Raw genomic sequence first — 144,179 nt, forward strand, 5'->3', positions numbered from 1 at the left:
CACTGTCACAGTAGTCATATGATGTCAATAGTATAATCCTTACAACATATTTCACATTTTTCAAAAGGCTTGCACCTTTGCCTGCAAAAAATTGCTGTAGGACATGTGATTAACTTACATGTGGTGTTAAAGAAATATGCAGTATGTCAATTACATTTTTTATTTTTTAAGGTCAATTTTAAGCCACTTTTGTGCACACCTTTAGGTTGCTCTGTTGGTATGATTAGCTCCCCAAGAATGACATCTGCAACAATCAGCACAGGAGCAACATTTTGACAGCTTTAATAATAGTTTCAGGTAAATTTAATACAATTATTTGGCAAAAAAAATACTATTACTGTTTCTGTATAAGTTTTGACATCATCCTTACGATCCAGATTAACACATAACAGAAATAATTGTTTTAATAAGAAGGAAATTGATAGCACAGTGCAGAATCATAGGAAACCAAGAGTAAGGGTGCTACCTACAACCACACGTTCATTCAGGAAGTGGTCCCCTGAGGCAGAGCAGGCTCTGAGAGACTGCTTTGGAACTACAGACTGGGATATACTGCAGGGGTCACATAGTGAGAACACTGAAGAGGCTGTTGACCGCACAACTGATTACATCAACTTCTGTATGGACATTGTAGTTCCAGTAAGAACAGTACGCTGCTATGCTAACAACAAGCCATGGATTACAAGTGAAATCAAGGGCCTTTTGAACCAGAAGAAAAGGGCTTTTAAAGGCGGTGATCAGCATGAGCTCAAGCGCGTGCAGAACGAACTCCGAGTCCAGCTCAGGGCGGCGAAGGAGCAGTACAGGAAAAAGCTGGAGCAAAAGTTGCAGAATAACACCATGAAGGAAGTGTGGGATGGGATGAAGATCATCACTGGCTGCAGCTGAAGCGGGGTGCCACCATCGAGAGAGACGTGGAGAAAACAAACCAAATGAACAACTTCTTTGACAGGTTTGACCACCCTAACTCACTCTCACCTCGGAGTACTGCATCCTCCAACCATCCTTCTGCTGATACCAGCATAGGTGAGTCATCCCCACCCATAATTACAGCAGCACAGGTGAGCAGAGAGCTAAAGGAGACTTCGTGCCAGCAAAGCAGTGGGTCTAGATGGCTGAAGGCCTGTGCGTTGGAACTGAGGAGTTCTCTACAGCGCATCTTTAACCTGAGTCTGGAACAAAGGAGAGTCCCGAGGCTTTGGAAAACATCTTGTATCACCCCAGTCCCAAAAGTATCACGTCCTAGTGAGCTGAATGACTTCCGGCCTGTTGCTCTGACATCACATGTGATGAAGACCATGGAGCGGCTGCTGCTTCACCACCTGAGGCCAAAGGTCCGCCACGCACTCAACCCTCTGCAATTCGCATACCAGGAGAAGGTGGGAGCGGAGGATGCCATCATCTATATGCTACACCGATCCCTCTCCCACCTGGACAGAGGCAGTGGTGCTGTAAGAATTATGTTTTTGGATTTCTCTAGCGCCTTCAACACCTTCCAACCTCTGCTGACTAAGATGGGAGTAGAATCACACCTGGTGGCATGGATCGTGGACTATCTTACAGACAGACCTCAGTATGTGCGTCTCGGGAACTGCAGGTCTGACATTGTGGTCAGCAACACAGGAGCGCAGCAAACTGTAATTTCTCCAGTCCTGTTCAGCCTATATACATCATACTTCCAATACGACTTGGAGTCCTGCCACGTGAAAAAGTTCGCTGATGACACTGCTATCGTGGGCTGCATCAGGAGTGGGCAGGAGGAGGAGTACAGGAAGCTAATCAAAGACTTTGTTAAATGGTGTGACTCAAACCACTTACACCTGAACACCAGCAAGACCAAGGAACTGGTGGTGGATTTTAGGAGGCCCAGGCCCCTCATGGACCCCGTGATCATCAGAGGTGACTGTGTGCAGAGGGTACAGACCTATAAATACCTGGGAGTGCAGCTGGATGACAAATTCGACTGGTCTGCCAATACTGATGCTCTGTGTAAGAAAGGTCAGAGCCGACTATACTTCCTTAGAAAGTTGGCGTCCTTCAACATCTGCAATAAGATGCTGCAGATGTTCTACCAGACGGTTGTGGCGAGTGCCCTCTTCTATGCGGTGGTGTGCTGGGGAGGCAGCATAAAGAAGAAGGATGTCTCACGCCTGGACAAACTTGTTAGGAAGGCAGGGTCTATTATAGGAATAAAGCTGGACAGTTTAACATCTGTAGCAGAGCGACGGGCACTAAGCAAACTCCTGTCAATCATGAAGAATCCACTGCATCCACTTAACAGTGTCATCTCCAGGCAGAGGAGTAGCTTCAGTGAAAGACTTTTGTCATTGTCTTGCTCCACTGACAGGCTGAGGAGATCGTTCCTCCACCACACTATGCGACTCTTCAATTCCACCCGGGGGAGTAAATGCTAACATTATTCAAAGTTATTGTCTGTTTTTACATGCTTTTTTATTACTCTTTAATTTAATATTGTTTTTTTTTGTTTTTTTTGTATCAGTATTCTGCTGCTGGATTATTTTAATTTCCCCTTGGGATTAATAAAGTATCTATCTATCTATCTATCTATCTATCTATCTATCTATCTATCTATCTATCTAAATACCTAATCTTTAATGTACATTGCACTTTCGTAGTCCTCTTAATGATTAGTTAGTTTGAGATTGTCATACTACCTTAAGTTAGCAAAGGGCTGTGTGTCTATATATATATATATATATATATATATATATATATATATATATATATATATTGTGGACTATGTCCGGCAGTTTATACCAGCCAAGTCCCCCAAGCCGCCAGATGGAGCCCTCCCTGCAATGTGGAGTTGCCCCGAATTCCAGCAGACTTTGGAGTTGTAGTGCACAGCCCTGCTGGATAACGTCGGGGCCACCAGGGGACGCTGCAGGGAGACACAGAGACATTGGCTTTTCCTACAGCCTAAAGTACTTGCCGGTCACGAGAACGGAAGTAATAAAGTGCTTCCGGGCTGACAAAGAAAAGAAGAGTTTTGATTTGACCCGGAAGTGCTAGGAAATCACATGGACTGCAGAGTAAGGAGCACTTCCGGGTCATGTACTATAAAAGGACTATGCGAGCTCCCAGACGGCGAGCTGAACTGGGTGGAAGGGTGGCAACGCGTCTGGGAGTTGGAGGATTGGTTTATTGTTATTATTATTGTATTGTGTTTAGTTAATGAATAGTGTAGAGTGGAGGGTGCTTAGTGCACATTATTATAATAAAAATATTAATTGTAGCACTTTTACCTGGTGTTTGGCGTGGTACCTGAGGGTTCAAGGTAACGATAGAGCCCCCTACTGCTATACTGGCATAGTCGGCAGGATTCTCTGGCCATCGATTTGGCAGAGGACCTGTTTTATAAAATTTGTGTGGGCAGAAAACCCTAAGAAGGTCACGTCAAAGTATCCAGAGGTAGAAATGCTACCCTCTACAGAGAGCGCTGCAACAGGAGGCCTCCTTCAACATCGGTACGTGATGGGGAAAAAATCTGGGAAGAAGAATGAGGATCGCCCAAGGAAACAGGCCCTAGATGATGCCGCGAGTACGTGGACCTACCTGACGGGAAGCGAGGAAGACTGGGCAATGTCTGGGCCCGTGCATTATGGCAGCAGGATGGCTGCCGGACATCGGACACGCTGGACTTCCTAAATGGACTGGGAAAACGTCCTTTAAATACAGCGGTATGTGCCGGAAACACGCCTGGAATTTATTATTCCTATTTTTCAGAGTCGGAGAAATACTTCCCAGCTAGGCAAGATGGCCACGATGACGAGGAGGCTAGCACATCTAGGAGACGAAAACTGGAGATCCTATTCAACGAGAATAATCACGTGAACTACCCCAGAGCAGGCTGGGAACCCCTAAAGGACCCATAAATGAGGGTCACCTACCATTCGCCGAAAGTGGGCGTGTGATTTCTCAGACGGATTATGGGAAGGAGAAGGTCGACAACAGTCCAGAGGTGAGGTCAGCATTTCCTCGATAGAATCGAGCTCCCTGAAGGGGAAGGAGGAGGCAGGCAAAGCAGCGCCAGCTATAATTGAACGTAAAGAGGGACAGGACGTGATTGAACGGTCTGCCGATAAAGTAGAAAAGGTGGATCGCAGTCGGCCAGTGGCGCCACCCCAGCCCTCTAAAATGAGAGACTCCAAATCCCAAGAGCCTTTGCGCAACCCAGCCGAGCACGTGCCAGGAGTGGACGTGTCGATTGGCTCCCGGCCGGAAGGTAAGGCAAGTGATGGCTGTAGCCTGCCTCCGGCCGAATTAAATAACATTATAGAACTGCGGGATCTCGAGAAACTGCCCGTATATGCTTTATTACAGACATTAACGAACATCAAGAAATAAGTGGAAGAGTTGGGAGCGATGACCGAAACGCCGCTGAAAAGGATACAGGATTATCTACAGCGTTTTGGTCGGGAGGCTCCTGTCATGGTTGATGCGGTGGTACAGATGAGTGGGACCGGTACCGTACAGTATAAAGGGACGCAGTGCGAACTGGGCCCGCAGTTAATAAGTAGCGGGTTCCAAGTCACTGCAAACCTAACAAGGGAGTGTGGTATGATGACAGATAGAGCGGGGGAAGCGGTGATCGAACCAGAGCAGCTGGAAAGTGCTGTTTCTTGGAACGATGCGGTGCTAAAGATGCCGCTCCCGCTTATAAATAAATCAAAGGGCGTGAAAACAGTGAAAGGGGTCTCTCTCTCCCATAGAGAGACTCAAACTGTAGACAAGCCCAAGAGTAAAAAGGAGATCCCAAAAATAAAGCGGGGGTCTCCTGGCAGGTTGGAAAACGTGAGGGCGGCTGATGGATCCTCCTGGAGGAAGACGTCCCTCACGGGGCTGGACGCTCAAAATCATGATTTTTTGCTGGGAGTGAAGTATTGTGGACTATGCCTGGCAGGTTATCCCGGTCAAGTCCCCCTAGCCACCAGATGGAGCCCTACCTGCAATGGGAGTTTCGTCCTGCTACCACTTCTGACTCAAGCTCCCAGATTGTAGGAAGGCAGCCTCTTTTATTCCCGTCCGGATGTGCTCCAGGTGTCCAATGACGTCCTTCCGGTAGCACTTCCTGGTGTGGCGGAAGTGCTGTCCTTTGCACCGGAAACACTCCGGTTGTCCCTGGAAGGCTCTTCCACCATCTTGCAGGGTGTGGTGAAAGTAAATGTTTCCCCGGTCCCACGAGGCTTGAAGCACCCCCTGGCAGTGGCCACAGGTCCCAACAGTTTATAATTTCTTTATTCCTCTCCCGTGGTCCTCTCCTGATCCAGGGCGGTTGCCTCCTTGTGTCACCTCCCAGTCCTTCCAGGTGTCCCAGCTGGGTAAGGATTCCAGCAATCTGTGACACTATCCACATAAGCTATACAATTTTACTGTCTGCGACATGACTCGATTTTTTCCTAATTATGTGAGTTTCCAGTATAAGCAGAAATGCAAGAATCAAATAACAAGTGCACCCTGATGTCATTTGTTACTTTAACCTGCAATAAGTTTAACCAAATGGTGAGTTAGTTTCAAAGACATTTTCTTAATGAGATTCCCTTTGCATGCTGTAAAATCAGACATATACTCTTATTTTATATTTTATTTTTTGATATTTCCTGATTCTGACTTTTATGTCATCTACTCATTTCCAAATTTTGGAACTATATTCCGTTTCAGAGAATTCTTAGTTTGGTTATTTTTGGAGATATTGTTGAAGTCATTACTTGAACTGTGTTAATAAAAGTAATAACAGAAATGGAGATGAAAATACTAAACATGTGTTATTGCAACATCTTAGATCATTCACTTAATAAGCAACATGCAAAATCAGGGGAGCTACTGTGACCCAAAATTGGGAGGATGTCATTTAACAAATATAAGAAAAAAACAGATTTTGGCAATTGAGAGTGCTCAATGACAAACTTCTAATATACAGGTAGAGAAACAACATCTGCAGTTATGCACTCTCAGTTCATGTGCACATGGAGAGAACATATGAACTCCTTACAGACATTAACCAGACTAGCAGTCAAACTTGAACTCATTACACTGTGTCATAATAATAATAATAATAATATAGTAATAATAATAATAATAATTTTATGTAGCTGCTTTCTGATGCTCAAAGTGCTTCACAAATATTCAAAGGAATGCAATAGGAATAAAAGCAAAGCCATGAATATTTGTCAACAATTTGTCACTCAAATACCCAAGACCCAATAAAATTGATATTTACCACAATTTGTTTACACTTACATGTAGGAATATAACTGTAAATGTTACAATCACCCACAATTATAAGAAACAATGAACAAGATTAGGCCCGATTTCATTTTCAGTTTTACAACTAACCACTGGAAGGACATCAGACATTCAACGGCTATTCATTTGACGTTCAGTTCAAATGTAACAATCCCAGCCAGAATGTGACCTGAACTGCAAGCTACTGCAAAGTAAATCAACCTCATTTAGAGATGCATACTCAAGTTTTTTTTTTCTTTCTTTTTTGCATGACATATCAAGATTGCAGTTCACGATGAATCAGATAGCTCTAGTACTTTACCATTGATGAGACATGTTAAGCATGGCAATGTTAGATGAGGAAAATTTGCTGCACTCAGATCCATATTCAGAATTTACTTCAATAGTGAGCAGGTTTAGTATGTTACTCTTGTTGAAATAATCTCTTTAGTACTTTTTGAAAGCAGACAATGGGGCATCTGTGACTGATAGTCAGTTATGGCTAATGAAATCCACAGATTAAACTGATGGTGAGTGATGAGGCTGTTGTATTTGCTCTCAGTTCTAGAATGGAAAAATGACTGACGGGTGAAATGACCAATGAAATCCCCACATTTTGACACCATCAATGATGGCTACTTGCACAGGGGAACAAATCAATACTCAAGCAAATATTACCACGGCACGGTTTTAAATCTACCAGTAACTGCACACTCACATGTAGTTTAGTTTTTGTTTTTTTTATTTTTGTTTGTTTCTAGATTTCAGACTTTTTTCTTCATTTTCATTTTAGTTTTATCTAACAAATAATACTAATAACACATTTTGTTTCAGTTTTGGTTAATGGGAAAAACCACTGGTTATCAGATCACAGATCCAGAACCTGCAGGGAGTGCGGTGTAAGTATTTCTTTTGTATTCTTCTGTCTACTTTAATTACTGTTGGTTTAGTTTTTTTAAGAAATAGATTTTTAAAATGATTCTATGTAACGATAGAGAAAACAAAACAAAAAAAACCCATGAAGTTTCCTTCAATGACAAAAAAGCAAAACACGGCTCAGTGTATGCTATATTTTTGTTCATTTAGATCCATCTTTTCATTTTTTTTGCAGTATTGCTTAACTTGTTCTACTTTAGTTAAACAGCAAAAACAATTAAAAATTATTTGCAGTCTGTAATAGCTCAAGTAATACTTAGACTCAACTTTTATTTAATCTGCTTTGGCAAACTTTTGGAATTGTATACTGTCACACACGTGTGATTAGAAGAAAAATGAGATGACCAAGTGGATGTAATTATCCACCAGGCCAGGAGGTGGCGGGGTGCGCTAAACCTTCTTCTGTCGTCTCTGCAGGCCAAATATGAGAAAACCTACCTCACTTAACAACAACAACGTCAGCACCAAGAATGACGTCATTTCAGGTTCTGGCACCAAGAATGACATCACTTCCAGTTTCCTGCCTCAGATGACATCACTTCCGGTATCACACTTTGAAGCTGCCATCTTATCCACCACTAAATCACTTCAGTCTGGAACTCAACCTATGCACATCAGTGCCTATCTCAAAACCTGTTCTACACCCAGGGACAATATACGGGTGGCTGCCCCAAACCTTTCCAGCATGTTGAGACTCACTCTTTTACATCATGTTAATTGAATCCTATCTATCTATTGTAAGACAGTCGCTGTTGTCTCTTTCAACCCAACAGACAGATACACTGAACACAGGGTAAAATCACTAAGAAGATTTTTAATTCTTTTCTTCTTGTTTGTAGCGCACAAAAGCACCTCCGCCACCTTCCTCAGTATTAGTCCAACAAAGAGAGGATGTGCAGCACTGTTCGTAATGACATTGTTTAAATTCTGTCCTTTGCTACTACCTCCAAGGGGGTCCAGAGTATGTCCTATAACTGAGCCTACTTTTTTAATTAGCCTGTTGATTCTTGAAGTTATGTTACCAGCACAGCACAATGCAGAAAATTGCACTGGCCATCACAGTGTTGTAGATGTGAAGGATGTCACTACCCACATTAAAGGAATGGAGTTTCGTAACAAAAAATGAGCCTGCAGTGCACTTTCTTATAGAGTTCCTCTGTATTCAGAGACCAATCCAAATTGACATTAATGTGGAACCTCAAGTATTTTTGGGAATGGAACAACCTCTACATCCACTCCCTGAATGGTGAATGAACACAGAGGCTCTTTGTTGTGGCAAAAATCAATAACCAGTTCCTTGATTTTGCAGGTGTTAAGTTCAAGACAGTTCTTCCTGCACTAAGAAAAAAAATTTTCCACCTGACTCTTATACTGTGGCTCATCTCCTTTATCGTAAGTGCTGAGTCATCTGAGAATTTCTGCAAGTAACATGACCTGGGGCCTCATGTATAAATGGTACATATGTACAAAAATGTTGCATACTCCCTTTTCTATGCTCAGATTGCATTGTATAAAACCTAAACTTGGCGTAAAGCCACACACATTTTCACGCTAGCTAAATGCTTGGTGTACGCAAGTTCTCTGCTCGGTTTTGCAAACTGGCGGCACCCAGCATCAAAGCAGTACTTTTGTTCCAGTGTGGTTTCCCTTTCTCTTTTAGATCCACATCCCTGACACGGCTTTATCAAATACACTGAAATTAACCACATATTGTTTATTAGTTTAAGGCATCTGATTGTAATTAACCTATGGTTTGGAATGGTCAAACTATTCCAAATGCCATAGCTGCTTTAGTGTTGTTCCTCTCAATGCACTACTCAGACAATTTATCTCACTGTATCTGATCGGAAAGAGAATTATCGGTATACAGCATCAAGCACACGCTGCCTTAGCCATGCACACAGTCTATTGAACTGCTCTCAAATGGCAAGTGCTTCAGAGTCTTTCCTGTTGGGACAATGTGGTTCAGAAACAGTTTTATCCCAATGCAATCAATCAGTCCAGCAAGTGCTCCTTGTAGAACTATTTGTACTTATTAGTACAATTACCTCACTGTAAACTTGCGATACAGTTAAAATATTGCATAACCTGAGCCACTTTATAAAGTGCATATTTACATATGATGACAATATCATTTTTAAGATGAAATGCTGCAGAATATGTTTATTACATTATACAGATAAAATGTTAACATATCAATAATCTATATTGTTAATTAAACATTTGAGGACACAGTGGCGCAGCGCTAGTGACGATTTGGTGCCCTATTCAGGTATTGTTCCTGCCTCGCACTGTATTCTTGCTGGGGCTGGCACGACACTGGAAGGATAGATGGACAGAACAATGAAACATGTACTATGAAGATATTTCAATGTTCCTTAAAAGTTTTGAAGAATCAGCGTGGCAATTGGTTACTTGGAGAAAGAAAAGAAAGGACAGGAATTGGGAGTCAGTACGTTTGAAAGAGACAGTACTGCTACAATAAATTATTTCATCGAAGGTCACACACAGTGCAGCAAGCAACTTGCGTGAGGCAGTCTGTGGACAGGACGCCAGCTCATCATTATCACTGCGCCACCGTGTTCCCATGTTTAATAACATGCTTTAACTCCTGTCATCATGAAAATGATATCAAGTATACATCTCAGTATTTTAATTATTCAGAGAGATGTAATATTATGAATGTAATTGATTCTGTGTCCAGTAGGAGGAAGAGAAAGCCTGTTTAAGAAGCATGTAGTGATTCGCACACAAAGAGCACATAGAAGATCAAATACAAAACAAAGCATTTAACGTGCTACTTTAGTTATGATGGGATTTGATAAACTAGTAAATTAAACAATTTTAAGATGAAGTTTATGATGTTCTACTTTAATGACAAAATAAACTATGTGATTAAAGTGGAAAGTTCGAGATTAAAGTTGACATTTCAACCTTTTTTCCCCCACTGTGTCCCTATTTTTTTTTCTTTTCTGTGTACCCTAATAAGCTTTCATATGACACTCAGACAGTGGGCTACGACTTGCCTTTTCACAGGCAACTTTGATATCTGACAACTTCTTTTTTATTTCGGGCACTGTGCGACTTTGTGAACTTCAGCTTTCGAGTTTCTCTGACACTCTATGTTACTCGAACAAGTTCCTTTTGTTGTTTATACCACTGTTTAAATTTTCAAATAATACATTTTTTCTTGCCTCCACTTAGCATTCACTGAAATTCTTCTATTTTCCCCCGTGCTTTTGTCATTGCCTTTTCCCAGAATGCTGAGCTTAAGAGCTATTTATATTGATTTGCATATTCAAAAAGGCATAATTCTGGAAGGAGATGGGGCGGGACAGCAGGTCCGTGCATGTGCGTTACTTTTCACGCTGACCAGGATTTATGGAGAGGCAGAATGTGGAAGTTGGCAAATGCACAGATTTATGCATCTGGAATTTTTTGTGCGTACACACATTTCTGCTTTTGTCCTTACGCCATGTTTTAGTGTGAATTCTACGCACGGCGTTATGCACGAGGCTCCTGGTGTTATATTTATAGTCTAAGGTGTACAGAGTAAAGAGAGAAGGAGTACAGGACAGAGTTTTCTGTGTGGTGCTAAAGTGTTGCTCACATCTGTATCAGAAAGTTCTAAAGTACAGATACAATACAATACAGTTTATTTTTGTATAGCCCAAAATCACACAGGAAGTGCCGCAATGGGCTTTAACAGGCCCTGCCTTTTGACAGACCCCCAGCCTTGACTCTCTGAGAAGACAAGGAAAAACTCCCAATAAAAACCTTGTAGGGAAAAATGGAAGAAACCTCTGGACAGGCAGTTCAAAGAGAGACCCCTTTCCAGGTAGGTTGGGCGTGCAGTGGGTGTCAAAAGTAGGGGGTCAATACAATACAAAGTACAGAACAGAACAATTCCTTAATACAGCATAATAATAAAAATTTTAGAAGTACGGTTTAACAGTAGATGATATGACATAATTAGGTTTGGATATTTTTAGAGTCCTGGAGACCTCATCCATCTAGCTGCTTCCCCATTTGGCCATGCCACGGCTGAAACGTTGCTCAGATGAAAGGACCCCTCTTTCCCATGATTCCTGTGATCCTCCATCAGGGATGACTTTACCATAGGCAGGCAAACAACTTGGCGGGTGGGCCGTGGCACCAATTTCCACATTTGGGTACCGAGAAAAGAAACAGAATAGGTGAGGGTTAGTATTCAAATATAACTATCATGTTACTTATGTTTTAGTGCTAATGACTAACATCTGCAGCTCTAGTCAAGATATGCTAAACTGAAGTAGTGAGTCTTCAGCCGGGATTTAAAGGCTGAGACTGAAGGGGCATCTCTTATAGAAGCAGGAAGACCATTCCACAGTTTAGGGGCCCTGTAACTAAAAGCTCGACCTCCCACTGTTATTTTATTAATCCTTGGAATCCTAAGCAGACCGGTATCTTGAGATCTTAATGTGCGCTCAGGTTTGTAAGTCATGATAAGTTCAGACAAGTAAGCCGGACCTTGGCCATTTAATGCTTTACTAGCAAAATACCAGCGCTTCGCAGTGGAGAAGTAGTGTGTTAAAGAAGCAATGAAAAAGAAAAGGAAACATTTTGAAAATAACGTAACATGATTGTCAGTGTAATTGTTTTGTCACTGTTGTGAGTGATGAGTGTTGCTGTCATATATATATATATCTATACTAATAAAAGGCAAAGCCCTCACTCACTCACTCACTCACTCACTGACTCACTGACTCATCACTAATTCTCCAACTTCCCGTGTAGGTAGAAGGCTGAAATTTGGCAGGCTTATTCCTTACAGCTTACTTACAAAAGTTGGGCAGGTTTCATTTCGAAATTCTACGCATAAGGGTCATAACTGGAAGCTATTTTTCCCATATAATGTAATGGGAGTCTTGAGTTGGAGATGGCCGCGGGGGGCGGAGTTTCGTGTGACATCATCACGCCTCCTACGTAAGTACGTAGAGAACAAGGAAGAACTCCAGCGATGAGCACAAAACGCCATTTCACAATTGAGAAGGCAGAAAAACATTATGAAGCAAATGATGCATATGCGAAAACAAAGCACGGCGTGAACCGTAAGTTTATATTAAATTAAGTTCATAGACAGGCTGCCTCTAGCGTTTGTAATTTAGTGCCTGCCCATATAAGGCCGTCCATCAGCGGCAATCCAATACAAACACTGCCGTAAATATTCACGGTGAAGGACTGTGCTTATGCAGAGGAAGATGAGATGGTCAGGGTGGTGTTTGGCACAAACTCATTGAAACTGCGAGAGAAACTTTTAAGTGCCGGGTCTTAGCTGACATTACACGAGATGGCACCAGTACAGCTGGGAACCTTCGATGCAAGAACACCAAGCGGCTCACGTGAACTGACGCAGTGCACAGACAAAAGCAACAGTTCCAAAGAGTGCTGAACAAAACCGAATTACACAATTGAGAAGGCAGCAAAAAAATATGAAGCGTCTTATACATACAATCATATTCATAAGTGCAGCTACTGCGGAAACAAAGCACACGGTGGAAAAAGTGAATGTCCCGCTAAAGGAAGACAGTGTAAAAAAAACCCGTGCATGCAGTTTGTCACATCACAGATAAAAAGGAAGACGAGCTGTTTATTGATGCAGTAAGGAACTAATCGATGAATGAAACCTCTTATCTTTACAACGATTGACAAACACGGAATGTAACTTGAACACATCCTACAAATACGAGCCTGATTGAAAGAAATAATGATAATCAAATCCTTGATGACAGCAACATTCAATAACACTCACAAAACAATTACTGTATATTGACAATCATGTTACGTTATTTTTAAAATGTTCCCTTTTCTTTTTCATAACTTCTACTTCTCCACTGCGATACACGGGTATATATATATAAATGTATATATATACCCCGATCTACAATACATACTTTAGCATAGACAAGCCACACGCTGTGGCTAATTGTAGAGTCTTCGCCTCTAACGCCGACATTCGAGGTTCGATTCCGAGAGGGGTGTACTGACTATGTACACGCTACCGATTCATTTTACCTTCGATCTCCTTGGTTTGGGACGTATGAAAAATATTAGGTTAACGCAGAATCATGTTACGTTATTTTTAAAATTTTCCCTTTCTTAGCACAAGCACAGCTGAGAAGCTTGATGCATGTACTCCATAACGTTAAAAATAACGATTTAATCACACTTTCAATTCCAAGCAAACGGAACTTTTGTCAATGCATGATTTCCTGGTACATCCATTACACTGATGCACACATCACAGCTACAAAAATGTTAGAGTCGGAATAAAGCGCTCCTACGACTGATCATTTCGACTACCCGAGCGAAGCCTTGATAAAAGCATGGTTTTGTGCACACTGAAAAGCAAGCAAAATTAGATGCATTACAGAAAGCGGACTTTGTGGCTCTTACTGGGGATCATTGGACTTCCGTGACCGTTAGTAATTCTAAATACATCTAATTACAAAATGTTCAATGATCACACTGTTTTAGCCTAATGTACAAAATAATTTTGGCTAATGTTACTCAGAGTTTAAAGAGTAAGCTGGTCAAATTACCTTTTATGTTTCTGACTTATTTTTTAAGAAGAAAAACTGCACTTTATGGTGAAATTTTGGTTATTATTATTTAAAGACAATACTATTCTGAAAATGTACTTAAAGTACTTAAACTACCACTTTATTTTTAAGTCTGCCCAATTTTAACCAGGGATGATATTTTTGTTTCTGTTTTGAATTCAAATGCAGTTTAAAAGCTTTTTTCAGAAATTAAAACAGCTTCAGTTTACAATATTCATGTCCATGTCTATTATTTGATTCTGTCGCCCACTAAAACCGTTTTAAATAAAAAAAAACATTTGCGATTTGGGGCAAATTTACGTGCGATTACATACGATTAATCAAGATTAATTCTTACACAGCCTCTAATTAATTGGATTAATTTTTTAATCGAGTCCCACCCCTATATATATGTAGATATATATATGTAGATTTGTATATATATGTGTATATACAGTATATATGTAGATATGTATATGTTGTATATACAGTATGTATATATGTGTGTGTGTATATATATATTTATATATATGTTTATATGTATATATGTTTATATATGTGTCTGTGTGTGTATATATATATATATATATATATATATATGCCAGCAACACTCATGACAATTACAAAACAATTACATTGTCAATCATGTTACGCTATTATTAAAATGTTTCCTTTTCTTTTTACTTCTCCGCTGCCAATCGAGGTATTTTGCTATATATATATATATATATATATATATATATATATATATATAGATATAGATATAGATATATATATAGATAGATATGACAACAACACTCATATCAATGACAAAACAATTACATTAACAATCATCTTACGCTATATTTAAAATGTTTGCTTTTCTTTTTCATAACTTCTTTAACACACTACTTCTCCATGCATGAAGCATGGTATTCTGCTAGTATATATATATATATATTTACACACACACACATAAACATATATATATATACATATCTATACATATACACATATATACACATATATATATATCTACATATATACACATACATATACATACACACATACATACATACACACACATATATACACACATATATATATACATACACACACACATATATAAACATATATATACATATACATACATATCTACATATATACACACACAGCTATTTCAGATCAGTGCAATACGCTGCTTGTTAAAACGGATAACTCCCGCCTTACGCAAGTCTGCGTGGATATTATGAACTATCGATTTGTTCAAGTTCTATTTAAATTTTAAATAGAAGGAATTTTTATTTAGTCGACAGAAATATCTTTGGTAGGAATGGTAAAAACAGACAGGAATATTATTCGTGAATAAATCAACTCAAACCTTAAATAACTTAAAAGAACAAACATTCAAATTTCTTTACTCTTATGTAAATTTATATAAAAAATAAACTTAGATTTTAAATATCCCAAAAGATTTTGCTCTCCATAAAAATATATCCTTTCAAAATTATACAAATTCAAATATGAACATGCTGCATAACAAAACCTGGAAATATAAATAAAATGTGTTCCTTTCAGCAATAACAAATCAAATCATTCAGTTGTCTTTGCTCATATGTCATTTTAGAGCTGGACGCCTGGCATCTATTTTTGGCAACAGGTTCGTTTCTGTTTGGTGTGAGGTTCTGTGTTGTGGAGATTCTCAGGATGGATTGCAGGTGCTCATCAGTGAGGCGACTCCTGTGTGCTGTTTTGTTATTCTTTATCACTGAGAAGAGCTTCTCACACAGATATGTGCTACCAAACATGCACAAGGTTCGAGCCGCATGTAGACGGACTTTTTTTGTTCTTCAAAGTCACCAAAGCGCCGTGCAAACTCAGTGCGCCGGTTTATCAGCAAAGTGCGATTTGGGAACACCGTAGTGACGACTTGGTTTAACATTACTTGGCAACAGGGAAAGTTGCACTGGTGCATTTGTGTCTCCCATAAAAGCAACTTCACTTGAAATCACTTTGTGATTGTGCACGGGTAAAAACATCCGCTGAAGTGTCAGATTCTTATTTAATTCTTCTGCTTTCTGTATCTTCTGCATTGCATTCAGGTCTTTCAGCCTCACTGATGAGCACCTGCAATCCATCCTGAGAATCTCCACAACACAGAACTCCCTGATGTTTTGTCTCATAGTGCCGCCTTAGATTAAATTCTGTAATTACAGCCACATTAGCTCCACAAATGAGACACACGGGTTCAGTAAACATATACTCAGCCTCCCATCGGTTTTTAAAGGCTCTATTTTCAGAATCAACTTTTCTCTTCAGCATCGTGTGAGCTAGCTTCGCAATAACTTGCAGCATCATAAGCTAGACTTGATTAACGCGTAAGTGTTCGGCAAGGCAGCTGAAGCGCTGCATTATGGGATCTGTAGTTTATTGTGTTACCAGCGCTTCATATACCCGGCTTTAATAACAATAATACAGTATATAAAATGATCTCGGGCGGATATAATTACACGCCGGGCGGATGTGGCCCGCCCTTGAGTTTGACACATATGGACTAAATAGAACTTGAAAAGATATATTTTTCAAATGTGATCGCAATTCAGATAGAGTTGACGCACACTACAGCCTGCATGCCTCAATAAGTCATCCTCCCTCGCTCTTACTTTTTACCGCTCATCTAAGGATTACACCGAATATGGCTTTACCAAAACAATCATTGATGGCGAATAAAGTATCCATTATTCGAGTATGTAGATCGGGATATATATATATACATATATATATATACCCGTATTGCAGCGAGAAGTAGTGTGTTAAAAAGCTAGAAAAGAAAAGGGAACATTTTAAAAATAACGTAACATGACTGTCAATATACAGTATTTGTTTTGTGAGTGTTACTGAGTGTTGCTGTCATCAAGGATTTGATTATCATTATTTCTTTCAATCAGGTTCGTATTTGTAGGATGTGTTGTGTTCAAGTTACATTCCGTGTTTGTCAATCGCTGTAAAGATGACAGGTTTCATTCATCGATTCGTTTCTTACTGCATCAATAAACAGCTCGTCTTCTTCTTTATCTGAGACCTGACACACTGCATGCACGGGTTTTTTACACTGTCTTCCTTTAGCGGACATTGACTTTTTCCACCGTGTGCTTTGTTTCCGCAGTAGTTGGATTTATGAATATGCTTGTATGTATCAACGCTTCATATTTTTGCTGCCTTTTCAATTGTGTAATTCGGTTTTGTTCAGCTCTTTGGAACTGTTGCTTTTATCTGTGCACTGCGCCAGTTCACGTGAGCCACTCGGTGTACATGCATCGAAGGTTCCCAGCTGTGCTGGTGCCATCTCGTGCTATGTCCATGGCTGTATTTAATGTTACCTTAGTCCTGGCACTTAAAACTTTCTCTGCAGTTTCGCTGAGTTTGTGTCAAACACCACCCTGACCATCTCATCTTCCTCTCCATAAGCACAGTCCTTCACCCGTGAATATTTACCCGTGGCAGTTTGCTATTGGATTGCCACTGACGGACGGCCTTATATGGGCAGGCACTAAATTACAAACGCCAGCGCAGCCTGTCTATGAACTTAATTTAAAGTGTAGGTTTACATCGTGCTTTGTTTCAAGTAGCAGAACTCATGAATATGGTTGTATATGTCACTCGCCGCTTCTTATTGTTTCGCTGCCTTCTCAATTATATAATGCATGTTTTCTTCAGCGCTTTTTGAGGTCTTCCTGGTTTTCTATGTACTGCGTGATTACGTGGGAGGCGTGATGATGTCACACGAAACTCTGCCCCCACGGCGTTGAAGCTCATCTCCATTACAGTAAATGGAGAAAAACTGCTTCCAGTTATGACCATTACGCGTAGAATTTCGATATAAAACCTTCCCAACTTTTGTAAGGAAGCTGTAAGGAATGAACCTGCCAAATTTCAGCCTTCCACCCACACGGGAAGTTGGAGAATTAGTGATGAGTCAGTGAGTGAGTGAGAGTGAGTGAGTGAGTGAGTGAGGGCTTTGCCTTTTATTAGTATAGATATGTTAAAAGGAGGATTTTGAAATCTGCCCTAAACTTAACTGGGAGCCAGTGTAAAGATTTAAGAACTGGAGTTATGTGTTCATATTTTCTTGTTCTTGTAATAATTCTTGCAGCCGGATTTTGGATTAACTGGAGGCTATATAGAGAACAGTTTGAACAGCCAGTGAACACCGCATTGCAGTAGTCAATCCTACTAGAGATAAATGCATGAATTAATTCTCACAATCCTGTTTATTTAGAAAGCCTTTAATTTCCTAACATTTTTAAGATGGAAAAAACATGTTTTGGACGACTTTGTAATATGTGTTTTAAATGACATGCTAGATTTAAAGATAACTCCTAGATTGCGGTCTGATTCTGTAAAATTAATTGAGATTCCAACTGAGTTAAATGACGACAAAATATTGCTGTGATCAGCGTCATTCCCTCTACAATTAACATCTCTGTTTTATCTGTATTTAAAGACAAGTAGTTCTCATTCATCCATTCCTTTAATTCACTAACACAACTAATTAAAGACAACATCAGAGAAACTTCATTTGATTTAAATGAAAGGTATCACTGGGTGTCATCTGCATACGAGTGAAAATTAACATTATGTTTCCTAATGAGAGATCCCAGTGGAAGCATGTAAAGTGAAAACAGTAAAGGTCCCAATACTGAGCCCTGCGGGACACCATATTGAACTTCTGTGTATAATGATGGAGTACTGTCTGCACATTTCTGTACATACTGGAATCGATTTGATAAATAAGAATAAAGTCTCACAAACCTTGGTCTCTCAAACAGATAATCCACTATCCAGGACACCTACATATCTCTGAGCATACCTCTTAACAAGGATGGTGGGATGGTATTGATAGCACTGGAGAAATCAAAAAACATAATCCTCACAGTGCTGTCAGCTTTGTCCAGGTGAGAATAAGCCTTGTGGAGCAGAGAGATAATGCATCCTCCACTGCAGTTTTCATCTGATAGGCAAATTGTAGTGGATCCAGGTGGTCTACCACAAGATGAATTATAGGGCAAGAACTCAAAGGTGTTCATGATGTGAGACTTAAGTTCCACTGGTCAGTAGTCGTTAGGTGAAGAGGCGCCTGTCTTATTTGAAATAAGAACAATGCAGGATGTTTTCTACAACAGTGGCACTTTCTGATGTCTTACGGACAAACTGAACAGGTGACAGAGCATACCATAAAGTTTGTCAGCACAGGCCTTCATAACTCAAGAACTAACTCCTCTGGTCCTGCAGCTTTTCTTGTGTGTAGTCTCCTCAGTTTTCTCCTTACTTGGTCTTTAATTGTGGCAGACTCGTCACTGGCCCTTCTAGTTGACGTGGTAGGAGTTGTTAATGTAGTAAGGATGATGTGGTGGACTTGTCATTGGAAGAAGGAAGCAGTGGGAGGGAAAATCTATTAAAAATTGAAAGTGCATTAGCTTTGTCCACATCCCCTGTATTGATTGAGTCCAGTAATTATGCACAGAATGTTGTATATAGACAGTACTGTTAAATTTAAACATTTACAATTATGCTATTTTAGTACATGCTAAAAGAAAAAATATGGCTGATATAAACAAGAAATACTAAACAGTTCTAAACTTGGTATTGTAGTTTACATAAAGTTGATTACTGTTTAACTCCCTTCAAAAAACATATTACAAGTGATGTACTGTAACAGAATTGAGTTTACATATTTGATGCAGTAGCTAACTTTTGATTTAATTAATATGTTTGTAAACTGATTGTTTTGCTCATCATGCTACAAATGTAAGGGGATATAGTCAGCATCTACCTTGGACTGTCCACATCTGTAATGGAAGCTCCATTACCTCCTTGCTGGTAATAAATCAAGTGATAAATTCACTGAGTCAAGGGTTTCCCACTCTGGATTGTATGGCCTTGAATCAGAAGTATTTGCTCTGATAATTTAATCTCATGTAACAAGTTCTAATTGAACTTTTGTATATAAGTCACTCAAGTGCAATGACAATCAATCAAAAGCTTAGGTTCTACAAAAAAGTTTCAAAATAAATTTATTGAGGAAAAGTTCTACTATATAATAGTTCTACTAGTTATAATACAATATAAAATAGATTACACAGTGGCATATTGGCTAAGACTTCTGTTTAGCAATTTCAGGAACCACGGAGTCTGAGTAACAGCCAGGTTATGGTCTGTGTAGAGTCTACATTTTCTCTCCGTGATTGCATGAAATTACCCAGGGTTTTTGTCTAGAGATTAAATATGTTTGTATGTTACCTTGGCCTGTGTTAAGGAATGAGTTTCATTAATGTTAAAATGTGTTTTATTTTTCTTTCTTTTATTATAAGTTGTTTATTAAAAGCATTGGGCAGTAAGTGCAGCTTTTAAAAGCTGTCATTTTTGCTGTTTTAATTTTCACTTGAACTGTTGATATCAGTAGGATGGCTTGTCTAACCATAGAAAGAGGAAATGTTAGCAGAGACAACAGACCAAGGCAGCAAAACTGAAATTTATCAAAGCAAGAAAAACAAAGTGCAGTCTGACTTTGAAAGTTCAAAACTTTAAATGGTAAACTGGTCATTTCCATATAAGTAAAAACAAAGCTCTTGAACCATTGTGAGTTCACACCTCAAGCTCATGTACTGATATGGTTTATCAAAATGACATTGGGCAGAGGGAGTCTAAGGGGTGTCTCACCTCGGCCCTGGTATGTTTTTAAAAGTCTTCACCTTCAGAAAATTTATGCCATGCAGAACTGCAAGAGAAGAGCCTCACCGAATGTTGACACACATCGGGTACATCAGACAGAGCTGTCTGTGACAATTCCTAAAAAGATCCAGGTTGTATTTTTTGATCATGCCAGATTTCTTTGCGTTTTTATTTTGCTTCTGCTTTTTGGCATATTAGGAATGTTAAGTGTATAATGAGTGAATAAAATGTAGCACCTGCTCCCCTTGTTAACATAGGATATAAATTAATAGAGAGGAGACATCATCTAATAGGAGAAGTGAAGCACAGTAGCAGTCATTTCCGGCTGCAATCTGGATCTCCTGTAGAGTCTCAACAGTAAGTGCACTATGACTGCAAGGATAAGATAACAAGAGGTAGAGTGCAGGACGTAAGTGTGACTCTATGTAAGAAATAATCTGGCCTGTGAATAAAACTGTCAAGATTTTTAAGATAGGGTCATCCCAAAACCCTTCCATTATAAAAGAGTCTGCAAAACTGAATTGCCGAAGTGAGAGAGTGTGTAGTTGTTATAAGTGAGTATGTTATATGATGGACTACTTTGTCATTCTAAATTTGTATCTGCTTTACTTCCAAAGCTAAGGGATAAGTTCCTGACCTAAACAAAACTATGATGGGATAAGAAGGATAAGAAAATGGATAGTTGCATTATAATTCACAGAAACATAAATTATATAGTATCTATTAAAAATGAAAATGCTTACATATTTAACTTTTCTGAGTTTAAAAACTTGTCATAGAAGCCTACAAATATAATTTTAAAAAATTATAGTACATTTTTAAGCCACTGGACTCTCAAATAATAAATCTTTGTCAGTATATCATTTTTAACTCAGGATTAAATTTTTCTGAAAAGATGCTTTTTCTTTTTCTTTATTTTTCCTGGTCACATGTGATGTAAGCTGTTTATTTAGGCATTTGCAATATTCTTTCTGTGCTTTACTCTTACTTGAATGCTCAGCTCACACAACAAAACTCTTCTAAGATCTAATTGACCATATTTGGAATATAAATTAAAATGAAGAGCTTTTTTCTTTTCTTTGAAATGCTTTTTACTTATTATGGAGAAAGATAGAAATGTGATGGACAATCACATTGCGCAGTGGTACTGCTGCACATATGCTTTATATACAGTAAGAACACATATATATGTAGGAAGTCAGTCGGCAGCAGCAGATGCAGTAGTCGGTTTGTATTTAGCCCCTTTGTTGTGTAATTCAATCTGTTAGTAAATGCACCAGATATCATCTTTCTTCCCAAGTTTTTCTGAACATTACAAGTACCAGGCTAAATCTGTACAGTACACTGACACAAAAGACCAAAATGATCTGTAAAGAATGCAAGTAATGTATCTGAAAAAAATTAAGTCCAGTGCTCAAAGTTACTAATGTAAGTATGGTCACCATCTGTGTGGAGTCCGCCTGAACTTTCTTCTGAAATCCCAAAGATTACATAAACTTCATTATCTCAGAAGAAAATTTCTTTGCAGGAGGATAGTACAAAAACATTAGACACTCTTATACACATACATAAAAAAAATAGCAAAGACACAACATCTGGTGACTAGTGTTATCATAAGTACACACAATCAAGATTAATCCAAGGCTAAAAATTACATTGTTGGCACAGTGGTAGCGCTGCTGCCTCGCAGTTAGAAGACCCAGGTTCGCTTCCTGGGTCCTCCCTGCATGGAGTTTGCATGTTCTCCTTGTAACTGTGTTGGTTTCCTCTGGTTTCCTCCTGCAGTCCAAAGACATGCAGGTTAGGTGCATTGGCAATCCTAAATTGTCCTTGGTGTGTGTGTGTGCCCTGCGGTGGGCTGGGGCCTTGCCTGGGGGTTTATTCCTGCCTTTAGCATTCCTACTAGTAACATAATGTTTATAATGTATTATTGCTCTTTACCCTCATAAAACTAAATCTACAGTCTGATGATAACAGTTGAATTACACTGGCTTGCGTGTTTGTGTGCATAGTTGCGCGTGACAGGTTCCGATTCCCTACAGTTCTATAACTGGGTTATGTTGTTTAGGAATATGGATTTCTGGCTCATTGTCACTATGATGATATCTGAAAAAGTGGCCAATAAGCAAAAGAAAGAAATTGCTTATTTCTTGTGGCCATGCTGATCATGCCAATGAAGTAATAAGAAGTCTGAAATCATTCAGTGTATTCTTCAGTGATGATTAAGGATGAGTATTTCAAGGAATCTGTCTGATTCATTAAGAATATTAAAAGTACAAGATATATATTGTCATGCATGCATGTCTGAGGACCACCTTCCCAGCTCTGTTCAGGTTTGCAGTACCAGCCAGTAACAAGAGGGGGTGCTGTTGCTGTCTTGTCTTTTTCCTTTGCGGTTCCAATAAGACAGCAAAGAAAACAGACTGACCATGCCCTAACATCTTAACAAGCCCCGCCTCTTCTGGTCTGTAGCATATAAAACCAGACAACCCCCAGAAGGTGGCGGCTCATTTGTGACACAAACTCTCTGCAGAACAGAGCTCTGTGTTGGATCCTTCCTTTTCACTACAAGAGATAGTTTGTGTTTTGGTGCCCCCTTGTGTCCATTTAGTTACTTAACGCTCAAAACTTTCATTTACTTTGCAATTAAACAGGTTGGCCTGGCTGGCACCCCAATTTTTTTTTTTTACTCTGTTCCACAATATTTATCTATGTGATGTTATTATAAAATGTAGAAATAAACTAAAGTAATTGGCTTAAGCTGGACCTTATACTTGGTGTCTGAGTCATAACTACTGTAGTTGCCTCCAAAACCCCTGTCCCCTGAAATGACCAGCATGTCAATTTAAACTCAGCTGCCATGTACTTCAGCAGTAACTTCTCTGCCTTTAGAGATCATGTAAAGTGTAATGTTATTTAGATTTGATACTAAGCAGGTTTACTGATTTATAACTGGGAGCACAGCTCCAGGATTTAAGTCCAGGTGAAGTTAAGTCTATGTTAAGTTTAGGCATTCTTTTTCTGTCTACATGTAGCTGTTTCTCAAAGTCACGCATGCTAGCTTGATTGGCACCTCTAAGTTGATACTGCATGCATGAACATTGCATGTAATACCCTGTGATCGACTGGCATCCTGTGTGTTTGAGTTTCTGCCTAATCCTGAAGCAGCCACTGGGAATTAGAAGAATTGTTTTAGAAAAAAAATGAATGTATTATAATACATTTCATGTAACCTTTGTACTGCTAGTGGTGAAAAAAGGGGGTCACTGTCCTTTTTCCCAGAATTAATAGGAATGAAAGAGAAAATGATGATCAAAAACAAGCAGGGGTTTATGTCAGAAACTATAAAACCAGACAACCCCAGAAGGTGGCAGCTCATTTGTGACACAAACTCTCTGCAGAACAGAGCTCTGTGTGATCCAAACAACACTACAATAGTTTGTGTTTTGGTCCTGACTCCATTAAAGACTTGCTCAAAACTTTCATTTACTTTGCAATTAAACAGGTTGGCCTGGCTGGCAAATTTTTTTTACTCTGTTCCATGATATTTATCTATGTGATGCTACTGATAAAATGTAGCAACTATTATGAATATAATTGGCTTAAGCTGGACATCACACTCATGGTGATCTGAGTCATAACCACTGTAGATGCCTCCAAAACCCCTGCCCTGAAATGACCAGCATGTCAATTTACACTCAGCTGCCATGGCCTCAGCAGTAAATAAAAATAAATGTACATAAAATACTAATAAAAATAAGGAAAAGCATTAGTAACACATTTAAAATGAAAAGAAAATCATAAAATAGATACAAAGTAAAATTCTGTACATATGAAAACCTCAGAATCCTAACAGTAATAGGTAATGTAATTAGTTTGTATTGTATGTCAATGTGATCCTTGTGGAAGTTTTGTGCTTTGCTAAAAATAAACTAAAGTATAAACATTCCATTTCCTTTTATTTAAATGAGTGATTTTACATTAAACAACTAAAGAAATATATGTGAGTTAAAAACAAAAAAGAAGTATTAAAGTCTCCTGAAGACCTTAACTACAACAAGCAGGCAGTGTTCTGCACTCCTGTTATAAATTACATCATAAATACATGGTACTTATGCACTCTGAGTGTCAGTCCCATTAAGTATGGATATTATTTATCACAATGTCCATCATGGAAAATACATAGACACAAATATTATTCTCTTTTGAATTTACACAGAGGCATGCTTCTAACAAAAAAAATAATTTTTCAAAAGAGCTGCAAGATCCCTGCCTACCATATCAAGACATCAGATAAAGTTTGCGGTGTGAGCTACTGTATCCAGAAAATTCCCATGAAGCATCAAGTTGAGCTGTACAACCTGCCAACGTTGAGGGTAGTGTGGCCTTGCAGCAAAGACACTGAATTTTTCAATCAGCAATTTACCAGTTCATACTGTTACCTTAAGCAACTCATTTAACTTACTTGTGCTCCAAATGGTAGGTACTGATATAAGCAATTTTACTGCAGCATTGTACTTGTAATGCTGTTTGAGATATCGTTCAAAATAGACAGGAGCTATTTAAAGTAAGACAGGTTTCCTTTTCATCAGTAATCTGTTGCTGCTGCTGTAAGTAGTATGGTAAATCTATGGAAAGTTTAATAAAAAAAGTAGTATGCTCAGTTGAAGTATTAAAGTACAAAATGCACATTCAGAAACTCAAAAATGGAATGTAACAGAGGTGACTTTAAACAAACTCAGGCTTCTTTCCTACAGTGCATCCAGAAAGTATTCACAGTGCATCACTTTTTCCACATTTTGTTATGTTACAGTCTTATTCCAAAATGGATTAAATTCATTTTTCTCAGAATTACACACAATAATGACAACGTGAAAAAGTTTACTTGAGGTTTTGCAAATTTATTAAAATAAAAAACTGAGAAATCACATGTACATAAGTATTCACAGCCTTTGCTCAATACTTTGTCGATGCACCTTTGGCAGCAATTACAGCCTCAAGTCTTTTAAATATGATGCCACAAGCTTGGCACACCTATTGGCCAGTTTCACCCATTCTTCTTTGCAGCACCTCTCAAGCTCCATTAGGTTGGAGTGCACAGCCATTTTAAGAGAGATGTTCAATCAGATTCAAGCTCTGGCTGGAGGACATTCACAGAGTTGTTCTTTGATATCTTGGCTGTGTGCTTAGGGTCGTTGTCCTGCTGAAAGATGAACCGTCGTCCCAGTCTGAGGTGAAGAGTACAGGTTTTCATCCAGGATATCTCTGTACATTGCTGCAGTCATCTTTCCCTTTATCCTGACTAGTCTCACAGTTTCTGCCGCTGAAAAACATCCCCACAGCATGACGCTGCCACCACCATGCTTCACTGTGGGAGGCTGTCATGTGCCTTTTACTAAGGAGTATTTTCCGTCTGGCCACTCTATCATGCAGGCCTGATTGGTGGATTGCTGCAGAGATGGTTGTCCTTCTGGAAGGTTCTCCTCTCTCCACAGAGGACCTCTGACAGAGTGACCATCGGGTTCTTGGTCACCTCCCTGACTAAGGCCCTTCTCCCCCGATCACTCAGTTTAGATGGCTGGCCAGCTCTAGGAAGAGTCCTGGTGGTTTCGAACTTCTTCCACTTACGGATGATGGAGGCCACTGTGCTCATTGGGACCTTCAAAGCAGCAGAAATTTTTCTGTAACCTTCCCCAGATTTGTGCCTCGAGACAATCCTGTCTCGGAGGTCTACAGACAATTTCTTTGACTTCATGCTTGGTTTGTGCTCTGACATGAACTGTCAACTGTGGGACCTTATATAGACAGGTGTGTGCCTTTCCAAATCATGTCCAATCAACTAACTTTACCACAGGTGGACTCCAATTAAGCTGCAGGATCATCTCAGGGATGATCAGGGGAAACAGGATGCACCTGAGCTCAATTTTGAGCTTCATGGCAAAGGCTGTGAATACTTATGTGCTTTCTCAATTTTTTTATTTTTAATAAATTTGCAAAAACCTCAAGTAAACTTATTTCACGTTGTCATTATGGGCTGTTGTGTGTAGAATTCTGAGAAAAAAAATGAACTTAATCCATTTTGGAATAAGGCTGTAAAAAAATGTGGAAAAAGTGATGCGCTGTAAATACTTTCCGGATGCACTGTAATTAGATCATTGTTTAGGTACATGGGAAACAGCCACATGCGAAGCGTCTAATTTACTCCCTGTTTCACTTTATCTTAATCTTTAAATAAAAATAAATATGTAATTTGGTTTAAGGCAAGATGAGACTTTGTCATTTTAAATGTGTATGACAATAAGAAAACTTTAGCTGTAGTTGGAGTAAACAGCCACATAAACACATTTTTCCTTTTAGGCTTTCTATAGTTATTTTTACTGTTTACTCTGTTCATCAGTTTTAGTTACTTTTAAGTGTTATCAACGGTGCTATACCTCTGATTAGATTTTTTTGTTGTATTTTTTTGTTTGTTTATGTTCATCTGTATATGGAACATGCATGTTGAATGATTCATATTGAAGAAATGCCAAATTTACATGAAATGAGAAGCAGATGGGTGAAAAGGATCCTAATTGTGCCTCGTCTTCAAAATTAATAATGCCTCTCCCTGTCATTCGTTGAACAAGGGTCCTGTCTTCGTTTCAAAAATTCAGGTTTTTCTGTTTATGTATGCCCTAATAATCGTGGAAGTAACTATTCAACAACACTGTAGCAAAAAAGCATTTGTTTTGCATGTTTTGAGCAATTGAGTGGATAACAGACATGTGGATTATGCAAATTGAGTAATGTGAGATTTTTTTCTATGCACTTGTCACGATTGACTTCTCTTATGTCATAAACTCCTTTTTCTCCATTCTGCATGAAAACCTTAATTTTTTCTCAGCCACCACTACAAAATGCATAGGTTAATTAACATATTAAAAAATATAATTTTTTGATGGAGTATTGCTTTAAGTAATTTTCCCTTAGTTTTTAAATTTTTTCGATCGATGTGTTCTTTGCACATTTAATTTTTTAAGAGATGTTCTTCATCTCATTTCTCATCTGTGTATCAAGCTACATCATCTTTCCCATCTTCTTTGCTTTGGTTAGGTGTTTGCTGTGTTCACCTTCCCCTGTATCGTTGGATTTCTTTATGACGTTTGATCATCACAACCACAAACCCTTTTTGGTTTGACGTCCATGCAATCTTCCCTTTCCATTAAAATGAAAATTAATTATTTCTCACAGAAATTATTTATATTTATTAATATTTAATTATGGTAGTTGTAATTTTGTGAATCAAAAAATTTCCAGACATGACAGTAAATGCCTGGATGCAAAAAATATATTTCTTTTTGCTTTTGTCCTTCATAAAATTAAATTTAAGTGATTCCTGAAAAAAAGACTTAAAATAAATAAAAATGACAAATTCATATAAATTTCTAGTGAGTTTACTGCTTTAAGTCTTTTCAGTATTTATCTAACAGCATTTTTCCTATACATATATATGTATAGGAAATATACAGTAAATGCCCTATTTTCTGGTTTTATCCAGTATAGGTTATAGTTTCATTTTTCAATTTAATTGTGTAACCTAACATTATCAAATTTGCTTCTTGAACTTATGATTGCAGGGAGCTATCTAGACAAGAGTGTACACAGGGCAGAACACACTCCTGCACTCATTTACAATGGGTCAGTTTAAAATCATCCATAAATCTAACATGCACATCTTTAAGATATGGGAGAAAGAGCCCACTACCATAAAGAAACGACATACAGGCAATGACAGGGTTCAAAATTCAAACCCAGTGTTTTTACATTTTATATTGTTTTTAATAAATAGTAAAATTACAGTATTATACATAGCATCTGAAATTTAACACATATTTTATTTGATGGCATTGTTGCGCAGTAGTTAATATGGCTACCTGACAGCTCAAGGAGCCTCAGTTCAAATTCCAGGATTGTGGCTTTGAGTGGAGTTTGCACATTTATTTATTTTGTTTTTTCTTAGGTACCTCAGTTTTCCTTCTACATTGTAAACGTACACTGTAATCAGGTTTGATTAAACCTTTCCAATACGAATGGGTCAGTATATGTCCACGACTATACCTTGCAATGGACTGGCATGTAAAATTTTAGTAGGTGTGCTTCATGACAAAGCATGATATTGGTAAACCTGTTTAAATTTTAAAATCAGTGTGAAGAGCATTCAGTATATTTGTGAAGAGCAAAGGCAATTAAGTTTAATAAAGCTTATCAACTCTTCTTTGAGCTTTTCCTAAAATTACCTAATGTAAAAGAGCTGAGATTTTTCTACGTTATTGCTACACTACAAGTTAATTTTGGTATATTGGTCTATGTGAAGGAACAATTTGTAATCTTTCTCTGAGATTTCCCTTTAGACATTATTCATGCTGAAGGGCTGCTGTTGAAGTAACTCATTGTTTTTACTTTGCTTACTTCTTACATTAATTATTGGCATGATAGTTTTGTTTTTAATTTAAGTCCATTCTTTTAAGATGATGTTTCTCTCTTTAAATATTTCCTCATACTTCATTTAACACAGTCCTGGAATTAATCCAGCAGCTTTTCTCTGGGCTTTCCACTGTCAAGTCCTTGTAATAAACAGTCCTGCATTCCAGGTGTGGGTGTCATGAACATCATGAAGGATAAGCATAACTTCTGTTGACTTGTACATCACACAATATACTGTGACGCCCATCATTACATAATCCTTTCTAGTCAATTCTGTACACAAGTTGCTTGTGAGAAAAGGTGATGGTTTATAGCAGGTATTTAAGTTCATTTCAAAAATAAGGTGACATTATAAAAATGCATGTTGCGTAAAGCCTTAAAAATTACTGTTTGCCTTCAAATTTGTCAAGGTCACAATTTATAGCATATTCTCAAATCCAATTCAGAGTCACAGAGTTGAACCTATCATACAAGACTGGGGCAAGGCAGCAACTAACTAGGCTAGGGATAGGCAGAAGTCCACCACAGGGCCCACATTTTTAACTCAGTTGGCAGTTTACCTCATGGCCACACCTTTTGGATTTGGGAGGAAAACTCATGCAGAATGTGCATAGTACACATAGAAAAATGACTGAACATGGGGAATCAAACCCAGGATGCTGGGTCTTTGAGGCAGTACTGCTGATTACTGTGTTGCCTGCTGCCTGTTATATTTTATGTTTCTCCTAAAGTCACCTTTTCCCAGAAACATGCTAAAGTCATTTTTCTGTGCATCCATTCATTAGACTGCTTATAAATGTCAGGTACTCAAGAAAGCAGTTTCTATTACAGGACCACTGGGTACAAGGTAGGAACCATCCCTGTATGGAGTGCCAGCCCTTTACAGGGCATACACACATCCAGATAAAGGGTTAGTTCAGGGCTGCCAGTTAAACTAAAGCATGCAAGCACACAAAAAAATCAATGCAATTACTGGTGGGGGCGAAAAATATGTAAACTCCACATGTACAATACCCAGGCCAGGATTTGTACATAGAGCTTCGGAGCTGTGTCGTTTTTTTTTTTTTTTCAAATTAACTTATTATGTATGGCGCAGCAATCTTTCCTGGCAGCTTTGGGCACAAGGCAGCAGCCAGCCTCAGACAAGGTCCCAATCCATAGACTAGAATCTATTTCTAAGAATCACTTACACTCACAGAGCCAAATTGGAGTTGACATTGAACACAACCTAAAAAGTGAAATTTTATTTCCATACAGAATTGTAAACTGAACAGCAATTTTAGAACTTTTTTGTATTTCTATTAAGGTAAGGAGCTTTCAAACAAAAAGACAATTATAAACATGTTTTCCTGGCAGTGTGAGATTTTTCTTTTCATGCTCCTGGTTTATGGTAAAAAATATAGGCAGGCTATTACAAGAAATCAAACTCAGAAATCCAGTAATACACATAATGAGGGTTGTGGTTAGACATTTGCATTTTATGAAAAACAAACAACAGTTTGACTTCCCGATTTTACATGACCACATATTACTTTCTTGCTGGGTTTAGGGGAAAGGATAATCTAGGTGCTAATTTAAGAAAAAATGGAATTCCAGTAGGCTTTATACAGGAAGGAAATTCTGTTCATAAGAAGTCATGTGATTACACTAAGTTACAGAATTATAAACTTATGTATGCAACACCACGCCCAATTCCTACTAACAATACTGCACGGGAGTGCAGTTTTCAATCAGTTATGCTGAATGCAAAATTCATATTGTAATACACATTTGAGAATATTGCAAGTAACATCCGAACAGTTCAATGGCACACTACTTAAAATTAAAAACAAATACATAAATAAAAGAAAAATAAAATAATTCCTAAGAACACAACTTAGAGAAATACTATAGCATAAACAAAATTCACAATGTAATCGATTTCTCCAATTTTTTTCATAGTATAATTTTTGGGAATTTTCTTTTTATTCCTAGGTAGATACAGAATAAACTGCATGCTGTTAAATGAAGAAAAGTTAATAGAAGAACAGAAGAAGTGTGGAAGAGAGTGGGCAAGTCACAGCAATGGCAAAAAAGTGGGAATACTTGACTTGGTCTAGTCTAATGGCCCGAAAAACACGAAGCTTTAGATGTCTTTTTCATTGTTAGTCTACAAAATGTGGACGCACAAACTTACCTTTACCATTACTTGTGTGGAAGATCATACAGCTTGACCTGCATATGATGCAGTGTATCCTGCCTGTGTCACATAAACCTTCCTGGCTGTTTTGAATCTGAAAGAGAAGAGGATGTCCTCTGAAGTCCTCCCAAATGATCAAGTTCTTTTCTACGTAATGTAAATCTGTAGGAAAGTCATTACCGCCACTTGTACCCCTGAATTCTCCACATGTAAAAGCAAAAGAAGCACAGAAGTGAGGATGGAAATATAGATTGACCAGTAAATCTTACATTTTGGAAACTTAGTTCCCATTTTTCTGTATTCTGATCAGTATTTGAAAGGCCAATCTGGATTTTGGCAAATGGACAGTCAGTGATTATGATACCAACGTGGTCTTGGAATTGCACTAAATAGATTGATGATAACTACACTACATATAAGATTATTTACTCTTTTGATGTTTCAGCCCAGATCTCCAGGTTTCTCTCCTCCATCTCATCATGGATGAATGATCATCACCTTAAACATAACCTCTTATTGTCAGATATCTTGTACGTGCCTACTGATTCATTCTCCTTCCTAAGAACTGCCTATACACATTTCTCTCAAAGAGTTACCTTTTCAAGATCAATCATGGCCAGCAATCTTGGCATGATTATGGACCGTTTACTTTCATTCATCAAATTTGTTTCTTCAATAACTCAATCCTGCCATTTTTTGTTTATAATATTCAGAAGATTCAACCCCTCTTCAATAATTATGCCATGCAACTTTTTAGTCAGGCAACGGTTCACTCTCAACTGAACTACTGAAGCTCTCTCCTGGCAGGGTTTCCTTTAACATGTATAAATAGTGCATATGCACAAAAAAAGTTGCGTAAGAACGTTTCCATGTTCAAATCACGATGTATAAAACCTAAACTTGGCGTAAAGCCATGCACATCTCCATGGTAGCTCATACCCTGTCGTACGCAAGTTCTGCACTTGGTTTTGCAGACTGGCGGCACCCAGCATCAAAGCAGTGCTACTATTCCTGTGTGGTTACCCTTTCTTTTTTAGATCCACATCCCTGACGTGGCTTTATAAATACACTGAAATTAACCGCATATTGTTTATTAGTTTAAGGCATCTGATTGTAATTAACCTGTAACAATATAATGGTCTATAGTATGGTCAAACTATTTCAATTACCATAACTGCTTTAGTGTTGTTACTCTCACTTCACCTTCTTCTTCTTCTTTCAGCTGCTCCCGTTAGGGGTTGCCACATCGAGTCATCTTTGTCCATAGTACTTTCACTGCACCACTCAGAGTATTTATGTCACTGTATCTGAGTGTGAATCACAGCTGTACAGCAGCTGATCGGAAAGAGAATTATCAGTATACAGCATCAAGCACGCGCTTCCTCAGCCATACTGTTTATTGAACTGCTTTCATAAGGCAAGCACTTCAGAGCATTTCCTCACAGTTCAGAAACAGTTTCATCCCAACTCTAAACGCACTCAATCAGTCCATCAAGTGCTCCTTGTAGAACTGTAAACTTGTGAAATAGTTATAATATTGCACAACCTGAGCCACTTTATAAAGCATGTATTTACATATGATGACAATATCATTTTTAAGATGAAATGCAGTAAATACATTTATTATATTATACTGATAAAACTTTAACTTCATTTAAATAATCTATATTGTTAATAATTAAACATGTGAGGAGCTGCTGGCACTCTGTTCACGGATTGTTCCTGCCTGGCGCTGTATTCTTCTAAACATGTACTGCAAAGCTATTTCAATGTTCCTGAAAAGTTTTGAAGAATCTGCATTCTAAGTTTACAGATGGCTTAATGTCTATTATAGAGCTGATTGTATGGCGATTGGGTATTTGGACAAAGAAAAGTAAGGACAGGAACTGCAGGTTAGCATGTTTGAAAGAGACAGTACTGCTGCAATAAAGTATTTCATCGAAGGTTGCGCATGGCACAGCAAGCATCTTGCGTGAGACATGAACAATCACTGCGCCACCGTGTTCCCATGTTTAATAACATGCTTTAGCTCCTATCATCAAGAAAATGATATCAAGTATACATCTCAGTATTTTAATTATTCAGAAAGCTGTAATATCATGAATGTAATGGATTCTGTGTCCTGTCAGAGGAAGAGAAAGCCCAGAAGCACGTAGTGATTCACACACATAGAGCACAAACGTGCTACTTTAGTTACAATGGGATTTGAGAAACTAGTAAATTAAACAATTTTAAGATGAAGTTTATGGTGTTCTACTTTAATAAACTATGTGATTAAAGTGGACATTTTGAGATTAAAGTTGACATTTCGTGCTTTTTTTCCCACTGTGTGCCTTTTTTTTTCTCTGTACCCTAATAAACTTTCATATGACACTCAGACGGTGGGCTATGACTTGCCTTTTCATGGCAACTTTGATATCTGACAACTTCTTTTTTATTTCGGGCACTGTGCGACTTTGTGAACTTCAGCTTTCAAGTTTCTCTGACATGCTATGTCACGCGATCAACTTCCTTTTGTTGTTTAGACCACTGTTTTAACCAACAAATAGTACGTTTTTCCTTGCCTCCACTTGATATTCGCTGAAATTCTACTTTCCCTCGTGCTTTTGCCCTTGCCTTTTCACAGAACGCTGAGCTTAAGGGCTATTTATATTGATTTGCATATTCAAAGAGGCGTAATTGTAGGAGGAGTTGGGGTGGGACAGCAGGCGCATGCACGTGTGTAATTTTCACGCTGACCAGGATTTATGTAGCGGAAGAACATGGAAGCTGGTGAACGCACAGATTTATGCATCTGGATTTTTTTGTGCGAAGCACATTTCCGCTTTTGTGCTTACGTAATGTTATAGTGCGAATTCTACGCATGCCATTATGCATGAGGCCCCTGGTCCTTCAGAGTGCAGCAGCTTGACTGGTGTTCTCAACTCTTCATCTCACTCCTAATACCCCTTTGCTTTGGTCTCTCCAGTGGTTTCTTGTTGCTGCAAAGATCCAGTTTAAAACTCGACCCACAGTTCTCTGAAAGGTTCTGCTCTATAAGTATCTCCAGTCTTTAGTCTCTCCTTTATGTCCCTTTATGAAGTCTGTTTTGCCTCTGCCTGTCTGCTGACCATTCTTCTTCTTGGCAGACGGGCCAAGACTTGCTCCAAATCTGTGGAATGATCTGCTTGTCAATTAAAATGACACCCAATTTACCTGTGTTTAGGAACCTTCTAAAAACACCTAATTAAATATTTTGGAAGTGCTTTGTGGTACTTAGGGTACTGATTTTTTGTCCTCATCTAGTTGAAGATAAACTGTAATTACGTAGTAGTACTACTTCCTATTGCTCAGTTTTTATCTTGTTTTCTGTTGCTTTTGAGTCTGCTATTTATTGTTGTAACTATTATAAATAATGTAAATATGTTATTTTGTCTGCTCAATAAATAATAACAAATATATATATATATATTGAAATATAAAAAATTGGGGTGGGGGGATAGGCTACCAAAAGACACAATATGAAGAAGAAGAAAAGGATGATTTGATTTCTGATTGATAACTGTGCTGGCCACAACATGCTTCCGCATTTAGATATTGTAATGTTCGCGTTGAATTCCTCCCAACCAATTGCACGGCAGTTCTTCAGCCATTGGATTTGGGCATCATTTGCACTCTGAAAGTGTATTATTGCAAGGAAGTGCTGAGAAAAATTCTCGTCAGCATAACATGTAGACAGGAAAAGATTAAAATAACGCTAAAGAAGCTGTTGAAGCTGCTTCCATTTCCAACATCCCATCTTTGTGAGGCAGCGATTTCTGCAGTGACAGCAACCAAAACGAGATTACAGAGTAGACTGAACATAAGCAACACACTTCGTGTGTCAGTGTCATCCATCATCCCCAGATGTTTTCGTCTGATTGCAGGAAAACAAGCTCAGGGCTCTCACTGATTCTGCATTATGATAAGCTGTATAATTTCTATTACTAAATTATAACTTAATAATAATAGAAATGTAATGTAAATTGTGTATAAAACTGCCCTAGAGACCCGTCCATAATCTCCCCACAAACCCCAACCATACAACCACCACCGGTCCCTGAAAAAATATGCTTCTAGTAAATCGGTCCTTGGTGTCAAAAAGGTTGGGGACCACTGATGTACAGTATAAAGTTTATTTGATCATTTGAGGTGTTCAATACAATATGTATCAATAATTAATTTTTCAGTACAGGACTGAAGCAGACCAGAGCTAATTCAAGTAACACTGGGAACAAGACAGGAAAAAAATGGCATACACCACATCACTCATTTATACAGGAAATGATTTAAATCGTCAGTCAAATTAAACTGTACATCTTTGGGATTTAAGCGGAGTACATGGAGAAAAACAATGAAGGCACAAAGACAGCATGCAAAATCCAGAGTACAGTGTTTTGAGCTAAACATTTTGGAGCTGAACAGGAGCAATGCTAACCACTGCTCATCTGTGTCACCTTGAGTAAACGTGTTACAGTATTTACATATTTCAGTTTTTTTTTTTTTTTTAAATATTTTTTTAAGTACAATTTTTTTATGACTTGGTTAAGCAGCGGTGTGCCTTTTAACAAAGTGTTAAAAAAAACAATTTTCATTAAAAAAATTAATTCTGCTTTCAGGTTTCACAAACATATGTAGTGCTAAGCCAGTAAGAAATCAAGGCGGATATATTTTAGTTTTTCTACTGAAATTAAGATATGTTATTGATAATCATGATTTCTAAATTGGAGAAATAAGATTCCATTTAATAGTCTTAACCTGTAGAAAGACTATTGCAATTTAATTGCTGACCTTTCTTTTGGCATGCTAATGATCTGTCATTCCTGTTGCAGAGGTACACGCTATGCTAGCTTCCAGGAAGAAGCTTAAAAGTATATGAAAAGCATTATAGTTTTTTTCTTTCCTTTCACAGCAAGTGATAAAATCCCTGCCATTAAGATAATACATTACACTGTGCTTTCTAGTTAAAACATGTTAAAGATCCAAGTTAGTGCTCATTGACTCATCCTGTGCTCACTGGTTTGCATGTAAGATTATTTCAGCAAAGGAAGTTCATTAGGCATATCAGAATTAGTGCCCATCTTTATTAGAAAAAGACATACTTATATCTGTTAAATATATCTTTAGTGATCTAAGAAAGAGCCACCAACGTGGCCTAATGGCAATGCTGTGGATGTGTCACTGTCTAGACAGTAAAAGGATAAGTTTGATATTTTTCAAATCTTTACAAACATGGTATATATTCATTTGTCATATGAAATTCTGTTTCTATAAATTAAAAAATATCTTGTTGCTAAGGTGCTTTACATAGAAGGGTATGAAGCACAGAGGAAAAGTTTAAAACTTACCAAATACATCAATTTTTCAAGCCAAGACAACTGTGGAGTATTGATCTGTGCCTTCCGCATTTCCAACGCATGTTTTTGACAACAAAAGTGATCAGTAAATAATCGTTTCACATATTCCTGCTAATATTTTTCTCATGCTAAATATACTTTTTTATTTCCTCATGTGAATTCTCATGTAAATATGGAAATACATCAAAACAAAACCAACCATGTGCCATGAATAGCTTATTGTGATTGGGTATTTCAAGCAGAAACCACTCCCTGGGGACTGAAAGGCTGTTGCATGGGAAGACAAAATGCTGAGCTATTTGGCCGTCTTTTAAAATTGCTAAAACTCATAACATTGGTGATTTCTGTTCAAAAATACACGTATAAACTATTTTACAATGTGTGTGTAATTGCAGGATGTGGATTAATACTCGACAACTGTATTGGCCTGAAAAATTAATGTTTTTGATAAGTTTTTAAGCTTTTACTTCATGCCCCATAAACTGCAATGTAAAGAAAAAGTGCAGGCAAGATATATTATTTTTACTTTATAGAAAGTAGTGTGTGGAAAATACATATATAGCATGATTGTGAAGAAACAACTTCATCTTGAAAAATACTGACCCTATCCTTTAAGTTATATTCTCCCATTGTCAAGTGGATTAGAATCAACACCTCTAAAAACAATGCACATTACAATGTAAAGATTATTTACATGGATATAAAAGCATGATATGGTGGGTTAAGTATTAAAGACTAGCTTTGCAATTATCACTGATGCTATTTCATTTAAACAAAATTAGTTACAGTATTTTATTCATTGCAAGAAAATTCTTTTTTAAAAGAAAAACAATATAAAACATACAGTATTTCCATTCAGTGCATGTTTTTGGTATTTTCACCTTTTATGCTGGTTATGTGCCAATTATCTTTGGTTTTCAGAACACACTCCAAAACTTGTATTAAAATGGTTAAGAACAAGACTGAAGAGTAACTATGCTCGATTCAGCAAAATTTAGGTCCAATGTTTAATTGACTCCACTTCCACAGCAATACAGGAAGCCTTCTGTACACTCCTAAAAGCAAGTTCTGCTCTGCTCAGGACTCACTGGAACACATTCATCTCCATTAGAAAGATATCCGGTTTGGTAAGGCTCTTTTAGTGTCACCTGAAGCCTGAAGAAGACATCAAGTAAATTGATGAAGGCTTTGCAGGCAATGGTGGCTTGACACGAGGCAATGTGCCTTTGCCACTGGTCTTTTTTGGTCCACCAAAATTCTGAGTGAGTTCAGCAACGCTTCTTCGTACCACCGTGTTACTTGGAACTTCATTGGAGTGATCATTATTTTGCATAGTTGCTGTATTTGACACTTGATTGAGTTTGAAATCTTGACCTAAAATACAAAATAAAAAGGAGTTTCAGATATAGAGTAAACAAACATGTATAAAGTATATTTAAAATATTTGAAAGAATTAACATCCTACACAAATGGCAATCACAAAATGACTTACATTTTTCTGTTATTTTTCTTAGCTCCATTTGCCTAGTTAATGTTTTTGTGTGTAATCATCTATCCTGTAAGCAATGAGCAACATTTGCCACCCTAGCCAACAGGCAGATAAGGATCATCTGCACCATCTAAATTGTTTTCAGCTTAAAGTATGACACAAAAATAAGATTTCACCCAAAAAGAATGATTTATTTCTTCTGCATTTTTGAGCTTTTATTGCAGAAGGGTTGCCAGGATGCTGTTAAACACCTTACACCATACTGTGTTGTCTGCATTCTCTCCATTACGTCATATCTGTATGAAGGGGCATGTGGAAGTACATGAAAGGTATTGTGACTCAGAAAACTTGAATATTTTAAAGTTTATGGAGTTAAGGTTTGCATTTCTGCTTTTCAGGCATGATGCCCTCTTGCTGTCATCAGAATGTCATTTCCAGTGTCCACTAGAAAATACTGCACTTATACGTGATATAGTCAACATATTAAAAATGTTCAAAACCTTTTATTTGAATTCAGAGTTTGGAGTAAGAGCCAATTATAGCAGCTCTGGGCAAAATGCAGGTGCCAACTCTGGATGTAGTGCCAGTACATTGCACAACACCTCTCACACACTGAACCTCATAGTCAATTTAGAGTTGCCAGTTACTTTAGGAGCAGAATTGCCATGTTCAGATCTGTTTTTTTGTCTTTGTCTGCATTTGAGTTAGGAATAGCTTTCCAAAGTGAGGGAGATTAAGTAACTTAGGGTTATGTTCATATAACTGGGAATAAGGAATAATAAAGCTAAGCAATGCATTGGTAAACAATGGCAATACTGTAAGTGCTTTTCCAAATTGTGGCAGTTAAGTACAAACCATACCTTCAGGCAACGATCCTAATTTAGAGGTCAGTGTGTATACTCATTCTCACCACATGTCAGACCCTTCGGGCATTAAAGAAAAGAATTAAGTCACAAAAATAGTTAATCAAAAGGGGATTCTTTAGGTTTGAGAGGAACATTATTTACAATATAGATAAGAAGCAAGACAATCTAGGAGGACAGCAGGGCACAGCCCATGCTGCTCCAAATCAAGAGCTAAACTGAGCATCAAGCGTGGCGGCCACACATGCCTCCCTAAGAGAGGTTTATTGGTTATGGGCACGCAAGGGCAGATGAAGGACTTACTGAAAGAATCACTGTTCACACCTAGCCAGAGTAACAGATATTTAGGAAGTCTGGTCTGCAACTCTCATTTTATTACCAATGCAGCCATCACCAGAAAACAGAGAGAGTTATAGATTTATTTTTTTCATAAAATGAAACCGGTTAGTATATCAACATCTGCAATTTTGCATTAGTCAGTAGTTTTCATTATGAGGCTGCACAACAAGTTGTTTTCCCACATTATGTTAAAAAAAGAATTGTGAAAACTAAACAGGGGTGAATTTTCTTCTCACATTATTTATCAATAAGGATAGATCCTGGCCTCTTCAAGCGACAAACATTCCTCAGGGCAGCTCCGGAGGCTCTCTGACATTAGTAACTGGAGCACAGCTGTTCGTTCTTGGGTGCATTCCCACATTCATGTAATTTATAACATGGGCAGGGCAGTGGATGCCTTTAGAATTCAGAAGAGCCCAGATGATCAAAACTTGTTTTCAGCAGTAACATAAAGACACATTTATTCATTGCGTAACCACTCCAAAATATTGCACATTCTGATGAAATCTATATGATGTTCCCGTCTGCTTATGCATGTAATGGTATTTTTTAAAGGATCTAGGCAACGAACAATCATTGTTTCTTTATAAATCTTTCAAGCGTTCTTTTTATGTCAATAACTGTGTTAATCTGTTGTTATTTAGAAACAAACTTTTCATTTTTGCTACACTGTTCTGAAATTTAAATCAATTTAAAGCATTTGATAAGTACCAGGTCTGGACACTATCGTGTTGGCCTTTTTATAATGTTATTGTAAATTTGAAGACTTTCGTAAAACCCTTGTGGCTTGTTCTTTTCAAATTGCTTTAAGAACAATTTATAATGTTCTATTAGCAAGGACTGAACATGGACATTACAGCATAATCCCAACAGGAAACAATGGAAAAAAATAAGTTTTTACTTAAAAAAAGAACTAACCTTTTCTAAAGAGAAGGGTTTGATAATCAAAATAGCTGTGAGTAGCCGACACCTGCAGTATACCCTACAGGCAGCAAACCAAGCAACTCATTACGTCTGATTACAAATGAAAAAAATCCAACTTGCGGAAAAATTTAACAAGGCTAAACAGAATCAGTTACACTAGAAAAGTTATCTCAGTGTTTAATAAGCCACCACCCTCCACACCACCAAATTAAAACCAAATGCCAAAAGATTCAATCCTGTACAAGTAAGTGAATTCTTTTATCTTAAACCACCATTTAATACTCTGTTTCCAGGCACAAATGACATTTGAGAGAAAACATAACATTTGTAATAATTTTCACCTCTTCATTATTGCTGTTGTTTAAACACAACAAAAGCAAGGCAAGACAACGCACCGAAGATATGCCATTCCAGATTTTCCGGTTCACTGAAACTCAATGAACTTGAAATGACACCACCCTGGCTATTTTTCTTTTACACCCCGCCTGTGCGCATTCACTTATTTATAACATAGAAGCAAATGTTTGAAGTTCTCCGTGTCTTATTTTCCTGTACAGCTCCACCCTGCCACTGAAAGGGTAATGTAAAGTGCAAGCATTTTTGGTTAAAACATTAGATGTTTTTTTCCCTACAGTGATTTTAAAAGTTTCACCCCATATGTTGCCTTTTTCTTTTTTAAAACATGCTTATAATACGTAAAAAAAAAAAGAAGCATAGTATTTTTTGAATGGGAAAGCTGTAGTTGTATCTTGTATACTTTCACAAAACAGGCTGTTTTAGTCCTCTAAAAAAGCAATACAGCAGGTGCAGTAAGGCTTTGCACCAAGACAAAATAGATCTAGAAGCATAATTTTACGCCATGAGGTCCAGGTGGAAATATGTCTTATCAAGTCACCTTTAACAAGGCTTTTATTCAAAGCTTATTTCACAAGCAAATCAAAGCCCACAATTTGTCAGTTTCCTGTGTTTTCCAAAATGCCTCAATGTCATCAAATGTAAGAGAGAGAGAGGAGCTATTGGCATGCTGTAAGCACACGTCACGTGCCAACCTTGCCAGACAGTACGGATTAAGCTGCTCCACTGTGTCCCAACTGTGGGCAACATTTCAACAAAGCTGTCAGGACAACAGGACTGATAACCATCCAAGATCTGATAACCCTCGAATTAACCACACACCAGAGGTGGACTGATACAGATTCTGACAGTTCATTTCAGATATGCCGTTCATACAGCTGCTGAAACTGCCGCCAGTTATGATGTCTGTATTGGAAGCAGGACAGTGGGGGACAGATTCCATGCTGTAAGCCTTAAAGCAAGGCAACTGTGTCTGATGCCCTCTGCTCACACTTCCTGATCATACATCAAGACAGTGCCAGGCCACACACAGCTTCTTTGCACACACCAATGCTGGTGTGCAAGTTCTGCCTTTTCTTCTGACTTTAACCTAACAGAGCTTTGGGATGCACTGGATTTCAACATCTAGAGAGACATGACATACAGTAACCTTCCAGAATAGTGTAGTGGATTTAGTGGGTTTGAAAGTGTATGAGTATTTGGGAAGTATTTACTTTAAGCAAATTCATTCAGGTCATTATATATCATTCCTTTCACTACACAGAACAGTCAAAATAAGAAAAGAAATAAGTAAACTGGAACCAAATGAACCAGAATATTTTAAAAGAGAAGGCAAAGGAGGAAAAAAAGATTACAATTTCATGGCAAATAATACATTGGAGAAAATTTAATCTTGGGGGATCAGAACGTTGAAAGAATGCCCATCTACTGTTGTACATTATGAAAAACTTAACAATGTCAATAAAAAAAATAAACAAATAAATAATTAGCAAAAAAGCATGTATGCGGAATGATTAAAAAATGGGATGTAAAAATAGCTTTAGTTTCAATAGGAACGAAAGGCCTATAACTAAATATCTTGCCAATCCTTATTAACTTCATTCATTTGCCACATTCTAATCTAGCTGCATATGCTCTGCTACCTTCTGTCACTGAGAATATCTTTGTGTGTAACTTAGTGGCAAAGTTTAAAGACATGCTGTTAGATAAACAGCCTTCAATAAATTTCTCTGGTATATGTTTGTGTGTGACTGTTATGTATGTCCATATAATGAACCAGCACTGGACTGTAAATGATGTGGAGAACAGCCCTGCATGCAAGCAGTCCTTAGGCTCCTGTGACACTCACCCGCATAAGAGGTTATGAAAATGGACAACTGAAAAGACATCATGTAATACCATAAAATGTGTTATAATTTCACATCAATAACACATTAGATGACCTATAGTCCGTGTCATATGTGTGAGCAAGTCGCAAATCTCTTAGGGGCCAATTTCAGTCAAAGTGAAACTGGGCAATGATATTATGGTTACACCAAAGACTAATGTTGTGTTCCATGTGCAGTGGGAAGTTGGAATTCCTGAGTTCCTTATCTGACTTCAGATCATGATGTCAGTCCTAAATGGCAATGTACACCATAAGCTTTAGTGAAACCTGTAGTATTATACTGTTTGTTATCACTTTTGTATGTTTGTGTAACATTAAATGAGTTGTACAAACAGTACTGTGGACATGGTGCAACGTTTTTTGGATACACAAAATACTGTGAACGTGGTATTGTCAACTGCTATTTATTCCAATGGAGCAAGTACAACAAAGGTTTTCCTGAACACATCCATATTGGTTTTCTGAATGTTTTACTGGAACATGGTAAATTGGGGTGAAATGTCATTTCCAGCTACAACTTCCAAGATAAATGGAATGCAGCCTTAGTATTTGTCCTTTTCCTCTGCAGCTGGGAGGACTTCAATTCTTCCGTATCTGAAGCTTCACCTGTTCCTGTCTCTAGACTTTCTAGTTGGATAGATCATCAAACATAGTATCTGATTGGATCTGCTAGTGATTAAAGCACATCCGTATAGCTGAAGCACAAACATCCTTCACTTTGTATTTTCACCCTCTCAATTGGTAGGGTGGCACAGTAGCACCAGGGTGTTCTCCCCATGCCGGTGTGGGATTCATCTGGGTGCTTTGGTTTTCTCTCACAGTCTAAAGACTTAAAAGTTAGGTGGATTGACCCTAGTGTGTGTTTGGTGTGTGAGTGTGTGTGTGTTCGCCCTGCAATGGACTGACACCCTGTCTAGGGTTTGCTCCTGCCTTGTGTCCTATGCTAGCTGGGATAGGCTCTGGCACTTCTCATGACCCTGTTCAGGACTAAGCAAATTACAAAATGACAGACTGATGCCCACAGTTGAACTCATGGTGCAAAAATGGGCTTCATTTCTGTTTTTCTGTTTTATCAAAACATTCAGATTCAAACTGTAGACAGTGTAGGCAGGGTGGAATGGGTGGAGAAGAGTTTCAGTAGTAATTTGTGAGAGACAGGTGTCAGCAAGAGTGAAAGGGAAGGTCTACAGGACGGTAGTGAGACCGACTATATTATATTAAGCAGGAGACAGAGCTGGAAGTAGCAGAGTTAAAGATGCTAAGATTTGCATTGGGTGTGACAAGAATGGATAGGATTAGAAATTAGTACATTAGAGGGTCAGCTCAAGTTGGACAGTTGGGAGACAAAGTCAGAGAGGCGAGATTGTGTTGGTTTGGACATGTGCAGAGGAGAGATGCTGAGCATATTGGGAGAAGAATGCTGATAGAGCTGCCAGGGAAGAGGAAAAGAGGAAGGTCCAATAGAAGGTTTATGGATGTGGTGAGAGAGGACATGCAGGTGATGGTGTAACAGAACAAGATGCAGAGGAGAAAAAGATATGGAATAAGATGATCTGCTGTGGCAACCCCTAATGGGAGTAACCAAAAGAAGAAGAAGAAGATTCATACTGTACCTAGCATGTTTAAGACAAAGATTTAAAAACTTTCAAGTGCAACGCAGATCTTTTTATGTTTCTAAAGCCCTATTACTCTAATAGAATACATATCTTAGGGTCACAAAGGGGGGACTGAACCATGCCAATCCCAAGAGCATTAAAAGCAGGCTATAAGACGGATAAGTCAATTGCCAGGCACGTTTAAGAATGGAGTCTCAAATAGGGTCAGCTTACAGTCATGAATTAATCTAAAGCATAGGTGTTTGAGATATGTGAGGAAAGTCAGAGTACTACTACTGAGACAAAAAAGACAACATGTAACTCCAAACAGACAGTGACAAGGCTGGATTTCAAACCCAGTTTTCTAGGCCAAACAATTATTAGAAATGTTTTCCTGACAAAGTTGACTGTCATTTAAAAACACAATTTATTTTCTTGAAATAGTTGTCATAAGCCTACTGGACATTAACCTGATTGGTTATATAATCTCAAAGTTGAACCAGTGAATAAAGCCTTCTCCAAATATCCAGTATGAATCACACTTCTAATGCAACCTTAAATCTAAGTCCAGTGACTTTATTTCTAAAGTTTCTGCTTCCTGCATTGGAGAGTTTTCCCAAAGCAGCAGCAGGTCTGACAAAAGCCCAATGAACTGCAGAGACATTGAGCTGGCAAGGACGTGTCCAGCACGAAGGTGACAGCACAGGGAGAGCTTCTGTGGCAGAGAGGCAGTGACAGATGCTAATGTGCCTGGAGGGTAGACGGTGCAGAGTCAAAAGTGAAAATAAGGAGAAGGGGGGTAGGGAATAGGTCTCGCCATCTGGGACACACACGCAGCAGGGCTTCTGACAAGCTTTGACTACCTGCGCTCCTGCACTAAAGTGACAGCTGCCCAGCCACCAGGAAAACAGAAAAGACAGACCGTGTCTGAAAGTATGAAATAGGCCACCAGGGGTCATGTGCATGGATGTCATGAAAAAGGTCAATCTTCAGAGATGGCGTGCATGTTTGAGAAACGAATGTTTAAAGAATGAGGGAAAAAGTTTAGTAGAGTATGTCCCTGATTTTCAAGGTTAACAAAAAATGGCATTGACAAATGCATTTCTTGCTCTCACATGGAACATATGTTGTTATTCTTTGAAGTGGCACACCTTATAAGGAAAACAGACTGCATTTAATCCTTCCCAGAAGTAAAGTTCATGTTAAAAAATGTTCTTATTCACTATTATAGCATAAAAAATGTATATATGTCGTGTATATATATACATACATAATAAAAAGCTTTAGATATTTGCCTACCTGTTCTTTCTTGACATTCCCCAGACTGCATTTCAAGGACTGTGGTGTCAGTATCTTTTTGACATAGATGTCGGTGGTAGTAAATGTCACATGCCTTTAACGCTGATGTTACATCCTGACTTGCATCTTCCTCTTCTATCTCCTGTAATTTGAAGAGAACAAAGGTTGATATGCAGAGATCATAGGGCATTGTGCAATGTAGTGGATGTTATCCGTGTAGAGGACAGAACCAGAGTTTAGATTCCAGATGCCCAATAGGATCAACCTGGGGCCAAAGTGAATAGAACCTGGTTGCACATGTGATTTTGAATAGCAAGGAGTAACTGGCCTGGTGTGCGTAAGTTTACATTTGCACATAAATATGTCTAGCATTGGAATGGTTTCTGGCGGGATAGACTGCAGCTTACTACAACCTCGAAAGAAAATAAGTTACTGCAGAAAATAGAATGACTTGTTTATATTCTAATTTATATTGTAAATAGTAATCATTCCAGTTTAGTTTGTATTTGTGCATTAAGGACCAGTAGGTCCCAGCCCCACCAAATGTTGCACAAAATATAATAATTAGTTAGCTTATTATTAAAATGTTCATAACAATCCTCAGTTTTGCCTTATTAAGAAAGTTTTTTTTTTTCCAGTTTTCTATCATGTCCTTAATGTAATTACATATCTATAAAAATATTTCTTCTTGTAGCATGCACATTTTTCTTCATGCCAGGTGTTACAAGCCTGTTTCTGGCTGAAGGGCTGAACCAATTGGCTCTGCAGTGTTCTCTATACCCTTGGGCGTTTGTGTATGCCTAACCTGACCTTTCCAGTGGAACTTGAAGGTCATCATTGATATTAAAATGAGGACTGTGTTTTTTTGTTTTGTTTCCACTTCTAGTCTTAACTTTTTCCAAGGTGAGGCCTTGTAGTGAGAAGATACAAGACGTCCAGTGAAATTTGCTCCCATAATGGTAGCCTCTTTAATTTGAAAAACAAAAAGAAAAGTGATCAATATCTGGATGAAAAATGCACTATATACAAGACATTACGCTGAATCTTGATTTTCAACAACCACTAAGGAGAATCACACTGAAGTTGAAAAAGGTACCAAGGAGGTCTATCTGTGCTCCTTTCACTATGTTGAAAGAAGCCAGCTGTATGACGCTCCTGTTTCAAGGAAGCATGGACTCTGGGGGCAGAATGGACAGTTTTGTATGTAGAAAATTGTCTTTCCAGGTGTTTATTGGCTTCATGCTGACCAGCAACTACCTGGCTGCATGGTACAGTTTGAGTTGTGTAGTGCAGGCTGCTAAAGGAAGGGAACACTGCCTTTAGGTGTGGTGACAAGGCTCTCTACAGCATGGCACGGTCCAGCCTGAAGAGAGGCATCAGAAAAGCTAAGAGGGACTACAGGAGAAGGATTGAGGAGCACCTGGACAGTAATAGCAGCAGGCAGGTTTGGCAGGGAGTCCAGCACTTCACCAACTACAGGACCAGCCATGGAGCTGCTGAAGGTGACGTCTCAATGGCAGAGGAGATGAACCACTTCTTTGCTCGCTTTGAGATGGAACTACCAGAGGCAGCTGGTACACACGCAGCAGCAACTCACAACAACATCACCCCCTCCCTTAGGGTGGAGGAACACGAGGTGAGACGCTCATTCCAGGCTGTCAATCCTAGGAAGGCAGCAGGTCACGACGGTGTCCCAGGATTTGTGTTGAGGAGCTGTGCAGAGTAGCTGGCTTGGGACTTTACAAAGATCTTTAACCTGTCACTGTCTCAGGCCTCAGTTCCTCCCTGTCTGAAATCCTCCATCTTACTCCCTTTACCAAAATAATCCTGCCTGAATGACTATCGGCCAGTAGCGCTCACCCCGATGTTGATGAAGTGTTTTGAGAGACTGGTCTGGAGTTTTATCATGTCTTTCATCCCTCCCACCTTTGATGCACACCAATTTGCTTACAGGGCTAACAGATCTACTGAGGACGCTGTTGCTGCTGCTCTCCATGCTACCCTGTCCCATCTGGAAGACCTGGGGAGCTATGCACGTCTCCTCTTTATGGATTTTAGCTCTGCTTTTAACACCATCCTCCCACACAGATTGGTGTGCAATCTGCTAGCCCTAGAACTCCTGTATTCCACCTGTATATGGATTAAAGACTTCCTGACAGACCACACACAGAGGGTTAGGGTGGGCCCTCACATCTACTCGGCCATTAGCATCAGCACCGGCTCTCCTCAGGGCTGTGTGCTGAGCCCCTTGCTCTTCACGCTGTACACACATGACTGCGTCCTCGCCTACCACAGCAACACCATTGTCAAATCTGCAGATGACACCAGTATGGTTGGACACATCTATGGGGAGGATGAATCCGCCTACAGGAATGAAGTGGACCGGCTGACAGCATGGTCCACTGACAACAACCTGCTCCTGAACACAAGTAAGACCAATGAACTTGTTGTGAACATCAGGAAAAAAAAACGAACATCAAACCACTCTACATCGGAGGGGACTGTGTGGAGAAGGTGTCAGACATTTGCTTCCTGGGAGTCCACATTATGGAGGACCTGTCCTAGGGTGTGAACACAGCAGAGCTGGCAAAGAAGGCTCAGCAGAGACTTTATTTCCTGAGAGTCGTCACTCTCAGGAAAGACTCCTCACACCCCGCTCATGACATGTTTCAACTGTTGCCAACAGGCAAAAGATTTAGGACAATCAAAACAAAGATTAATAGACTGAATAACAGTTTCTACCCTGTTGCTATAAGGGCACTGAATTGCAAGCTAATCACCTCCAATGCAGCAGTACAATAGGTGATATCTTGTGCAATAGTGTTCATGTGCAATTAAGGTCTTATGTTGAATGTTTGTGTTCTATCTTATTTCTTATCTTTTTTTAATTATATTTATTTATATTTTGACAATGTAGGGACTGCACCTAAATTCATTGTATTTGTTACAATGACAATAAAGATATTCTGGATTCATTTCTAAACATGAGGTGTTTTTATTTCAATTTAGAAAATTCATAGCCAATATATTTTTCTGAGCCTTTGTGTTTAAATCTACAATATATGGTTGTATTTTGTCAAAAAATGACAAAGTCAGAGGCCATCTTAATAATCTGATGCCAACTGAAATATACCAGGTACAAAAATCTCATTGTTTAACTGATTTTTTTGTGCCATGAAAAGTATGTGCATGATTCATTAGTTATTAGCAAAAGAGGGACAGATATTATCAGTTATACAGAATAGTTTCCCAGAATTAAAGCACACATATAGGAAAATTATGGTATTGTCCATCAGAAATTTCATGCCCAAAAATACCACTGTTCCTGCTTTTAAGCAGTAACATACATTTAGGATCCTTTGCTTTCATTAACAAGTTCTCAGGACAGCTCAAGAGTTTACTAACTGAAATTTATATGCACCACTGATTTTTGTAAAAATACAAACTGCAAAATGTCATTCCACGTATTATCTTATAAGTTCATGTTGAATGTTTTTAATAGCCCCACAAATATCTTTTTTAGTTTTGTATTACTATTTAGTATTACAAAAGCTATGGAAAATTAAAGCTGAGTGTGTGACAGGACAGTGGCACAACGGGTAGTGCTGCATCAATAATCCTGGTCAAAGTCTGTGTAGAGTGTGAAGATTCTCCCCATTGTTTGCATGGGTTTTCCTTTGGGTGTTCCAAATTGACCTCCCATAAATATGATGGTTAGGTTAACTGGCAACTCAAAATCAGCCTCCTTCTATTTGAGTGTGTATATATGTGTCCTAGAATGGGCTGGCACTCTGTCCTGTTTTGTTTTTCATCTTATAATAAAAAAAATTGATTACATTTATATAGCACTTTTCTTGCTACTCAAAGTGGTTAATTTAGACAGAGCTGAACCACTTCAGCCAGCCTGGATGATGCAACAGCAGCCAATTACTGGGCCAGAATGCTTACCACAAATCAGCAATTAGGTTGTGAAGGGGTGAGAGAGATAGGCTGTTAGAGACAGGGGATGATTAGGGAGCCAAAATTGACAAGGTTATTATTGGCAATTTAGCCAGGGCATTGGGATACACCCTTCTCTTTTTGAACGATGCCCAGGAATCCTTAATGATTACAGAGAGTCAGGACCTCGGTTTTACATCTCATCCAAAGGACTGTGCCATATTTACAGCACATTGTCCCTGTCACTGCAGTGGGGCACTGGCGTCCACACACAGACCATTGATGAAGCACCCCTGCTGGCTTCACCAACTCTTCTTTCAGCAGAAATCCAAGCTTTTTCATAGATGGTCTCCCATCCAAGTACTGGCTTGGCTCGAACATACTTAGCTTTCTGGTGTATCACCTACTCTGAAGCACAGGTGGTATGTCTGCTGAGGCAGGCTCCACCATGACCCAGAATTTACTTTAACCGTGTTTGAGAATGAATGTGTCTACCGTCTGGCACAGTGATTAAGGCTTTGGACTTCAAACTATGATGTTGTGGGTTCAAATCTCTTCATTGATGCTGCATAACCAAGAGCAAGTCACTTCACCTGCCTATGTTCCAATTGGATAAACAAAAAGAAATGTAAATAATTGTATCTTAAATGTTGTAGGTTGCCTTAGATAAAGGTGTCAGACAAAATAAATACTATATCAACTTATCTTCAAATTATAAAAGTACAATTTAGGGACTTCACTTAGGGACATTTTACATAGTTATTAACTTTATTAATTGTTTATTTAATATCATTTCACTGTATATTTGCTCTGTTTTACATTATACATGAGTATCTGACTGGTATTTAAATGGACTCGTCTTGCAAAATAAACTCATTTTTTCCGCAATTACAAGCATACACCTGTTTAAAGTTTAGTTTTCTGAGATTGTTTATAGCAGAAACACTTCTAAAAAAGAAACATTCTCTTTTGATTTATAATATTAATAAAAATCCCATTTGAAAATTGCAAGAAGCAAACTGTTTTGCACAGTAGCTTGAAGAGGGGGAGTTTTCAATAAATTTTAGCACAGTTTGCACACAAGAGGAAGAGCGTTCTCTGGCTGACACACTTGGGACATCAGTAGAATGTAATCCATCTGTGATTGGTCCTCAGACCGTCATAGTCAATTTAATTCCAAGTTCAGTTTTTTCTGCCATCTGCTCAAGAGGAACAGCTAACAGCGTTTACTCCCATTGGTGTTCCACTCAGTGGAAGTATTACTTGTTCCAGCAATATAGTTTTAGTTTCTGCCCTATAGAATTTAATCATTTAATAGCCACTGCCACCTATTTAATCATTATTTTATGCTGGAAAGCAACCTTTAATTTGTACCAATACAATGTAGGAATCAATAGTTTTGAAAGTCCAAAGAAATTGTTCAGCTTAGAAATAACTACACTTTAATAAGCAGAAAGTCATTATTCATTATTTTAAAAATAGTATCTTTAAAAAAAATCTATGTGCTTCTGAGTTTTAGGTCGACAAAATGGCTATCATATGGTATACTGCATGTACTGTATGTTTTATTTTGAAAAATAAGTTAGTAAAATATAAAATGATGGTACTGAATTTGTGGAAATCAGTAAAATACAAATTTCGAGCTACTATAGACAAATAAAAACCCAAGAACAATTCTGTTTCTCAACCTGCCTTGTCAATCTCTATTTACGGAACTTTTGTAAGATATTAGCTAAAGCACAATCTGTCCGATTAGCTACTCATTTTAGAACAGGAACTAAAATAGTTTTGTGGCATTTTCTTTCAAAATACATTTGTTCTAGTATTCTGTTTATTATGGATTGTGCATTTGTGACCATTGCCTGATTTCTTGACTTCATCACCCCTTAGCCTTCGCCATAGGCTCTTTTCTGCTTGCACCATGAACTCTTGTTATCTTAACTATCGTCTTTTGTGTATCCCTTAATGTGGAATCCATCCTTGAAACTATGGTAAAGTTGACCTTTGATGGCCTTTTCGTTTATAATGCTCTATTGCTGGAGGCAAAAATGATGGAATGTTGTTAGTATTTTTAGCAGAACATTACTGCCTTGAAGTTGGATTACATCCATCAATTCATCTATTTTCTAAACCCACTCATTCCGAGTATGGCTGCAGAGCCCATTCCCAGACAATTAGCTTTAACTTCCCAGTGTCAAGATCCTCAATATTTCTTAGTTTATTATGGGAATACTAGTGGTCCCTGTTTTGATTTTTTTTTTTTTGTATATTTGGGAGTTTTCTTCCTCAAGAATTCTGGTGGTTTACATCTGTTTTACACCAATTGGCTCAGTTTTGCTTGTATATATTTATTATTACAGCTTCCACTGCAATTTGTTCATTTATTGGCAGTGCTACTTTGAGTTCCTACTGTTAGGATAGCACCTACATTACTGGAGGTGTGTCCTCTGAAGTCATGAACTCTACATCACGATATAACAGGATAAAAGTACACTTCAAAGCTGTTTCTGTATCCAAATATATGAATTTCCAAAACCCTCTTGTTGTTGCTTTGATTAAATGCCTTTTTTGATTATAAGATTTTGAATATTTTTTTACCTTTTTCCAATTATGAATGATGTCTTGCTTTTTGGTTTTGGCTGGTAGTATTTTTGATCTACCGGTTTTGATTTTCATTTTGTTTTTGATTTTACCTCTTCTCCCAGTTGACTATTAAATCATAGCGCAAGACATTCAAGTACGACACCGAGGAAGAATGTGATGGGGTGGACATTGGCAAAAACAATTCAAAAACATGAATGTCCATTATGAGATATTCCCTGCTGGCACTATGTGTTAACACTAAATACAATGATTTTCCAGGCAGATTAATGATTCTTTTTATTTATTTCCTAGGAAAAACAAACATAGCAACTGAAAAGTATTTCAGGTACCAAATGTAGTTAATTTATGAAATCATTTTGTTTGGTGTGATGGCAATTTATCCATTGAGTTCTTTTATCAGATTAAGAATCTCCTGTGGAATGACCAAAATGTGGCACAAATTAATAGGGCAACTGTGATATCGTGGCAGCCTGATGTGTCTCTGCTTTGTGATGACTTGGATTGATATTACTCTTATTATATCTAGTATTAATATATAGTTGTGCACAATATGATCTAGAGAGCATGAACAGACTCAACATAGTGCTTGTATTTTCTTGACTATAATATAACATTATAGTTGTACATTTGCTACAATCTGCTACATTCAATACATTATCCTCATTTTGGTTGTCTAAAATACAAATCTGCATTGGCTAGGTTGGGGCGGTTATTGGGATATCCATGACATGTTATAAAAATAAATAAATAAATAAATAATTGCAGGCGATAAGGGTTGTAAATGTCTTTGCTAAGATTACAAATGAGGTTTGGTGTTACAAAAGACCTTCACACAGCTTTTCAATTTTAATATTTATAATGATTGCACAGGGAGACATTGGGATTTTTACGAGACTAAATATGTTTGACTTGAGAGGAATACAATAATGAAAAAATGCCATTGGATTATTTTCTTATGCACTTTCCTTCCCCAGAGTGTCTCTTGATTCGATATACCTTTGCCCTATTGTCCTGTCTTTCTCAGCATACATTGATATGGCTTAATACAAATTAAAATTAAAATCAGTGTTGTATTACTGTATTTACTATTGATTGCTGTTAAATGTGTGACTCCTTAAAAGATACATTCTGTAGTTTTGAATTTAGGGTATATTTCAGAACTGTAGCATACATTAATTTACCCCTGGAAACATGAATTATTAAGTAAAATATTACTTATAAAAGGAAAAAATAAGCCTTGACTCCAGCAGCTTATGTTGGTTTCCTATGCTCCTCCAGGGCAAATTTATTTCTACTTAATTTTCTGTTAACAATGGGAGTTGAACAAACTATTGTTTAATCCTAGTTAAAAAATTCTTGATAACAAGAAAACATTTTCTTTGAAAAATGGGTCAAAGGTGCATTTTATGCTGTCAAAGTTGCTCCATGACAGAAAGAAGAGTATCAAGAGATAACTTATACAAACACAGTAAGAATCACTAAACTCCACTCAGACAGTACAGTTAGGCAGCACTGTTAAGCAACAGGCCAACAGGATAAATAAAATTATCTATTGATTTTAGTAGGATCTGATGGTGTAAAGGGTATGGCCGCTTGTTAACAATGCAGACAATAGCCATTAGAATGTCATTTAGTCACTTTAATAGAAGATGACTCCATACTATAGTTCACTCAGTTCTAATTTTCCAAAAAGCCAGATCACAACTTAATTTTACAGATATTGGAGACAAACTGGAAATTAGCCTTTAATTACTGCATTCATGGGCATCCAAATATTTGAATTATTATTTATTTTACGCTTTTTTCTTTAAAAGCTTTAGGAAGCCCTGAACCCTGATTCCAATGATGGCCAGACAGAGTCCCACCAAAGAAGCATTTTGCTGGGAAGCACAACTTTGAACGCTGATGTGTTGCTGTGTTAGAAATTCTTCCGGTATTCTGAAACTTCCCCTGCCTTTAAAGGCCCACTGCTAAATTGTGAAGCGAAATGTGAGAGTTCAAGAACTCAACAGAGTCCAGTTTAAAATGTTTTGAGCACTACAAAAGCCACAATAGTCACACCATATATGGTAATTTCAAGATGCAGTTATCTGAAAATGTCCGCAAGACTGAGACATTTTCATTAGGGCCCCAAACTCTGGAAAGCTGTATCTGGCAATATAATGGCAGATCCTGTAAGGTCTTTTGCCAGGCTAAGGAACTCATTGTTACAACCTTATGGTGTTTTATTTTATTTTGAAAAAGTCTTGAGATTAAACAATTCAGGTCCCCTAATCAACCCCTGTCCCTAACTGGCTACCTCTGTCACTCCTTCAACACTTAATAACTAATGTGTGATGAGTGTACTGGTGCAAAATGGCTTCTGCTGCATCATCCATTTCATTACTACATATTGATGGTGAGTGAAGTAGCTCTCGACTATGTAAAGTACTTTGAGTAGTGAGAAAAGCAATATGTAAATGTAAAGAATCATTATTATTGTTATTATTATCATCGTTATCTAATTATTTTTTACTTGTAATTAGTATATAGCCATCTGGGATTTTTTAGTGAAAGTGGATGATATGAAAATCTATTGAATTTAATAAAAAATTTAAAGTAACTTAAGCTCAATCCCAACATGATTGGACAATAGAAATACATCTGGTTTGTTGTTAACTGTTCTTGCACTGATATGAATAGTTTCCTGTTATTGTATTTTTGCAATATGGGTTCCCCATGAAGTCAATATACATGGTTTAAGGATGTAGGAGAGACTGGAGTACCAATAGGAAGACCCCAACAAACTTTCAGACTTCAGATAGTGACTGTCCCAACAGATATGACAGTGAATTTGATTCTGTGTTGTCACCAGATCTTAATTAAGCTGAGAACGTTTAAGAACGAAGTGTACAAGGTGTATGACACTATGATGTCTCATGGACCAGGATTCATAACGAATGCTCAAGCACATTGTTGAATCAATGTCTTTAAAGATAATCATCCTATTCTAGAGGAAAAAGAGGATTTTACTGGGTATTGTACAGTATAGGTGTACCTAATGATGACAAGTAGAATGAAAATTAATAAATTAACACCAATCAGTAAAATGAAACAAAAGTGTACTGTTTGTGTATTACAAATTAATGCATTCTATATAGTCCTTTTTTTCTTTTAAATACATGACAGTGCTTCACAGTTAAAAGTGATAAAAAATCTTCCCAGCCCATTATGCATTTTGGAAAAGGTAATATTTCTGGCTGATGACAGTGGGGACTTGTTATAAATTATGAGGGAGATGCCACACCTAAGCTGCAAATGCAGTTTGTCTGTCATTGTATCATCAATGTGGACTTGCGTTACTCACTAAAACAAAACCTGCACTTAATGAATGAAACCATACAGTATATCTGGACATTTTTCTAATTTTTAGAGACCTACTTTCAGTTGCAAAATTAGCCTCTGGGCTTCTAAAATGTCACTTGCCCCCTTGTAATCTGCTTGAGTTAGCCCATAGCCATACTAGGTTTTCCTTCAGGCATGCTGATCTCTTGCTCTCCTAGGATCTCATTTTAATGGAGCAGCAAGTACACCTAAGCCTGCAAATTAGGTTAATTACTTGTGTCTGTTCAGTATGCTTTAATTTATTCATTTAAGAAACTGAAATGATCATGTTAAAACCTAAGGAGCTTCTATAACCAACTGTAGCCTTTAACAACATTATTCAGTATAGGCTGCGCATATACTAAAATTTCAGCAGATCATAGATTGTTGTACAAAAATGTTACCACTTTAATATTTAGAAATAGGAGGGATGTGTATCAGAAAAATATAAAATGCTAAAATAATCTTTTTACCTGATTACAGATGGCAGTGTTGGATTGATCTTGCTTGTGTAATTAAAAACGGACAGCAGAATATAAAGAATACATGCTCACTTAGCAACACACTACATAAAAATGGTTGTCATTACAAAAAAAGAATTCTGTCTTTGGACTACAGGAGAAACAGAGTAATTAATCTTCAATTCATGGCACTCTTTTATGAACACATAGGAAAAGCACAACAAATACAGGATAGTGGAGATTAAAATGTAAAAGGGATAAAATTATGGAGTATAAACACATAAGTAAAATATTTAAGGAATATTACAATAATATTACATTAAAAATAACTATCTATACATTTTAGAATGTAATAAAGTAGAAGTTCATGTTAACATAATTCTTAATAAATTAAAATTGCAACAATTTAGTACACTGCTTTTAGAGGAACTGGGTTAGTTACTGAGGCTTGTTGAAATTCAGGATGCTGTTATTTCTTTTGCAAATGGGAAATCTCCAGGGGCCTCATGTATAACACCATGCGTAGAACTCGCACTATAACATGGCACAAAAGCCGAAATGTGCTTACGCACAGAAAAATCCAAATGCAGGAATCTGTGCGTACTCCAACTTCCACGTTCTTCCGCTACATAAATCCCGATCAGCATGAAAAGTAATGCTCGAGCACGTGCTTTATGTTATGCCCCAACTCCTCCCAGAATTACGCCTCTTTGAATATGCAAATGAATATAAATCGCCCTTAAGCTCAGCCTTCTGTGAAAAGACAATGGGAAAAGCCCGGGGGGAAATTTAAGAATTTCAGCGAATATCAAGTGGAGGCAAAGGAAAAACATACTATTTGTTCAAATAAACCGTGGTATAATCAACAAAAAGAAGTTGATCGAGTGACATAGCGTGTTGGAGAAACTTGAAAGCTCACGTTCACAAAATCGCACAGTGCGGTGCCGGAAATAAAAAAGAAGTCACATATCAAAGTCGCCGTGAAAAGGCGAGTTGTAGCCCATTGTCTGAGTGTCATATGAAAGCTTATTAGGGTACAGAGAAAAAAGGCACACAGTGGGGAAAAAGCACAAAATGTCAACTTCAATCTTGACATTTCCACTTTAATCAGTGTCACCTTCAGTCTGCAAAACCGAGCAGAGAACTTGCGTACGACAAGGTTTGAGGTACCGTGGAAAAGTGCATGGCTTTACGGCAAGTGTAGGTTTTATACATCACGATTTGAACGTGGAAAAGTTCTTACGCAACATTTCTTTGCGCACCGTTTATATATGAGGCCCCTGGTTTTGATAGCATAACTGCTGCTGTCAATAACAGGCTTGTAGGTTACAGCAAGATGAAGGTATAACTGGTAGTTCAGCAACAAAAGGTTTTCAAATTTTTTTTTTTTATCTTTATCAATCCATCCATCCATTATCGAACCCGCTATATCCTAACTACAGGGACACAGGGGTCTGCTGGAGTCCATCCCAGCCAACACAAGGCGCAAGGCAGGAAACAAACCCTGGGCAGTGCGCAAGACCCACCGCAGGGCGCACACACACAATTGCACATCATAAACATATATTTGCATTTTATTAGATACAGTATATAGTAGGTTGCAGCCTTTAAATATTTAATATCTTCTCTCTGACTTAAAGCACTTGTGAAGACAATGATAATTTTAATGTTACAAAAAAGCCAAGTAGATTAATTTTACACTAGTGAGGCAAGATTCATAGTTAAGAAACTAATAATTAAATATGCCTTCCAAGCCATATGCATTCATATGTCTTTCTGTACTGCATATATTGCTCAGCTATGCCCTTAGATGTAAATCATAGATCTAGCACATTACTTGTAATAACTTCCAAAACATCACTGTGTTTTACCGATATAATGTTCTGAAATTATTATCAATCATTTGAAGAAATTGTATTTGATTTTTTGTCTACCGTTTATCTTTTGTGACCTTTTTTGTTTGTTTATTAAATTAAATTTTGATTATAGAAGACTGTGTATAGTTTTGAGTAGGTTTGCCTTTAATTCTTTACTGCTGGTGCTTATTAAAAGATTTGGTTATATGTTTGGTTTATACAGTACATTAATATAGGCAATAATTTTATTTGGTGACAGAAGCAGTCTTACATAGAATGCATATAAGAGTAGGACGCTTTCTTTAGCCCAAAAAATTGCATACTGAAATGAAGAACAGATTAGTTACATTCATTTAGCTGTTCTATTGCAGGAAGCTTATTTTTTTCAGATTCAACCCAGTCTCCATTTTGGAGTCACTCCCAAGACTGAATATATGGGGAGGGTTGGCGTCAGGAAAGACATTTGACCATAAAAATCATAGCTAAATCTCTATTGGGGAAGTCTATTCAAAAATAAATAAATAAATACTGACCCCACAAGGAAATGGGAAAAAGCTATGGAGGAAGAAGGACAAGGATCTTTTCAGGATCAGTTTATGAAGTGCTGGAATCATTAAGGCAGAAAATGTGCTTATCAGATACTGATGTGACTCTTCATTCAGTGTTATTTATTTAGAACTGGGTGTAATTAGCAGAAGCATGAAACATGAAGTGATATTTATTTGTAGGTTATGCAAAGGAATCAAATGTATCAATGGGTTTCAGTAGGTGTAATGTATGTGAACAGCATCAAATTAATCCAACACAATTATTTAGTTGCTTTAATTTCAGTCCAGTTAGCAGTGAAGAAATTGAATACACTGTACAGTGATCTGGGTTAGCATGTCTGATGTGTTCATTTGTAAACAGTAATTGAAGCATTCAAAAATAAATGGCATTTTTTAAACTAGAGACTTATGTAAATTACAGCTTCTGATTGTAGTCCAATGATATGATAAAAGAGAAAAGAACTGATGATTCCTTTAAGCAGTAAACGTTTGCCTTATTTTAACCCAGTTTTAAACACAAAATCTCAACTTCATAGAACGTTAAACTAAGTAAATATTTAAAATATCTCTTCAGAATCGGAATTCGAAAATGCATAAATATATCATTATTACATTTTTGATATTAATGGAAATTAGTGATAAAGGAAATACATTGTTATAAATATTAGTAAAATTTATAATTGCAAAAAAACTTCTCTGTTTTCACTTGCTGTGATAAAATATGAAGAACTGATATTATTACAGTTAATTTCCTTGAATATAAAGTTTCAGCCATTATCTTTTCAGGTGGAGGAGTGCCAGGCTGCAGTTATTGACTAAAATACTCTGAAATGTTCTGAAAAAGTTATTAAAATGTAAAATTGTATTTTTAGAACAAAAGTAAAATTTCCAAAACTTTGCCACTGGTTGAAGTTAAAAATGTTATAATCTAACCTTCAACTGAGAGTGCGTATCTCCTCTCTGTACCATTAAGATGTTGCTTTCAGAACATTCATTTTCTTCTTGGGGTAGGGTACAGTGCAAGACGTCACTCTTCATATTATCCATATTTTTTCTGCAAAACAAGAATATGCTTAGAGTATGGAGAAAATATAGCCCTCAGACAGTGAATAGCATGTCCAGAACCTGCAGCTAAGAACTAACATATTTAAATTCAGCTTTTGTAAATTATAGCACAGCTTTCAATAGCATTGCTGATGGGGCTTTGAAATAAAATTATTCCCTGTATTTAAAATTTGGCATTTTATTAGGTGGTCTGATTGTATGGTTTTTTGTTTATTTGTTTTTTGGCATTGTTGAATTGATGTCAGTAATGCTATTCTTCAGGCCCGCCATTTTTTTTTAAAGTGGTGTTTCTAAATTATAATTTAATTTTACTTTACCTGCTGTGATGATGGGTTTCCAAAATGTTTTTCATATCTACAGTAGAATTACTCATAGCAGTGATCTGGCAAATATACTGCTTCACTAGTCTGAAAAGTATTAACATCAAAGCAGCAGTTGGCATCCAACACTGACAATTTTACTTAAATAGGATTAAAGCTGACAGAAGCATAAGTGTTGTGACTGTCTCTGAAAAAAGCCATAGTGAATGCTGAAGTGAATTTTTTAAAATTTAAGAAATAAGAAATACAGTGTCCTCCATTGTCCAGTTATTCAATTTAAAAATTTTTAAAAGTATCACAGTATGTCTGCTTCATGACTCCAGCTGAGCTCCACGTAATGTGAATACATTGTTTTGAATGTCAAGCGTATAAATTCCCTCCATGATTCACTGTTTCAGTGCTATTTCCATGTAACGGATTAAATGCGTTCTAACATAGCTCTTCACTCTGACAATGTTAATCAATCCATTCTCTGTTCTGTTTATATACATTGAAGGAATATTATGAAACAGTAACAATTTGAAAACTCATTTTACAATAAGTAATTTAAGTTCTCATCCAGTGAAGCATTGTGAAAGGAAAATACATCTTATTTTAGTTTACATTTATTTAATCTGACTACATTATTTGTCCTCAGAGGATAGGCTCCAGTCTCCAGCTAAAAGAATATTAAATTAATATTTCTATTCTTTTGTCTTTTCATGATTAGTGCTTTAAATATTCAGTAGTAAAACCTAGCCTGCTTTTAACTTGAAAGATGGGGAAAACACTTAGCATAAGTAAATCTTTCAGGCTGCAGAAGTACCAGCAATAATGGTAAACGTTTTTGGGATACATTCCCACACTAGGCCAGAAAATGGATAGATTGATTTCAACAGGACTTTAAAATGGAGTTTACATACCTAACACATGTTTGAAAACCAAGGCAAACAAGTTCCCAATAACTAGGGCAAAGCTTATACCATGTTTAAAGATGCATGAGGAAAACTGGAGTATCATGAGAAAACCCAATACAAAAAAGGAGAACATGGACATTTTAATTGAACAATGCCCACACATGGGATTCCAACCCACAACGCTGGATCTGTAAGCAACAGTACTTACTACAGCACTGCCTACAAAGGTCTTATAATATTAATTCATATTAAACATATTAGGAATACCATACTAATACGGTGTTTGACCCCCTTTCGCCTTCAGAACTGCCTTAATTCTACGTGGCATTGATTCAACAAGGTGCTGAAAGCATTCTTTAGAAATGTTGGCCCCTATTGATAGGATAGCATCTTGCAGTTGATGGAGATTTGTGGGATGCACATCCAGGGCACGAAGCTCCTGTTCCACCACATCCCAAAGATGCTCTATTGGGTTGAGATCTGGTGACTGTGGGGGCCATTTTAGTACAGTGAACTCATTGTCATGTTCAAGAAACCAATTTGAAATGATTCGAGCTTTGTGACATGGTGCATTATCCTGCTGGAAGTAGCCATCAGAGGATGGGTACATGGTGGTCATGAAGGGATGGCCATGGTCAGAAACAATGCTCAGGTAGCCCGTGGCATTTAAACGATGCCCAATTGGCACTAAGAGGCCTAAAGTGTGCCAAGAAAACATCCCCCACACCATTACACCACCACCACCAGCCTGCACAGTGGTAACAAGGCATGATGGATCCATGTTCTCATTCTGTTTACGCCAAATTCTGACTCTACCATTTGAATGTCTCAACAGAAATCGAGACTCATCAGACCAGGCAACACTTTTCCAGTCTTCAACTGTTAAATTTTGGTAAACATGCAAATTGTAGCCTCTTTCTCCTATTTGTAGAGGAGATGAGTGGTACTGGGTGGGGTCTTCTGCTGTTGTAGCTCATCCGCCTCAAGGTTGTGCGTGTTGTGGCTTCACAAATGCTTTGCTGCATACCTCGGTTGTAACGAGTGGTTATTTCAGTCAAAGTTGCTCTTCTATCAGCTTGAATCAGTCGGCCCATTCTCCTCTGACCTCTAGCATCAACAAGGCATTTTCGCCCACAGGACTGCCGCATATGGATGTTTTTCCCTTTTCACACCATTCTTTGTAAACCCTAGAAATGGTTGTGCATGAAAATCCCAGTAACTGAGCAGATTGTGAAATACTCAGACCAGCCCGTCTGGCACCAACAAACATGCCACGCTCAAAATTGCTTAAATCACCTTTCTTTCCCATTCTGACATTCAGTTTGGAGTTCAGGAGATTGTCTTGACCAGGACCACACCCCTAAATGCATTGAAGCAACTGCCATGTGATTGGTTGATTAGATAATTGCATTAATGAGAAATTGAACAGGTGTTCCTAATAATCCTTTAGGTGAGTGTATATTGCAGACATCTTAAATTGCATTAATGGTATCCATCAATCTTCCTAATCCACTTACAGTATCAATGATGGAGTGAGCAAATCACATGGTGCCACTCTGTAGTGAATACACATACATACACACAGGCAAATTTAACAATGCCAGTTCACATAACCAACATGGACATGGAGAGAACATGTAAACTCCATGCAGAGAGCACTGAGGACGTGAACCTTGCTGTGAGCCAGCAGCACTACCACTGTGCCACCCTGCCGACATGCATTACCTTAATATTGAAATGGATTTCAGAAATTTAAAAGTGAATATATCTCAAATGTGAGTTATATGAGTTCTTAAATGCATTTTAGACATCTGTTAATAGCTTAGTGTTCATTTTAAATTATCCATAATGCAATATAGTTAGAGCTACTTACATATTCCAAAAATAAGGTTTAACATTTGAATAACTTATTAAAAAAATTTAACACTGCTTTAGAATATTTTAGCAGTAACTTCAGGTTGGAACTGTCTATTTGAATTTGTTTCTGACATTAGAAAGTGTTTCAGTTGTTTTTGCCAATGGATGAAAACTGGGGCTGGACATACTGGACATAAGAACCACTTTCAAAAATTAGTTATAGGTTAGATGCATAGTGAAATTTACAAACACAATAAAATCAATCAGTGCTATTCTCATCTACAAAGAAGGACATTTACCTTTTAGATTTCTAGTCATAAAAGCTATATTTGTAAAGATATGTATTAAATAAAGTAGATTAGTCAGTCATTATCCAACCCGCTATATCCTAACACATGAAACACTTAAGAAATATGAGCACCTTAGTTATGAAAATAAGTTTGATATGAAATGGATTTGAAAAAAAAAGGATAAATATTTACAAAACAGTAATATAGTATGACCTCTACCAATATAATAATAGGAGGTCTCTGGAATCTAAGTTGGAGTCACATAATAATATCATTTTGTTTCATTATTTCTTTTTTATCGTGAATTACTCATAAAACGCGTTGGCAATATACAAATCCTGTTTTGGATAAAGACTATTTACTTCAGTTCTTCAGTTTTCTTTGTCAATTTGTTTCAGATGTTAGAATTGCTTAAAGTTACCTTCTATGATAGTAACATATTTCATGTTGGCCAAATATGCAAGAATTTCAGCCTGCTCGGTGCAAGTGACACAGAATGTGAATGTTAAATATATATAATAATAATTCTTTGCATTTATATAGCACTTTTTTCACTACTCAAAATGCTCAGCAATTGCAGGATAAGGGCCTTACGCAAGGGCCCAACCGAGCAGTGTCCCTTTTTGGCATTTTATGGGATTCGAACCGGCAACTTACTGACTTCCAGTGCAGATCCCTAGCCTCAAAACGACCACTACATCTAATACATGCTAATTCAAATAATTTAGAAACATACCTTTTATTAGTGCTCTGTTCAAACTCTGCATAAATCATCTGAAAAGGCTTAACATCAGGTGATTCACCAATTATGAACACATGAACATCGCCATCACTTCCCAAAAGCCAACTAACTCGCTTTGTTGGAGCTGTAAGGAAGAAAAAGAAAGCTTAATTTTTTCTGGGACATTCAGTTAAAATTTTTCAATTCAAGAAGAAAATAAAATGGTTCTAAGAATATGTATACTACATGTGAAAGATACTCTTTCTATCAAAAGTTGCAGACAAAAATTATAGCATCACCGCTTTAGTAGGCCATGTAATTGACTACTCAGTCAGGGACCACATTCTATTTTCAAGCAGTGTTATTTAACGTAGTTAGGCAGATACCATAGCGTAGTTAATTATGTGGAACAAAGGCTTGTTTCTTATACAAACAAAACTATAGCAGTCCAAGGCTAGTGGTACAGCTACAGGATTAGTTGTCAGAGTTCAAACAACCCTAGAATTGCTTTAATAAAATGATAAATGGCAACACACCCTCATGCTCAAGTCATCAGATTGGTCTTGGCCTGTGGGTAAACACAAAGAACTGCTTTGAAAGGGAACGTCAAAGGATGTTAGTGACTGAAAAGCAGAAGGGAAAGCTGTGCCATTACCAGAGAAGAACATACAAGGTATGAGGAGCAGTTGAGCATATGCAGTAGCACATTCATGAAGAAAACAGGAGCTAAATTAGAAGATGGGGTTAAAATAGGATTAAAAGTAAAAAAGAACAATCCTAAAACAAGGAATTTTGGAACCAGTGACTCAAATTAGTTAAACTTAAGTGCTGGCATTAATGAGGCACTAATTTAAAAATAACTAGAAATATTCAAGCAACTATTACTGGGGAGCTTATAGTATGAGAAATTATAAATTACTGATTACTATTACAGAACAACATACGATTACAACATGCAGAGCAGAAGAGAACTAAGAAATTATTATTATTGTCCTTGTTCCAGTAGCAGCCCCTATGCACATTTTATGATTTGTGCTTTACTGTTCTTATTTATTCTAAAGGTATATCATGTAATAATTTGGTGAATATTCTGCATTGTTGGAAGTCTCTCTCTCTTTCCAAGTGCCATGTCTAGCACAGAGATTGGCAATAGTGATCTTCCACCTGTCTATTTTCCTTGACATACTAAAAATCCATCGCAACTCATGTTATTCCCTACCCGTCTCACAGCATATCCACTGATGGTGTGTCTCTGCCGTACTATTTCTCTTTATCCATTGATATTACCCGGTTTTAAATAACCATCTATTAATAGTTTCTTCAGTTTTTCATGTTTTTGAAACTCTCTTTAGCTTTTATTTTATTAGGCATTTTTCAGCTACTTTCAAGAGTGAAAATGTTATTTATAAATAAATGCTGTTATTTCTGTGTGAACCAAAGCCCAGTGGCAATCAACAAAATAATTTTAGATCAATATTCCAATTCTATTAATAATGTTTTTTCTATTTTTGTTTTTTTTTCAACTATCTTTAGCTTTTATTACTGTTAGGTACTTTTTCAGCTACTTTCATGTAAAAAAATGTTCTATATAAATAAATCTTGTTTTTGTATGAATCACAGCCCAGTGGCAATCAGTAGCATAATTTTATATTTATATTCAAATCAGAACAATGACTGCGCCACCCTGATAGCTTCCAACAATGGCCGCGTCCATGGGATAACAAGACCTCTTTTAGACTACTTGTTTAGGTCATCTGTATACCTGCTCCAAGATTATGAGATGTTAAATTTAATCCCATATGTGACAAGAGGTAAGCAAGGACCCAGTTTCAGATTTTAATTCTGTTATTTATAACGTCTCTAATTCTTACAACACAAATATAAAATGTTAGGTAATCATCCTTGTTTTCCAAAGCATTTTAATGTTTCATTATTATTTAACATTTGAATGAGCACTGAAATAAAATCAATGACAACAAAAATTTAATACCCTTTTTCATTCAGGGATATTCTATAACCACAGTGTCCCACCCAACAATACCATTTGTAAGGAACACCTCTAAAACAATAAATACAGGGCACTCGTTTCTGCTGTCCTCCTGTTCCTAGCTCCTATTTGCATTTACTAATCTCTCTTTTTCTCCCTCAATCTTTGCTAATCTACTTGCCAACAAAATATTTCATAATTTAAATGAGCTAACTGCCTTCTTTGTTGGTGGATCAAACATCGCTAATATGCAATGAAAAAAGAAATTTAAGCCATTATAATAAATATATAGTTTATTAAGCTACATGACAAACATATCCACTTGTTTAGGAAAGAATTGTCCACTATATTCATAGAATGAATCAATAAATCATGTAGTCCACGTTCTGTGTACTTTTAAGAAAAGCGATGGTGTACAAAATAAAATTATATTCGGTAAGAAAACCCTGTTATAAATATCTCAAGTGTTGGAATCTCAGACTTTTATTTTGGGTAAACCAGAGTTTTAGTAAAATGCTTTAGTTGCCCCGATGCTTTGATGTATGTGTTCCCTGATGTGCTACAGTATACATAGCACAATCATTCATTCTCTGAGGGATTCAATTTCCTTGGCTTCAATTCATCTGATTTTCATCAGTAGGAATTCTTACTTTAAACAAAGCTCTGCATTATAGTTGGACACGGACTAAAGAAATACTCCACCCAAAAAATTATATCTTTTTATACGTTAATTATCCCATGTACATTGTACTGGTGGCCAAGAAAAACATTAAATCTCTTGTTTTAATGCAGAATAAAAAAGTTTGTGACATAATAGAAGTCAATTGCAACCCTTTTTGAAAAAAGGCAAATGATGCGAGAAACGCCCATGGAAAAAAAACAAAACATACAACTTCCTTTATTCTATAGACTTCACTGTAAACCACAGCATACATTTACGAGGCTGATGTTTTTATGATAGTGTTAGATTGAAAATTAGTCATGTGCAAAGCAATCAAACCAAACAAAATATTTCTACTTTTTTAGAAATATTTTTAAATGGTTTACTCTAAACTTTCTATTTTCATCTCTTAATTCCATGGTTTTCAAGTTTTTATGACCCACTCACAATTATTAACAAAAGTAGTAAGTATTTGCAAACCTACTTGCTGAAATTCTAGGTCTACTCATTTTATTAATACATAAGTATTAATTGGTTAATTGTGACTGTTTATTATTGTAATTTACAAATAGAATGGTTGGGATGTGTAGACTTTCTACAGCTAGGATAAATGTGTGGCTCCAAGTTGGAAAACCAATACTCACCTTCAGAAACCTCTAATCTGTTTGTAATAAACGCCTGAATGAAAGGAATCATTTCTTGTCTGTCGAATATAAAAACTAGGTACACAATTTAGTTTTTTGCTTATAGAAGGCAGGCAGCACAGTGGTGCAGTGGTAATGCTGCTGCTTTGCAGTAAGGAAACCTGGATTCACTTCCCGGGTCCTCCCTGCATGGAGTTTGCATGTTCTCCCCATGTTTCCGTGGGTTTCCTCCGGGTGCTCTGGTTTTATCCCACAGTCCAAAGACATGCAGGTTAGGTGCACTGGCGATCCTAAATTGTCCCTAGTGTGTGTGTGTGTGTCGTGTGGTGGTCTGGCACTTTCCCCGGGGTTTGTTTCCTGCCTTGCACCCTGTGTTGGCTGGGATTGGCTCCAGCAGACCCCCGTGACCCTGTGTTAGGATATAGTGGGTTGGACAATGACTGACTGACTTATAAAAGCCAAGAAAGTAAAAATGTACAACACTGCTTTTGGACATATCCCTCCTCCTCCTCTGTTTTTAGTCACTGTTTAAAATGCAGAACATTTAAGAAAAACATATTTTTTGTTATACTTTAAATACTTTATAAATTACCTGCACTTACACTTATGCTGGGAAGTAATCATGCTTTCAATGGGTACAGATTGTGTAACTTGATGTTAATACTCAGGAGCACTGGTTTCACTCATTACATCACTGATAATAAACCGACTACACCTTTGAATGGATTAATTAGATATATATTGAATCATTCCTTTAGGAGTTTTGAACACTCATTACATTAATTCAATGGAGTGACAAACTGATTTGTTTATTCATTAACTAATTTCAAAGCACAGAATAATGGAGCGCTGCTTTGTGAATCAGGTTACAAAGGTTGTTCATAAGATACTACTTAGGTTTGCTTAGCAGTGTAAACAAAATTAGAGACCACAAGACTGCCTTCTGCACCTACTAGTGGGATTAAATGCTAAGTCAAGCTGTAGTGAGATGGTACTTTTTGTAGCTTTTTAAAATAAACAATAAAAGGTGTCATTTTGCTTGGCGTTTCTCTAAAATAAACAATACCTACTATTAAATGTCTGGATTTAACTGTTTCTCTCATGATTAATATACAAAAACTAATTCATAACATAATGAACATAATGAAAAATGCTGCAAACCAAAGCTGTAGTATTGAATACAAAGTGATATTAAAAATTTGAATGCACCAAGTTTCTTGCATTCCTAGAAGAACAGTAAATCAGTATATTCAGTGCATATATTGCAAAGACACAGCAAGTATTAACTGAATGCCTAATTTAATATAATTCCTTTAACTATTAAAATCATTTTATATTCACTGCCAACAGGACAGGGACTATAAACTGACAATATACCTCAACTACTAACTTAATGGGGATTTAATATTGACTGTCTCCAACAAGGGCAGACAGAGTAGTCTTCAAATGAACAGCAGCCTTGTTTTTGCTAAGGAAGTGAATGTTGCAGTAATAAGAGTGGATCAAATTTCAAAGCTGCAAACAAGGCAAGAGTTATCTGACCATTTTCGAAAACATTTGAAGCATCCAAGAACTTCAGCTACTGAACATTTCAACACTTATATTCATACCAAGATCATTCCTTGCAAGGAAGCGAGGTCAGACAGTTTTCAGAATACTGGCCTTGGAAATTATTTGCATACTTTACCACTTGAGACAAAAATATGTTAGAATTGTTTGGATTGTCTCTTTTAAAGTGATAATGTAGCTTATTGACAGAATTAGTGTTTTCATGCAGTTAAACTATGTTGTAAAAATGTAATTTGTGTATTAGTTTTAAATATATTATGAGTAAATTGACCACAAAGCTTTCATCAATATTATCCATTTAAGAGTAATAAAGGTAATCAAAAACTGGTAGGCATTAAAAGATGTCTACATTTTAATTATGATTTTGTGTATTATATCAGTGAGTGATATATGTCACTTTAATCAATAGCATTCTTGCAAATAATTATTTAGGAGTGGCTTACAAGGGATTTGTGACTTAAATAGGTGCTTCTTTGATGTAAACTTTTATACCTTGTAAGCATTTTAACTAATTTGTATTTTTTTCCTCTTTTCTTACTCTAATTCACTAATTATTATAATGGATGGATGGATGGATGATTATTATTTGTTCGTACAAAGTAATTTTGGATATCTGGTGTAAATGTGTTGTAGTATATATTTGTTAATATAAGTGAGATTTTGGATGAAATAACTAAGGGGAGCCAGCACTGTGCTATACTGTATGTTAGGGGAGCAGATATCCATTAAGTTGGGGTCCCTGGGTTTTTTAATCACTGCACAGAGGGAGAGGAGAGGTACATCTAAATAGATAAAATGGAGTTAGCTTTGAAAATGAGAGGAATAGACTAGAAATTAGATGAAAACTACAGGAAGATGGACCCTTTCCTTTTATAGGTGTGCCATGAGACAAAATACAGAAATCCCATTGCCCATAAAGTATAATTAAAGACCATATGTTTTTGTATACAACCTTTTCAGTTAGGGTGTTACTGTAGCTATTTTACTAGTCATTGTATTTTCATTAGAAGTTGGGCAATTTTAGTGAATTTCATTGTAATGATATACAAGATGTGATCATGGCATTGAAGGAAGTACTTGGACAAGGTGCACAGTGTCCACCCTTTAAATAAGCTGTACTGTTTACAGACACACAAATGGAAAGCAGGGAATTTTGTGTGGCATTGAATGTATAATACACAATTTCAGGTAAAGGATTCCATTAATATATTATACAGCTAGTTTTTCAGGAAAATGTGTATAGGGTTGTGATAAACTACCTGAAGCATAAAATATATGACTGGAGTTGACCTTTCAAAACCACAGCGAAGGGAGTGATATGGAACTCTCTTCATGTGAAAATTCCACTTAATTCAACAGCAAGACAACAATAGCTGCGGGATAGGGGTTAAATGGTAAATTAATTGAGCGCAATGGCTTGAGTATTTTAAACTTGGAATTTTTACATAATCTCAATGATCCACTAGGTATTTTACAAAATTAATAAAAGTCCTGGGTCTTAATGAAGTGCATTGAGCTCTGTTACTTTATGGCAGCAGGTAACTCTTCAGGTTTTAACGATCAAAAAGAGAGACAGAGAGACAAAATGGGATGATCAGCATCCAATAATTTCCGTGACCGGCCATTTTACTTTCTAAAAGTCCACAGGGTTCTCATCCTACACATCTTCTAGAACTCTGTGTTGGCCAAAGTGATTGTCTACACTGTGGTGTGGTGGTAATATTACTTCAAGTGAGGCCCACTGAATGAACAAGCTAATAAAAAGAGCAGGACTCAAATATGAGATGCACTTAGGACCCCCCTGGAGAGAATTAAAACAAAGCTGGGTGCCAATATGAACAATGGCGTACATTCTCTGGTTGACACAATTACACTGAGTCAATGAATTATTTAGCAAAAGTTTGTCAAGAAATGCTACAGGGGCTCCTTCATACCAAAAGCAATGCACCTGCATAATGCCATACTGTGATAGCAGAGTCAGTTTTCTTTCGTTTTAGTCATTCAGGTGTGTGTTCAGACCATAGTGTGCACATTTACACATTTTCTGTAAAAAGCCAAATTTCTCCCTGGGTGTAAATACATGTCCATCAATATTCCTGATTCTGGATGATAAGATCTTTGGCTTTCTATCTAATACACTTGTTTTCCATCTATGACCAAAATATATTTGACTGACTTGAGAAAACACCATTCATTTCTCAGGGATTAGTAAATGGTAGAAAATGGGATGTGGTGTAAATTTTACAGCAGTTCCAGAGGTAGGTATTTTCAGGAAGGAGAACCAGTCTAACTCAATAGCTCCTGCCAATCGAGTGATGCCTCCCTGAAGTTTAACAGCCAACTTACAGGGTCTTGATGAGTTATTGACTGCTTGAAAGGAAAAAGAATTGTGATTAATGTGAAATGACAGAATCTTGTCTAGTGAATGTCATATTTAGAGACCAGGCAAATTATAATTTTATGATGAACATCAGAGACACTTCAGACATCCCAGAAGATACATCCTCACCAGAACAGCAGGTTCACAAGCAATAGTCAAGTGTGACATGGAGGGGCTACAAAAATGGCTCTTATAAATTGTGGTGAAGTGCGACTTTGTACCTTACAAAGACTTGGGGTCCAATAACCAAAGGGCACTAGTAGGATGTTGAGTTTTAGTGACAATCCTGAGTATATGCCAGAGTTTTTTAATCACACATGCAAGATAGAAAAGCTACAAGGTAAGAAAGGAGAACCTAGCAGTACAAGTAACGAAAAGAAAGAAGAAGACATTATTTTTAAAACAGGGAACATGAGTATATTACTTTGTGATTCCACAGAGAGAATTGGCAACAGGAAGACAGATCATTCTTAATGATTTCTATGCCCATTTTTATTAAGATAACAAAGTTCTTGCATGCAAGTGTCTACAGCATAGCATGATTCAACCATATCTCTGTACCTGTAGATGATGCAAGGAAGATTTTAAAACTAAAACTGTTGTGTTAGAGGTAGCTCTGTTTGATTTTGTAGCAGGATAGTCTTCAACTTTTTGTAACCCTCACACAGATAAGAAGGTAATAAGAAATAGATTGATAAAACAGAAAAGCTCCCAGTTATCAATCACTTGTTTTTCTTTGTAAGGTAACTTAACACAATAAGTAATGAGTAATCCTTGACCAATATGTCTGGTCATAGAAAGCTAATTATTAAATTGCACATTACAATAGGCATATGCCATAGTTTAAATTTAAGTTTTTGAAGAAGTTTGTACTTTATTCCACTTTCTTAGTATGTAGTCACTTTAATATTTTATTTAAGGTTGTTAATTATTTTATTAGCTGTATTTTAACTGACAGCAGATGCTGTTGGCTATAACAACATTTTTGGAAAACCTTACATTATTAACAGAAGAATTATAAAAATGTAAACATTTCAAAAATTCAATTTCTTAGGATATTAAATGTAAGCAAAGGCCTAAAAATGATGTTTTTAAGATAGTATTGTTTGTCTTACAAACATATAATTTATTTAATGCAATGCTATTTTAAAGTTAAGAAAAATTTATTTTAATGAAAAAATAAGAAAGGGTTAAACATTTTGAGTGTAACTTATGACTAAGGTTGTCTGTGTACTGAAATAAAAACAGAACCATCTTGCTCTCAGTACAAATAATGCTAATAGGACAGCAGTTTTATTAGATTCAAGCAACTCTGAAGATTTTACGCATATACAAATATCTTGAATTGTATAATTTAAAAAATCAATAAGTATATGGCATTATTGTAGAGAATATGCCAAGGTACAATATAATTTAAAAAATCATGCAGTGTTATAATGTGTAATTGTTTTTTTGGAATCCCAGTGTAGAAGGATGAGCTCTTGTTCAAGCTAATCGTTATCATGGCTACTTATGTAAAATTTAGACTTGTACAAAATAAAGTCAGTAAAACAGAAGAATTTTGAGATGAGATAAAATTAGTTCAGACATCTTAGCCTTTGTTGATTCCACTATCATTCAGTTTTGCATCATTCTTAACATAGCAAGGTCATTTTGAAGAGTTTTAATATAAAATTATTAAAGTTTTTAAATTATTGTGAATACTTTTTTTATTGTGCATACTGTATGTCAGTCAATTTTAGTAACACAAACAAAGTTAAAACAAAGAGCCTTTTCAGCAGAAGCCGTAGCACAATTATTTCTTTCAGATTAGTGTGGTGAAAATACATAATACAAGTATATTATTGTACATTATTGGTTATTCAATATATTAGCATTTATTGCAAAGAAACTGGAATGATTAATAGCTTTAGATTTGTACAATCAAAAAATTCATCTGTTTTTAGAAAAACTAAAAAAAGTTTAAATCTTTCATTCAGATAAAGTGAAATCATCTATTTGTTTAGCAATATACTGTAATTCCCTCCGTTTTTTGTTTTTTTTTAATTTCGTCCCGGGGATGACATTAATCTGCATCCAGCCCTGCATGTAGGCCCTTCAACCTGCAGGGACAAACCTGGGGGTTGGTGGCAGAATTGGCACTCCAGCCACCATAAAAAACCTCACACTGTTCCAGTCCATCTGAACCAGTGTGGTGCTGAGGTGTCACCCGATGAATGGCTGCGCACGGGTGCTAATATGGGATGATGAGGTGGTTTGTCGTGTGGTGAGTGTGGCAATGCACTGTATCAGCACCTGCTCCTAACCTCTCTCTCCTCTCTCTTTTTTAATTTCAGCTGTAAAATACAAGTAGCTTGTGATAAATATTCTGTATGCTTACAGGTTGTTTAAAATCATTTTATTTTCGTGGCATACCTTCTATTTTATAAAATGTACTATTTGTTTAATTAGGTTTTTGAAATTAAGTAAATATTCAACAGAATAAACAATTGGATTAAAGAAATGTTGCATTACCTTTTAAAACAAAGTAGTTGTATCTCTCAATTTCTTAACTCATTATTTGAACTACAATAACAATATATACTTATTGCCAATTTGTTCTTACAAAATAAATACTTTAATGAGAAGTTCTGTATATGCAGAAGTGCCTTCCAAATCTGCACTGATGACAGATGTCAGTAACATAGACATATGAAGTGAAAGTTAAACAACAAGTAAAAGAAGGAGTAAAAACAATGAAAAGAGCAAGTCAATGTGTGTGAAAGGGAGATATTTAGGTGACGCCCAAAGAAATTACACCTACAGATGAATAACTATTTGGTCACAGGTCATAGTTAGAAATGCCCTTGCTAAACAGGTTACACCACAATAGTCTCAGAGTACATGATTTAACATTTGTATAAAATCACCATAGTCACCCAACTGTTTACAAACTTCCTAGATGTAAAACCACTAATCTTGTGGTAAAACAAAAGACTATTTATACATTTTATTTTTGTATAACTGTATACAGAAGGTTTTAGAAAATAGAAAGGTCGAGGTGTCCATTGACTCTTCACTTACAACACTGAAGTCATAATATATGGGTGGTGTTGACTTAAACAACAGCATAAGAACACAAGATTGGTTTTTTTTTTATAATGAGAACAGATTATCTGCTGACAGAAAGCTTGTCCATTCATAGCAACCAAATGTGCTCAAGAAACTGTCAAGTTCAGATGTGATGTTTTTTAAGGTGCTACTTTTAACAGTACTTGAGAATTTGGCCCATATAGCTGCAATTCTCATTTGCATGAAATTTACTTTTAAATAATACCATTTATGACTTCATGTTCTTCTTTAAGAACTTATTTAAGGCATAGTCAGCAAGAACTTATACTTTTATTAATTATAAATTCGTGTATAATGCCATCTCTTAATCTCCATGTACATAAAATTTAACCTTTTCAAATGATCTTCCAATCTCTTACCTTGCTGTTCTGATATTAGCTAAGTAGATTATATCAGGACCTTCCCTATTGAGCACTTTTTATAATTCAGAGATGAAAACTGCATGAAGGCATTTTTCAATGTCCTTATGAACAAGTATATTAAGCACCATGGCTGCATTTTATGTGTAACTCACATTCACACTGTATGTAACATACAATTCTTTTAGCCTATTGTCTAAATGGTAGATTAGCAACCTAATGTATCACTGTGTCCATGCCTCAAACTATTGCTGCTAAAGTTGGAAAAATTAAGTTAACCTGCATATGTGTTACAGCAGTTGAAGCAAACTTTATTTAATCTTTCTTTACAAATTACCATTCTCGTAATTTTTGCAATACCGTAAAAATGTAATGCAATGTGTGCTTTTAGGTTGTTTGCTATTAACAAGAGAATGAGTATGTCAGTTCTTGTCAGTCATATAGGAATAGCCCAGCTGATAACAACTAAGCTTACAAGTGGGATTCTTGAAGAATCCCACTAATTGAAAGCAATGCTCTTGTGTGGTAAGTCTTTACAGAGATAGAAATAACATAACTGATTCTGAAGATTAAGTATTTAATCTGAAATAATATACATTAATGCAGAACACACAGTAAACCAAGTAAAATCAGACTGTTTTTGTTTCTTATTTGCTTCCTTTTGCCATCTTTCACTTACTGTGATAAGATAAGCATTACATGGATACTATTAAAAATTAAATGTTAATTACCAGGGATGTTCAAAGGTTTCTGTGCTTTTTTTAACTGTATTTATCAAAAATTTCAAAAACAAATGACATCACTTTTCTGCATAGTCACCTTGTTTGTGATGCAACTTACCCAGCATCATACCAACTTTTTAATGCCGAATTACTACTCCTCTCGCCGTCATAGTTTCCAATGAAGATATAAAAGTGCATAAACTTTTTGAACGTACCTTGTACTATAATTCAGAAAAAGTACATTCTTATACACCTGCACATTCATTGAATAACACATGAACATGCTCAATACCTATTATGGTAATCAAGATGTATCACTAATAATACACTATACTAGTAAGGCTCCACTTACATGGAGCTGAAGAAAAGGGATATAATTTCTGTAATGAGGTGATATATATCTAGAGAGTTAATATAGAATAAATTGTTTCAGCTGTACTATTTCAATGTTTAGGCTACTTTCACCACAATGATATCATTAATAATCTTGATGGCTTTGCTATAAATAAGTTTCATACATGTATTCTACAACTTTTACGAACAGTACAAGGCCTTTGGCACTTGCATCAGCAGATTCAGTGACAGTTTTTTACCCACAAGCCATAAAGTTGCTGAACTGTCAATCACAAGAATATTGAGCTCCTGAGCATTAACATCAAGTGTTTTGAGTTACACAATCTGTACCGATTGAAAGCATGATTACTTCCCAGCATAAGTGTTTATATATTTACTGTATATATGTATGTAAGTACATGTTACATGATATTTATATTGTTTATTTATTGTTGTAGTGTATTGTTGTCAACTGTTTAGAGGATAGACATGCAAATAAAAATTTAATTTATACAACACAATAGACTCGACTTCATCTAACAAATATCATAACTAGAAGTAGGAAGAATGAGATTGTACAGCCACTTAACTTCATGCTCTGTCCACTTTTACCTTTCACATCTCCTTAATTTTAGAATTCTGAATTCAACAATCTACTGACTAGAAGAACCTTTAGCTAAAGCCCTTTCATACTCTGGAGTGATATATTTTCCATATTAAGATATGTCTTCTGCAGTGGGTTGGCACCCTGCCAAGGATTTGGTTCCTGCTTTGTGCCCTGTGTTGGCTGGGATTGGCTCCAGCAGACCCCCGTGACCCTGTATTCAGATTCAGCGGGTTAGAGAATAGATGGATGGATATGTCTTGTTAGCAGTGACATTGAAATCAAGGTTGAGAAGCCATCATTTTAGCTTAGCATACTTCTGCTAGAACTGTTATGGTGGCTCTTCTGTCACTTCATTTTGCTTTGTTATAATATGGCATTTGTTGTGATCATCTTTCTAATTTGTGTGATGACAGTAGGTTTTGCTGCCACTTCAATCAACGTATACCTCCTGATTTTGGAATGGTACAACAGAGTGAATGAGAGATTTTCACATACCTAATGACAGACCTAGTATCAAACCTTCATTCTTCTTTCTCCATAATTATAGAAAGAAGCCATTCAAAGATATTACTGATCGGAACTTTAAGACCAAAGTAGATTAAAGATATAAAGGTATTTTCTCTTTTCTGGTTGTGATTAGAGATCATGAGAAAGTAATAGAAAGTAAAAACAGTTTAAATTCCTTTGCAGACAGCAGGCAGTAGGCAGTCTGGTGAGCGGTAATTTAATTTCCAAGAAACGTTATTTTTGCTGTGAACGATGATTGCGGTAAAATGCAATGGATGGATATTAACCCTTGAAAAGGAGGCCATGCTCTCATCTAAAATATACATTGTCTATGTCAGTTAAGCAAAGCTTTAAATACGTACAGTCAAACAGAAAGAGACATCTAATAGTTACAATGTTATTATGACAAAGGGGCCCTGAGATTACAGCTAGGTCCATTACAAGGCACAGGGCTAGCTGATTTATGGTTTTAATTATGTTTACCATTGGTTTGAAGTTGTGTATTCTCCCTAAAGATATGCTGGAGGCTCTAGCCACAATGTAACTGTTGTGGTTTTGACCTGCATAAATTTACAGTAAAGGCAAGTTAAACATACATGGTCACATTTTTGAGATAGCTAAGAAAATCAAATTTTCTTTGCAACCTTTTACATTACTTGATTTAAATAAATCTCATAAAGGCTGATCAGCTAAATTAATATTAATAGTAAAAATTGTGACAGTTGCATATTTAAAACTTTGACAAAAATTAGCAGCAGTAAAATGTATTTTAAAGTCACTACTTAGGTTGATATTACTTTTAATCTGCTGCGTTTATTTTTTATTTTTTCAATGAAATGAAAACATATTTGTAATGTCATAACCAAACTAGGAGAGTAGGATTTAATTGAATTTGTCCAAACTTAATTGGCCTACAGTTGTTTCAAATGTATAGGCTAAAAAACCCCTTCTGTTTTTGACCTGTTACAGTGAAATGTTATTTCTGAACATATTTTGCAATTTATTCAAACTAATCTAATATGTTAAATTACAAATATACTTCTGAGGTAACACAAATGGTGGAAAGTACACAAATACACAGTTGGGGAGCACACTCTACAGTTAACTTCACTTCATAGTAAATATGATTAAACACAAATCAAATAAACTTTAATTAATTATTAAAAAAATATTTTTTTTTTCAGAAATATGCAATGCATATTTGCCTGGTATAATACATAAGTTGCCACTTTACAGTTCCAGCATCCTGGGTTTGAATCCTGCACCCAGTCTTTATCCATGTTGCATTTGCAAAATCTCTACATGAGTCCTCTGGTTTTTCTGTCACACTACTGGTTAGGTTAAGCGGCCTTTGTAAGTGTGAATGTGAGTATAAGTTTGAGAGGGCGCTGTGATAGCTTTCAAGGCCTTTCTCCAGTCTCACGCACAGTGCTGCTGGGATAGGCTCTGGGCCCCAGTGACTCTAAATTAGATGAAGTGATTCTAAGAATATTACATTAAAATAAAAATGCAAATAAAAAAACAAAACCTAGCTGCATATGACATAGCTAAGGAAATGTATTGTTGTGTTAGTCTACATGTAATACTGTAAATTCTAATAACATTCCCACTGTTGAGCTATTGATTAACCAATTCAATGAAGTACAACAGTAGATGAGTAACAAATGCTTGTCATTAAATTTAAGAAAAAAGCAGGGGTTCGGTTTGTAGACAAATATTTGGAAAAATAAAATACTGTCAAGTTTGAACTTAAATGGTCTTAAATATTGTTTAGCTCATTTCATTCTAAATTCATAATAGACATTAATCTTGACAGTGATCTAATCTTTGGTTAACCTATCACTTGCTATATCCACAATTTAAAATTTAAGGAAAAGTATGCAGGATACCGAAAAGTTATTTCAGTTGTGTTTAACATAGAATTGAAAAATGCAAGGCATTGTCCTTAGACTCTTCAGACTGTTCACTTTCTGTTCTAGAGTTAATGCTGAATACAACTCAAAGGAACATAAATAAAACTGGAAAGTATTATCATATTACTCTATTTTTAAGTTACTAGTTTCCTGGAGAATCTTAAACTGCATTTAAAGTTCTTTTTATCTGCATAAGTCATAAATAGCTTTCCTTCTATTTTCCTTAAAATGTGTAACATCTGTTCCCAGAACATACAACACAAGTTATAAATATAGTCCTTCTTCCATTTTTGAGGATTAAATAAATTAAATAAAAATTAAATAATATTGTTGTTGATATTGCGGGATGCAAAACTTTTACTGATGGGGCCGCTGAAGTCTGGAATGATCTGCTTAGTAATGTAAGAGTTGACCCTTCAGTCTCAGCATTCAGGTTGAGATAAAAGTCCAATAATTAAACACAACGTAAAATCACTAAAGCTGGTTCTACAACTTTACAGTACACAGTATATACATTTGTGGCAGTTTTCATGACCAATTGTTACCATTCTCTCCTTTTCAAACATGTTCTCAAAAAATAGTATCGTGATTTGAGATATTTATGAACATTGTACCTACTTTTAATAAACTCCCAATATCTTTTAAAGTTCCGATTTTATTATACTTTTTAAATATAAAACTCAGTAGCACCTACAACTTTACTTTGCTGTTTGTTTTAGCCTATATCTGATAGTTTATTGGAAATAATTATTTTTAATGTGTGAAAAATGGAAAATGCATTATATACAAATGTATATAAGATGGATACTGTATATATGGCTAAATGATTTAAATAATTATATTTTGGGAGCACTCTCAAAAACTCATATAATACAGGCTTCTGAATTAAAATTGGTAATGCATTTTTAAGAGAACCTAAGAAAATGATTCTAAATTATGATATTTTACTAAACAACAGCAACTAGCATAAGCAACCAAATTTTTAAGTCACAAAAGAAAAATACTGTATACTGAATCAAAGTCTGTGCCTAAAATGTGGCAGTCCATGTCAGTGCTACGATGAGTTCTAAGAGCAGACAGAATTATAGCTGTCTCAAGAGGATTAAGTATTCTTTTTAGATTTGCCATTATTGTTTTCAACTATCATTACACAGTTTGCCAGTTTATAGAGCAGATTGTCAGAAATGACTGTTTTTTCAAGAACAAAAAGTGTCAAAGCCAATCTGATAAAATAAAGTGCAAAAATTCAAATGAGAGAACCATACTTAAACCACATTGAAGGTGGAATTAAAATCTGCTAAAATTGATTTCATACATTTACAACAAATATTATTATATATATTATTAATAATATTATTATTATGTATAAATATTACCTTTATTTGACTTGGGTCTGGTAAATACTGGTCCCTCTTTTTCAAGCTTCTCTTCTCTTTCTTTCCACCTTCGCACTTGTTCCTGCCTCATTTTAAGGAATAAAATTTTCTTTTGCTCTTCGTTTAAAGCTTCCAAAACATCAGGATCTATGTACATGTCATTTAAAATTTGTTGCAACATTTTTGAAAAGATAGTGATGAATAATTCTTGGACCAGTCGAAGGTTGGCAGTAAGGTTGGTTTCAGTCTTTCAACAGGGTTATAAAACGTCTTTGCTTCCTTAATACATTGGACATGGTATTAAAAAGAGCTCTAGGAAAATTCAGAGTTATACATTACATTATTGCATGTAACATTTCTCTTAGATGTGTTATAATAAATGTGCTATGCGATAATATTTCTCAAGTCAAATATTTGTGTGAAATTTGCAAGAAAAAACTATTTTGACTGAAATAATTATGAGGTATAAACTAGATGTGTCTACACACTAAAGCTGCAGGGAACATAATACACAGTGTTTTGACTGCATATTTCACAATAAATATATTGCAACACATTCTGTTTAGGACCTGGTTGATAAAGACATTAGTTAAAAGATAAGTGTCAAAAAGCCCAAAAAAGTCAATTTCAATCATTCATGATTGCAAAATGCTGGCAGTGCAATAAAATGAGGGAAACAAAGGAAAACAAAGTAAAAATGTAACATTCTGGATAAAATGGCATAAGTTAAATCAAGTTTTTAATATTCTACTTGTTTTTTTAATCAGTATGATTCTACTAGCCCCCTTGATAACATTCCTAAAATATAAACCTGAATGTTAATAGTTTTTCCTTTTCTCATTATACAATAGGAATGACTAGAAAGCCAGTACAGCACATAATGTTGTTTTTTGTGTCTTTCCATACTTTTTTTACCAATCCCACTCCAACTTATTATATATTTACGCTTTTTGCATACCAACCTAAACAGCTAAGTATAAAAGATCACACAATAAAACATAATTTGTTTGAAAGATATAAAAATGATCATGACAGAGTTTTGCTATCTGAAAGAAAAAGGCTAAGCCTAATGCTTAGCGACAATAAGTTTCTGTGCAATTCTCACAAATCAGTATGCTTGACATGCTAAGAAAAGGCCTCCCAGGTCTGTGATCACTTTCAGGCATGCAAACTAACTGAAAAGCCCTCGTGAAAGCAGTTAACGTGCAAGTGCTAGATGCTACTTACAGAAATCACGGCAATCAGGACAACAAATTGAACACATCAGCATACATTGGGCACCCACTGAGCGAGTGCAGGAACAGCTGTATATTCATGCTTTTGTAGTTGATCAGCCTGATGACGTCAGAGCATTCCATGTGCTCTCTGTAAGAGCCTTCTCATTCAATTGTGAAGCGGAACAATAAATTACTGAGGAAGCTGGCTGAGCTCAAATAACTAAGGGATTAGCCAAGGACAGTCGCTGTGTAAAGGTGGCAGTGCTTTCTTTATTTTAAATTGTTTGTCTTAGAAAATGTGAACGTTTAAGTTAAAGTCAAGAATACAGTTTTTTTTGGACTGGTCAAGCAAGCTTCTCCAGTCCAGTCTTCTTTCATTCCTCTTGTCTAAATTCTGCCTGTGGCTTAGGATCAGGTATTAAGGTGAAGATTATCTGATAAGCAACCACTTGAAGGCATTGCTATAGACGTTATATAACACATAATTAAGAAAGTTCTGACAGAAGATAAAACATATGGGTCATCCTTTAGCACTGCTTTAAAAATAATTAACAGATAAAGTCAGTTCTGTTATTTCTGTAATTTTCACTCACTGAATTTACTTTTACTGATTATTCTTACATAGATATTTCATAAGATGCTTTATTTATTTTCTATAAAATATATTAGTCTTGATAATTATCTACTGCAATAAATTATAAAGTGTTTACATCAAATACAGTGTGCCTGCTGTGTTTACTGGGCAATGTTCAGTAATAAACTATTAAATTAGTGTATAACTAATCACGTAATAATTTATTAGACACTTGTAGTTTATGATGAACTATGCATAAAACCATCAAATACAGAAATAAATGTTAATGCTTAGTTGTTCACTGAAATGAAAATACAAAGATTGTATATACTAAATTCAGTTTAGTTCAGTTTCATTGAAAAGTTAGGTTTTAAATATTAACAAATATAATGCTTTTTAAAGGGTTTTTAGATTTAGATTCCACTTTTTCAAGTCAGCCATTCTAAAATGGATCACAGTGGAAACAAAAGATGATGACTAAAGAAAAATATCACAAAGGCCTCATGGAGCATTTATCACTAATAAAGACACCCTCACTCCAAGATACACCACCCTCGAACGCTGAGAAGAGAACGAAAATGAGAGAGACTTACATAATGCCAAACAAAAAACTGCTACAATAATTTAAAAAGAGCAACATACTGAAATATTCGGTCTTTTGCTTTGATGAAAATGCTGATAACAACATGGTCTCTCTGTTGCTAACTTTCGAGCTTTAATTTCTACCACTGTACAGAAACAAAACAAAATATCTAGGTTTATATTATTACTTCCAACACACTAGCTAAGAGTTAAAATGCCTCAGCTATACCTTAATACTGCTGCGCAGAAGTATATATATATTGTCACACACATGCGCATGGGAGGCAGCTAAAGGGCTTGAGTAAGGGAAATTCCTAGTCAGACCGGAATGTGGCACTGACTCTTTTTCTCCCTTTCCTGCAGACAATTCACGGGAGATTCCACCTGGTCCTGTTGACGTCACTTCCGGGTCCAAGTCTATGGAAGAAGACTTTGCCGGCTCCAGCCCCTGTGTTGTCACGTCCGGGCTCGAGCCTATGGTTGAAGACCCTTATGAGCCCGACCCCTTTGACCTCACTTCCTATCTTCCTCTTTAAAAGCCTCCACCTTTTCTCTATTCCTTCAGTTCTGTTTTGGACTTGGTTTTGTGTACAGCAGTGCTATCATTTACAACAATTTGCAGCCAGGAAACCAAATATATGGGTGGCTGCCCCAAACCTTGCTAAGGCTCTTTGTGGAGTTTGTGGCAATATATAAATATGATCTGCTTCTCGCAACTGTGAGGATATGGTGGCTTTTTGCTGACCAACTTCAAGCATTACTTGGTAGGATACCATCCATATAATCAGACTGCAATTCAGACCTATCAATATATTTGATATATAGTACCTGCCAAATAACACAAAGAGTACACAACACATGTTTTGCCCCATTTGGGGCTCATCAGGTGTATGCACTTTTGCTTGCCCTTGCAGGCAGGTGTTATATATCATGAGAGGGTGTGGCGGATATCTACCGAATGGCTGACCAACCACATGTGTTACCTGGTAGGTGACCACCCAAATATCAGGGAGACCAGACCTATGCATTGTGAGACTTGCCCAGACACCACCAGTCGGAGACCACATCTTTATAAGTCACACGTTTATTATTCATTAAATAAACACAGTCCAAAACACCACACAATGCATAAAGCAATAATCACCCAATAATCCTTCTTTCTCTCAGTCCTTGGCCGCCAATCTCTTCCTGGGAGCTTCGTCCTGCTCCCTCTTCCGACTCTAGCTCCCAGATTGCTGGGAGGCGGCGCCTTTTATTCCCGCCCCGATGTGCTCCAGGTGGCTGGAGACGATCTTCCGGCAGCACTTCCTGGTGTGGCAGAAGTGCTGCCCTTTGCCCCGGAAGCACTCCGGGCGTCCCTGGCAGGTTCCTCCGCCATCTTGCTAAGTGTGGCAGAAGTAATGTTCTCCCAGGTTCTAGGAGGCTTAAGGCGCCCCCTGGAGGTGGCCACAGGTCCCAATGAGTTGGAAAGTCTCTCCTCCTCTCCCGTGCTCCTCTCCTGCTCCAGGGCGGTTGTGTCCTCCTGACCCGGAAGCTTTTACTGCCACCTTCCGGACCTTCTAGGCGTCCCAGCCGGGTAAGAACCCCAGCCGTCTGTGACAGCATATATATAGGGGGTGTAATAGAACCACAGGCCCCAAACTAATTCTCAAAAACACAGGCCTAAGTTCAAACACGAACATTTATTTTATAAACTACCTTTGACAGGTCTCTCTCTGTGTATAATACAAATGATACCACAATGTATTTATCTCTTCTCCCAGCACATCTCCTGAGCCCAGCTTGACCGGCTGACTCAGAAGCTGCCATATTTATCTAAGACCCAGGAGTATTTCCATCACCTGTTGAAGAAGGGCATTGTGTAAGATGCTACTTAAGAGGAGCCATGTGATGGCTCAGAGGGAGTTCTCGGGGAGGGGGACTTCGACCTGAGCAGGGTCCAAAAGACGAAGCTGGACCATAGAAATAGGAGCTGTGACTGGGAGATTAATATGAATTTGGCAGCATGGGAGCCTATGGGATGGGGTTAGAGAGGTGTCTGATCAGCATTGGCTGCAGATATCCCATGAGGATATTCTAAGCACCACAAGGGCTAATGAGATGCAGCTTATATTAGAGCGGTGTTTTTAGCGATTGAGGTATAGTTCTTCAATAGTTTCTTCAAGCTCCATGAAAAGGGAAGAGAGTGATGCAGTGTTATGGGGTGAAGTCCTCCAATTATTTATTGACATAGAAGCAAGGACCTGGGAAGGACAGATGCTGAAGTTGCTATTAGGAATTGCTTAGATTTGCTTGTATTCTTCTGACAGTCCATGGAGGAGAAAGTAAGTATGGCAGTGCCTGCTAATTGAAGTCGTCTGAAAGTCTTATTAGAACCAATGTGGTGAGATAGTGGTGTAAGCAAGTCTTAACCTATGGAGGAGCTCAGTGAAGTCCCTTTGCCCGGAGCAATTTTGGGGAGGCAAAAGAGCAAGAACCTGAGATTGTTGATTTTTTTTTATTATAATTTATTTATAACTGCACTTTACTTTTTAATTATGCCAGTGTACAAGGACTAATTTTATTAATAACTAGGCTGACCCGCCTTTTAAGCCGACCGACTTTTAAGTTGACCACTTCTTAAGGCAATTCAATATGTAGATCAATTTGATATTTTATACAAACTCATTAATTTGGTTATATTGCATTTGAGTGGTATTACTTTAATACTCGTAGTTTCTGTTATTTTTGTGATGAAATTTAAACTTTTTTTCTATTTTCAGGTCGCCCTTTTGAACCCCCCTGATATTTACTACGCGGTGAGGCATTTGTACTCCATCAACATTAATTATTTCCAGAGACATAATTTTGTCTATTTTTCCAGTGCATCACGCACAAAAGCAAGGGAACGATGGGAGCACCAGAACTCTGCTCACATCATGTCGCTTCGTACCACAAGCTGCAAGTAGTAAGTCTGTGATAAGCGGAATACCGCTACGCTTTCCACTCACGGGACGGAAGGACAATCCCGATCGATTTTATATAGTAAAAAAGAAGAAGATATCGCACAGTCTGGAGTAGAAAATCATCTTTTACCTGTAAAAACGAAACTACAAATCCCATCGTGCATTGCAAAATGGACGGGGCGTGTGTGAAACTCCGCGCCTGCGTAGCACTCACGGGACGGAAGGACAATCCAGACCACTTTTATATAGAAGGATTTATTGTGTGGCTCAGAAATCTGAATTGGCACACATATAATAAACAGCTTTTGTGTTTTTTTTTTATAAAAGGGGCTTGTGTCCATGTCTTTATATCTTCTCACTTTGGTCTCTAGGCTATGACTACAGGTGCATGTAGATCAAGCTATGTCAATATGTCATTGAACATAACTTCACACAAACACAATTGACTCAGTTTTGGCTTGGCTCTATCTAGTTCCTCTTGTAAGTGGAAAAATGCAAACCTGACTGGGGAGAATTGCATGGGTTCCCTGGGATGTTACTACTATTATTTTTTAATGCTATAACTACCAAGGTAATGTTAAGTGGCATCTGAATTTTTTTCTCCTTTTCACTAATGGCTTATAAACCCTGCATGCTAACAGCCCCTACTACCCTGCTTCTAAATATCTTAAATACCTTAAAACAGCTTGAGTGAACAAAAAAAGAAATAATTTCTTGGCACAAGGTTTCTTGATTGCACGTATTTACACTTAAAAAAGAAGTCTTTAATTAAAAAAGAAAAAGCTTTCATAGGTCACACTATTGCTTGGCAGAAAGCTTCATTATTTATCAATAGTTAATTCAAAATGCTGCTGCAAGAAAAATATGAACACATAACTCCAGTTTTCAAGTCCTTATACTGGCTCCCAGTTAAACTTAGGACTGATTTCAAAATCGTCCTCTTGTATAGTCTTAAATGACCAAGGCCTTGCTTGAGCTTATCATTACTAACAAAACAGAGCACACATTGAGATATCAAGATGCCGGCCTACTTGAGATTCAAAGAATTAATAAAATAACAGTGGGAGGTTGAGCTTTTAGTTGAAGGGCCCCAAAGCTGTAGAATGACCTGCCTGCTAATATAAGAAATGCCCCTTCAGTCTCTGCTTTTAAATCCAGGCTGTGCAAACTTCATTTCTGTTTGTTACACATTTATATAGAAACATAAGTAATACAACATTTTAAACCATTAATAATGTTCCTCTATTTGGTTTCTCTTCTCAATATCTGGATGTGGCATTTGGTGCCACTGCTGTACTACCTGGCTGTTCTCCTGTGTGTGGAAAGGTCATCTTAGATAAAAGAGTGTTGGAAGCATTGGATGGAAAAATTCTCTTCTCAGATTGGACTACCAGCGAGACTGCACTACGGAAAACTAAGGAGGCGTAAAGTTGGCAGAGGATTCCTGGACAGTAACTAAGCCTGACTTTGTTTTTGACTTTCTCTTTTACAATTTTCTCTTCTGTTGTCAACTGCCAATAGTTCTTCAATTAATTAATGAACAGGTATTGTTGTTTTCTATTTTTGTTTAATAAATTTCTACCTTGTTGTCTGTTTGTTTTAACAAAAAATGCATTTATGTGTGTACCAGTTCTGTATTTAGTAAGTAATATAATCAATATTTATATTTTAATTGAAAATTAGAGAGTCAATATTATCTTTTTACCTAAAAGAAAAAATATGACCACAGACCATTTCAGAGATTTGTTTCTTATTTTCTTCATTACGTCTAGTGAAACAATGTGAGTGTTATGGTACAGGTACACTTAGTTTTATTATTTGGTTGTTCCATTTTTTTTATTCAAATACAGTGTAATTTTTCAAAATTGTGTTAATTCTATTTTTAGTTTTGCTTTTTCTTTGTATTTGTGTAAAATTATCATTTTTATTTATATAATGTTTATTGATTTTGCTATTATTTTTAGGTTCAGTATATACGAGGGGCATTCAATTATAAGAAGGAATTTTCATGCTGTATTCTTATAAAGAGTGCAAGATAGATCTGACTCATTGGACAAACATACGCATATATGAACTTATCGTTAGTAGTGCTAGCTGCTCTTTCCCCCCTTCCTGTCAGTTGTAATCAACATGTCGGAGCAGGAGGTACACAGTAGTGTTGCACAGCAAAATATTATTACATTTTTGACAAATTAAGGAGTTCCATCTCAGATTTATTCAAGACTTAAAAAACTGTTTGGGGATGAGTGTTTCATTGGTGTAAGTCACTCGGGCAGAGACTATCATATCTTCTGTCCACTTAAGGAATTTTTATGAGGGAAGAAATTCAAGTCGATTGAGGAGGTTATTGATGCTGTGCAAGAACTGGTCAACCTGCAGTCAAAAAGACTCCTCATCTTCTGGGATTAAGAAGATTCCTGAGAGCTGAAACAAGTGTATTGCAGTGGTAGGAAACTACACAGAAAAATAGTGTGTAAGTCATTTCATGGTATTCAATAAATAAAGTGTAGCTCATAAATTCTTGCTTATTTTGAACACCCCTAGTATTTATTGTTTTTTGTTATCTTCCTTGCCTCTTATATGTGGATCCTAAACTAGACAGCCAGGGTACTGGCCCCAGCACTGCTTGAGTAGAATCTTGATCTACAGTTCAAAATTTGATTTCTGGTTATAATTGTGTTCTTCTGTTTTTGAAATCCTGGTTTTGATCCTTGAGGTCTTGAAAGGTAGTTCTGGAAGATTTCTAGATTGTCTACTTTAAGCCTTTGTCTTTTTAGGCAAAACACGTTTTTGCTGGTCTTGACTTTTTTGTGATTCATTTTTCATTAAATAAATTCTGAGCAATTAATAAAAGACGTTCAATTTTCTTTTCTTTAACAGTTTTCCCTCTTTCCCCATTTTGAACTTTTGTTATTTAAAATTTGTCCTGCCTTTTGAGTTTGGGGCCAGGCTGCCTTGAGTGAGGTTAAGCCAGTGAGTCCAGACCTGAAATAAAGGATTTTTCTTTTTTTTTCAGAGAGAGACAGCATATTACCTTGGTGTAACAGTGTATTTCCCTTAGAATAAAACTTAACAATCAAAGAGTTTATATTTTTCAGTGATTATTTTGTAGTTGTCTGCAGAAAAGTAACAGCAATTCACACTTGGGCAGCAATGTTCAATAATGTCAATAACAGAGGCAGGAGAGGATTTGTTGTGGTAAAAGGATGTACAAAGAAGGTCAAATGCAAGGAGAGAGACAGTGATTCACACCTAGGTACCAACATTCAATTGCCTTGAAACAAAGAAAAATATCAATAACGTTTTTCGAATATAATTTTCAAGTTGCAGCCATATGGGTGTTTGCAGTGTAGCTATTTAAAAAAGTCATGGAAGGATAGGAGATTGGCAGACACACTGATGAAATAATTAAACATTTTAAAAAGCACAGTGCTTCTTGTGCTACCCATTGGGTCACTGTGATGTCCAATATTTCATTAACTCTTAGAACTATATGTATTTCCTTTAGAATATAAAGTAAAAAAGCAAGGAGGCATAGTACAAAAAGCTATTGCCTTGTTTTTGATAAAGGCCAAAATAATGATGGTATAAGTGCTATATAACAATGTCATTCTGAAAGCATGTGTATTGCAAAAAATATTTGCTCTCATAGCCTAACCCTTGAGTCTTACGCCAAAGGTCACGTTTGTACAACAGACACTTTCTCATGTCCGTGTCAAGGAAAAATTACTCATTAGTGATATATGGCATTTGTTTAAGGAGACATGTGTTAAAATTCATATTGTGCTAACTGGTATTTCTGAAATGCTAAACAATTTTCTGTTTATGCCCCAAAAGAAATTGTGAAGAGTTTCAGCAGTCTAAATGAGGGACTGTTTGTTGTGTCCAAATATTTAAAACTTGTTTTTGAGAGTTTTAGGTTAAGGCATTGAACATGGAAGCTTCATGTTCACTTTTTTTGTAGTGTCACAGCTGTTGCCCAACCTTTGAAATTTAAAAAACAGATGAAAAAAAAAATAATAATAACAGGTGAAAATATGAAATTAGAACGTTAAAAAAAAATTGTTGTAATATATTCTAAAGAAATTGATCGAATTTCAATGACATTTGTTAAACAAAAAACAGAGAAAAAAAGGACAATTTTGTAAATATTACTTCCTAGAATATCCATGAAACTATACAAAATTGAGATGCAGGACGAAAGAGAGGCTAGTGCCCCATGAAACCAAAACAATCTCAAGTGTGTAGCAGAAAATACTGGTGGAACCATATTGATGGAGTCACTCTACCAAATTAACACACAGCAATTTGGTATGTTCCACAAAATATGGCATTTAGCACCATCTGTCTCCCATTCTGCAATGCTATGTATTACCGTTTCATGTGTACAGTGTAAAGTAAAATTCTTACTTACATATGCTAATCAACATATCACTCCAAGTCACTTCATTTGAACATTTTTTGCTATTATTACCATATATCAAGAGGCGACGGATTTGTTAAAGAATTATTCTAGACATATCAAATTTGTGTTTAGTCCTTCAGAGATGGTCACAAACTCCACATTAAAACCTGAAAGTGCATGCAGCCAAACAAAACAGGGAGCTCTTTCACCACATCTGAGTAATCTGCATGCTGTCTTGAACCACCAAACATGTTATTTGGAAACAGGCTTTATGATAACATACTAAACATTCTGAACCTACACAACTTTGTTTGCAGCCTACAGCAGTATCTACTTTATGTCGTCACTTAATTTTGTTTGATGAATTAAGTATGTGCTTACAATTCAGTGTTTCTTTAGAAAATTGGCTGCATTTTCAGTAAATGTTCGCTATCATAATTCCTCAAACACCCAATGTCAAGTGAACAAATATGAGGTAACGAGGTCAATAATATCACAATCCATCTTTGACAAGAAAACAATGAATAAAAACTGTAATTTATCTTGTGTATCACTGGATTGCTAATGTTATCAGGGACGTAAGTGGTAAACAAAACTATGGACTGAAAACAAAGGAAGGGATTATTAAAGGGAAACCTTTTTTATTTATAAATGCCATTCATACATGGAAAAATGTCATAGTCAAATAACAATGTTTATAATAGAGCATCTTATGCAAGGGGAGAATCTGAAAATCTAAACCACTACAAGATCAGTAACAGAGGATCATTTTCATGTAGATAATTCAATGGGCTGTCATTGTCATAAGGGAAGCCCAGAAAACAGAAACTAGGCAGACAAAACTTGGTGGACAGGCCAGTTCCATATACAAGCAGGACAAGACAGCTTTACAGACAGCAGGATAGGTTACTGAGGTCTTAGTTAGGGTGAGTGGTTAGAACAGACAAAGTGCAGACTGGAAGCTGCTGATTGTGATTATGCTGCTGTACAGGCAGAATGAGCATGAGGAAGCTGAGGACTGGTTGTGATCTGCAGCAACTCAGACTGGAATGCAGCTGCCGGATATCAGCCAGCCAGCCTTTTGATTTTTGTCACCTTATTAGGCAGATAGCTGAACAAAGACAAAAGAGCTGCAAGAAGAATTACTAGCCAGCTTCAAAGAACCGGAGAGATGTTGTTCAGTGATTTTAGCACCTCCAAAACGACTTGAAGGTCACTACTTAGCAAAATGGGAACGATTTTCAGGAACAAACACTAAACAGATGTCAGATGTCAGATGCCACCTGGACTCAGCAAAAAATAAATAATTAAATAAATTGGATTTTTTTTCCCGATTTTCTAGAGCTCTAGCTACCTCAAATGTCTTCAGTCTCTTTACACAAACTATGAAGCTTATTTTTTTCAATGTTTTTGTTTCACCATTCTCATTGATAGAAACAAAGTACTTTCTTTTTGTTTATTTTTAAGAATAAACACCAACAACTATTAACAATGAACAATTAACAAACATATAACATGGCATATCAAAAGCATGCATAGTGACTATGTCATCAATACACAGAAGCAGAAATCATACAATTCAAACAAGAGAAGTATTATAAACAAAACTAATTCAGTAAAAGTGCACAACTCCTGTCTGAATTAGCCTTAGATACAATTCTCTGAAATTTAAGGTATATAATTACCTGTATATAATTATGTTTGTCTTGGTTTTCCAAATCCTTTTTAGTTCTGTTTAGGTCTCTTACCTGTAAATCTGGTAGTAAACCACCATTTACCTTGTGCCAATTCCTAGTGTAACCCTACAGATCAATCCCACTTATAACTGACATTATGAATACATTCTCCTACTATAATGTATACATTCTCATGGGTGTAAGGATGGGTTTGAGGTAGCACCCAGATACATCTAATATGCCATCCAGCTTCACTAGAAGCTATTGAACACTTGTAACTTTATGGTTAATGCCCTACAACAGTGTGCTTTTCCTGTCCTTTACTTAAATCTGAGCACTACCTCCTTATTTCTGCCTCTCTGAACTGTACTCCCTTACAACACCGATGTAAGGTTCCAAGATGTCAAGGGGGGCTCAAAAATGTGAATCTTATTCACCTATTCGCAAAACCATTCTGAAATTTTTAGGTTCACAGGTCATCATGGAGATAAGAAATGAAAGTAGAAGTAAACGTGGTGTGTGTCCACAAGTGAATTTCTCCAAGGAAAACAAATGAGTACTCATGCTCCACCATCCATTTTCATTGTGGCTTATCAGTGGGAAAACTACAATATGCTGGAAGCTCATTTTGGTAACCAAGCACCGACATGTCCAGAAGTGGTTTGCCCAGTTTCAAACCAGTCATTTGAGCATCAAATATGATTTAAGAGAGGTATATCCAGGACATTGACAGTGGATGAAGCTGTTGCCCAAGTGAAGAAGACCGTCGATGAAGAGTCCCAAATCAATCCAAAGTGCTTGAAGAAAGGACTGCTGGTGTGTCTGGGATCAACCTTTTGAATGCTTCACCCTACTCCCCTTCCTGATCCTTCATGATTTCTGGCTTTTCCCCAAAATCAAGGCCAACATGAGTGGAAAATGCTATGAGGATTAAGAAGATGTGATCGTGCAAGTGAATAAAGAGCTGGCAGAGCTGAAAAAAGATGATTTTTGAGAATGTTTTGAAAAATAGATCCATAAACTGCAAAAGAGCATTGAAGTTGGCAGCGATTACGTAGAGAAGTACAGAATGAAAAAGGTTTGTGAGGAAAGCAAATTTTAGAGGCTCTCTTTTATTTCTATTAAAGTGAATGGATTTTTGGAGCTCCCCTTGTAGATAACAAGTGAAAACGTTCTGCCATTTAACTAATAAAGTGCTATCCTGCAATATCCTTTATATGCTCAAGGAATGTGATCTGCTGATTGGGGTTGCAGATGCCTTTTCCAGTAAAAAGTGGATAACTAACTCTTCTGGCTGTGTGAAATAAGAGCTTTAGCTCTAAAAGGCCACATTTTAGGAGAGCATCAGTCTTTATTTATTTATTTAACTTCCATGTCAAAGCAAAGGCTAAAAATTCCTGTTTCACAAAAATTGCAACTGAAATGTGAAATGATTATATATTCCATTTTTTTGAAAATAATGTTGATTCTTTGCATTAGAAAATGTGGTCAATGCAAATGCTTGTGAAGATCCAGCCAGTGAGCATTAAAACCTGGTAACTGTAATTATAAAGCAGAAAAAACAAGAACTTAAAATGTAGAGTCACTAGTATATAATTTAGTTATTAATTAATGCACAAAGGAGTATTTTAAAAGTAATTCAATTCAGATTATTTTTGTACAGCACTCTTCATTGATTGCAAGCTCACAGCATGGTAACAAGTTCACAGGCAAAAATACAAAAACAGTTTTACAAATTACTAATTACATAGAAATAAAATGAACACACCATTCTGTTATTCTCAATTCAATTCATGCTTGGGGGGTTGTAGAGTCTACCCTGACAGTACTGGGTTCGCCAGTCCATCACAGGACCCATTCAGGCACACACCCAACAAGGGGGAACAGCCAGTGGCTCCGTGTCCATGGTTTATTCCTGCCTTGTGCCCTATGCTAGTTGAATTAGGCTGCAACATCCCCCCGCAACTCTGCTCTGGATTAAGTGAATTACAAAATGACATGAGATGACAGTTAAACTAAAAGAGGGAAAACTGTGAGTACCCAAAGGAAAATCCACACAGACACAAGGAGAATGTACAAATTCTACATGAACAATAAACAGGCAAGAGATTTCAATCCAGGCCGATGAATCCATTAAATACCATCCACCAATCGACATGCAGAACCAATTGTTTAATTCTATTTACTTTACAGTATGCCAACATTGTTTTTTTCATAGGCTTTGAGATCAGTCTGAATGTTTTTCCTACCATTTCTCACACAAGGTAACCGAGAATGCAATTGCAGCTTCCCAAAGGTCTTTTGCTTAAGCAGTAAAATGCAGGTGGCTATTTGAAGTATAATTTGTTGAATTTGTTGCTGTGCTCTGTAATTTGAAATGAATACTTCTTGCTTGTGTGAGTCATAATTCAGCTGTGTCTGTCATCTTATGGAATGATGGAATTCTGATAAAGAAAACAGTGAGTTATAAAGCTTTTTTAACAGTATACTGTATCTTATAAGTATACATTTTCACCAAAAAATAAAAAAAACACTTGCTTTATTCTTTTAATGCCATGGACTCGACTAATTTGAATTGCAAAGGCTTTGCAAAGAGTGGTCTTGACATTTATTATGTAGTTGTCATATGTGCACTTATGTCATGTGCAGAGGCACAATATTTACCTCAACAGTGGCATTTCTTGTCATATGTAAGGTTAAGTTTAGATTTGTTATGTTACATATCAACAGATGTAGCCAGAAGCAGATCTCACAGGGCTAGGAAAGTGCAGAAGAAAAGTGTGACCAGTAGGGGGCATTTCAGTGCCCCAAACCCCAGAGGCACCTCACCAACACAGGTCCCAGTTTAAATTAAATGTTTATTTGCACAAATACCTTACTAAAAAGGCAAATTTGACATGACTACAAGCACAATTCTCTTCATCTCTTATTTTCTTTCTCCTTTCACTCTTCCAGCTTCGTCCTCTTCCACACTGAGGTCAAGTGACTTCTTTTATCTTGGTCCCAGAAGTACTTCCAGTGCTAGGGCATTGCCTGTTGGAAGTACTTCTGGGTCAAACAGAAACCCCACAAAATAGAGATCATGGATCCCAACAGCACCCCCTTGTGGCACCCATGGAACAAGACAAGGCTGCCACATGGGACTAGAGTTTCTAGCATGTTTTGTGGATGCCCGCACAGTTAGTGGTGCCCACCAGGGGAGCAAGTAATCCTGATAGGCTGTCTCCCCCCGTCCAAACATCACACAGGCCTCCTGGCAGGGTATTGTTTCTTGCCCCTTTCCAGCTAAGACTCCCAGCCATGTGTGCCATCCATCACAAAAGAAATTTGTACATTGTGTGAAGATTCACTATATGTTTGGCAGCTCTACCACAGAAGCTGAGTGAGCTAAACTCCACACAGATGTCTCCTTCAGTTTCATCGACTGTGTAAGATACTTTCAGCACACAGCAGCCAGCAACCCCACAGACTGTGTTCAAGGGCAAAATATTCATGTGATCTACCGAGAAAAAGGCAGCACCACAATGCAAAATGCCAGCATTAGAATGAAATAGCCAACAATCCCAGCAAAGTGAAAGTCAGTAAGCTTTGTACAAATGTAGCTGAGGAAGAATATGCATCCTACAATTGCAAGTTTGACAAACTATGGAGTACAATTGGCAATGGCATAATGATAATGTGTGTTAATAAGTGAGAAGGAGTGACACATGCTGAGACAATAAAAAGTGAACATATTACCTGAGTACAATGTGTCTTGCAAAGTTAGGGATGTTCCTCTATAAGCTATGATTGTGATGCCAGTACCAAATTGAGCCAGGACAGGGTTTTCTCATAGCCAGAGCCGTGCCTACTTGAAGCACTGGATGGCAAGTTCAAACAATACTGCCTGAGCCTGTTTTTGATGGCTCCTTGAGACAGTACGTGATAATGTCATCAGAATTTAAGCACTTTTGGCAACACTAGTCTAGAGTGTAGCCATCCAGTACAAAACAAAAAAGAATAAAAAGTGAAAAAAAGACATTAATGATTATTACATTTTTTATTTTATTTTGTTTTGAGTGGTGGAGGTTAAATTTCCTAAATGGCCAAAACAACTGCAATTTAAATTCCAAAATGGAGTTTGTAGCAATCGTAATTCAAAATCAATGCATTAACTGACATTTTTCACCACGGGCATGTCTAGATAAGAACTTTCCTAATATCTGTGTTTATCCATCCATCCATTATCCAACCCGCTATATCCTAACTACAGGGTCACGGGGGTCTGCTGGAGCCAATCCCAGCCAACACAGGGTGCAAGGCAGGAAACAACCCCAGGCAGGGCACCAGTCCACTGCAGGACACACACACACCAAGCACACACTAGGGACAATTCAGAATTGCCAATGCACCTAAACTGCATGTCTTTGGGAGGAAACCGGAGCACCTGGAGGAAACCCATGCGGACACAGGGAGAACATGCAAACTCCACACAGGGAGGACCCAGAAAGCGAACCCAGGTCTCGTAACTGTGAGGCAGCAGCACTACCCACTGCACCACCGTGCTGCCCTGTCTGTGTTTATGTGAAGGTAAATTCATAATTTGTAATGGAAAAAAGTAAAAAAAAAAATGACACCAGGGGTCAAGAATGAAAGTTAAAGCCTATCATTTGCTCAGTAAGGTTTCTCAAACACTTTAGAAAACAAGGATTTTAAACTACCCAAAGATTAAGTACAGTAAGTGTTAAACATATGTGAGAGTGCGATGTGCTGTGTCCACTTGAACCTCTGTGTCATGAAAACACCCAAATCCCCTTGAGTTCCCCAGATATAGTGTGCAGCACACCTTTGGATATTCCAGTTAATCCTTAAGGTGACATTTCTTAGATCTGTTCCCTGGGCAATTAAAGGTTTTCTGTGGCCAGTGCCCTTCCCATTTGTCAGTTTTTAAAACCAGTTAATACAATATTTTGTACTTCACGAAACTGGAACCTATTCAGGTAGCAGATTGTAAAATGTAAGGACCTGCTATAGATATCATGCTAGCCCATCACAGGATACATATATCCACATTCACTCATGAAGTAATATGTGGAATATATGTGGAAGTAATATGTAAAGCTCTAGTTGAAAAAATTTTAATCATTATAAACAATGATCAGTACTGTAATTCTTTCTTATTCTTTCTACCAATCATGTCACATATAAATCCCAGGCATATGCTCAACCCACAAAGTAACAAATGTCAATAACAAATTATGCAACTATGCTGTCCAGTAAAAAAAGAATCAGATGCTGAGCACGCTGGAAGAAAAATATTAAAAGAACTTATATATACTGTATATATACTGCTCAAAAAATTAAAGGCACACTTTTTATTCAGAGTACAGCATCAAGTCAGTGAAACCTCTGGGATATTGATCTGGTCAGTTAAGTAGCAGAGGGGGTTGTTAATCAGTTTCAGCTGCTGTGGTGTTAAAAGAAATTAACAACAGCTGCACTATGGGGACAACAATGAGATGACCCCCAGAACAGGAATGGTTTAACAGGTGGAGGCCACTGACATTTTTCCCTCCTCATCTTTTCTGACTGTTTCTTCACTAGTTTTGCATTTGGCTACAGTCAGTGTCACTACTGGTAGCATGAGGTGATACCTGGACCCTACAGAGGTTGCACAGGAAGTCCAAATTCTCCAGGATGGCACAGCAATATGTGCCACTGCCAGAAGGTTTGCTGTGTCTCCCAGCACAGCCACAAGGGCATGAAGGAGATTCCAGGAGACAGGCAGTTACTCTAGGAGAGCTGGAGTTCAATTGGCATTTGCCATAGAATACCAAAATTGGCAGTTCCACCACTGGTGCCCTGTGCTTTTCACAAATGACAGCAGGTTCACCCTGAGCACATGTGACAGATGTGAAAGGGTCTGGAGAAGCCCTGGAGAACATTATACTGCCTGTAAGATCATTCAGCATGACTGGTTTGGTGGTGGGTCAGTGATGGTCTGGGGAGGCATATCCATGGAGGGACCCACCTTGACTGCTATTAAGTATCGGATTGAAATCCTTGGACCCATTGTCAGACCCTATGCTGGGGTAGTGGGTCCTGGGTTCCTCCTGGTGCATGACAATGCCCAGCCTCATGTGTAGACAGTTCCTGGAGGATGAAGGAATTGATATATTGACTAGCCTCCACTCTTGCCTGACCTAAATCCAATAGAACACCTCTGGGACATTATTTTTTGGTTCATCCGACAACGCCAGGTTGCACCTTAGACTGTCCAGAAACTCAGTGATGCCCTGGTCCAGATTTGGGAGGAGGCATGCATACAAGCACGTGGGAACCATACAAACTACTGAGTATGATTTTGAGTTGCTGCAACGACATATCGGCAAAATGGACAAGCCTGTCGCATCATTTTTTCACTTTGATTTTTGGGGTGTCTTTGAATTCAGCCCTCTGTAGGTTGATAATTTTAATTTCCATCAAACAATGTGGCATCCTCTCGTTCCTAGTACATTACCCAGTCCATATCAGTAGAGATATCCAGCATGATTTTTTTCCCATTGAGATCTGATGTGTTTTCAAAGTGTTCCTTTAATTTTTTTGAGCAGTTTATATAAACAGCCCCCTCCATAATGTTTTGGACACAGACACATTTTTCCTTGTATGTATTCTGGTCACACCATGTAGAAATGACAGCAGTTTTTCTACATGGTTCCCCATTTCAAGGAACCATAATGTTTGGGATAATGTTTGGTATTTCATTGCTTCATTAGTGCAGGCATAAGATACCAAGGCTTGCTTCTATCTACGGACTACCTTTGGAGTCTGTAGCTGCTATCGTTCAACATGAAGACAAGAGCTGTGCCCATGAAAGTCAATAAGTCTACAAAACAAGGATAAAACCATTGGAGATATCAGTATAACCTTAGGATTACATAAATCAACTGTCTGGAATATCATTACAAAGAAAGAATGCAGTGGTGAGCTCAGTAACCACAAAAGGACTGGTAAGTCAAAAAAGACCTTCACTGCTGATGACATAAGAATCCTCACTTTGGTAAAGAAGAATCCTCAAACTCCTGTCCGACAGATCAGAAACAGTCTTCATGAGGATGTGTCAATGACGACTGTCTGTAGAAGTCTTCATGAACAGAAATGCAGGGGCCACACTACGAGATGCAAGCCGCTAGTTAGCTACAAAAACAGGATGGCGAGATTACAGTTTGTGTAAAAGTGCTTAAAAGATGAACATGTATCCGAGTGATAGCAAGAGCAAAGGGTGGAGAAGAAAAGGAACCGTTCAAGATCTGTTAAACATGGTGATGGGTATATTATGTCATGGACATGTATGGCTGGCACAGGTACTGGTACACTTATCTTCATTGAAAATGGAACTTCTGATGACATATAAACATCTTATCTGCTCCAGTTACAGTAAATACATCTGAACTCCTTGGATGGCAATTCATCCTTCAACAAGATAATGATTCCAAACATACTGGTAAGGCAACAGATGAGTTTTTCAAAGCAAAAGCATGGAAAATTCTTGAATTGAAAAACCAGTCACTCGATTTAAATCCAATTTAGTATGTTTTCCATATGCTAAAGAGAAAACATAAGGGGACAAGCCCCCGAAACAAGTAGGAGGCTATTATGAATGAAATCATCAATACTAACTGTTCACCCATACGTATAAAAATGTCAAAATATTTTCACAAAACTATCAAGTGCAATGATTAGAAATCGACTATACCATATGCTCTGTGCACACATGTTGAAAAATATATTTAACAAAAAGTAAAATTTATGTGATGATAGATATTCAGATTTAAAGACTGCATCTAAAACATTGTAATTGTTATTCAGAAATTAAAGTGTACTGCTATTTCCTGTCTAAGGATATGAATAACAGGAAATAGCACATTGACTTGAGGGCAATACGAAGAAAGCATTAACAATTTTATCGAGGCAATACTTAAAGGTGGCTTTCACATCATGTCAAACTGTTTATTTTAGAGTAATACAAGGCCATGTTGAAATTCTGGACTCAAATGTAGCTGTGTAACTTCAAGAGATAATTTTTAGACTCCCTGTCCTGACCATGATGAATTCCATCTGTGTATGTAAAATGTAGTATGAGATCAACAACAGTCTTTACTGCTGTAGATTTACTAGATTTGGCTGAGGTCTATAGAAGCCTTTTTTCTGAAGACACAGTTGTTCTATTGAGTTCCTCTTAAAAAATTTAAATTTTAAGACTTTATAATGGAGTCTTTGTTTCTGTGTTAAGTTTCCTCATAATTGCTCTGGCAAGACTTTAATCCAATATTGTCCCATCTTTTTTTATGTTTTGGCCAAATTAAATGCTCACTAGTAAGTAGTACCATTTTATCTGGTCTTACAATGCATGTTTCTGGCGTGCACTAACATGAACTTCACAGACGCAGTTATAGCAGCTCTGAGCTTAACATATCCTGAAGTTATAGGATTGCTTGGGTAGGTTGTCAGTAAATGTCCACATTTACTCTATTAACTGAACTCCACACAAGTGGAGTTAATTTGCAGTTTGCCATATTTGGACCTGCATTAGTGTGTGTTAGCTGGGGAAATGCACATGCTGACAAGGAAAGGCTAACCACAGTGACAAAACAAATTTGATCTAATTTTATTTATACATTTCTATGTAGCATATCTGATCAAATATTATGCTGATTGTCCTCTTTCCCTGATCTCTAATTTAAAAGGATTAGTTTGAGGAGGTGTCCATTACATTTTGCGTCAAAGGGGAAAAATAATAGGATCAGTTGTTCACCTTTTGTTAAAAAGGACTTATAAACAGCAGAGTTATATTTCACCATATGTGGGAAAACATAAAGGTGATGTTGCATGAAAGGTAAAAGTTAAACTTATGGCTCAGTTAGTGAAAGGAGGGATTCTCCATTAACTAAACTCCATGTACAACTTGTGGAGATGTGCGAAATATTCTCCAAAAAACATCTCCCTCTTTATGTTTTTGATGATATAATAAACCTGATACTTTTCTTGACCTGTAGCAAGAAAGAGTTCTTTTGCCTGTAGTGGAGCAATAGCAAAGGCATAAAACTATTTTAGTAACACGGTCATTAGCCTGAATCAGAATGAGGAAAGGTAAGGAATAACTAAAAATAATCCTCCCCTCCAACCCTGCACCCTTTACTAGTCGCACCAAACTCAACACAGATTTGCCTGTTAACATTTAAAAATGTAATGGAAATAAACAGACACATAGCATGACTCTTAAAGTGACAGAGGGACTTTAAAGGAATCTCTTCATTTGTACCAGTTTATCTATACTAATAAAAGGCAAAGCCCTCACTCACTCACTCACTCACTCACTCACTCACTCACTCACTCACTCACTCACTGACTCATCACTAATTCTCCAACTTCCCGTGTGGGTGGAAGGCTGAAATTTGGCAGGTTCATTCCTTACAGCTTCCTTACAAAAGTTGGGCAGGTTTTATATCAAAATTTTATGCGTAATGGTCATAACTGGAAGCAGTTTTTCTCCATTTACTGTAATGGAGATGAGCTTCAATGCCGTGGGGCGGAGTTTAGTGTGACATCATCAGCCTCCCCGTAATCACGCAGTACATAGAAAACCAGGAAGACCTCAAAAAAGCGCTTAAGAAAACATGCATTATATAATTGAGAAGGCAGCGAAACAATAAGAAGCGAGCGAGTGACATATACAACCATATTCATGAGTTCTGCTACTTCGGAAACAAAGCACGATGTAAACCTACACTTTAAATTAAGTTCATAGACAGGCTGCCGCTGGCGTTTGTAATTTAGTGCCTTCCCATATAAGGCCGTCCGTCAGCGGCAATCCAATAGCAAACTGCCACTAAATATTCACGGGTGAAGGACTGTGCTTATGGAGAGGAAGATGAGATGGTCAGGGTGGTGTTTGACACAAACTCAGCGAAACTGCGAGAGAAAGTTTTAAGTGCCAGGACTAAGGTAACATTAAATACAGCCATGGACATAGCACGAGATGGCACCAGCACAGCTGGGAACCTTCGATGCATGTACACGAGCGGCTCACGTGAACTGGCGCAGTGCACAGATAAAAGCAACAGTTCCAAAAGCGCTGAACAAAACCGAATTACACAATTGAAAAGGCAGCAAAAATATGAAGCGTCTGATACATACAAGCATATTCATAAATCCAACTACTGCGGAAACAAAGCACACGTTGGAAAAAGTCAATGTCCGCTAAAGGAAGACAGTGTAAAAAACCCGTGCATGCAGTGTGTCAGGTCTCAGATAAAGAAGAAGACGAGCTGTTTATTGATGCAGTAAGAAACGAATCGATGAATGAAACCTGTCATCTTTACAGCGATTGACAAACACGGAATGTAACTTGAACACAACACATCCTACAAATACGAACCTGATTGAAAGAAATAATGATAATCAAATCCTTGATGACAGCAACACTCACAAAACAAATACTGTATATTGACAGTCATGTTACGTTATTTTTAAAATGTTCCCTTTTCTTTTCTAGCTTTTTAACACACTACTTCTCCTGCGATACGCGGTATATATATATATGTATATATATATAACCCGATCTACATACTCGAATAATGGATACTTTATTAGCCATCAATGATTGTTTTGGTAAAGCCATACTCAGTGTATTCATTAGATGAGCGGTAAAAAGTAAGAGCGAGGGAGGATGACTTATTGAGGCATGCAGGCTGTAGTCTTGCGTCAACTCTATCTGAATTGCGATCACATTTGAAAAATATATCTTTTCAAGTTCTATTTAGTCCATATGTGTCAAACTCAAGGGCGCGGGCCACATCCGCCCGCGTGTAATTATATCCGCCCCGAGATCATTTTATATACTGTATTATTGTTATTAAAGCCGGGTATATGAAGCGCTGGTAACACAATAAACTACAGATCCCATAATGCAGCGCTTCAGCTGCCTTGCCAACACTTACGCGTTAATCAAGTCTACCTTATGATGCTGCAAGTTATTGCGAAGCTAGCTCACACGATGCTGAAGAGAAAAGTTGATTCTGAAAATAGAGCCTTTAAAACCGATGGGAGGCTGAGTATATGTTTACTGAACCCGTGTGTCTCATTTGTGGAGCTAATGTGGCTGTAATTACAGAATTTAATCTAAGACGGCACTATGAGACAAAACATCAGGGTAACCTGAATGCAATGCAGAAGATACAGAAAGCAGCATAATTAAATAAGAATCTGACACTTCAGCGGACGTTTTACCGTGCACAATCACAAAGTGATTTCAAGTGAAGCTGCTTTTATGGGAGACACAAATGCACCAGTGCACCTTGCCCCACTTTCCCTGTTGCCAAGTAATGTTAAACCAAGTCGTCACTACGGTGTTCCCAAATCGCACTTTGCTGATAAACTGAGCGCACTGCGCACTGAGTTTGCACGGCGCTTTGGTGACTTTGAAGAACAAAAAGTCCGTCTACATGCGGCTCGAACCTTGTGCATGTTTGGTAGCACATATCTGTGTGAGAAGCTCTTCTCAGTGATAAAGACTAACAAAACAGCACACAGGAGTCGCCTCACTGATGAGCACCTGCAATCCATCCTGAGAATCTCCACAACACAGAACCTCACACCAAACATAAACGAACCTGTGGCCAAAAAGATGCCAGGCGTCCAGCTCTAAAATGACATATGAGCAAAGACAACTGAATGATTTGATTTGTTATTGCTGAAAGGAACACATTTTATTTATATTTCTAGGTTTTGTTATGCAGCATGTTCATATTTGAATTTGTATAATTTTGACAGGATATATTTTTATGGAGAGCAAAATCTTTTGGGATATTTAAAATCTAAGTTTATTTTTATATAAAATTACATAAGAGTAAAGAAATTTGAATGTTTGTTCTTTTAACGTTTACTTTATTTCTAACTTGTATAATTTAGACAGGATATATTTTTATGGAGAGCAAAATATTATAAGTTGTTTAAGGTTTGAGTTGATTTATTCACGAATAATATTCCTGTCTGTTTTACCATTCCTACCAAAGATATTTCTGTCGACTAAATAAAAATTCCTTCTATTTAAAATTTAAATAGAACTTGAACAAATCGATAGTTCATAATATCCACGCAGACTTGCACGTAAGAGCGGAGTTATCCGTTTTAACAAGCAGCGTATTGCACTGATCTGAAATAGCTGTGTGTGTATATATGTAGATATGTATGTATATGTATATATATGTTTATATATGTGTGTGTGTATGTATGTATATATATATGTATTTGTGTGTGTATGTATGTATGTGTGTATGTATTTATGTGTGTGTGTGTATATGTATGTGTATATATGTAGATATATATATATGTATGTATATGTGTATATGTATAGATATGTATATATATATATGTTTATATGTGTGTGTAAATATATATATATATATATATATATGACAACAACACTCATCACTCACAACAGTGACAAAACAATTACATTGACAATCATGTTACGTTATTTTCAAAATGTTTCCTTTTCTTTTTCATTGCTTCTTTAACACACTACTTCTCCGCTGCGAAGCGCGGGTATTTTGCTAGTATTCTCTATAATTCTTATGTATGGCTTACAAAATAAAATAACAGCAAAATATGCCTTAAATTAGAGAATATTTTGAAATAGGAATTTGTGATATTTCTTAAAGAATGAAGGTGGATGAAGTGATGGCTGATACAATGATACAGTTTCTGATTGGGTATGAAAGGAAGTGACAGGGTACCTTATATTGCATTTTATCTTCCAATACACACATTTACAGTGCCTATAAAGTATTCATGATATTTAAAGTTTTAGCATTTTATTGTCATACAACACTGAATCACGGAGGATTTAATTGAGCAAAATAATTGATTGTGTTAAGTATTTTCCTTCTTTTGGTCAGTATGTAGTAGATGAACCATTAGCAGGTGTTACACCCTTAAATCTGTGTGGACAAGTCACTGTCGGCTTTGCAAATCTGGACACTGAAATTTCTTCCCATTCATCTTTGCAAAACTGCACAAGCTCTGAAAGGCTGCATGGGGATCATTAATGAAGAGCCTTTTTCAAGTCCAGCCACCAATTCTCAATTAAATTGAGATCTGTGCCTGTTCAAGTGTCTCAGAATGACTCCTGAGAATTTGCACAAAACATCTGACTAGATAAAAATTTGACCTACCCCAGAGTAGAACATGAGAAGTATTTATGAAGTGTCCTACTCCCACTTTAAGCTAGGAGTAAGAGTTCAAGTTTAATATTGAATGATGTTATGATTTAATGGCATTCTCATGACTACGCATGCTGATACTAAGGCTTCACCACAAAGATAATAAAAATAATAAAAGAAGACAAAGAAGAAGGAGGAGGGGAAAATCATAGTACAGTAGTATATTGTGCTAAACTGCATGTAATTGTTGCCACTTTGCAAACACATTCAGAAAAATACTGTAACAAGCACCAAGATTGAAAGAGTGAGACACACTCACCAAATGAGAGCAAAGCCCAATAACGGTCACCTTGATTTAAAAATGAATAATCTACAGCCATACTTTCAGAAGTTTTGCCTTCTTGCTGTTATGGCCAAAGGAATTGCCTCTTAAAGTAACAGGTATAGTGAAAGCCATGGGTTCTTGGAAGGCAGAGCTGACCCCTTTGACATTTCACTGTGAATCACCCATCCTGATCTGCCTGTCTTCAGGGTAATATGCTGGCTACTACAGTACAGTTTGCACCCATAAACACCTGTGTATTGATACTGTTATATCGCTTGTGATTCATGTATGCATGCTCATTCACACTTGGGGCAAAGATGTGCGTGCTGATTTGCATAAATGCAGCTTGATTTAACTTTAAGTCACACAAAGTGGCAAGGAATTGTATAAATGTGCATATTACTTCAAGTGTTGTATAATTATTCAAAGTTTAGTGTAAAATTCAAGAATTGGTTGGTTGTGACATACCCAAAGCATCGCTATTGCAAAGCTGCATTTTATATGTAACGTTATCAGCACTTTCGTTACACCAAACATCACACAGCTTGTCTATGTAGATGGAGCAATCATGTAATGTACAAGATTTGTTGGTAATATTTTTCGATCTTTGTCAAATCAATATTTTTTTACGAGTCCACTTTCATCCAGCTTTTCCAAAATATTCCACATTTCCCAAGATATGCATATGCAGCAGCTTACAAGCTCTCTTGAATCCTGTTTAAGTTAGGAGAAGTTTACTAAATAAGAAAAATTAATAAAATACTTTTTCTTCTACTTATAAGAGTAGGACCAAACCTTCATCACTCTAACATTTTTGACCCAGTTAGGGCTGGTTTTCCTACTCTGAGATAATTGATAAATATGGGCACTGATATTTGACTTGGACGCTCTAAGTCATTAAAATTTTTGTCTTGAAGCCATTCCTGTGTAGGTTTGGCTTTATGCTTGGGATTCAATGCCTTCCTGGAAAACAAATCTTCTCCGAAGATGCAAGTGTACTTCTGGCTACATCAGGTTTTCCCAGTATTTAGCTGCATTAATTTTATTTTCGCAAGCATTCCAGGGCCTGCTGTGGAGGAGCACTGTACGAGAAAGGATGGAACAGACTGTACTTGCTAAGGATGCGCAGTCCTTTTAATGTGTGCAGCAAGCTGCTGGAAATGTTCTACCACTCCATAGCAGCCAGTATGATGTTCCACGCTGCAGTATCCTGGGGAAGCAACCTGAGCTCAAAAGAAGTGCACTGCTTGAACAAACTTATCAGGAAAGCCTGTTCCATTACAGAGTGAACCCTGGACATAATGGACATACTTGAAGCTGTTGTAGGAAAAGAAGATGATGGCAAAATTGGATAGCATCATGTAAAATCCCCCATCCCCTGCAGAAGCTGCTATCATGTAGCACTTTTAGCCACTGGCTCATTTAACCATGGTGTGCTAAGAAGCACCTCTGGGGGGCTTTTCTGCCCACTTCTATCAGGCAATTCAATGCTTCCAACCCGATGTACACGTTAAGTTTACTTTATCAATTGATTGACTGATTGGCTATGTTATCTGTCCTGTGAGTCTGCATCCTTGTTTTTTGTTTCTGCAGCTTTATGCATCTGAATTTTCCCATATGATTAAAATGTTCATCCAATCTAAGCATCCCCACGACATTATGCTACTACCACCATGTTTCACGGTGGTGATTGTGTGTGTCTGATAATATGCAATGTTTGACTTATGACAAACATGCTTTTTAGACTGATGGGAAAAAAAGCTAGACTTTGGTCTTATGTGACCAGTTATTTTTTGCCGTAAATTAGCACCACATTACACCATTTTGCAGATATCTAACTACCCTTCCAGGACTTTGATTTCAGCCTGCATATAAGACAGCAAATTTTAAGTCTTTCTTTTTCTTTTGGTGTCATCCATTTGTGTTGCTGACTTTATGAACTTTTATGAATTTTTTGTGTTTTCTGCTCAAAATGAAGGTGCATGGCTCCTAGGCATATAACGCTTTTTTCCTGTGACCTGTGACATCATGGTGTGCAAAATAACAATAATGTCAGGACTCTCTATGAGATGGTCACACTTTAAAATTAAAAAAGAAAGACTTCAAATAAAACCAAATGCTTTGTTAGGAAAACTGTAATAGGAGTATTAAACCTGGCAAATGTTTGGCTTTAGTTTTTGTTTTTCATTTTGGTTTTGACATTTTGGCTTACCTTTTGTTCATGTACTGACCCCAGCTATGACTGATCATTCTTCTAAATAAGTATATAGACATATCTACCACTTGTAAATAAAACAAATAAAATCATATTAAATTGTATTTGAAGTCAAGCAGAAAGTTGACAGATCTGACTTTCTAATTAAATCAAAAGAAAAGACACTCATAATGATTCCATTTGTTTCCTGTTATAGGGAAAATGGTCACCAAGGCAACACACATCCACGTACATGTGCATACATGATGTCGATTGTGACAGTGACCTCACAAATCTCCAGCTGTTAAATTTCAGTAAGGGTTCTTACCCTGGCTGTTTTTATATCCTTTTTGTTGAGCTTGGTTGGAACAAAAGCCTACAGCCACGGTTGGTCCCCAGGACTGATTTTGAGAACCACTGCTCTAGAATGGCTAACTTGGATTCCAGATAAAAACAAGGCATTGTCAGGAAAAAAAGAAACACATTATGTGTAATATTCCAATAATCAGTCTGAATAGTTTCTCAGTTGTGAATTTATTATTTCAAACTTATTGGAAATGACAGGTGTTACATCAAGTCACTCCTACAACTCCTGAGTTGACTTAACAGCGCCAAACCTTTCTGCAACAAAACACAAGGTCCCTTGCTGCCTGGTCTGCCTGTTTAACTGCCTGATTAATAATCCAAAATTATAAAAATGCATAAGAAGCAAGACACCATCATATTCTGAAACATTTTGACCATTAATGCTGCAACTTTAGTTCTGTAAAAATCTTGAACATCTGATTGATAACTGGAAATAATTACTGTAGTATTGATCATACAAAAGATTAAACATTTATTTTATAACTATGTAGGCCATATTTTACCATTTCTTTTTTTTTTTTTGCAATTTTGTATTGATAAAACTTATCATTTACTAATTCAATTAATGTAGCCTTGTACTTTTACATTATTATCATAGCTACCCTATGACCTAGTCTGGTGAGATAGTGGTTCAAAATGCCACAAAAAGCACCTTACAATTCCAAATCAAAAATTTAGGATGTTTGCAGAAAATCTGTTTGTATTAAACCTTCAACATTTCCTGGCTAGCCTCCTTTTAATACCTTCAATTATTACTGACCAGTAAAATTCATATTAAGTGTATTGAGTATTTATATAAAAAAAAATGATAACTACATCTTTGACATAATGATTAATACAGAGACTATTTGGTCTGTGTTAATACGTTCTTTTCAAATTAAAGAAAAAGAAAATTAAATATGTTAAGAATCTGAAAACAGCTTTTACTCATTGCCTTTCAGAAAAAAGAGACTCTTGCTGCATTTGGTGCCGGGCTCACATTTAGTGGAATTCTTGCAATAGAGACATGAAATGTAAAAAAGTAAAAAACAAACCATTTTCAAATAGTTTCATTTGCAACTAAAAATAATCAGCTATTCAAATTCTGCAGTAGGTCATCTACAATATTCTGATGTGTATACACTCTACTAAATCAATAAGTGTAAAACTAAGGGTAAAGTCAGCATTTTTGCAAATACATTATATGACACTAGCCAACCCGCGGCATACTATACGCCGAATAATCAGGCCGGTTTTTTAATGATTTTTAAGCACCGGGAGAAAATGAACATTTGAAAAATCGGAAATGTAATAAATCAGCAAGAAAAGAAACATTGTAACAATGCACGGAACGAACCAACACACAAACGTCCGTGCGGCGCTCAGGCGCGTAGGGTGGAACGGGAGGAGAGGAGAAGGACGTCCACTCCACTGCCTCCATCATGCTAGTCTGCTGATTTCTCATTCAGTATGCACTGCCTGCTCATGTGCCCACCTCCAACTCGTCACTCGAGTTGTTGTCGTCTTTGCACAGTCCAGATGCAGCTGTGACTCACGTAGACTTTTCATTGCATCGTGCGATTTTGGCTGCCTTTCTATATATAATCAACCAAGACACCTGACCACGATAGCAGCGAGGTGGGAGCGGGGTGTGTACAAAGTGCAGAAGCATCTAAGAAGACGCATGTTTGCCGCGGATGCGAATTGCTGTATGTAGCGTGTAAAACAGTTTGCTCTTGTGCACGCGGTCGTGCGTCGTAACCGAAAACTCGGTTTTTAAAGACTGGTTACTTCATTGTGTATACGACTGTAGGTGAATAAAAAGATGTAACTCTGGAGAGGGCAACATACAACACAGCGTTTTACACGCTGCATACAGCGATTCACATTCATGACAAATTGTTTTACACGCTGCATACAGCGATTTACATCCGCGGCAAATATGAATCTTCTTAGATGGTGCTGTCGCGTCCACCCACGCTCTCAAAGCACACACACTGCCTGGTCATGTGCCCGCTCGCAAGAGCAACTAACAGAGACTCGCCCACCAACTGTAAGACTATGGGATACCCCTCGCAAACTGCTCTACACGCCGCGCTACAGCGATTCACATCTGCGACAAACAAACTGTTTTACACACTGCATACAGCGATTCACATTCACAACAAATTGTTTTACACGCTGCATACAGCAATTTACATCCGCGGCATATATGAATCTTCTTAGATGGTCCTGTCGCGTCCACACTCGCACTCAAAGCATACACACTGCCTGGTCATGTGCCTGGTCGCAAGAGCAACTGACAGAGACCCGGCCACCAAGTCTAAGACCATGGGAAACCCCTCGCAAACTGCTCTACATGCTGCATACAGCGATTCACATCTGCGACAATCAAACTATTTTACATGCCGCATACAGCGATTTACATCCGTAAGAAACATGCCTCCTCTTAGATAGTCCTGCCGCGTCGTGTGGTGCCTCTGTGTGAACCGGTCAGGCACAGAGAAGGTCAGCTGCCGAGAGAGCATCTCGACTGTTGCAGGGCCTGCATTGGTGAAGCAGGTGAGACGGTAATGAAACAGAGGCACAGGGCTTATTGGTTTTTAAAGACTGCTTCCTTCATTGTGTTTTAACCTCAGTTTTAAAGGATTGTTTTAAGGATCCCATGGGATACCCCTCAAACTGTTTTAACGCTGCATATAGCGATTCACTTCCGCGAGAAACATGCCTCTATGAACAGTCAACATGGCTCAGAGCTGCATGTGGACTCTACGACAGACGAACATAAATGACGCCGTTTTTCCTGTGTCGTCGCGTCCGAGTTGGTGGGCATGGTTCTGCAAGTTGACGTCGTATCCAATGGTCTTACAGTTGGTGGGCGTGACTCATTCCTGCATGCGCCATGGCCGTCTCACTTGTCGGTGGCTTAGTAAATCCACGCCCTTCTGGCATGCTTTCCATGATTGTCTTGCCTTAGTGAATTATATATATAGATTTAAAATATTTAAAAGATTAAAAACAAGTTGGTCTCGTCCGATGTGAGAGATGGACGTCTGAAGTGGAGCTCCGCTAGCAGCGGTGTTATTTTTCATATTATTTGCTTATTATTGTGAGATATCCTGTATTTATTCAACCCGAGAGGGACTGCTACAGTATATGTAAGCACATATAAACATGGCCAACAAGAAGGGGGGTCCGAAAGAATCGAAAACTAAAGCTACACCCAAGCTAAGGTAGGCAAGCCCTAGTTCAAGATACGGCCTTTCAGAGACAGACCTGGATCAGATGGGCGAAAGTACAGACTCCTCGGGACCACGGTCCTCTACATCGTCGCCGGCTGAGAGCGAAAAGGGGAGCGAAGGTGCGATCGTGAGTGCAGATCTGGATAGCTCGCCGATCGGAGAAGATCACCTGAAACTGGAAAAGGCCTTGAAGTCCGCGGCTTCAATTACTCCACGCGATCCTGAAGCAGCGGGGACACCGGCTACAGTAGAGTCTGCTGCTTCATCTACGGTACAAGAAAGCACAATTGAACTGTCTGAACTGAAGGTGTTGCTCGCTGAGCTCATGCAAGATATAAAGAAAAGCGAGAAGGCTAATAAGAAAGCAAGGGCAAAGGCAGGTGAAAAAATGAGACATGAGGTGAGACAGGAGCTGAAACAGGCAAATGAATGGCTGCGACAGGAATTCCAACAGGCAAACGAAACACAGCAGCTGGAATTGCAACAGGCAAATGAAAGGCTGCGTCAAGAGATGCAACTTGAGCTGCGACAGCTGCTGGGTAAAATTGAAGAGCGCATTCAGGAAAACTCGGTTAAACTGAGCACGCTTACTGATCAATTGGAGGATCTCAAGGAGACATTCACGACTCGGATTGAAATAGCCGAAAATTTGGCTGTCAGTGCTGAGGAAAAAGCAGTAAATGTCAGCTCTGAATGCAAAAAACCCGGAGACAGACTGGCTGCTTTGGACGATGGAAGCCAAAAGTATAATGTCAGAATTGAAGGTCTGCCTGAGAATCGAGAAATTTCAAACCCTGTGAAATTCCCAGCTGAACTTTTTTCTAAAATAATTGGGGATGACTTTAAAGCAGAATCTGAGATAGCAGCGGCTTACCGCGTACGCGGATCAAACACCGTTAGACCCAGACCCAGATCTTTTATAGTTCGTTTTGAACGATTATCATTTAAGCTAGAGGTGATGGCACTCCTCAGAAACAAGGAAGATATTATATATGAAAATAAGCACATTTGTATCTTCCCTGACTTCTCTCCAGCAACAGCGACTAAACGCGCAGCCTTCTACAACATTAAACAGCGGTTACGGCAAGCCAGCGTCAAATACAGCCTCTTGTATCCGGCAAAACTGAAAGTGGAATGGCAGGGTCAATTCTTTGTCTTCGCTAGCAAGGAAGAAGCAGAAAAGGAATTAAGAAAGCTGATCCAGGGGCTATTCTGATACATAATAGTGAGTCATGGTGGTTAATGATAAAGCAAGGATTAATAATCCACTGTCTGATCTATTTGTTTTAAAATACGGGTTTTTATCAGCATATATTCTCATTATTACTTAGTATTACTAGGGCACTATTTGTTTATGTTTTATTGTGCTTAATTACTTTTTCTTTTTTCTCTTTTTTCTAATTATTTCATCTCTACCCTAAATGAGACTGTTCAATATCATACCCTTGGTTTATTGTTATTGCTATTACTGCATTAAGACTTGTTATGCTTATTCTGGACACATTTTTAACACCATACCCCGGGTTTATTATCTGGGTGTATCATCTTAATGCACTAAAACTGCTGAAGACTATATATGTATTTTAAGTGCAAAATTCCTTTTTTTTTAAGACTATATTGGCAATAGATATCTTTATCTTTTAACCCTAAAACGCCGCTGCATGGGGGCTTGTTTTGCTTTGGACGTGCTCTGTCTCTGGGTATGTCAGAGGACTGGGACTGTTTGAAGTGGGCCTTCACACAGGCAAAAAGGGAGGGTGGGGGGTTAAGGGGGGAGAGAAAGAGAGCAGTCTTGATCTATACCTAATCTATTCTCTTAATCTTTATAATTATAACTACCAACATAATAATAAGCTGCATGGCAACAACTCTAGGGGAAATAGGAAATTAAGGCCGAAGCTGTCTCACTTCCAGTTAAGACTATAAAATTACATCAAAAACTCAGAATCAGTGTCTCCATGATGGGACAGTTAACTCGTAAGCTGGAATGTTAAAGGCCTGAATCATGAATTAAAGAGAAAGAAAGTACTCTCTCACTTAACAGGTCTAAATGCTAAAATGGTATTTTTACAGGAGACCCACTTACTAAGCAAGGATCAGTTCCGGCTGCAAAAAGACTGGACTGGCCAAATGTTCCATTCTAGTTTTAAAGAAAACTAGAGGTGTGGGAATTCTCATACATAGAACAGTACCATTTGTAGCATCAGATGTAGTATTGGATCCTGAAGGGAGATATGTAATGGTCATGGGAGACTTATATAACTGTAAAATGATCTTGATAAATGTTTATGCCCCTAATGTTGATGATAAGGAATTTATACAAAATTTATTTGCATCCATCCCCAATCTGAACACTCATAAAGTTATAATGGCTGGGGACTTTAATTGTGTTCTAAATCCACTTTCAGATAGGACTTCCTCCACAGGGGGAACGGCGTCTAATACCGCAAAGATAATTACAAAGTTTATAAGTGATCACAACTTATCAAATCCCCGGAGATTTTTAAACCCAAATTCAAGAACATATTTTTTCTACTCACCAGTACATCATTGCTACTCAAGGACTGATTACTTCTTTCTAGACAATAACTTCTTGCCTATGATTAAAACTTGCAAATACGATGCTATTGTTATTTCGACCATCCACCTGTGATTTTGGAGCTAAAATTACTAGGCGCAATCTCGGTAATCACCAACACGAACGGAGATAAATTCGTCGAAAACAAAAATATAATGCACACTTTCAGAGACTACTATAAATCCCTATATACTACTGAGTTTAAAGAAGACAATACACAATCTAATGCATTTCTGGATACATTACAGATACCACAAATAGACTTTTTAGTGCAGAGGAACTTGATAAACCTCTGGCGTTATCAGAATTACTAGATGCTATAAAGTCACTCCAAGGCGGGAAAGCAGCAGGCCCTGATGGCTACCCTGCAGAATTTTACAAGAAATTCTCCGCTCAGCTAGCTCCCCTCCTATTAGCAACATTTACAGAAGCCACAGATAACCAATCTCTTCCTCAAACCTTTCGCCAAGCACTAATCACCGTTTTTCCAAAACAAAATAAGGACTTATTACAATGTGCATCATACAGACCAATTTTACTTCTGAATAACGACGTTAAAATACTCTCTAAAATCATAGCTAGAAGGATGGAGAAAGTGCTGCCCTCGGTAATATCACAGGACCAAACTGGATTTTTTAGAGGCCGACACTTATCTTCAAATCTTCGATGCCTGTTTAATGTAATATACTCACCAACTAAATCAAACACCCCAGAAATTTTATTAATCATTGGATGCAGAAAAAGCATTCAACATGATTGAATGGAAATACCTTTTTACTACATTGGAGAAGTTTGGGTTTGGCCCGAACATTTGTGCATGGATTAAATTACTGTATACTAACCCAGAAGCTTCAGTTTGCATCAACAACATTTGCTCAGACTACTTTAAACTAGAACGTGGCACTAGACAAGGATGCCCTTGTCACGCTGCTGTTTGCAATTGCCATTGAACCACTGGCAATACATTGTCGAAATACTGATCAGATAAAGGGGATTAGCAGAGAAGGACTGGAACAGAAAATCTCATTATATGCAGATGATATGGTACTGTATATTTCGAACCCAGAAAATTCTGTGCCTGCAGTCTTAGCAGCACTCACAGAATTTCAAAAGATCTCTGGTCTCAGAATTAATCTGAATAAAAGTGTACTCTTTCCAGTGAATTCTCAAGCATATAATATTAGATTAGACACCCTACCTTTTATCATTGCAGAACAGTTTAAATACCTAGGGGTAAACATCACAAGTAAACATAAAGCTCTATATCAACAAAATTTTGTGGTCTGTATGGAAAAAATTAAACAAGACTTGCATAGATAGTCAACCCTTCATTTCACACTAGCTGGAAGAATTAACACTGTTAAGATGAATATTCTTCCTAAGCTCCTTTTTTTATTTCAAAACATTCCAATATACATTAATAAATCATTCTTTAGGCAATTAGATTCAACAATAACCTCATTTATTTGGAACTCAAAACAGTCATGCATCAAAAGAGCGACCCTACAAAGACAAAAGGCAGAATGTGGCATGGCTCTACCTAACTTCCAGTTTTATTACTGGGCAGCAAACATACAGGCGATAAGAACCTGGACACAAATAGAAGAACATACACAGGCTTGGACCGCAATAGAAGTAAAATCCTGCAGTACTTCTTTGTATTCCTTGCTCTGTGCTCCAATAAACACACGTTATCGGCAATATACAAATAACCCAATTGTGCTTCACTCACCTAGAATCTGGAACCAATGTAGAAAGCATTTTAAGACGGAGAAGCTTCTATCTGTGGCACCTCTGCAAGCGAACCACGTCTTTCAACCTTCACAAACATAATTAAGTTTTTAATATCTGGAAAACATTTGGAATTAACTTGCTTAGAGATCTTTATACAGACAACATCTTTGCACCCTATGAACAATTACATTCCAAATTTAACATTCTAGCTACACATTTCTTTCACTCTCTTCAAATCAGGAACTTTGTTAAACAGAACCTTCAAGATTTTCCTCATCTAGCACCCTCATCCACGCTGGAAAAAATATTGCTCAATTTTAAGGAATTAGACTCCATCTCTACAATATATAAAATCATTTTACAATCCCTCCCTGTCAAAGATCCAAGAGGACACTGGGAAAAAGATCTCTCAATTAATATATCAGAAAAGAAGTGGAAAGTAGCAATGCAGAGAATTAACTTGAGCTCCATATGCGCAAAGCATACAATTATACAACTTAAAATTATATATCGAGCACATCTGTCTCGACTAAAACTCTCCAAAATGTTTCCTGGGCATGATCCAACCTGTGAACGTTGCAACCAAGTCCCAGCCTCACTGGACAAAAAAATTTTTTAATTACCTTTCAGACAGCCTTGGACTCACAATCCCTCCTAACCCATTAACAGCTGTGTTTGGGGTTCTTACAGAGCAGCTTAAAGTGGAGAAGGACAAACAAATTGTGATTGCATTCACTACACTTTTGGCACGCAGACTTATTTTGATAAACTGGAAGAACCCAAACTCTCCTCTTTTAAGTCGGTGGGAAACCGATGTGTTATACTATTTGAAATTGGAAAAACTCAAATACTCAGTTAGAGGATCCGTACAGACTTTTTTCAAAACATGGCAGGATCTAATCAATAAGATTTTAAAATAAGCTCATAAAGCACAGAGAATTTATTAATTTAGGTATGTTTGCAAGTCTTAAATTTCATGCCGTTTGGCTTGCTCTCTCTCTCAGGGGTGGGGATCGATCTGTTCTTAACTCAATTTTTTTTTTGTAAAAACTTGATTGCTGTGTATGGATTGCAATAAAATTAATAAAAAAAAGATTAAAAACAACTTTCTTCAAAATATAAAAGCAAAGCCAATTCATTACTAGCATATTCTTAAAAAACAAAAATGAATATTTTAGGGAGTTCTCGTAATTCCTAATCAGTAAATTCTTCCACAGTCAATTTGTCTATGTGAGGGATCAGAATCAAAGCCAGACAGACAATGTCAAAGTCCCTTGATTCTCAAACAAACCTTCCTAAACAGTGAAGCAAAGTGTTCAGTCTTGTGTTCCTAGAAAATGCCATGTACATATTTTTATGATGCTGAGATGTGCTCAGGGCCATCTTAACAGCATTATAGGCCCCTGGGCAAAGCAGTGCATTGGGAGCCCTACCTACACAACCACTCAGCAAGTCACAACATACATAGATTAACATGGATCCCCTATGCTCGTGAGGCACCCGGAAACTGCCCAGGTGCCCATGCGTTAAGACAGCCTTGGATCTGTCAGACGCTCATGAGGATTATTTTAATCAGTGGAAAAAATGGGAGATGGAAGATTCAAGGGGAAAGACAGAAGAATAGAGATAACCTGAAACCAAATGATCATCCAACCAAATGACAAAAATAGAATATAAACATTCTATAGAAATTATAGGTAAAATTAATAATGTAAAAGTCCTAACACAAACTTTTCCTTTTTCTTCAGTAACTTGTTCTTTAGACATCATCCACCACTACAGTAACAAGCTACTGCACCCTGACATTTTATATAGACGGCGCATGATGACACCCTGTGTCACATGACCAGCAATGGGTATAGCATCTATAAACAATATGGAGGCAACTATCCAAATACCAAACAAAAAATGGCATTGCTAGAATTACAACAAAATGAATGGACAAGTTAGAAAAAATAAAGAAATATAAGCTAAAATATTTGCTACAGTTTCTTTTAAATACTTCATGTAAATGTGTGATTTGTGTGTTAACATTTCCACCACATTCCCAGGTCTTTTCACATCCAGGTTTTTGCATGTGTTTCATGCAATCAAACCACACACAATGTTACTTTACTAAATTGCCAGCAATCTCATTATCTCTCACATAGAATTTTTTAGTCAGACTAAAAATAACTCCTTTGTTTTTGCTACAAAGAACTCCAGAGTTCTTTCCAGGTCATTTTCTCTGGCCTGTAGATTTTTTACTTTGTTTTTTTTCATTAAACAATTTCTTTATGTTCTCTCTTTTATCTAAACGATGTGTGGACAACGCTAGCACTTACCGGAAATGACATTAGCCTCACAAGTTGCCAATCTTATGAAAGATCTACTATTAAGTGCTTCTGAACTTTCCCTACAAAATAAAGCATTCTTTCTTCCATACTTTCAAAACAACAAAGAGTTCTAATAAGCAGCATCTTCACCCACATGCCATTGACAAAGTTCAGTTGTAGGATTTCCATTTGCTGTGGTGTCCATGACTCAGTGTGTTCAGACAACTCCTGATGTCATTCTGGGCTTAAAGTATGCATAGTTTCATATAATCAAGAAAAAATAGCTGTGGATGTTTGTTTCTGTGAACATCATGGAGAATAAGTGTAGAATAAGAAAAGTAAAGGTCCATGAACAGATCTCCAATGAATGCTACATTTTACCACAGAGAGCCATGAATCTTTCTGACTAATATAAAATCTTTCTGTAATATACACTCTTGGTCTAAGCTTGCGCAGATAGCAGAAGCACTGTGACAGGTCAGGCAAGGCAGGCAATTGCCTTGGGTGCTAAACTGGGAGAGTCCCCCAACGCCTGAGGGTGTCTGTTTACATACAATAGGTACTCATTGCAATAACAAATCTATGGGAATTCCCCATGAAGCATAGCAATGACACACTAAAGCAAAAAGATTTGAAGAGTTGATTCCGTAAATCATGAAGAGCATTTGCATGTGTGGAAGTAAAAATTAGATTAACTCAGTTTGTTTCAATTCTGCAATTTCTGACTTGGTTTCAGTTTCACAAGGCCCCACTTTAGTCAGTACAGTGCAGTCACGGCTGCTAAAAACAGCAGCACCAATAGAGCCATAGCGTGACTGTTCTTATCATTGTTGCCTCAGGTGAGAGAAGTTTCCAGTCTTCAAAGTTGTTTAAATGTTACTTGAGATCTACCATGTGCCAGGAGAAACTTGACACCGAGCTTTAACTTCAGTAGCATTCAGTCTTTGGACCTCGAGGACATAGCAGGTGCATTTTGGTAACCAAAGCGTACAAACAGTGATCTCAATTACAGTAATACCTTTACAAGCCTTTTTTTATTTTTATCATGTGCAGCTTTTTATTTACTTTTTTAAATATTACATTGTGCAGTTTGTATTTATTTATTTTTTACTATAATGTGCCCATTATATTTATTTCCATTTTATTTACTTTTTAGAGTTTGTGCTTATTAAATCCTCCCTGCTGATTTTATTAATTTATACTTTAATAAATTTGACAATAGGGAGAGGGTGAGTTGGAGGACCCCATGAAGCTTTTTACCTGGGGCCCCCAGAGTCCCTAGAAGCACCTCTGGCAGATAGAATATTGTGAATCAAAATACTGTGACTCAAAAATTGCCCTCAGTCTTAAACAACAACAACAACAACATTTATTTATATAGCACATTTTCATACAAACAGTAGCTCGAAGTGCTTTACATAATAAAGAATAGAAAAATAAAAGACACAATAAGAAAACAAAATAAGTCAACATTAATTAACATAGAATAAGAGTAAGGTCCAATGGCCAGGGGGGACAGAAAAAAAAAAAACTCCAGACGGCTGGAGAAAAAAATAAAATCTGTAGGGATTCCAGACCATTAGACTGCTCAGTCTTCTCAGTCTTAAAAGATCAAGGTCTGAAGCCAGTCACATTTTGAAGATTTTTAAGAGTGACTGTCACACATTGCAGCTCCTTGGTATTTAATATGTTGAACATAGTATGAATGGTAAGACAAAAACTATATTTCAGAATATCAGTTTAAGGCATTTTGCCACCTAAAACAGTTTGTCCAGAAATTCTTGGAACCTGTAACACTGTTAACACCAAAATAAATAAGAGTGGTGCACATAATATCATAATCTTATAAAGTTAATGATATTGTGATATACTGTGATCGCTAAGTTTTATTTACAAGAAAATAAATCCAGTGGAAAGTAAAGACACCCAATAAATATATACGACAAAGCAACAAATGTCTAGTAAAAAGTGTGGGGCCACAAAACAGATAACAGAAAAGAACCAAAGAAACAGGTATTCAGTACTGAACATTTTTGGCAACTCAGAAAACAGTTTGTGCTGTAAATAAGATGGTGAAGAAAATGCACTGTTAAAAATAAAAAGCTGAACACTTCACAGAGTTACTTTTCAAGTACAACAGAAGTGAGTTTGAAATTAAATGTTGTGAAAAAATAATCTGCAGGAACACATACGCAGAGAATTTGTCTCATATACTACAGTAAGAATGTGTTGCAACCATTTCGGTCTTTCCAAAAAAGGCAGAAGTGAGAAGAAGCTTCTTTCAGAATTATAGTTTAGACAGAGCAAAATTGTTTTTTTTAACACGGGCAAAAAGGAGATCAGTTACCACAAGGATGGAGAAAATTCTTCCCACAATCAATGACAAAGCTAAAAGTAACAAACACCCCTCCTAATAGGAATGTCCATTATCAAATAACATAACAATTCATATCAACCATTTCTAAAAAAAGAAGCACATGACTTCATAAACAAGGAATGCTAATATGTTTGCTTATACAAACATTTGCCATAATTGCATCCTTGTGTTTATCTCTACATTTTATTGTACAGATAAACCCAAGAGATAAAAAAATACAGAAATACAAATTAACATAAAACAAAACTGCAAACCCTGTAGACTTTCTGATTCGTCTGACTAATAAGGTGGCTAACCTACTTACCCATCTCAAAGTACTAGTAATGCACTCTCTTCATCTCACTTCTCTTCATGTCTCTTACATTACATTTTTGGCCTAGCTTCATTTCTTACTGCCAATGACCCTTTACAACACCATTCATCTCCTAACTGAAATTTTAAAGGTCTACTGGCTCAAAGAGGCTTTAAATCCATGCTTCTGGCTATACATTGATCTGGAAGTAAGGTTTAAAGGCTGCCAAACATCACTGCCCTCTGCCAGCCCTTGAGAATATTGCTTCTCTCTACAGTGCTGAAGGGGCCACATATGATGTTCACTGCTCAGCTGCCCATTCCATACAAAGAACACCATGGTTCATCTCATCCAAGTCACAGACTGTGTGTTGCTTCTTAGCAGTTTGGCAGGAAAGTATTTGCCCTTGAAGTGGAAACTTGGCTGCAGCTTCACCAGTTTGTGGCCATTTATTTCCACCTATCTACCATGATTCTTATAAATTGTTGCTGCCACCTGCTCGAAAAGTACAATTATCTCTGTGCCTAGGAGAAAAGTGGACTAACTTAATGACTGTAGGCCAAATACGCTCACTCTTATTGTGATGAAGTGCTTTGAGAGACTAGTGCTGAGACACAATAAGATGAATATTTCAGATAGTCATGATTACCTCCAGGTTCCATATCATCACTGCAAGTTCACAGGGGATGCCACATCCCTTGCACTTCATACCAACCTGGCACATTCTGATAATAGAAACTGCCATGCCTTAGTCCTGCCTGTATTACAGCTCAGTATTTAACACTGTTGTACCAGAAAAGCTGACCACCAGTCTCCTCTATTTGGGACTAGGGCACAACTCTCTGCAAATTAATCTTGGACTTCTTAAAGAACAGATTTCACCAACAGAGAATCGGCAGCATCACATCCTACATGCTGACTCAATGTTCACTCCACACTGGCACATCACAGGGTAGTGTACTCAGCCTCCTTCTGTACTCCATGTTCATCTACAATTATGTGGCCAGACAGAACTCCAGCTTCATCGTTAAATTTTCTACTGACATCACCAGCATAACCCTGACCACCAACTAGGATAAGATGACTTACAGAGAAGTGGATATGCTGAATAAGAGGTACCAGAACTATAATGTCACCCTTAATGTGAGCAAAATAGAGGAACTGGTCATAAAGTTCCAAAACCAGAAGGTAGACCACATTTTCATCTTCATTGGAGGGGATGCTATTAAAAGAGTGGGCAGCATTGAATTTCTTGGAGTGACTATCACTGATGAACTGAAGGAGGCACAACACATTTTGGCAGTTATCAGAAAGATTTTCTACCACCTCTACTTTCTTAAAAAACTGAAGTCATATCTCCATTTGTTCTCATGAACTTTTAATGGTACAAAGTGAAGTCCATCTTCATTGGCACCATCACATTGGTATGGAACCTGCTTAGTTCAAGAGCATAATGCACTGCAGAGGATGGTAAAGGAGGCACAGAATATTACTGTCTACCAGCTGTCTTTTCTTCATGACACACACAAACACTTCCTTAGAAAAGCAAATAATATAATAAAAGACCTCAGGTGTACTGCACAATTACTCTCCTCATTCCTTCTGGCAAAAGGTTACGGACCTTTGGACCAGTAGATTGTGGGACAGTTTCTGGCCACATTTTTAAGGGTCCTGAATAGTCAATCATGAGAACAAATATTATAACTTAAAGTGTATTTGTGTAATAGTACTTGCAAATACATATTATTATATACAGCAAATTAACATATACTGCATGTCACATGTTAAGTACTGCACACTTTTTATCCATTTTTCATTTCAACTGTTCTGAAGAGACATAAAAGCACAAATTTCATTATATTACATACACATGGCAAAAAACTTCACTAGACCCCTTGCCTTATCTTTCTAACCGCTGCCTCTTTGTCTGTCTCCTTCCCCTTCTGCAAAGATGATCACACATTCCTGTCATCTGCCAGGTCATTTGCCCCCTACTGTACTCGGGAACAGGACCCATTTCCATTTCTCACTCACAAGTACTTGTACCTTCTGGTTATTGCCCTTCCTGGATATCCAGCACATCTATATCCTTCTATATCTATACCCTTTCTCTTGAAACAGATGGCCTGTATGTGTGTTCTGGTTTTGTCTCTTTCTGCCGTTTCTGCTCCTCTTTTTCCTGCCAAGCAACACTTTGCCCACCAGGTATCCCATTAAAGCAATTATTTATGAATGACACTTAGATCACATCTCCTTTCTTGCATTCTACATCAACACAGCCAGCTCTGCAGGATATACCTTTTTAGAAATATTGCACAAATATTTATATTATTATATCATATTTTGTTATAAATTATACTTTTGAATATTGTGGCTTCTTTGTCATTGGTCAAGTGGTTTTCTTGCGGATTCGTACTAATATGCACTAAGCACGACAGCTTTTCACTAGGGAACCCTGAGGGACCTTGTCTTGGTTACCAGGGAAACCTGCCCGTTTCCCTGGTCACTTAATGAGCTACTCCTGAGCACCAGAGGAGGTCAAAAAAAAAAGTGTCAGCCATTCATTTAGATGTCTGACAGGCAGGGGAGCAGAAGGATGTAGAATCAGTGAAGATGCAGAAAGAAGAGAGTTTCAAGGCTAGACTGTTCATTTTTGCAACATTTGGCATGTTGTGCTTTTCATTAGTAATCAGCTAATTTGTCTCTTTTGATTTAGTGTAGATATTATATATATATATATATATATATATATATATATATATATATATATATATATATATACAGTGGTGTGAAAACTATTTGCCCCTTCCTGATTTCTTATTCTTTTGCATGTTTGTCACACAAAATGTTTCTGATCATCAAACACATTTAACCATTAGTCAAATATAACACAAGTAAACACAAAATGCAGTTTTTAAATGACGGTTTTTATTATTTAGGAGAAAAAATCCAAACCTACATGGCCCTGTGTGAAAAAGTAATTGCCCCTTGTTAAAAATAACCTAACTGTGGTGTATCACACTGGAGTTCAATTTCCGTAGCCACCCCAGGCCTGATTACTGCCACACCAGTTTCAATCAAGAAATCACTTAAATAGGAGCTGCCTGACACAGAGAAGTAGACCAAAAGCACCTCAAAAGCTAGACATCATGCCAAGATCCAAAGAAATTCAGGAACAAATGAGAACAGAAGTAATTGAGATCTATCAGTCTGGTAAAGGTTATAAAGCCATTTCTAAAGCTTTGGGACTCCAGCGAACCACAGTGAGAGCCATTATCCACAAATGGCAAAAACATGGAACAGTGGTGAACCTTCCCAGGAGTGGCCGGCCGACCAAAATTGCCCCAAGAGCACAGAGACGACTCATCCGAGAGGTCACAAAAGACCCCAGGACAACGTCTAAAGAACTGCAGGCCTCACTTGCCTCAATTAAGGTCAGTGTTCACGACTCCACCATAAGAAAGAGACTGGGCAAAACGGCCTGCATGGCAGATTTCAAGACGCAAACCACTGTTAAGCAAAAGAACATTAGGGCTCGTCTCAATTTTGCTAAGAAACATCTCAATGATTGCCAAGACTTTTGAAAATACCTTGTGGACTGATGAGACAAAAGTTGAACTTTTGGAAGGCAAATGTCCCGTTACATCTGGCGTAAAAGGAACACAGCATTTCAGAAAAAGAACATCATACCAACAGTAAAATATGGTGGTGGTAGTGTGATGGTCTGGGGTTGTTTTGCTGCTTCAGGACCTGGAAGGCTTGCTGTGATAGATGGAACCATGAATTCTACTGTCTACCAAAAAATCCTGAAGGAGAATGTCCAGCCATCTGTTTGTCAACTCAAGCTGAAGCGATCTTGGGTGCTGCAACAGGACAATGACCCAAAACACACCAGCAAATCCACCTCTGAATGGCTGAAGAAAAACAAAATGAAGACTTTGGAGTGGCCTAGTCAAAGTCCGACCTGAATCCAATTGAGATGCTATGGCATGACCTTAAAAAGGCGGTTCATGCTAGAAAACCCTCAAATAAAGCTGAATTACAATTCTGCAAAGATGAGTGGGCCAAAATTCCTCCAGAGTGCTGTAAAGACTCATTGCAAGTTATCGCAAACGCTTGATTGCAGTTATTGCTGCTAAGGGTGGCCCAACCAGTTATTAGGTTCAGGGGGCAATTACTTTTCACACAGGGCCATGTAGGTTTGGATTTTTTTTCGCTCTAAATAATAAAAACCATCATTTAAAACTGCATTTTGTGTTTACTTGTGTTATATTTGACTAATGGTTAAATGTGTTTGATGATCAGAAACATTTTGTGTGACAAACATGCAAAAGAATAAGAAATCAGGAAGGGGCAAATAGTTTTCACACCACTGTATATATATATGATTCCAAAAAAACATTTTTGTCATACAAACCTTTACATTTATTTTAGCAATTTGCATGATTTTGGTACTCATTAAACTTAAAATAATGAACTTTGTAAGAAGCACTTCAATAAAATATGTGCTACCTCTCTAGAATGAATATTTGGAATTTTAGTAAGAAGCATTGATCCATCCACTCTGTGAGCCCACCTTTTTCAATATAGGATCAAATGAAACTGAAGCTTGTTTCGGAAACAGTGTACTGTGCAGAATCCACTCTGGACAGGATACTAGTCAATTGCAGGACACCATTTTTCCCAACCACAAAACAATTATGTATCAGTTCACAACTGCCAGTTAACCCAATTGAATAAACTCTTAGTAACCTTTGTTAGCCACTGTGTTATACCTTGCTGCTCCAAAACATATCTAAACTCAAAAAAAAATATTTAAATACAATTATAAGGGGCAATGTAGATTGGTGAATCTTCAAATTTATTTAGGAAGATGAGAAAAAAGACCAGGGTATGAAGGAAAAAAAAGGCATAATTTCTGGTCGGCGGTCAGACAAAAAGTGAGAGAACCAGAGGGACTAAAAAGATGATAAGTTTCTTGCCCGCAGCTATCACTGATAACAGTTTGTTTATTATTTTTTTTTTTTTATCCATGCATGCCATATTGTATAGCAGTACATGATATCTCAGTACATATTGTGAAACAGACCAGCAATGGGCATGGCAACAATACAATGCACCAGGTCCTGTAAAAGGTTCTGAATACAAAATGGGGAGGTTACATCACCAACATAATAAAAAATCTGGACAAAATAGGAACCCTGACTTTACTAAGAAAAATGTATAACATCAGTCAGAGAAGTTACTACACTGAAAAAAAGGGAAATAGCAAGTTGTTATGTTTACAAAAAAGTATTTACTTTATATTACATGTATTGTTTATGTTCCACTTTTGAAGATAACTCAATCATGTTTATTTTATTGAATCATTTGGGATGTACAATATACTCATTTCAGTCACTTAGGTAGGAGTCAAAATAATTATATTTAGTCCTCATCAGAAATGAATACACACCAAGCGGATTCATCGTCAGCGAAGTTTGGATAACTTGGCGGTAAAGTCATGTGACTTTCAAAGAAGGAACAGCTTGTTGGTTTGAGTTATTGTCACCAGTTAAAGCAAAAGGTTAGTGAAATAACAGTTAAAAAAAGAAGATAAACACAAACATACACACAAGAACTATTCAGATATTCATTTAAAACACTTAATCACACAGGCTAACGTTTCACCATTTTGCATTTTTCCTTGTATTCTCTTTTAATGTTTTATTAAACTATGCTCACTAACTACCATCACAAGTTAGTAAATATTAGGTTGTCTGACTTTCGTTACGGGTCAACTACTTTCAGCATTGCTGTTTCATTAGTATTATCATAATATTACTCAACCAGATAAATACTATTAATACAGGCAAATAAATAATACACCCGAATACAATACAATGCAGCTGCCGAATTTGCTTGTTTAAAACTAAAAAATAAAATAAAAAATTTTGTTAAAGAAGGTGCCAAGCAGCAATATTTGCACTTTATATTTTACTAATATTTAACATTTATTTAACATTTGAATACTAATATTTTGTATTTGTGTTGGTTTGTATTGTTTTTACTAAATAGAACTAGTTTTGGTATAAGCAAACCTGTTTATTTCTTATTAATAACTTTGAATATGAGCTATAAAATGATGCTGGAACAAGTATAATTGACAGCCTAAAAAGCTCATAGATAAGTAATTCGGTGAGGTGCATTTTTTAAAAAACTTATAAAACAATTGTTAAACATTATGCTTTTTTGACATATTCATTTACCATAATATAATTCATTTAACAGAGAATAAAAACGTTTCATTCATTTTATATAAAGATATCATGTTGTTTCAGCATATATTAATTTAGTGCATTAAGCATACTTAAATTATTTTATTATTTTATCCACAAATGTACATGTTTTTTTTTTTTTATTTTAATCTGACATGCCATTTTTTCAGTGTATGAACACAATGCAGAAACTGCTCTACAAAATACTTTTTCCTGATGTAAAACCGACACAAATATAATAAAGACACATTATGGTGTTGCTTTAGTACATCAGTGTTATCATATAATCTTTAATTTAACATCACTCACAGAACCAAAGACGTAAAAGGAAATAAAAGTTCAAACAAACAATACCGATTTTAAATACTTATTCTTGACATGATATCATTACTGATAAAACTGCTTTAATGACATACCCAGTCATGCCTTTTCAATACATTTTTCCTTTGTTAGTTACACCCATGCACATATTCAACCTTTTCTTTGACGTACCAAAGTGTTTTTGGACTGTAAAGATAAAAGGAAGTTGACAGTGAAAACTCCCAGAAACAGGCAGAACAAGAACAACTATGTACATCGATACGCCTCTGCTGTAAGCAACTGTAGTAAGAAGTGCTATTATCAAGACCAATAAGACACAACCTCAGGAAAATCAGAAAGGTAAATGATATTAGGGATTTTCAGAGGGGGTGGCACTGTGGTGTTGTTATTATTGCTGCTGCCTTATAGCACCATGTCTCCAGATTAAATGCCACAGCAAGGTGAGAATATGAATCAGAAAGTTAGAGACAAGTAAATTAAAAAACTATTAAGCATAATTTAGTTGTTAAAAGGCTAAATTCAAATACTTCAATATCTACAATTTCCAAAAATGTTTGCCATCGGCACATAACAATCAATATAATTACAGCTAATCTAGCACGTGATGGACATTGATGTGCTCAGTCTTGGAAAAATAAACACTTTGCAAGATTTTCATGTTTGGAAGTCTTAAGCTTGGTTGTGAAACCAATTTAATTTTTTTCATTTTAAACGTGTCTGTATTTTTCAACATTTCTTAAAGTCTGCAACAGTTCTTTGTACAAACAAATTTGAAATACAATGTTAAAAAACTTAATTTATAATTTTAATGAAAAAAGTATGTAAGCAACTTTTAGTATTTAAATTTATTGTCATATGTACATCGCACAATGAAATTCTTACTCACATATCTCCTCTAAACAGCTGACGATATCATACAATACCAACAAAAAGACACATGTGTACGATTATCTCTAAGCAACGTCTGTGGAATCTCATATGCTGCAAATCCCCACCTCTAGACTTACACCAATTTAGCATTGCCGAAGGATGGAGTCTGTCATGGAAGCATTTAATGAACCAGTCAGCAGTCCATTGCAGGGCTCGCTTCCCCACACTCATACCTGGCTAATTTAGGTGAACCAATTAGACTGCTCTGCATGTTTCAGCATGTGGGAGGAGCACCAGAGTACTATGGTGTCCTTCTCTAGGCTTTTACTGTATGTGACTTTACACTGTGATCTGACCTTACTTTAAGGTCAACATGAATAAGCATTCATTTTCAATAAGGAATATTAAATAATAGTATTTATAAAATGTACATGCTTCCTTTTCCTTTAGAGTTTTTATTTACCTTGGTGGCATGTCAGATTCTTATTATATCTTCTTCTTTTGGCTGCTCCTGTTAGGGGTTGCCACAGCGGATCATCTTCTTCCATATCTTTCTGTCCTCTGCATCTTGTTCTGTTACACCCATCACCTGCATGTCCTCTCTCACCACATCTATAAATATTTGCTTAGGCCTTCCTCTTTTCCTCTTCCCTGGCAGCTCTATCCTTACTGTCCTTATCCCAATATACCCAGCATCTATCCTCTGCACATGTCCAAACCAACGCAATCTCGCCTCTCTGACTTTGTCTCCCAACCGTCCAACTTGAGCTGTCCATCCTTGTCACACCCAGTGCAAATCTCACAATCTTTAACACTACTACCTCCAGCTCTTTCTCCTGCTTTCTGGTCAGTGCCACTGTCTCCAACCCATATAACATAGCTGGTCTCACTACCGTCCTGTAGACCTTCCCTTTCACTTTTGCTGATACCCGTCTGTCACAAATTACTCCTGATACTCTTCTCCACCCTGCCTACACTCTTTCACCTCTCATCCACAATCCCCATTACTCTGTACTGTTGATCCCAAGTATTTAAACTCATCCACCTTTGCTAACTCTACTCCTTACATCCTCACCATTCCACTGACCTCCCTCTCATTTACACACATGTATTCTGTCCTGTTCCTACTGACCTCCATTCCTCTCCTCTCTAGTGCATATCTCCACCTCTCCAGGGTCTCCTCAACCTGCTCCCTACTATCGCTACAGATCACAATGTCATCAACAAACATCATAGTCCACGGGGACTCCTGTCTAATCTTGTCTGTCAACCTGTCCATCACCATTGCAAATAAGAAAGGGCTCAGAGCCGATCCCTGATGTAATCCCACCTCCAACTTGAATGCATCTATCACTCCTACTGCAGACCTCACCACTGTAACACTTCCCTCGTACGTATCCTGTACAACTCTTACTTACTTCTCTCCTACTCCCGACTTCCTCATACAATACCACAGCTCCTCTCGAGGCACCCTGTCATATGCTTTCTCCAGGTCCACAAAGACGCAATGGAACTCCTTCTGGCCTTCTCTAAACTTCTCCATCAACATCCTCAGAGCAAACATTGCACCTGTGGTGCTCTTTCTTAGCATGAAACCATACTGCTGTTCACTAATCACCTCATTTCTTAACCTAGCTTCCACTACTCTTTCCCATAACGTCATGCTGTGGCTCATCAATTTTATTCCCCTGTGGTTACTGCAGTCCTGCACATCCTCCTTATTCTTAAATATTGGCACCAGTACACTTTTTCTCCACTCCTCAGGCATCCTCTCACTTTCCAAGATTCCATTAAACAATCTGGTTAAAAACGCCACTGCCATCTTTTCTAAACTCCTCCATGCCTCCATAGGTATGTCATCTGGACCTACGGCCTTTCCTTATTTCATTCTCTTCATAGCTGTCCTTACTTCCTCCTTGCCAATCCATTTCTCTTCCTGATTCACTATCTAACCACATCATCCAACCTCTTCTCTCTCTCGTTCTCTTTATTCATCACCCTCTCAAAGTACTCTTTCCATCTGCTCAAAACACTCTCCTCACTTGTGAGTATGTTTTCATCTTTATCCTTTATCACCCTAACCTGCTGCACATCTTTCCCAGCTCGGTCCCTCTGTCTAGCCAATCGTTACAGGTCCTTTTCTCCCTCATTAGTGTCCAAACTCTCATACAACTCATCATACGCCTTTTCTTTAGCCTTCATCACCTCTCTCTTCACCTTGCACCTTATCTCCTTGTACTTTTGTCAACTTTCTGCATCTCTCTGAATATCCCACTTCTTTGCCATCCTCTTCCTCCGTATACTCTCCTGTATTTCCTCATTCCACCACCAGGTTTCCTTTTCCTCCTTCCTCTTTCCAGATGTCACACTGAGCACCATTCTTCTTGTCACCCTTACTACATCTGCTGTAGTTTCCCAGCTGTCTGGGAACTCTTCACTGCCACCCAGTGCCTGTCTCACCTCCTCCCTAAACTCAACCTTGCAGTCTTCCTTTTTCAACTTCCACCATTTGATCCTTGGCTCTGTCCTCACTCTCTTCCTCTTCTTGATCTCCAACGTCATCCTACAGACCACCATCCTATGCTGCTTAACTACACTTTCCCCTGCCACAACTTTACAGTCTTCAATCTCCTTCAAATCAACTCTTCTGTCAAATCAACTCTTCCTCCACTCTTGTACGTAACATGTTCATCCCTCTTCTTAAAATACATATTCACTGCAGCCATGTCCGTCCTTTTGGCAAAATCCACTATCCACTGACCTTCTTCATTCCTCTCCTTGACACCATACCTACCCATCACCTCCTCGTCTCCACTGTTCCCTTCACTAACATACCCATTGAAACTTTCTCACTTTCTGTCCCTTAGGTACACTGTTCATCACTTCATCCAACTCACTCTGAAAATCTTCTCTCTCACCCATTGCACACCCAACTTGCAGTGAATGTGCACTAACAACATTCATCATCACACCTCCAATTTCCAGCTTCATAATCATTACTCTGCCTGACACTCTTTTCACCTACAAAACACTCTTGACATACTGTTCCTTCAGAATATCTCCTACCCCATTTCTCCTCCCATCCACATCATGATAGAACAATTTGAATCGCCATCCAATCCACCTGGCCTTACTCCCCTTCCATTTAGTCTCTTGCACGCACAATATATCAACCTTCCTTCTCTCCATCATATCTGCTAAATCTCTCCCCTTACCAGTCATACTGCCAACATTGAAAGTTCCTACCCTCAGTTCCACTCTCTTTACTTTCCTCTTATCCTCCTGCCTCCGGACACGTCTCCCCCGTATTCTTCTCCTTCTTCTTCTTCTTCAGCTAACGGTTGCCCAATTTCCGCCAGCGCCATTTTGGCTAACAGTACTGGTCGTTGTTAACCCGGGGCTCGACCGATCTGGTATGGAAATTTGTATTGTTGTCCGCATATTGATTTGGCAAAATTTTACACCGAATACCCTTCCTGACGTAACCCTCCCCATTTATCCAAGCTTGGGACCAGCACGAAGAAACACACTGGTTTGTGCATTACCTGTGGCTGGGTTGTCAGATTCTTATTAAATAGGCATTCTAAACCATTTCCACTTATTACACTGTTTTATTACTGATTAAGCTAAGTACATGAAAAATAAAATTATCTACAACTTTTAGAAACAGGACAGTGGCATTCAAAAAACTTTCAAGTTTAAAGGTTTAAATATACTGTAGAAACTTCATTTTGAGAGCCACAAGGCTGTATTACACAAAACTGCTACTATCCTTACTTGTCTCAGAATACTCAAGGAACATAATGAAGCTACACAATTAAATTGAGATTCTAACATTAGCACAAGTAGTACAGAAACAGGTACTTAGACAAACAAATAGGCAGGCAGTGGCACTGTGTATAAAGCTTTGAACGTCAAAACCTGAGGTTGTGGGTTTGAAAAACCAGCACTGACACTGTGTGACCCTGAGCAAGTCACTACACCCACCTGTGCTCCAATTGGAAAAAGCAAAAATAAATGTAACCAATTGTATTTCAAAAGTTATAAGTGGCTTTGGATAAAAGTGTCAGCCAAATAAATAAATGTAAAATAAATAGCAAAACACTGCCCAAATCTGCCATCTCTAGCAGTGTTTTAATGATTTGTAGAAGAAAATAGTCAGCCTCTCTTACAACTGGAATCCACCAAAGGGTCCTGACAACCATTTGGTTACAACTCCTTACAGCTGCCTCCACCACTGATGTATTAAGCACAGTCTGTTTGGACTCTTCATCCTTGCCATTTCCCAAGATACAGGAGAACTTTTTCCAGATGTGGAACTCATTCTGAACAGTAGGTATCCGCTAGTTGTTTCCAGCATGTTATTTCTATCTGTTTGAGTCTTCCAGGTCTGTCCAGCCAGCTTACTGGACAATGATGATTAGTTTGCAGCTCAACATTTCTCTTTTCCTGAGTATCCAGAACATACGGTATGGCTTCAAGTCTAATGACAGAACTAAAAAATAAAATATTCAACTTTGGCCCAAGGTGTTGTAGTACCAGGTACACTTATTAGCAGCTTCGTGTCTGAATATGGTGTTTATCCAGAACAATCAATGAATAGTACAGAAATCAGGATTCAAATCAGGCAGGCAGTTCCTCCAAATCAAGCCTTACCAGATATCACTATAATTCCCCATGTGGGTACTGAAATCTCCAACCGGACTACAGAATTACCAGATGCCATACAGTACACAAAATACAATGTCTCTAAAATGGCAAATACCCTGAAGGTAAACAAGATTCTTGCAATCAAGTTTCTGTACATCAAATCAAGATCAAATTGAGGTAATCGTCTTATACACTAGACAAAACTCCATCTGCACGGCACTGAGCCAGCAGCTTATAAGTATCCACACACCTGCCCAGAACAGGAGAAAGACCAACCCTCTGCCAAAACTGTGCTTAGAAGTGAGTGTGACTATATATAGTTTGCAACTTTTCAGCCTTCTGCACTGGCTTAAAGACAATTCATGCTAGAAACGTTACATTTCCTGTTCCAAGAGTAGTTAGTATATTTGGGTCCATTGTACTCTTGGCTATTAACTAACTTGCACCTGAACCTCTCCAAGATACTAAAACAGTCTTTAACATGCATTATATATTTAAAATGACTGGAAGCACTTTATAATAAGTGTTTAAGGAGGGGGATGGTTCTTTAAATACAACATAAAAAAATCAAGTTATCTTTGAAAGTAAAGGGAGTTGTTTATATCTTAAAAATGTCTCATACTTGTGTTTGAATCCTGGTAGGGTAACTTCTTGTGTGAATGTTGCACATATTTGTGTGTATAACTACGATAGTCATTATTATCTCCATTTTGCAAATTGTCAGAACTGGTCCACAGAGGATGCCATATCCTTTCTTCTTCATACCATCCAAGTACATCTGGATAACAAAAACTGTTACATCAGACTGCTGTTTACAGTCTACAGCTCAGCATTTACTACTGTTGTGCCAGCAAAGCTGACCACCAAAATACATAATTTAGGAATTAGTGCCACCCTCTGCAATTGGATTTTAGACTACTTAACCAATAGACATCAGTAAATGCAGACTGGTGGCATCACGTCTGCTACATTGGCTGTCAACACAGGCACCCAACAAAGCAATTTGCTGAGCCACTCTTCTGTATTCCTTGTTTAAACATGACTTTGAGGCCAGACTCCGTCATTACATTTTCTGATACAGTCACCATCATAGGCCTCATCACCAACAATGATGAAATGGCTTACAGAGAAGATGTCTAACTACTAACTTAATGGTGCCAATACTACAATATCTCCTGTAGGTGCCATGGATGAAGGATAAATTATTGCTCGGCCAGGAGGCCATAATACATACTGGGAGCAGTTCATTCCCGCACATGAGAGGTTGTGTTCCTCAGGGATGAATCCAATTAGGACATCTGCAGAGTGGCATGAGAGTTGTTGTCCAGAAACAGCCCTGCTGGGGTCTTTGGTTAAAGCCAGAGAATGCTGGTGGGGGAGGACTACCCTGGTTTTCAAATGACCCAAAAGTAGTTCCTGGGTCAGAGTCAAAAGAAAACCCACAGCCTTACTTGTATGAGTCAGGGAGGCAGTAGACAACAAAAAACAGGAGGCGGTGGAAGGGCAGAATTTGCATTTGTGCATTGTGGTTAGTGTTTGTTTAAGAAAGGTGTTGAAAGCAAATTAAAACCTTTTATTTGAACCTGAAATTGTCTTGGGCCTAACTGTATCAGTGGTTTGGAGCTCATTGGTGCCAACTTGTGGTTACACCCCCTTAATGTTTGCAAATTATGGAGCTGGTCAAAGATTTCAGAAAACAGAAGGCAGACCACACTGAAATCTTCATTGGTGTGGATGCTATTTAAAGTGAACAGCTTTAAATTTCTTGAAGAGACAATAACTGACGAATTGAAGTGAGCACAACACATTTCACCTCTTGTCAAAAAGGCTCTCCACTGACTCTGCTTCCTCAGACAGCTTGTATTTCTTCATTTGTTCTCTTGAACTTCTACAGATGCAGTGTGGAGTCCATCTTCAATGGCTGCATCATATCCTGGAATGGTGCCTGCTCAGTGTAAAGCACTGGAGAAGGTAGAGACCTTCAGCACAGAATATTACTAGCACCATGCTGTCTTCTGTTTGGAACATATATATAATACTCCCTCTCTCAAAGAAACAAACGGTGTAAAACTTTAACCATCCTTTAACCATTACTTTTATCACTTCTTCCTTCTGGCACCTGGTACAAGGCCATTGGCACTCACAACAGTAGAACAGAACAATTTTTATCTAATAATTAAAAGGTTTCTTTTCTATATTGTCACACATGGGCTCTTGGGAGAAAACTTCAGGGCTTGTCAAGTAATAATTCCACTGCATGGGTTGACACTGTTACTTAAGGCCTTTTCTCTACTTCCTCTGCAGGTCGAATGATTGGCAAACTTAACACTAATAATGTCACTTCAGACTTCCTGAACCCACCTCTTCCTGATAACTGGATCCACCACCAACTTGGATGAAATTGAAAGGAAACTTGCATCTGAAGAAAACGTCACTGCTTTTACTACGAGTTAGTTGGTACAATCAGCTTCAGTTATACGGGGTTCACCTTTGGGTGTCCAACCTTTTATATTTTGTGTTATGCATTTCACAATATGTAGTATATATTTTTTTTATTTAATTTTTTTGTGTCAGTTTTTCTGAGGAAACATGAAATTAGGAATTTCATTGTACTGAGTACACAAAAACTTGACTTGTACTAAACTTGTGTTTTGTATTTCTCTTTCTATTGTGTTTTCCCATTTAGTTCCCAAAGATGTGCATTAAAGGTTAATCTGAGTGTCTAAATTGACTATGCAAGTAAGCAGGTTCTTGACTATGTCTTGCATTGAACTGACACTTCTTTCAGTGCTACAGGAATAGACACCACTCTGTAACCATGAGGGCAAGAAAATGGAATGATAGTCATAAACCTTTCATCAAAATAAAGTCTGATTTCTTTATGCTTTGTAAAAAATAGGGATTGCATAAAGAAGATGTCATTATGACATTATTATGGAAGAACGTATATTTTAAAATAAATTACATCTTCATAATTTGGACTGCCAGTGAGAAGGAACTCCTCCATTTTCATAATAAACATAATTCTCTCCACTCCAGCATAAAGCTAAAGCTTAACTACTCAAAAACAGAAGTCAGCTTCCTTGACACCCACCGTTCAAAAGATAACACTCTTGTAACTTCTGTTGTTTACAAACCGACAGACAGACGGACTTACCTGAGAAGTGATAGCTTCCAACCAAAGCATATAAGATTTTCCATTATTTCCAGCCAAGTAATACATTACAACCATATTTGCACAGACCTAAACAACTAAACAGGATATACAACTGCAGGAGCTTAGACAAGATTTCATCAGACAAGGTTATGCCTAAAAACAACAGATACTCAAATAAGAAGGGCTACTGCCATACCCAGAGACAACCTTCTGGAATATAAAAACAAAGACAACAAGAGCCGCATTCCCCTTGTCACCTATAACCCACATCTTGAAGTACTTCAAAAATTATAAAAGAACTTCAACCAATGCTAAACAATGATGAAACACTGAAAAATTAATTTCCAGAACCACCACTCCTGGTATACAGACAACAACCAAACCTGCAGCAACTAATTGTCTGTAGCTCCTTAAGTGAACCAACAGAAAATGGCACATCTCCCTGCCTAAGGAAAAGATGTAAAATGTGTCCTTACTACTATACTTCCTTAGAAGGCTGGCGTCCTTCAACTTCTGCAATAAGATGCTGCAGATGTTCTATCAGACGGTTATGGCGAGCGCCCATAAAGAGGGATGCCTTACGCCTGGACAAACTGGTGTGGAAGGCAGGCTTTATTGTAGGCACGGAGCTGGACAGTTTGACATCCGTGGCAGAGTGACAGGCACTGAGCAGGCTCCTGTCAATAATGGAAAATCCACTGAATCCACTGAACAGGATCATCTCCAGACAGAGGAGCAGCTTCAGCGACAGACTGCTGTCACTGTCCTGCTCCACTGACAGACTGAGGAGATCATTCTTCCCCCACACTATGCGGCTCTTCAATTCCACCCAGGTCGGGGGCCGGGTTAAACGTTAATATTATACAAAATTATTGTCTGTCTTTTATACTTTCTTTGTTATAACTCTTTAATTTAATATTGTTCTTCTATCAGTATGCTGCTGCTGGAGTATGTGAATTTCCCCTTGGGATTAATAAAGTATCTGTCTATCTTACATTTATGATACAGATTGTGTAGTTATAGTATACAAAACTGCTGACTAGAACATCGCATAAAGGGGTAATTTTCCTGCAGATCATCTATTGTTGTCTACCTAATTATCTGTATGAAATGTTCTGACACTGCACTCATTGTGAGAGAAACTGGACAAACACTCCAACAAAGAATGAATTTATACAGGTTCCACATCAAGCATGGCAACACATATGTTCCTATAGCAGCTCACTTCAACAGCCATGGACACTGTGAGAGGGACTTTAAATTCACAGTGCCTACGGGCAACTTAAGAACACTGCAAGAGAGAAGAGAATGGGAAGTTAAACTCATGCTGAAGTTTAATACATTACAACAGTGTTTTTCAACCGGGGTTCCACGGAAGAGTGCTAGCCAATGGTTCCGCCGAAAATGTCCCATGATATAGGACATACTGGTGGATAATTGCACAAGGTTCCGTGAGCAAGGTAACCATTCATGCAGGGTTCCACTCCAGTGAAAAGGTTGAAAAACACTGCATTACAACATGGTTTAAATAGTGACAAGAGTTTTATGGCCAGATGTAAGGATTGCATCTCTCAGACTGACCCAGACAATCTGACTACAGATCAACATTGTTTTGAAAAATCCATCAAGATTACATCTTGCCTGAAGAAGGGGCCTGAGTTGCCTTGAAAGGTTGCATATTGTAATCTTTTTAGTTAGCCAATAAAAGGTGTCAGTTTGCTTGACTTTTCACTACATTCATAATGGCTAACACGGTACAACACCCTAGTACTAAAAACTCATCAGAAACTTCAAAGAAAGTTGGACAGTTATCTTATCAAAAGATCTTAATATACATTGTTCTCCTCTCTTGCTAAATAAATCTTAACCTGGAGAGGTCTATTAATTTTTGACTTCTCACTATATTCTAAATGGCTGACACAGTACAACACCCTAGTACTAATTTAAAAAAAGAAAAAAAATATAAGAGTTTAAAATAAAAATTGAGATTTAGAAATTGTGGATGTATGCAGAGAAATAATATTTATATAACATATTTTTTAAAAAAAATGAGATTTTAACTACTGGAGGTCAAAACTTTTAGTAATATCCCACAGTCTACCTGAAAATAGACAGATATAACTAGATGTACACTGTAGGATTATAGAATGTTGACCTTAGATCATACAAAGCATTACAATCACAGCAACAAAGACTAATTTGTCCTTTACCCTCTGAAATAATTCTTGGGTGGCATGGATTATTTTAAGGCTTTATAAAAAAAATAGAATTTTGTATTAACCACAAAATTTGCAGTTACCCAGCGTAAATGTGGTTACATATTTATACTTTCAACTTTAGGAAAGAACTGAGAAAAACATTTTTTAAACATGTTTTTATATTTCTCATGAAAAGTTCAAACATAATTTTAATAAATTGATATACTGTATAGTTTGATGAAGAGACAGTCTGAATTGTAGCAACTACAGCTAAGGGAGATGCTTACAGACGATTACAGGCAATGTCAACAAGAAATATCACCTATGCAATAGAAAGGTTTGGTCAAATGGAGGAGAGAAATTCATAAGCTTCCTACTCCATGAACCGTAGGAGGTAGGTCAGCATAGAGCCCTTACAAACCTGTCAGCTCCAGTGGAGGAATCTGACATGGGGGAACTCAGCTGGAAGCAGATACAAGCTAAAGCTTTTAGAACAAACTCTGATCTAGTACGCAGCAAAGTAGAATGTGTACAACTGCTGTCCAGGATTCCTCTAACTTTTCTGGAAAATTTTGTGGGTCATCTGGTGAAGGGTGGGTGCTGTTGAGCAGCGGGGATATGCCATGGGTGTATGGATTCCCAAGAAAGAGGACTCTAGAAGCACTGAGTAATGTTGAACCATCTCTGTTGCTCAGCATTGAAGTCAAAACATTCTTCAGCATATTGTCCCAACAACTGACAGTCTTTCTCCTCAAGAACACCTACATTGATATACTGGTCCAGAAAAGCGAGATCCCAGGTATTTAAGACTGCCTGGAGCACACTAAAGTGTTCATGCAGTTAATTTAGAGAAGTACATGAGGGGAAAGGAGACCTGGTTGTATGTATTGTGGTTAAACTTCACAAACAAATATGGATCAATACCACATAAGCTTGTGGAAACTGCATTGAACTGATAGAATGTTCCCAGGAAGATCAAAGACTTAATCTTGAAATACTGTGAAAACTTTAAGGCTATGAATTACTTCTGGTTTCATAGAATCAGATTGGTATAGGCTGGAGAAGGGCATTGTTACCGAGATAACACAATCTCAGCCATCCTTTTTTGCACTTGCCGTATGCATAGTACTGTATAATACATCTAAGTTATATTGTTTGTTTTATATATTATACTCATCATTGTTAGCACATTGTATAGACTTTGTATAATTTTTTTTTTAATTATTCTATTTTTTTTTTCATTATTTTGTTTCATTATTACTATTGGTCACATGGGTGCTGAACCTTTAACAGCATCATGAATCCTTTCTTTGTCCTGGTTATGTTACAGCATCAGTGTGAGTCTCTCCCAGTGTTCATTGTGTTAACTGTGAGAGGAGGAATTGTATTGGCAGTATTTGAGCATTCATATATATTCTGTTTTAACATTTCAGCCTGTTAATAATAAATAGTTCAGTGTGGTTTCATTATCCCTAAGTGGCGGTTTGCAAGAGACAGTACATCGTGAGTCAAAATGTAGAAGCTTCGGAGGTTAACCAGATTCAAAGCCAGAGTGCAGCAGTACAGCGCATGTAGTGAACACTGATTAAAGGGGGATATCTTTAAGTCACACACGATCATATTCGCGTTCTTTACTCCATAATACTGCTCGATCACCTTCATTTTTGTTTTGAAATCAAATGCCTTTTTATCCTGTAATTTTAAAAAATATATAACTCAACTTCTGCAGGTAATAAACTGAGATAGAGATGAATGAGTCACGACATATGGAGCTGGCATGGCGAAAACTGTTGTTTGCCTGTAAAACGCGATAGTGGTCGCAAGACACCTAGGTCGTAAGTCAATGACTAACTGTAACAATGGCACTGCATGTTAACTTCAGTGCCTTATTTAAGATGGTGTCACAGTTTAGTGAGTGTCCAAAATTCTGGATTTTTAAAAGAATCTAAGTTTACAAAATAACCAGTTTCTTTTGCAAACGTATTATAAGGCAGAAATTACTTGTTAAACAAGGGTTTTAGACCTTTGACTTCAGTTTAGTGCATTGCGGTTTGCTATTCGACCTTGGTTTCGTTCCTAACACTTCTTTCTTTAATCCATTTAGAATATTTTATTGTGCTCTTCTTTAAAAATGTTGTCCTTCAGCACGTTATCAGATCACAGCATGTATACCATTTTGGAAAGTATTCTTAAACATTATTTGTTGCTGAAGTTTACAGCACTATCACATTTTGTATTTAACAATGAACTTAATATTCAGTACATTCAGTTTATATTGACTTAATAGGAATATGCTGTATTTTGGTGATATGCAGGCTCTTGTCTGTCATTTTTCTATCCTGGGTACTGTGAAAAGTGCAATGATTCAGGCCAGGGAGTCCTAGAGGTCTATCTATGCAGGTACTTCCAGGGGTGTAGACATGCATTAATGGAGTGTAGGTCACAATGAAGGGGCTATGTCTTCTAGGTGGGCCAATAGGTCTTAGGGAACACAGTAACAGAAGGCCACTGCTATGATTATTATTAAAATAAAAAAAACTTCAGTTTTTTATCTACAGTTGTGAAACATTTGTTTTAAATTTCTCTTGCCTAAATTCATTTGCTTAAGGCTCTCCTTTGGAAAATTGAATGTGGCGATGCTTCATTGCCATTGATGCTGAAGGCTTTCCAAACCTCGAGTCATTTTAAGAGACATCCTACAACAACAGGGTACATGTTGACAAGATGATATTTAAAGGCATATTGCTCTCTAGCATTAGAAATGCAGTATAACATTAGTTGCTGGTTTTTGGCATTCATTTTGACATGGTTCTAAAGCAATGAACATACACTATAAACAACAAATACTCAAAACGTACATTTCAAGTATTTTAGTACACAGTGGCTCATTTATGGCCTTTTACAAAACTAACACTGTAGCATACTAATTTCAAGCTTAGGCTCAACAAATTATTATAGGAAAATTATACTGGAGTTTCTTTAAAATATTCTATACTGTAGTAATCTTAAAATAACTGAAATTTTTTTTGTGGATATATAGTAATATACACAATATTTGAAAACCATTTTCCTCTTTATTCTTTAATATTGAAATTGACTATATTTCAAAAAGATTGTTCAAACTGGTTTGAAAGGTGTTATTCTAAATAAAAGTTGACTTACTTACAGAAAAATGCAAATATAAATGGTGAATTGTTCAAATTCTAGCTCACAAATATGGCATTCAAAATGCAGTAATTTCTTTGTACTTCTGTACTCATGTAAGAAGCAAATACAGTCTGAATGCAAATTATGGAAAACAGACCTCTTGAAGACAAAATAGCCGACAGATGCTGGATTTTTGAATGACAGAAGGCTGCATGAATGCTAAGCCATCTGGAGTCCAGAGTAGTGATGTTTGCTCTTTGCTGATTGTGATAGGGACGTTTGGCACACAATCATGAAGAAGGCTGATTGTGATATGCACATCTCCTGCAGTGATTCAGTGTGCTTGGTGACTCATTTAATATTGAGAGAAAAAGAGGGGGATTCATCCTCATATCCTTTCCTGATTTAATTTCTTATTTAATCATATAAGATCAACTGAGGCCGAGCTTTCATTTATTTAGTAGAATTGAGAGAACAGATTTGTAGATCAGAGATAACCAATGTGAAGCTAAGCAAGGATAAAAATGGCAGGGAAATTGGTGAGAAAGTAGTTTAAGTTTCTGCCTAAAATAAATGGAGTTGGATCTTCAGTAATATAAATGGTTATTAACATACATTATTGATCCTCCATTTTGTCTATTTCTAGTAAATGTTCCAGTGTTCTACATGTACTGTATAACAGAAATCTAGACTAAGGTAGAAATTGCACAAATTATGTTTTAAATGATCTTTTTGTACATATTGGTTATAATGAAAAAGCAAACAATATTGGTTACTGCATGAATAGTTTATTGAAAATAAAATTGGCAATATCAACCTCATTAAAAGTACGTGTATAATGGTGATGTCAGAATGAAAAGTCTAGTGGGGCCACACAATATTCACACAAGAGAATCTGATTATGTAAGCATGCCATGGAGCTATTATATGGGACTAAAATATACTCACAGAACAACTACACCTTTCTGCTTCAACAATAAATTGGGCTACAACCATCTCATCACATTTTCTGCAACTGCTTTTTATAGTGAGGGTTACAGTGGCAGCAGACCAAGCAGACCACCCCAGACTTCCCTCTCCCTACAGATTCCAGGTATCCCTGAGGGAGTCTCAGGGATTTCCAAGCTATTTGAAAGATGTAATCACTCCAGGTTGTCCTGAGTCTGCTGCAGTATGTCCTTTCAGTAGGATGTGCCCATATCAGCTCTACTGTAAGTGGAGCCATCCAAAAGAGCATTCTTATGACGTGCACAAACCACCTCAACTGGCTCCTCTCGATCCAAACTAGCAGCGACTCTACTCTGAGGCTCTCCAAAATTTCTGAGCTTCTCACCCTATTATGGAGCGTCAGCCAAGCTACCTTCTGAAGAAATGCTGTTTCTGCTGCTTGTACCCTCAATCTCATTCCTTTGGTTATTACCCACATCATGACCATTATTGAGGACAGGGATGTAGCTACCACCACTGGTGATTATAAAATGACATAAACAACAATGATTTATCAATGCAGCTTGTTATAACAACAGTACAACAGCCAACATATAGAGTCAAAAGATGTCTTAACATCAAATTCTCAAGACCAAAACAAACTTCAGGTTAAGGACACCAGAAATGAAAATCAATATTCACACAGTGCTTAAGGACAACAGAAATAAAGATAAAGATATATTTGCATTAAACAGAGCACTACCAAACACTAATCAAAATATATTAAGAATACAACAATAACCTCACTGATTATGTTCACCACTTGATTATAGGAAAGTGCCATGTTATTCCTTCATGGGTGTAAATGTCTCCAATATTAAAAATTACTTACCTATCTAACCATCCCTCTTTTGGTTAATAGGTGTGAGATGTACAAGTTCATCCACCCTTTGCACCACAAAAAACAAATCAAACAAAAGGATGTATATAAGGAATCTAGCCTTCAGGCTTCCCCATATATCAGCAAATTTAGTCTGTACATACAAATGAGATTTTGTCTAGAAATCTGCAGAGTGAGTAGAGCCAGCCCTACCAACAGAATACTAGCCAGCAACACCAGACACGTTCACATATTACCACAAACAACATTTTTCTCAATAAGAAACAGTATTTTGCATATGATGAAATATGGGGAAAAAATCAAATTCTGAAGAAACAGTTAAATTTGCCTTTAACAGTTCAACAGTTACATAATTGAGGGACGTTTATAAGAAAAACTCTTTGATATACAAAAGAAGAAATAGTTGAAAATGGGAAGAAAATAGCAAATGAATCAAATAAATTTAAATTTTCAGTATTTTTAAAGGAAGAAACAAACGGAACATCCCAAATAGAAGTAAAAACAAGCTCTTAGTTTATAGATTTTAAATTAGAAGCGTCAGATATTATTAAAGAGTGATAAAACCCCTGGGCCTAATGGTTTTTTGCCAATTGTAGTAAAAGAAATGAATTGCGTCATTTACAATCCCCTTTTTCAGTAGTCACTTGAGAGATTAAAAGTACCTGATGAGCTGAAAATTGCAAGCATGACACCTATCCCTAAGAAGGGGAAGAAAATGGATCGTGGTAATTACAGACAAATAAGCTCTACTTCTCTTACATGCACCAATATTGAAACCATAATCTATACTAATAAAAGGCAAACCCCTTACTGACTCACTCACTCACTGACTCACTGACTCATCACTAATTCTCCAACTTCCCGTGTAGGTAGAAGGCTGAAATTTAGCAGACTCATTCCTTACAGCTTCCTTACAAAAGTTGGGCAGGGTTTCATTTAGAAATTCTACGTGTAATGGTCATAACTGGAAGCTATTTTTCTCCATATACTGTAATGGAGTTGAGCTCGAAAGCCGTGGGGGGCGGAGTTTCGTGTGACATCATCACGCCTCCCACGTAATCACGTGAACTGACTGTCAACGCAGTACGTAGAAAACCAGGAAGAGCTCCAAAAAGCACTGAAGAAAACATGCATTATATAATTGAGAAGGCAGCGAAACAATAAGAAGCGAGCGAGTGACATATACAACCATATTCATGAGTGCTGCTAATTTGGAAACAAAGCACGGTGTAAACCTAAAGTTTAAATTAAGTTCATAGACAGGCTGCCGCTGGCGTTTGTCATGCCCACAGGTAATGCGGGATACAAGTTTAATGAGAGGACGCAGGATATAAACGAGAGTCTTGATCACTTTGTAACTAAGTTAAAATTGCAGGTGAAGGGCTGTGCTTATGCATATTTCCGAAAGACTGTGTTTGTGGGGGATTGACAGTTAAGGCGGGTGGGGGAGTCACATCATCATCTCCCCTCCCATTCACCTCATTTCGCTCTGAGCTGAGCTCCGCAGCTAACACAGTCTTACAGAAGCGACTTTGTGATGCTGCCACCAAATACTCACAGAAAAATAAACAAGTTAATACACACGCTGTCTAGAGTTTCTCCACACTGAATCCTCCAGGCACTACTTACAAAAGGTTACACTGACAATCGTGTTACGTTATTTTTAAAATGTTTCCTTTTCTTAGCACAAGCACAGCTGAGAAGCTTTGATGCATGTGCTCCATAACGCGTTAAAAATAATGCATTTAATCACACTTTGCATTCCAAGCAAAGGGGAACTTCTGTCAATGCATGATTTCCTGGTACATCGATTACATTGATCAGCGCTTCCCGATTCATTTTACCCTCACACCCCCCTTGGTTTGAGAAGAAGTATGAAAAAATATGAGGTTATCACAGAAAAACAGATCACCAATTGAAGCTTTATGAATAATCGATTCGCCATCAATAATTGTTTTGGTAAAGCCATGCTCAGTGTAATCCTCCTTCCATTTTTTTATTTTTCCGCCACTAGCCAAGATTAAATGAGTAAAAAGTAAAAAAGTAAGGGCGAAGCGAGGGTGACTTATTCAGGAAGGCAGGCGACAGATCAATAGCTCGAATTTGGATATACTACAGTAGGTTCTATTTAGTCGCCAGAAATATCTTTGGTAGGAATGGAAGGTGAATTTAGTCTTTAAATTTCTATGGTAAAGAAAAAGTTATGCAATGATGACTAAATTTAACTATATAAGGTCAAAACTTGTATATATAAAGTCATTCCCGAATATATAAGGTCAAAACTTGATTATATAAAGTCACTGTCGGAATAAATAAAGTGAAAACTTGAATATATAAAGTCAGCGTCGGAATATTTCAGAATATATAAAGTAAGCGCTGGAATATATAAAGTCAAAACTTAAATATATAAAGTCAGC

The 144,179-nt window shown here is 37.3% G+C and overlaps 1 protein-coding gene across 1 annotated transcript; it reads right to left on the reverse strand.

Annotated features, from left to right (window-relative positions):
- Positions 1-35,256: 35,256 nt before the first annotated feature.
- zgc:92242 (uncharacterized protein LOC436899 homolog) lies at positions 35,257-80,664 on the reverse strand. Its single transcript, XM_039774118.1, has 6 exons — positions 80,559-80,664; positions 79,332-79,643; positions 63,178-63,307; positions 58,947-59,067; positions 45,243-45,384; positions 35,257-37,865 (listed from the first exon to the last, which is right to left on the reverse strand). Exons 2-6 carry the CDS (start codon positions 79,510-79,512, stop codon positions 37,636-37,638), a joined length of 804 nt encoding a protein of 267 aa, XP_039630052.1. The 5' UTR covers positions 79,513-79,643; positions 80,559-80,664; the 3' UTR covers positions 35,257-37,635.
- Between the last annotated feature and the right edge of the window lie 63,515 nt (positions 80,665-144,179).

The sequence above is a fragment of the Polypterus senegalus genome, chromosome 13, assembly GCF_016835505.1.
Source record: "Polypterus senegalus isolate Bchr_013 chromosome 13, ASM1683550v1, whole genome shotgun sequence".
Classification (NCBI taxonomy): Eukaryota; Metazoa; Chordata; class Cladistia; order Polypteriformes; family Polypteridae; genus Polypterus; species Polypterus senegalus.

What these genes read in the sequence shown, in the direction of transcription:
- zgc:92242 (XM_039774118.1), bottom strand. Translation starts at nt 79,512, where the DNA reads ATGTTGCAACAAATTTTAAATGACATGTACATAGATCCTGATGTTTTG. An exon ending in CAGACCCAAGTCAAATAAAG is followed by an intron (nt 63,308 to 79,331) that starts GTAATATTTATA and finishes TCTTCCTTACAG; the next exon opens with CTCCAACAAAGCGAGTTAGT. An exon ending in GAACAGAGCACTAATAAAAG is followed by an intron (nt 59,068 to 63,177) that starts GTATGTTTCTAA and finishes CTTGTTTTGCAG; the next exon opens with AAAAAATATGGATAATATGA.